Source organism: Protopterus annectens, chromosome 16.part0 (genome assembly GCF_019279795.1).
Source record: "Protopterus annectens isolate FY-2018-M chromosome 16.part0, PAN1.0, whole genome shotgun sequence".
Lineage (NCBI taxonomy): Eukaryota > Metazoa > Chordata > Ceratodontiformes > Protopteridae > Protopterus > Protopterus annectens.
The window spans coordinates 779,187,603-779,331,781 of record NC_056750.1 but is presented as its reverse complement, the minus strand read 5'-3'; the positions used below and the strand labels follow the sequence as shown (position 1 = coordinate 779,331,781).

At 39.1% G+C, this 144,179-nt stretch overlaps 1 protein-coding gene across 1 annotated transcript; it reads right to left on the bottom strand.

Moving 5' to 3' along the window:
- Window positions 1-56,960: 56,960 nt before the first annotated feature.
- On the bottom strand, window positions 56,961-130,113 carry LOC122790968 (tripartite motif-containing protein 2-like). The gene is made up of 2 exons (XM_044058690.1): window positions 129,149-130,113; window positions 56,961-57,294 (listed from the first exon to the last, which is right to left on the bottom strand). Exons 1-2 carry the CDS (start codon window positions 129,814-129,816, stop codon window positions 57,273-57,275), a joined length of 690 nt encoding a protein of 229 aa, XP_043914625.1. The 5' UTR covers window positions 129,817-130,113; the 3' UTR covers window positions 56,961-57,272.
- Window positions 130,114-144,179: the final 14,066 nt, after the last annotated feature.

The following is a 144,179-nucleotide window of genomic DNA, read 5'->3' as shown; positions in this document are numbered from 1 at the left end:
CTTACAGTACAGTGATTTTAAGTGTATTCTTTTGCCTGGGAGACTTATTTTGCAAAGTTCAGTTATTCATAGGCTTGCTGTGCTATTGGGCATAGTTACAAGTGCTGGCATAAATTTCTGGCATATGCATATGTGTGTGTGTTTGTGCATTCTTGCAAAAGCCTTCATTGGTATGTGTTAATATGGCAGAGGCATTTCGCAGATGAGGTCCACTTGTATTTGATCAGAATACTAATGTATTTCGGCTTTTCCCAGTTAGGGGTCGCCACAGTGGAACTCCGGTCCGCTAATGATTGGTAGTGGATTTTTATGGTGCCGAGTTGCCAGCCCAATGCCCAACCTTCAAAGAAGGCACACCCATTCATGCACGCACCTACCTACATGTCTTTAAACATCAGTCGACCACAGGGAGGACATGCAGACTCCACACAGAAGGCACTCTAGCCAAGAATCAAACGGGAGAGCGTCTTGCTGTGAGGTGACAACGCTAACTGCTGCACCACCATGGCTCTCTTGTATTTGATTAGAATATTGCAGAAAACTGGAGACTATTTGAGCAAGAGTATTATATTTTTATACAAGAAGCTTATTCTGACAAAGCTGCATGCACCAGGGCGTTCATTTTGCTAAACCTAGTTGGGTCAGAGGCCATTGAAAGAGAGCATTCATTTTGTGTATGCACCAACAGTATATGAAGGCGAAGGAGAAAACCATCATAATGTTGTACAGGCTGAATCAAGGGAGGACCCCAAGTGTTTGAAATGCAAATTCAGGGAAATGTGCGACCCCCAGACAAATGTTACATTAGAGAGGCATTTGTTTTACACAAGAGATCATAACCAGGAGAAACTTTTGCAGCTTATATTACTGACATGAGAAACAAAGCTAAAACATGCAGATTTGGCAACTTAAAAGATAAGTTAATAAAGGACAGGCTTGTGTGTGGTATTAGTAGTGCTGCAGTGAGAAAGATTTTGCTTTGTGACAGTGATTTAACTCTGAGCAAAGCTATTAATATTTGTCAAATCCATGAGGTTACAGAAAGGCACACAAGTATGCTTGCAAGTGATACGAGCATAGTTTCAGGAGGCTCCAGAGCAAATGTAGACAGCATGCAACACATGGCTAGCAGAAACAGGCCTAAGCACATGGCAGCTGTAACCCCTGCGAGTGTGACAGGTAAAACCTGTAATTTTCCAGCAAGTTCTAAGACTAGTTTAGTGAAAAGGATATGCTCAGTACAGTACAAGGGTGAGTCAGCAAAACCCAAATCAAGCTTTATTGTTAACTGTTGCAATTGTGGTGCCAATCATGAGTCTAAAAGAGAAAAGTGCTTAGCATTTGGTCAGCAATGCCACAAGTGTAAAGAATGGAACCATTTTCAAAAGTTTTGCAAATCAAGTAAACCTTACAGTTATAAAGAAGGGTCACTTAAAAAAGCAAGTTGATCATATAGCATTCAGCTCCAGCAAGATTACAAAGAATGATGCACGAATTGTAAAAGTACAACTTCAGAATTGACTATACAAAAGGCAAACTTATTTATCTGGCTGATACCTTATCCAGATCACCCAGAAATACTATGGAACAGCTTAATGCAGAGAATTTTGACTCTGATGTCATGGAAGTGCATAATTTTTCTACCACGAGACTTAAGCTGAGAGATCATACAAAGACTGATCTCATTTTGCAAAAGGCTCAGCCACTATATTAATGTTGGATGGCTGTCAAAGCAATCTAGTGTAGCACATGAAATGCAAACTTATTTTCCTTACAGAGATGAGATGTTGATGGAAGATGGCATTATTTTCAAAGGTCCTACAATCATTGTTCCTACTTCCTTACAATGTGAAAACATCCAGATTTTGCATCATGGTCATCCAGGTTCTGAATCTACCAAAAGAAGGGCGAGATGACTAGTATTTTGGCATTCTCTAGCAAAAGATATTCATGAAGTACTTTCTTCTTGTTCAGTATTCAATAGTACTAAACTGCATTTGCAAAAAGAACCACTTCAGCTAAGTCAAGTTCCTGAACCACCTTGGTCAACAGTAGCTGCTGATACATTCGAGTGGAACAATCAACATTACTTAGTGTTGGTAGAGTCTTACTCAAAGTGGTTTTAGATCGATTTACTACCTAACCTATTGTCCACTGCTGTTATCACCAAGTTGAAACATCATTTCTCAGTCCATGGTTGTCCACATAAAGTTATTTCTGACAATGGTACCCAATTTACCAGTCAGTTGTTTCAGAAATTTGCAAAAGAATGGGACTTCATACATGTTACTAGTAGTCCTGAATACCCACAGTCAAATGGACTAGCTGAACATGCAGTACAGAGTGCAAAGCAATTACTAGAGGAGTCGAAGCGTGATGATGCCAATGTCTTTTTGAATTTACTCAATCTCAGAAACATACCCCGTGACATTATACTTGGCTCGCCTGCTTAGAGACTTCTATCTAGGCAAACCAGATCAACATTGCCTATCAGTTCCAGTTTGTTGAGGCCTAAAGCAAAGAACAACAGAACAATCGAAGCCCAACTATTCAGAAAACGTTCTTTCCAGAAGTCCACCTATGATACCGTATTTCCCAGAAAATAAGACCGGGTCTTATACTTTTTCCCCTGCCGAAATACCCATTAGGGCTTATTATCAGGGGATGCCTTATTTACCCCCTCCCCTTACAATGATCTGCATTTATTCATTTATTCATGTACAAAAATCGATATTTATTCATGTACACAAATTGACATTTATTCATGTACACAAATTGACATTTATTCGGTACTTTTCTGTTATTGGGCAACAGTTCTAGGTAACCCGTAAACAGTTGTGTGAGAATTCTACATAAACAGTGCAACAAGCATTTCAACTTCAGAATATCTACATCTTGGCTTCACAGTGCAATATTTCATGCTTAACTGAAAGTGCAGAAAAATCTCAATACATGTGTATTGGAGAAGGGGAATAAAACAGGTGAATAACTGCCACTTTTTGAGTGGTGATGCTTTCTTTATTCCTTACCCAAACCATTAGAGAAGAATGATGGAAAGTCATAAAAATAAAATCTGGGAACTAGTGGCCTTACTTTGTAATTACTCCTTTATAATGAAACGTTACCTTAAAACAATAAAGTCAAAAAACTGACAAGAGCTTTCTGGCAGCTGAAAGCAGAAGCAATCCATTCTGTTGCCCTGATAATGGAAAAGTTATTCAAATACGGTCATGTCATCTTCCTCTGGAACATTGTCATAAGTCTCCAACCCCCGAATTCTGGCCTGAATTTCTTGCAACTCCATTTCCTGCAGAACCATTGGCCCTAATCTGTCATGTCTAGCAACAGAGCTCTCCTTAAATGAGCACTGCTTGTCCATGTAGCCTGCTCATAGTGCATTGGCAACACAGCTGTCAGTGATTTTATCCCATGAATTCTTCATCCAAGTCATGACCTCTTGCAGGCTAGGCTTCACAAACTTTCCACACTGATTTCTCTCCATTCTATTTTCAGTGTAGTCATTGAGTTCCATGCGCAAATGGTCCTTGAATGGCTTGTTTATTGTAATATCAAGAGTCTGGTGATAGGCAATCATTCCTGTGGGAATCATTTGATCTATTCTTCTCTGTGCAAGGAAGTTCTTCATGTCTTTAGCGTGGTGAGTGCTGACTTAATCCCAGACTAGCAGACCTCTTTCGCCACCTCACAAAGCAAGTGGCAGCATTAAATCGACCTATTTCCTTATAACTGCTTGTGTGCACTAAGCTTTTTCGGTTTCAAGAATGTAAATGCCTGAAACACGTTCAATCTTATCTTTCTTGACCCTACTAATGATTAGAGGTGGGGTTTTCTTTCCATCTAGACGAATTGCCGAAATACAGGCAACACGTGCACTTTCGTAACCAGTGGAGGGAATGTAGATTGATGATGCACTCTGATCAATTGTTGTTTGAGATCCTTGGCTCATAAACACTGCAGTTTCATCTATAGCAATCATGTTGGAGAGTTGGTATTTAGAAAAGTTGATGCCATCAACAAAGGACTTGAATGCAAGTGCACCTTTAATAACATCAGTATCTTCCAGCTTAAACAGTGTTGTCGATCTTCTTAGAGACCGTTCATATCACTGAAAGAAGCCATCCAGCCAGTGTTGTGATGCTTTGAATTCTTCTGGGGATATTTCTAACTGTGGTGCCATTGCAAGGGCAAATGCTTGAATATCAGCCATGCGCACAACCAAAGCCTTTGCTCTCCTGTTAGCAATCCATTCACAGATGATGTCTTCCAGCTCAGGAAATAATGGTTGCCAACCTGATCCACACTTGCACTTAGCATTTCCCTCATCCATCTGTTGACTGAGGTTATCGTACTCTACTCAATATTTTTGGACCATTCGAAGATAGACCTTCTTCTCTTTGCAGCAAGCCATCAGATTCTTTCCCTGGGAGTCCTCCATGATTCCTTTCTTGTATTCAATGGAATAGCTCTTTTTTTGCACTCCTCTTGTCTGGGGCAGTTAATTGAAGACTTACGAGACAAGAATGGCAACAAAAATGGTGACAGTTAAGAAGAAACAACCACGCCTGTTTGTCATCAAGTGCAGATGTTTTACGTGTGTTGTCTGTACTTTGACCAATCAAAGTACACTTGCCAGTGTTTATGGGCCAAGGATCTCAAATGACAAGTATGACTGAGGATTAGGGTTACAGTAAGAATCATGGAGGACTCCCAGGGAAAGAATCTTACGATTTTCTGCAAAGAGAAGAAGTTGGGTGTCCGAATTGTCTGAAAATGGCGAGTAGAGTACGATAACCTCAGTCAACAGGTGTCAATAATATTATTATTTTATAATTCAACACATCCGCCATGTGTTGTTGACTAGCTTAACTGGGGCTTATTTTTGGGCTATGGCTTATATCATGACCACCCTGGAAAGCCATGCTTGACCTTATTCTCTGGTTAGGTCTTATTTATGGAGAAATATGGTAACTTGAGCAGATTTCTTCATCCATTAAAAGAAGGAGAGACAGTGAGGATACAAATGGCGAAAGATTTTGACCGGATTGGTCAAGTAACAGATATATGTGCCGAGTTGAGATATTACTTCATAGTATCTGAGGGTGTGGAGTACAGGAGAAATTCCAGACATTGTCTTCCTGTATCAGAACTGATATCACAGCATTGTTCCTGTGGTACAGACTCTAGACCTCAGAGCAATCCAGACAATGTTCCTGTTGCAGGACATGTCTTAACTTCTGTGAAGACTGGTTGAGATGGGTGAAGGCTGCCAGCCTAGCCAGATAGAATTGTGCAGATAATTCTATCATTTGCCATTTGTAAATATGAATGTTGAACTACAAGCTTGTTTTTTTTAATGAAAGAATGCTGTGAAATGTTGAACTTAAAACAATGTAGCAATATTGCCATCTGCTGTAAAGAAAGCTAAGTCAAGCATTTCTTGTTGGTCCTTTGAAATTAAAATTATTTCATCACTGCCTTTGATGTTTTACAAGTCGGCTCCAGTCCGGCTAGATGAAGGCTTCCTGCCTATTGTTTTAAGGCTAAAGTTAATGAGCAGAATTTACATGTGGAATGTCCTTTATTGCTCTAAGTGTAAAAGAATGTAAATGCAGTTTCTGTCAGCCTGGGTACACCAGGAAGGTGTAAAAAATGATGTAATGTTTAGCAGAACTGGAGTTTCAATTTAAACAGTGAGAACCAGAGATTATTCAGCATTTTTGTCTTAATATCAACCTACAGCACTGCCTGTTATCTTAAGTAAGTTATCTTAGACGTGTGTTTTCTTGTAGAAATAGCTAGGACTATAAAGATTAGACTAAGTGTCTTTCTGTGATGTCAGAACTGTACTACTGATTTATTTTAAGTATTTCTGTGTGATCTCTGAACTTTTGACTCGCACTCTATAGTCAAAAGTATTGTCTTGTGGTTTTAATTATTTATTATTAAATATTTTAAAACCTTTTAACTGTGGCTGGTTTGTGCAGAGATAAGTTAAGCTCTTTAGAGTACTTGTATGCCTTTGGTAAAATTGTACAAAGCCACTCCTATAGCTTTAACCCTGGGCTATACTACCAACTGGATAATAATTTTACACAGTAATAATTGGACACCCTTTTAAGGGCCTTTGAGTAGCTGATAAGTTGTAGTGGGTGGTGGCAAGTGGAACTACCATATAGTCTGGGAGAAAGGGGCACAGATGGAGAACCTGTGCCAGCCTTCCCCATGAGTGTCTGTGTGGTTGTATAATCTCTTCTCAAAGTGTGTGTGTGTGTGTGTGTGTGTGTGTGTGTGTGTGTGTCAGCTACTTGGGCAGGGACATGAAACACTGGTTGGACAGAGAGGTTGCTAGAGGTTTTAGCTTGCCCACTAGGCTGAGATCTGGACCCTATAGCTGTGCCAGTGGGGAGTCTTATTGGGGACCTGGGGCGCAAGGAAGCGACCATCCTCGGACTGACTGTGATCTCTGTGTGCTCATAAGGGAAATAGCACTTACTGTGTGTATTTGTTATCCTCTCCTCATATATTAGATGCCCTCTCTGGTGTTAGTAGTGAGGATTGAGGCTCCTTGATTGCCGGGCCAGGGCACGGGCATCACATATTAATTGGTGCTTTGTTCAAAGAGAAGAAGAATGCACACGCTGTATCATGGCTGTAGACTTTATTGAGTAAGCACTTTCAGGGATACAATCCCTTCATCAGACTACAAAAACAAACTCATTCACTAAATTTATACTACTCCAATTAAGAGCACCATTAGTAGAAAAGAAATATGGTAACTCGAGCAGATTTCTTCATCCATTGAAATGGTCTCCTCAGACTCCGTATACTGCGGTTCTTTGAGCATCCCCTTATAGAAAGGGAATTCTTCAATAAAAAAGTGGTAGCATTGCCTGCAGAATGTGTATCATTCACATTCCTCAAATTACTGCAAGACGGACGCTGAGAGTTAACGTCTTTAGGTATAACTACTGTACCTTCATTTATAGAAGTAGATGGTAATAATTTATTTGAAGAACTGATTCCGTAACATATCTACTCATATCATCAGGCCCATTTCTCTGCTTTAATGGAGCCACAACTACTTGAGCACTTGCTGACGTAGAGGCAGTAGGTGTCTGAATTATTGGTTCTTCCTGGCCACGCTTATCCAAACCTGTAGAGCCAGCATTCGCTTCACGCTGTATTTTATTCATGGGACATTCTCTTGACCAAGTAAAGACATTTCCATTTTGAAAATCCAGGAAGTCCCTTTTTAATTTTCTTGTTTTCACTGCTAATAGCCTCTTATCATAGCCTTCAATATTATCATATAGAACCTCCATTTTATCACCCAGGAGTTCAGAGGGAAATTGCTCGTATATGTCATTGCATAAGATCGAAATTTCTTTAGCTAACACATCTTCTTGTGGTCTAAAGAATTCAATGAGAAGATGCAAATGATGTGCACTACAGTCCATGTTTATTACCTGCGATTGCCTGAGTAATTCAGGATATAGCGACCCATAGGTAGGCATTGTATGGACCCTTAGACCTCTTGGTACAAGATTATGCTTTAAGCATGCCTTCAGATGCAGATGCTGCCATTGGAGGTGCTTGAATTTATAAAGTTTATTCTCAAGTTCTTTGAATTTGCTCACAAAATATTTATATTGGTCTGGGTCATTACTTATATTCACTTCAGGCATCTGTAAGCCAACTCTCAGTAGTGGGTTATCTGCAGCAGTCAATAGGCTGTTGAAGTGTTCAAAAGGGCATTTTATACCTCTATTCACGTTGCTCCTATTAGGAGTAAACGGTAATTCCACCTGAAATGTCTCTATTATTTCCTCAGCCATGTGAAGTTGGAATCAAAGTAAAATCAAGTAACAAAAAATATATACATTTCTATCCAACTTTTAAAACAGCTAATGCTGAAAACATAAATTGTTCAAAGAGAAGAAGAATGCACACGCTGTACCATGGCTGTAGACTTTATTGAGTAAGCACCTAATCATATTTTTAAATTTTTTGTATTAGAGGTATTGTGTGAGAATAGGAGAGGAGGTGACCTAGTGAATCAGACTGAGGCCTCAGAACAGAAGAGGATTATGGTTTATGCTGCAGATAAACCACCAGGCCTCAATAGTAAGATATCCCTAAAACCTTTTTTAAAATCTCGACCATTGAAACATTGATTTATTTATTTACTATTTATTCCTATTATTACTTTTTTATATTTGAGACATGTATTGCAGCCCTATGTGTTCTATGAAGCTTTTAAAGAATGTATGTTTTTATGATATTTTTCATGATGTTTTTAGATGTCACTGCCTCTTTAATGAATTCTTTTCTACTAATGGTGCTCTTAATTGGAGTAGTATAAATTTAGTGAATGAGTTTGTTTTTGTAGTCTGATGAAGGGGTTGTATCTCTGAAAGTGCTTACTCAATAAAGTCTACAGCTATGGTACAGCGTGTGCGTTCTTCTTCTCTTTGAACAATTTATGTTTTGCGCATTAGCTGTTTTAAAAGTTGGATAGAAACGTATATTGTTTTTGGTAATTGGTGCTTTCTCTCCCCCCCCCCAGAGAACTCAAGCTAGTTTTTCAAGTGACCCTTGAGAAACGCTGCTTGAGAGGGTTAGGTTTATCTGAGTATACCTACCCCATTCCCTGTCTTTAGAGCCCATCTGCATTGGCAATGCTACTCCCACTGCGGTGCTGCACTGACATATCATATGCTTGCAACCCCAGGCTCCATCTTAGCAACTTGGCATTTTGCTGACTGGCTCTGTTTAACCATGTTAGAGGGTTGTGATCTGTCATAACAGTGAATTTCCTTCCATATAGATAAGGCTGAAGTTTCTGCAATGCCCACACTATGGCTAGACATTCCTTTTCTACAGCTGCATAGCATTCCTCCCTGGGTTGGAGCCTATGACTGAGATAAACCACTGGGTACTCTTCTCCCTCTGAAGAAATCTGGCTAAGTACAGCCCCACCCCATGGTTTGAAGCATCCACCTGCACAACAAATTCTTTGCCATAATCTGGACTAGCTAACACAGGGGGTCCTTCCAAAGCTTCTTTAAGCTTCTGGAATGCCTGTTCACATGCTGTGGTCCACACTACCTTATCTGGCCTGTTCTTCCTTGTCAGGTCTGTGAGGGGAGCAGCTATGGTACTATAACTGGGGACGAACTTTCTGTAGTGCCCTGCTGCCCCTAAAAATGCCCTCACCTGCTTTTTAGTAATAGGTGCAGGCCATGCCTGAATGGCTTCCACTTTGGCAGGTTCTGGCCTTATCTTACCAATCCCCACTCTGTGTCCTAAGTAGGAGACCTCTGCCATACCCATCTGACATTTGCTTGGCTTAATGGTCAGTCCTACCCTCTGTAGTCTGCCCAGCACCTCCCTGACATGCTGAAGGTGCTCTGGCCAGGAACAGTTGTAGCTGGCAATATCATATAGGTAAGCAAGGGCAAACCCTCCTGCTCCTGCTAGGATACGATCTACCAGTCTATGGAAAGTCACTGGGGCATTCTTCATCCCAAAGGGCATCTTTGTGAACTCATACAAGCCAAAAGGAGTCACAAAGGCTGACTTCTCTCTAGCAATGGGAGTCAAGGGCACCTGCCAGTAACGCTTGGTAAGATCAATGGTTGTAAGATACTTAGCCCCACCCAGCTGCTCTAGGGCCTCATCTGTCCTAGGCATGGGGTAAGCATCCGACTCTGTGTGACTATTTAATTTCCTGTAGTCCACACAGAACCTGGTGCTGCCATCCTTCTTTGGCACCAGCACTACTGGGGAGGCCCAGGGACTGTTGGTCTCTTGAATCACCCCTAGTTCCAACATCTCCTGTCCCTCCTCCCTCAGAGTCTGTCTGACTCTCTCAGGCACTCTACAAGGGGCCTGCTGCCAAATAGGCCTTTGGAGTCCTGTATCCACCTGGTGCTGCACCAGGTGGGTGCAGCCTGGTTTCCCCAGTGAACATGTCCCCAAATTCCTGCAACACTGCTCGGATTTCTCGAACCTGGGTAGGAGATAGCTGCTGGGACATTGCTACCCTTTCCACTGAGGTGTCAGTCCTAGCCTCCCTGAGGAGATCAGTCCCCAGATCTCCCTCAGACTCCTCCTGCAATCCACTGCAAATGCTGAGCACAAGGGCCTCCCTGTCATGGTAAGGTTTCATCATGTTAACATGGTACAATTTGTGCCCCTGCCTTCTGCCTAGCAGTTCTACCATGTAGTTAATATCACTTACCTTTCTTACCACCTTATAGAGTCCCTCCCAAGCTTTTTGCAGCTTGTTGTGTCTGACAGGAATGAGAACCATTACCTGCTGCCCCACAGCATACTCTCTAGCTCGAACATTCCTGTCATACCACACCTTTTTCTGTTGTTGGGCTTCTGGCAGTTTCTCCTGGGCCAAGCCCATGAGTTCCCCGAGCCTTGTCCTGAGGTTTAGGACATATGCCACAACAGACTCCTTGTGAGACTTGCACTCACCTTCCCAATAATCTCGAATTAAATCTATAGGTCCCCTCACCCTATGCCCATACAGCAATTCAAAGGGTGAAAAACCTGTGGATTCCTGGGGAACTTCTCTGTAAGCAAACAGATGGGGCAAATATCTGTCCCACTCCCTCTTAAACTAATCTGCAAATGTCTGTAGCATGGACTTGATTATAGAGTTTAACCTTTCAACAAGACCATTCGTTTGGGGATGTTAGGGGGTGGTCTTCATGTGCTTCACCCCACAGGACTTCCACAGACAAACCAGCAGGTCTGACATGAAATTGACACCTCTGTCAGACAGTTTTTCCTATATGTTTCAGGTGTTAGCTTAAACAGTTCTAAAAGACATTTCTTTACAGCAGTGTAATCAAAACATGCAATGTCAGACATTTTAGCTAATGCAGTTACAGCTTTACCATGGAGTAAGGGGGGGGGGGTCAGAAACCATACTCAGAGCCCTTGGTCAACTTCATGCTGTTTACATACCCTCTCAAACATATGAATGAAATTATCAAAATGATCCCCCTCTTTAAACTGCGGAAGAAATTTAATGACCTTTTCTGCTTCTGGGATCCAGTTATTCCCTTCCCTATTACTTCCATGACTCTGGCAAAGAGTCAGCATCTCCTTCTCATGCTGCCTCTGCCTCTCTTGTTCATCAGCTTGCAGACATAACAGTTTCTCATTCTCCTCAGCCTGTAAATGTCAAATGTCGCAGTCTCTCATTTGCTTCTAATTCCACACTCCTGGCCTCCAACTCAAGTCTCTTTAGCTCCAGTTGGATTTTTAAGTGCACTGCAGAAAGGTTGAGCTGTCCATTCTCTGAGGGAATTATATCTCCACTGCCAGTCTGAGTGTCCTCCTGGTTTCTGTTTTCTGATGCAGCTGTAACCAAGGCTGCAATTAGGTCTGCCTTAGTCAGGTTTCCATGCACCAGTCCCCTAGCCTGGCACATGCCTGCCAGCTGGCTCCTTGTCAGCTTTCCATACTTCTCTGCTGACATGCTGCCTGCTCACCCTGACTAAATAAGCTAACAAAATAAATAAAACAATTGTGATCTGAACTCTGAGTATTCACTGTGTGGCTGTTTTAGAGTACAAAACACCTTCAAAGCTCACTATACACAAGCTACATGATTCACTCTGCCCACACCACTACAAGCCAGTTAGTATTTGCCAACTAGTTAATATGTGATGTGGATATCCCACCGCTGCCAAACACAAATGTGAGGATATCCCAACCACTGCCACCAATTAATATGTGACACCCGTGCCCTGGCCCAGCAATCAAGGAGCCTCAATCGTCACCACTAACACCAGAGAGGATGTCTCATATATGAGGAAAGGATAACAAATACACACAGTAAGTGCTATTTCCCTTAAGAGCACACAGTAAGTGCTATTTCCCTTAAGAGCACACAGAGATCACAGACAGTCTGGGACTGGTTGCTCCCTTGCTCCGCAGGTCCCCAGTAAGACTCCCCACTGGCACAGCTATAGGGTCCAGATCTCAGCCTAGTGGGCAAGCTAAAACCTCAAGCACCCTCTCTGTCCACCCAGTGCTTCGTGTCCCTGCCCAAGTAGCTGACACACACACGCACACAGACACACGCGTACACACACACACACACACACACACACACACACACACACACACACACACACACACACACACACACACACACACACACACACATGCACGCACTTTGAGAAGAGGTTATACAACCACACAGACACTCCTGGGGAAGGTTGGCATAGGTTCTCCAGCTGTGCCCCTTTTTCCCAGACTATACAGTAGTTCCACTTGCCACCACCCACTAATACTTATCAGCTACTCAAAGACCCTTAAAAGGGTGTCCAATTATTACTGTGCAATATTATTATCCAATTGGTAGTATAGCCCAGGGTTAAAGCAATAGGAGTGGCTTTGTACAATTTTACCAAAGGCATACAAGTACTCTAAAGAGCTTAACTTATCTCTACACAAACCAGCCACAGTTAAAAGGTTTTAAAATATTTAATAATAAATAATTAAAACCATAAGAGAATACTTTCTACTATACAGTGCTAGTCAAAAGCTCAGAGATCACACAGAAATACTTAAAATAAATCAGTAGTACAGTTCTGACATCACAGAGAAACACTTAGTCTAATTTTTATAGCCTTAGCTATTTCTACAAGAAAACACACGTCTAAGATAACTTACTTAAGATAACAGGCAGTGCTGTAGGTTGGATGTCAAGACAAAAATGCTTAATAATCTCTAGTTCTCACTGTTTAAATTGAAACTCCAGTTCTGCTAAAATTACATCATCTTTTACACCTTCCTGAGGCTCCTTGATTACTGGGCCAGTGCACGGGTGTTACACAGATAGCTAAGGGATATCACAGTATTTTCCTTGGTAATGTAATATAAGCATTTTATATAGAGATTCACATTGCATTGTGTGCAACTGAAATGTACCTAATACTAAGGGAAGGGGGACCCAGTAGATTAGTAGAATTTCACAAAGAGATGGCACCAGTGAGAACTGCTTGCTGTATGAAGAGATTTACCGTAGAATTCCCAAGGTGTTGAAGCTTTATAAATTATGCTTATATTACATTACCATGGAAAATGCACTGATAAGGAAAATGTTTTAGTTCTAGATCTGCTATAATTTTCTTCTGTTTTAATTTTTTTTGTTTTTCTCTCATTGCCACTTAACACAAACCAGGCCCTGTGCATCTGAGGGGTTAACAAGCAAGTTCTCATATATTTAGGAAGCACTTAAATAACTATAATGGAATGCAGAAAATTGTTTCATAAGTCCTGATTTGCTTGTTGGAATTTCCTACACAAAAACAACAAAGAATAGAAAGTCAACCAGTCTGTCTGAAATATTTGTGGACTACACACACACACACACACACACACACACACACACACACACACACACACACACACACACACACACATATATATATATATATATACGCACGCACATGCACACACGTGCACACGGACACACATACACACACACACACACACACACACACACACACACACACACACACACACACACACACACTATACCTCTTTGTCCAGGCTTCCTACCAAAAGAAGTCTGGACAAAGCTGAAAATAATGGGGGGGACAATGGCCAAAAATAGGGACAGATTTTAAATATTGCTGTTATGAACTTAAGACATTTGCTAGAATAACAGAATTTGAGTTTGTATTCATTTTCTGAAGGATACAAAGCCTGAAACTCAAATGTATGTCATTATTTAGTAACTTCATTTTTCCATGATTTACTTCAAATTTTATGAGGAACAGATTAAAAATATGAGGCAAAAATATATATATATGTATATATATGTATATATATATATATATATATATATATATATATATATATATAATGTATATATGTGTGTGTATATATATATATATATATATATATATATATATATATATATATATATATATATATATATAATATGTGTATATGCATATATGGGAGCGCTACAGAATCCTGAAAGCCCAAAATCCTGAAAGTTGAAAATATTGAAAACTCAAAATCCTGAAAACACACAGGATACCAACACTTACTATATTCCAGCACAAGTACATACAGAAACAAATAAAACACAAACTATATTACTTTTCTCCAAGTATAAGCAGGGGGGGCAAGCCCCCCTGCACCCCCCATGTGGGGGTCTGCACCCCCTTGCTACTTAAATGTATCAACACCGAGATTGCACTTCACTACACTCAGTGCAATCTTGGAGTTTATATATTTATGTAGCAGGGGGTGTGGGTGCACAGCCCCCCAATTGGGGGGTGCAGGGGGGGCTTGCTCCCCTGCTTATACTTGGAGAACAGTAATATAGTTTGTGTTTTATTTGTTTCTGTATGTACTTGTGCTGAAATATATCAAGTGTTGGTATCCTGTGTGTTTTCAGTATTTTGAACTTTCAGGATTTTAGGATTTTGGGAACTGGGTGGTGGTGCTGCGGTAGCATTGTCACCTCACAGTAAGACGTTGTCCTGTTCGATTCTCAGCTAAAGCATCTTCTGTGTGGAGACATGCATGAATGGGCGTACCTTCATTGAAGGTTGTGCGTCAGAGCTTGCAACTCGGCATGTAAAAATCTACTGCCAATCATTAGCGGACCGTGACCCCTAACCGGGAAAAGCCGAAAGACACAACAAGTCTCAGGATTTTGGGCTTTCAGGATTCTGTAGCGCTCCTATATATATATATATATATATATATATATATATATATATATATATATATATATATATATAGATACAGTACATATTTATCCGATACCTTGCATTAATGGATATGTTCAGTTATATTGTTCTTTAATACAATATATTGAGCTGATATATAAACTTGAATGCTCTTAGCTAGCACTGCTTGTATTGTTAGCAGTAACATAAATGAGGAAACAGAAGAATAATAGCAAATACTGATATGGATCTGGTTTGCCAAAAAATGGTTTGTGTGGAATTCTAACATCTAGCAAATGAATACCTGCATGAGCTCATTTTAAAACTAGGAAGAATGAATTTAGAAAGTATGTCTTGAAATCACTGACAATTTTCCAAGTTCATCAATGCTTAGCAGGACAATATATTGAAGGCCAGCGCTACTTTTACAGAGAAAAATGTTGAAAAAAAAAGCATTGGCAGATTATTCCTTGCTAAGCATATGCAGGAGCTGGAGAGATCACAGAGGTTCCTGACCAGGAAAATTCAGGGTCTCAAACATCTATCCGATACAGATTGGCTAAAAGCTCTGTCCCTTTACTCAGCCTCATATAGACTGCTCAGAGGTGACCTGTGTCTGGTATAAAAGGCCATCTCACACCCAACCTTGATGGGAGTTGCTGCATATCCGTAAGTCAAACTTCACTCACGCAACCCATATGCAAGGCCTCAACCAGGTCTATGACATTAATAGAATTTGTGTGATGAAGACTCCACCATCTGAGGAATAGACTCCCTCACCATGTCAAGCAGAGCTCCTCACTAGCCCTCTTTAAGATTAACCTGGATGACTGGATGGGAAACAGAAAATACACCCCTGAGATCCCTCCTGTGTCCCTGCTGAACAGGGAAAACAGGGTGCTGACTTTGTGGGAACATGGGCGAAAATCTTGGCTAGGCTTATAAGGGCCTACGGGCCAATAGCATAGTATCATGCTATGAATCTATGAACCTATGATCTTATGTAACTTTGAATCTTTTATTAAAACATTTACAGTTTGTTGTAGAAGAGCAGTATAAAGTGCTTTTCTGAAAATATACTTTTTATTAAGGTTTTCAAATGTACAGCTAGAAACAAAGAAAAATAAAAACCCAGGTTTGCAACAATGAACTCAAAATAATTTTTTGCTGCAATACAAAATTACGCATTTTTTGTTACAGTACACCAGACAGTTCAAGCATAGTTTAACAGTCTGATTTGAATCTATGTGGCTTGTTCTAAAACAGTGTATGTTCTTAGTAGTGGTCTACCCTAATCAGTTGAAATACAGCTTCAGAAGTCCCTGGAACACATAAGCAAAGAAGGGCTGCTGATTCCATAACAGGAAATAGGTCACAACATTATCAGACCTGCAGTTTTTCCAGACTCCAATGGAAAAGTTTCAAGTTGCCATGTTGGCCAATATTTTTAGAGGGTGAAATCAGAGGGGAGCATACCTCTCAACCGCTTAGCACAAAAAATCTGTACAAAGCCAAAAATAATGGGGTACAAAGCCTCAAAAATATAGATACATTTTAAATACTGCTGTTATAAACTTAAAAGGTTGCTAGAATAAAAGGGCTTGTGTTAGCATGCATTTTCTAAAGGATGTGAAGTCTGAACCTCAAATGCCTTTCATTATTTAGTGAATTCAGCCCTCACTGATTTGCCACAAAATTCAGAAAATCACAACTTTTATGAGGAACAGACCACAATTATGAGTCAAACATCTGGACATTTTGTAAAAATCTGGACAGTTGAGAGCTATGGTGGGGAGACAGTTCCACTTCCATATGTGCACCAGTACTGCTGGCATTAGCTGGAGTACAGCCTAAATGCCTGCAGTACCAATTTCCATTTAGAGGTGGAGCTATACTGCAGGCAGCAAGGAAGTTAATAGGTGACTCATGCACTTGTGCAGTAGTCAGGAGCGGCCCTAGGTCAACTGGTACCCTAGGCAAAAGGGCTCCACGGCGCCCCCCAACTCATTACCTGGTGCCCCCATCCTGGTCTACCTACACCAAATAAATACTGGAAAAGTGCCCCTGCTAGACCAGCGCCCTAGGCGGTTGCCTAGTTGGCCTATCCTCTTTGTGAACAGGGGATGCTGCCATACTACAAATTCTTCATAAGCTGGCGCAGTGCTTTGTTATCACAACACCACAGCAGGCCTGCCCTGTAGCAAAGGACTTTATAATACATACAGGACACAGTTTTTACTCATATTGCACGCACTTTAACATCCAAAATAAGGGTGGCAGTGTGGTGTCAGTATGTTCAGGACTGTTGTCTCCACCTATATGTTAAAACTGGTACTGCAGGTAGGATAATGACTGTAGTGCTCATTCTCACATGCGAGGGAGCTGTAGAGAAGTTACTCTGTAGGCTTGGTAGGCGTTCTCATTATCTGCTCCTGGTGTATACTATACAGTTGCAGCATTTGCATAGCATCTGATAGTGAAGGGAGTATTCTGTCCCTGGTATCATTTCATATAGGGGAGCAGATCTGGACTTTTGTGTCAGGGTAACCTTGAAAGATGGTGGAGGTACTGTAAAATGTAACCCTGATTTTTCAGAATCCCAGGGAACATGTTAGGATTCAACACTGGTATAGACATTTAGCGTAAAGTACTAACAAAACAAAGCAGGTAATCTGCAGAATGTCTAGTCAAAGTTTTTTTTTAATCGTGTTACTTCAACAAAGAAAAAGATCATGAAGAATATTTTGTGTCTTTAAACAATGATACATAGTCTGGTTCTGCATGTAAATACTACATGTAAAACTGTCCATCAGTACTATAGTAACCCCCTTCACAAAGGTTGTTTATTCATTTACTATTCATTCATTCATTGGTTCTTCTGTACCTACTGACCACCTGTCTCTCAGAACATCTCTGTCCATTAGTTCTTCAGCCAGATGACAGCTTTGGCTTCTGCTACATACCTACAATCAAATGCATTACTAGCTGAGTTAAGTACAAACTTGCAGTGTTAAAGATTGTACTGCATTTTATTTTTCTGTGTATTTAATTGTTTCATTGAATTTTGTGGTCTGTGTCTCTCTGTAGTTATTTATTTTTCTATTTAATTGTTTCCTAGAATACTGTGGTTTCTCTCTGACTCTGCAGTTAGTTTCCCTCCTGCCCTCCCTGTTCTTGTTCTGGTATTAACCTTGGTGGCTTTGGAATTGCCCAACCCTTCTGTAAATTTGTGTTTGAACACTCCTCCTGGGTCTATCTCATTCTTTCACTCAACCGAGTACAATGAGATCATATTTTGACTTCAGACACTCCTACCAGTCCCATCTGTTCAGCCCTGTCGCAGTTCTATTCCAGTCTAGTGTCAGTAGCTCATTCTGCCTAATACAGACAGAACATATGTGAAAGGCAAGCCACTTAGGTCCTTAATTTTGAATTATCTTCTGTTTCTCCTTTCTCCCTTTCCACTTTCCAAAAAAATTTCCAAGTTTTTTTCCTGCCTTTCCTGTAACTAGTCTAGTCCAGATACAGATTTGCTGTAACCTGGACTGTTTGTAAGCTTCTGAGCCCCCAAAGCCTTTCTTTGTTGGAGGGAAGCCTTCTAGCTTATCAGTGGAAGTGGTAAGCACTAGGTAGCCTATCTACCACAAGAGTAGTTTCTGGCCCAAAAATTGTAGTTTATTGGCCGTTTGGCAGTTTTTCCATCTCTTTCAGCTTTCTGGTTTAGAAGCCTGTGTTTCACTTGTTTCCCATCTTTCCTGTAAATAGTCCAGTCCAGATACATATTTGCTGTATCCAGGACTGTTTGTAAGCTTCTGAGCCCCCCAAATCTTTCTGTGTTGGAGGGAAGCCTTCTAGCTTATCAGTGGAAGTGGAAAGCACTAAGCAGCCTATCTACCACAGTAGTGGTTTCTGGCCCAGAAATTGTAGTTTATTGGCTGTTTGTTCCATCTCTTTCAACTTTCTGGTTTAAAAGCCCATGTTTGCACTTGTTTCCCACCTTTTCTGTAACTAGTCTAGTCCAGATACAGCTTTGCTGTATCCAGAACTGTTTATAAGCTTTGGAGCCCCACAAGCCTTTCTGTGTTGGAGGGAAGCATTCTAGCGTATCAGTAGGAGTGGTAAGCACTACGTAGCCTATCTACCACATTATCCATGTACAGATTCTTAGTTTTAGCACTTGAATTTGCTTATTCATGCTCAGCACTTGTTCACAACTTGTTGTTAGCACTAAATAAGCTACAAATTACTACAGCACTCAATCTTCCTCTTTACCTAGAGGAAGACAGTTTTTGTACTTACCTTCCTCACTTGCTTAGAGAAAAACAGCTCTTATACTCACTTTCCTCACTTGTCTAGAGGAAAGTATTTTTTTATTCAGGCATGTCCAAGGGTCAGCTCCCAGTGTTCTCCCCTGTCTATCTGATGAATTTGGGCATCTTGAGGCAATGTAGCAATTGCCTCATGTACACAGACAATCCTTTCCTCCTACCACCCAGCACCACAACCTGTGAGAAATGCACTTATCTAGCCAAACTGGAGGTAAAGCTCTCTCCAAGACTGAACTTGACAGTCAAGAGGAGAAGGTAAACACTTGCACCACACCACACTCATCACATAGTCCCACTAAACCTACACCACCAAAATCCACACGTAGAAACAAAAAAACATTTGCAGGGGCTCTCAATAATAACCTGCTCAAGCAACAGAGACGTCCAAAGCAGAAATGCAAACAACCTCCACCTCCCAACACATCCCAAATGACACATATCCCACAGACTCAGTGTGCCAATAAACTACAGCCCATAAGGCAAACCAATGTACCCAACACACTAGTCATAGGTGACTCTATAGTCAGGCACACTGATGTTCCACTCACCAGACTACACAAGGAGAAGGTTACTGTCAGCTGCCTGTTGGGTGCCAGGATCCGTCACATAGCCCACGCACTCAGGTCACTCTACAACAAGTACAAATATGACTCTGTCATTGTCCATGTTGGTGTGAATGACCTGAGATGTACCTCCCTGGACTACATGAAAAGAGACATGGAAGAGCTCTCCAAACTTGTAGCCCAGGTGGGTATGATCCTAGCCCTGAGTAGCATTCTGCCATTGCCCAGAATGATACAGCAGTACAAGGACAAATGATTGACTTCAACAACTGGCTAAGCTTCTGGTGTCATTCTAATCCAGTATCTGTCTGTCTGGGATGACATGGTTGACAGACCACTATGCTTTGCCAGAGATGGCCTGCACCTGTCGCCCCTGGGATTCCGGATACTGGCTAAGGCTCTTGCCGCCCCTATAGTGCCTTTTTTAGGCAAGGTTCAAATAACAAATTCACCACCATTACAGGAACAGGCAAGCAAAAACTGAGGGTAATGCTACTCAAAGCTAGAAGTCTATATCTCAAAATGCACTCACTCGAGGCACTCCTTAAAATGGAGAACATCGATATCTGTGCAGTGACTGAGATCTGGTTCACTGCTCTAGAGAGCACCCCTGCATTACCAGGCTATAACTCATACCACACTTTCCAGCCATCTAACCTGGACCAGAACACCAAAGGCAGAGGTGTGCCCATATTCATTAAGGATATCCACACCTCCAGGCTAGTTGCACAGCATAATGCATCCAAGGTTATCCAAGTGCAACTAACTGGGCAAAACTGCAATCCAAATTGTAGCTTGCTACAGATCACTCACCATGCCCCAGGATTCCCACCCCTCTTTTCTTGATATACTGGAAAATATTAGGGTACAACCAAATACCCTAATAATGGGTGATTTCAACTACCCCACTATTAACTCGGAAAACTACTAATGTACCAACTCCTTTGCTCAACGCTTTCTGGAATTCATAAATTCCAATGCCCTGGATCAACTTATCCACACCCCCACCAGGGGCAACAATATCCTAGACCTATTCATTACCAACATGAGTGACCGGTGTTCCACACCTGAAGTCAACTCCTCATTGGTCAGATCTGACCATAAGCTAATCACCCTAGATATCTGCATCCAGCCCCCACACACCATTAAGGAAACCACGGTAAAAAAATTTCTCCAAAGCCAACTTCATGCTTCTTAAGACAGAAGTGGCGAACTTCATGACACCCATGCAGATGGACAATACAGTTACGACTGCTGAATCCTACACAAATGCACTCTATAAGCACTTACACGAGTGCATGGATCATGCTATCCCAAACAGAACCAAGATGCTATCCTCCAAAAAAGGAAGCCAATCTGGTGGTCCCCTGCCATAAACAAACTCTACAACAGAAGGAAGAAACTGTTGCAAAAGAGAGTAAAATCCCATGAGTGGAGGAGCTCCCTGTTTAGCCTCAGTATGAAGCTGAGATCCCTTATAAGATCTTCCTAAGGAAAACAAAATTGCCACTGATTCTAAGGGCAACTACAAAGCATTCTATAGCTATGTCAAGAATCTCAGTGGCAACACCCAGATCTGCTCTGAGGTACAGCACAATGGCATGAAAATTACAGAACCAACTGATATTGCCAACATCCTGGCAGATAGGTTCAGTGCTAACTTTACCCCCCTCTCACCCCCTAAAGGGCCCATATCTATACAGGACGAATGCAGACTCCCTGTAATCGCATCTATGCAGGTAAAAGCTGCACTCTCTAAAACCATAAACACAGCATCCATGGGACCGGACAACATCCTAGGGTGCGTTTTACATGAACTTCAGAATGTACTTGCTCCCCACCTAAGCACCATGTTCAAGCATAGCCTCACGTCAGCAACAGTTATCCCACTCCACAAAAGGGGAGCCACCACTGATCCTGGGAACTATCACCCTATTAGCCTGACTAGCCTGGTCTGCAAGGCCATGCAATATATCATCATGGAACTCATAAACAAAGACATTGGTAACCTCCAAACTCTATACCCCACCCAGTTCAGGTTTGTGAAAGGCAGATAATGCCTTCTGAACCCGATTGACTTTTTTGAGGCAGTCACCAAAGCCGTAGACGAGGGTAAGGTGGTTCACACAGCCTATCTTGACCTTGCCAAGGCTTTTGACACCATCCCCCATTCTGGAATTATAGCTAAACTCGCTAAACTAGGTATAAATCCCTACATCACAAGATGGGTTGCCAACTGGCTCACTGACAGAGCCCACACTGTAAAAGTTGCAGACTCTAGATCTGACTTCAAACCAGTGACAAGTGGAGTACCACGGGGTTCAGTCCTGGGACCTCTCCTGTTTGGTATCTACTTTTCTGTAGTACAGGCTAACACAGAAGGCCTCTGGCTAATGAAGTTCGCAGATGATTGCAAACTAGGAGCCAAAGTCAAGTCCTCAAATGATGTGGACATCCTACAGAAGGGCCTCACTGAGACAGATGCATGGTGTCAGAAGCATGGCTTCAAGCTCAGTGCCAAAAAGTGCATTGTTATCCCCTTTGGTAAAAACTCTGTACCCATGAACTACCACATAAACGGCAGTCTACTTAATGCCGAATGTGTGATAAAAGACCTTGGGACCCAGGTGGACAGTAGTCTCTCCTTTGATAATCACATTGCCACAGTAGTCAGGAAATCCTTCTATGTGGCACACCTCATCAAAAAAGGGTTCTCATCCAGGGAAAAAGAGGTCATTGTTCCCCTCTACTCAGCACTCATTAGACCCATTATAGAGTACAATGCCCCTTTTGGAATGTACCTCACAAGACAGCTGCAGCAGCTGGAAAGGCCACAGAAGTACCTCACAAAGAGGATTACTGGCCTCAAACAGATGCCCTACACTGACCATCTCAAAAAACTCCAGATTTACTCTGTAGCATATTGCCTACTCCCAGGAGATCTCTGCCTAACATATAAAGCTATGTTAAACCCAGAGCTGTTGGACATGCTACACCTAAAGAAATCCCAATCTCTCCAGGCTACATGCTCTAGGGACCTAAATCTTGTCACCACAATAAACAGGACATGCTGGAGGGATAGATTCCTTTCCCAGAGACTTCTTATGCTCTGGAACAAGCTACCCATCTATGTCAAGCAAAGTTCCTCATTAGCACTCTTCAAGAAAAATCTTAATGAGTGGATGGGAAATAGGAAATACACCCCGGGGATCACTTCTGTGGCTCTGCTCAACAGGGGCACAGGAAATTAACTTTCTTGGGTGGCGTAAGGCAGGGAACCTTGTTGGCTAGGCTTACTTAGGCCCTTGGGCCGATAGCCTAGTACCTAGCTATGAACCTATGAGCCATCATGTAGGCAGCCATCAGGGGATTTTTTTTGTTCTGTGTGCCCTAACCTATTCCACCCAGCCCCCCATTTACCATGTAAGATTTGTAGGGGAAGCATACAGTGGCTGTAGCATTGTGGAGCTGTCACTAATGATAATGTGTGATATAGTCCCTTTGGTAACTAATCCATTGAGTCAGTGGTAGCTGATTAGTCTCCTGAATTCCTGTCTCCATCAGGGATACATTAAAGTGAGGTAGATGCCCCTCAAAACTTAATGTCAACTATGGTTCAGTGACCTAGACCTCAACCACCCTGACCTGCAGCGAGACTGGGAAGAAGAACATCACCCTGATATGTGTTGTGTTTATTTAAACAGATGTCTTCACACTGGTTGCATACCAGTCTGTCAAGTTGTTATACTCCCTGCAGAGGTAACCTGATGGGAACATATGTGTACAGGTGTTAGCACTGAGTGATAGAGGAGTGTATTATGCAAACTGCTATGTCAAAATATATGTTTAAAATATGTAGGTCAGTGAATCTATGTAGGGTAGGCATATACTGAGGCTGTTTTATCTGAAACAGACTGAGGGATTGAGTGGCAGGTCAGTGGTGTCTACCTCTGGTGTGTGTGTTTGTGTGTGTGTGTGTGTGTGTGTGTGTGTGTGTGTGTGTGTGTGTGTGTGTGTGTGTGTGTGTGTGTGTGTGTGTGTGTGTGTGTGTGTGTGTATGTATGTATGTGCATGTGTGTGTGTGTGTGTGTGTGTGTGTGTGTGTGTGTGTGTGTGTGTGTGTGTGTGTGTGTGATTTAGATTAGAATAAAGTACATGCAGCACATGGCCATAGACTATTGACCATATTTTGCTGTTACTGCTCCAGCAAATTTGTTGTTGCCATTGCTCAGGAATAGCCATCAGGAGTACCAGTATTTCCCTTAAACCTTGGCAGTTCTACCTTGTTTAACTGATTCATCTTTTATTTGTCCCACTATACCAATGTGCACCTTTCTCTTACAGTCCTTCAGAAGTGAGATTTCAACTAGCTGGGCTGTCAGAAGATACTGGAAAGACTGAAGGCATGGCAGGGTGAACATGACTGGCATATGATTTATACTGTGTATCACATATTTCATATTATACAATGACAGATCATAGCATTCAAAAACATGCATGCTGATTGGTCAGCCTTGTGACAGTGTGAGGTATTGCCAGCTATGTTAGGAGAAGTAGGGCAGTGGATGTGTAGCATATACCAGCATAACTGGAGTTTTGTAAAGAATTATATGTCATTTGTTTATCAAACTGATTTGTCCAGGTGATTTAGTTGAAAATGTATTTCTAAATCTGGTTGTGTTAAAAAAATGTAACAACAGTGAGTCCTGCTGGACAGAAAAAGAAATGCACCTGTATGTCAGACTGTATTATAACTGTTGAAATTAATATTGTAACAGAGGATACTGGAAGAGAAGAGGTTAATCTCAGCCCCAGCTAACCTTTAGAAAAATATTCTGAAATTAAATTACTTAATTTAGGCCATAAAGATTGTATCTCACAGGTCTCAGTACAGCCAGAGACAAAATGTCTGTACTAGGATGCCTTCTATATTGTCCTTGGGGGTAAACTAATTGCTACTCTGGAATGGTGGAAGTTTGAAATTGTTTTATGGCTTCCAGAAGCTGCAACACATCTTAGCAAAGCTCTATCTGTGTGTATAGTAACACATATGTGTGACATTCTGGTTCACTTTCTAATAAAGGGGGGGGGGGTTGTATGGGAACCAGAAGTCAGATGACCACATGTATGTGATGTGTTTCTGTAATCCAGCACAAAAATTATGTTTTAATACTAGATGAGACTGAAGTCTCAGAGCAGTCTATTTTTGCAACTTGACATAGAAGGATCACTCACCTACGTCATCTTGCCTTGCTTTAGTAAGTAACCAGGTAATAGTAATTATTTAGATCAGTCAGGAAAACATAGTGAGATTAGTTAAGCACTGTATTTCTGTAACTGAATCAATCTGTATTATTTTAAATATTTCCTGTGATTGAAAGTCTGGTGTTTATTGTAAATATTTAGCATTTTCATGTTCTTTTATTATCAAATATATTTAAAATTTTCATTGTTGCTGGTCCTTTAGAGAATATTTTAACCTTTGAGAGTACTTATATTTATTTGGTGACACTGTGGCTGCTCCTGAAAGCCTAACTACATTGGTCCAACACTACCATTTGTATTAATATTAATTTCACTCAGTATTATTGGGTGCTGTTTTTTAAGAGCCTTAGAGTAGCTGGCTTTGGAGTGTCTGGTGGGAGTAACTACCTTATAGTATGGGCAAAGGGTAGCAGAGCAAGTAAATCTGTGGCAGCCTTTCCCAGGTGTGTGTGTGTGTGTGTGTGTGTGTGTGTGTGTGTGTGTGTGTGTGTGTGTGTGCAAATCAAATTTCAGAGTGTGTGTGTCAGCTACTTGGAGCAGGGACACAGAGCACTGGTTTCACAGAGAAAGTGTTGGAGGACTTTGTTTAGAGACTCGGCTGAGGACTCGACTCTACTGCTGTGCCAGTGGGGAGTCTTATTGGGGCCCTGGATAGAGAGAGAGAGAGGGGGGGGGCCCAGACCCTGGACTGAATGTGTCCCTGTGTCCTCTTAAGGGAAATTGGGCTTGATGCAGAGAGCTGCATCTGGAAATACTGTGTGTAACTATCTTTGTTCCAAGTCAGTGTCCCTCACTGGTGTCAATGATGAGGATTCAGGTTCCTTGATTATTGGCCCAGAGGAGGGATATCACATATTGGTGAGCAGTGGTGTGGATATTAATTGAACTTCTCTAGCCTGTAGGCAGTGGTCACTAAAGGTGTGTGTACTCTCAGCAGCCACAAAGTAAACATACAGAGTTTCTTTTTCGCAACAGTTTTATTTAATTTTTTTGTTAGCTTCATTTAGTCAGAGAAAGCAGGCAGATGTCAGCAGAAGATTATGGCAAGCTGACAAAGAACCAGTTGACCAAAGTGTGTGAAGCCAAAGGACTGGTGCATGCCGACCTGACTATAGAAAAAATGATTTCAGCCTTAGTTGCAGCTCAGACCAGCCACCAGGAGGATAACCAGTCTGGTGATGGGAATTTTCAGCCCTCAGAAACAGGACAGTTTTCCTTTTCCTCAGAAGACTTAAAAACTCATTGGAAGTTAAAAAAACTTGAACTGGAGGCCAAACATTTGGAATTAGAATCAGCAGAGAGACTGCGGCATTTGGAGGCCAAAGAAAATGAGAAGAAGCATCAACATGAGAGGGAGATGCTGACTCTTTGCTAGGGTCATGGAGGTAATGGGGAAGGGAATAACCAAACCCCAGAAGCAATAAAGGTCGGTAAATTTATTCCACAGTTTAAAGAACTTAACCAGCGTGCCCATTGTAAACAGTATATGCCAATAGAAAAAAGTCCAGTCGCATGAACTTTCTTCTATTAATATATGCTAAGGTTTTCCAATTTTCTTGAGCTAAGAAGTGAAGAGATGTGTACAGGGTGCAGAGAAAATACAAAGATAATCAAGTATGTTATGCAAAACTAAAGAAATATAGCTGATTTTACTTGTGTTTCTGCCCCGTCTCTCTCTCTCTCTCTCTCTTTCATACTGAATTTGAAACTTTATTTTTTTTCAAAAAAAAAAAAAAAAAAAAGAAGCAACAGAGATCTTCTTTTCTCTGTTGCTTTCTTTCCAAAGCACTGATGTAGTACCAAAGTATGGGAATGTAAGTCCCATACACATGACAATACATCAAGAAAACAGAAATAAAGTGGAAAAACACCACTGTGCTGTTATACAAAGATCTTACTTAAAAAAAGTAAGTAAGACATTATTTAAGAAAAGTAAGTAATTTCTTAAATAATATTGTATAATAGCAATAACCAACTCCTGGGTGTAATATATTGAAGATTTACCCATTGTGGCCTTTGTTTAATCACTTGGGCTTCTTCCTCATGATTAAACCATACCAGTTGTAGGTAAATCTTCAGTACACCACACCCAGTCATTGGTAATTGCTACAGTATGTCACACTTATAACACCAGAGAGTGACATCATTCAGAGAAATCAATTAACAGAAGAAATCTGTTAGACAAAAGCTCACTTTGTGCAGTAAAGAACAACAAAGAATGTTGAATTCCTTATCATAGTCTTTGTTTTCTTCATTGGACTATAATAAGATACAAAAGAGAAATCTCTAAGAAACAGGACTACCAAGTTGAGCATTGCATGCTATTTAACTTTTTCTCTGATAAGTTTTGTTTGTCTTATCACTCAGAGCAGTAGGTTAGTTGGAACAGGACTGCTGAGAAGTGGGTTCTTTTCTCCTCTGATGAAATATTAAATGTTGGACCTGGCAAACATCCTGTATTGTGTTAGTCAAATATTGTAAAATATCTGCTGCAGACGTTCTCTTTCCTTGTCTTGACAGTGAATTCCTTCCTGTTTAAATACACCTGTGTCCAAAATTAGTTTTGGATATTCTGATTAGTCTTACTTTTTAAAAAAGGCCATTTTTTTCATGTGGCTTCATACCCCCCAAAAAAACTTTCATTCATGCTGATTTGCCTCTCCCTTCCATATGAGATTTGTGAAAAATAAGTCCTAACACCTGTGTCATTTATCTAAGTTGGCTGTAAATTCCCTAATAACAATCAATTAGTCCTTAAAGATGAGATAATTTGATCCAATGTTAATAAAAACGGCTCTGTTTTTCATTACATTTAGACATCCTAGAGCCCTACTTGCATTCTGTATTTTTTTCTCCTGCAAGCATAATACAATAATTAGGTCACTATCCTCTATACAAATGCCCATATCAATTCCTTTAATAATTGAATCTCCAATTACTAGTATATCATTTTGATTCTATCTGAAGAACCTCCTATCTCTAATTAAATGTCTGCTCTTAATTGCTAAAAAAGAATAATCTTTATTACCCTTAGATTTATAATTCTATTTTCACCTCTTACATCATTTGCAAGAATAGCATTCTAATCCAGCTGTCTTTATACTTCCACAATCTGAGGAATATTGTCGCCCTCTGCCTTCTCTTTTTCCTTACAGTAATATTTTGTAATCCTTCCAAGTTCAGTTTGGAATTATTCCTTTTAGACTGCCGCTTGTCTTTCCTTCCAAGCTGGAACAATGACGACATCATTTTCTGCAGGATGAATGGCTTGTAAATATTTAGCATTCCCTGTAATCCGGGTATTACATTCAAAGTAGTATCCTTTTGTTTAGTATATTTTCACTTAGTATTATGAGCATTAGTCAATTTCTTTTTCTTACTAGTTACTTGTTATGACCTTCTCTTGTTGTTATTTTCTCTTACATGTTCAGAATTCTGATATTACTATATACTTGTATCCTGAATTGCAAAGGTGACATCTGTACTATTAAATTTGTCAGAGACATGTTCAGAATTCTGATATTACTATATACTTGTATCCTGAATTGAAAAGGTGACATCTGTACTATTAAATTTATCAGAGGATGAATAATCTTTACTAGCAAAAGACACTCCATTTCCTAAATTTGTTCCATTTGCTCTTTATCTTATGTTGTTTATCTCATCAGCACAGTCATTAATGTATGCGACAACAGTTTTCCAAGCTGTGCCAGTTTTACAAGTACAATCATCATCAGTAAGTCTAGATTTACTATCAGTAATTGTAAGAAAATTGTCCAGCTTTTAACATGAGAAACACAAGCCTCCAATGTTATCATGTGTTACCATTATATATAAGAAAAAACTCAACACCTGTCCAGAGGCTCTTGATGGTCTAATGACAGTCATGTTAGCATGCTATGCTGAAGGCCTTGGTTTCGAGTCCCATATAAGAGCTAATATTTTACTTTCAATTCTATGATTCTAACAATGCCTTAGCACTGAGCTTGTTTTATATTTTTGTGTGTATATTTATAATTTGACCATAGTCACCATAGTGGGGGGCTCCTAGCCATAAGGAAAAAGGTTTTAAGGGAAATTCGACACCTAACACTCCGGAGGCTCATGTTGGTCCAGTAAGAATGATGCTAGTATAATAATAGTAATAATTAATAATATTATTATAATAATTATTAATACTAATAGTATGATTGAGTTTCTGGGTTCCAGTCCTAAATAAGAGCTAATAATTTCTTTTTTTTTTCTGTGATTCTTCACATGTATACAGCATTTAGGATATTGGACAAGATACCAGTACCTCGGGAAATTAATGGCATACACATTTAGTGAATCTGTTCTTAGTGGCAATCTATTCAAGTAAAGCATTTTAAAAGAAACTAAAATAAGTAATCATGGAACAACTAGCAAATTAACTCAAATTGTATGAAGTCACACAAACAATATCCAAAGCAATGTTAAAGTACTTCATAAAGTAGTTATTCTACCTCAATGCTCCAGTCATGCATATCACACTAAGACGCTTGTTATGCCTTTGCATTCTGTGCAAATGTTCATGAAAGCATCTGCAAGCAACAACTCATGGTAGTAGCTCAAGTTATAACTCACTGGAACTTGGGATGACTAGAGTGTGCCTGTCTACAATCTGTCCCTTTTTACTAGGAAACAGTAAAAATCAGAGGTAAAAATAAACTATAAATCAGATAAGCTTCTCCTACCAAATACTTATGCAGGAAACCAAAAAGAGGACATTATTGTGGTGAAAACTTGGCAAAACCTAGTAAAATCACCACCTTCTGCTCCAACAAACTGGATAACCAGACCAATGGTATAACCAAATGGTTAACAAACAAGGTGAATCAGTAAATTTAAAACAGAGTTTATTGTTCATAGGTTTAGTGCTTTCATACCATCCGGTGTCAGAACTTCATCAGAACCTAATTAAATACAAGAACTTCCCTCATTTAAATACCTCATGTTTAAAGTAATACACCCTCTATTTCCCTAATCTCATCTTCATAAACTAAAGTCATAAATTCAAAAGAGTAAAAATATTAAACAGCAAAAAATCATTAAAATTCATAAATATTCTATTTAAGCAACATAATTATGGTTCAGCTGCCCTCAATTGCAAAACTGAACTTATGGTGGGTGTTGGGCTTTAAGTTTCAACTGCCACAGCGGTTCCCCATATTCAAGCCTTGTCTCCCACATCCCACTCCTAGGAACCTTGTAAACTTGTTTCAAAAGAGCAAAGTCAGACTTCATAAAATTAGTTCATAACAGTGAGTGTTTAAATAAAGCATTTTTGTCAGCACATTTTTATATATTTGTGTTCCTAGAGCCTTGTTTTTAGTGCCTGTTCTGTCTTGCCAATATAAAAACTATGACAGTTGGCACATATCATGGTGTAAACCACTCCACTCCACTCCACTGAGGCCTTAGCATTTGTAGTCTTCAATGACATAGACAGATCCATTAGAGAGTTGTATGTTCCTTATTTTGAAAACAGTCATACACTGTGCTACTACATAATGGAGGAAACTCTACTAGGTAACTACTGAACAATAGCTATATTTCTCCTTTCTGAAATAGCCTGGTATGTTGTGCACACACTTAAATCCTTCAGTATCTAGGCAACAATAATCTTCTCTCACCTACCTAACATGGTTTCTGCCCTCACCATAGTACCACTACAGCAATAGCATTTCTCGACAATGTTAACCAAAATGTAATGTTGGCAGACCAGTTTCAGACATTTTTTGGACATGTCCAAGACATTTGATACTGTACTACGTTGAAAGCTGATTCAAACCCTAGCAGAACTTAATTTATCATATATAGTATTATCGTGGTTCAACAGCTACATAAGTAATCACATCCAAGATAGGTGGCAAAGCGCTCGTTCCTCCTTCCTCCCAATCTCTGTGTCTCCAAAGACCAATTCTTGGACCCTCACTCTTCTACACTATCACAACTTTATCCACAATCATTTGTTCTGTCCCCTCCTTGGGATAGCTACAGACCATTACTCAGGAATCCTACTCAACAGCAGAACAGTGTGTAGCAAACCCTCACCTTAAACTGAATAAAACTACACTGATGCTCTTCCATTCTAAAACCATTTTCCAAAACTCAAAGCATTAAACGTCACCAGGTTTCCAACACCAAACTTCTTGATGTAACACTTTATCATAAGGACATGTTTGATATTCATATAAGTAATGTCATAAAGAAAACTCACCAATAGCTTAGAGCTCTATACCAGCCCAAACCATTTCTCACTGGCCTAAGTCATAAATCTGCTGTAGATGCTTATCTCCAACCAAGAATCCCATCCACTGTCTTATCTTTACTAATCTACCCAACAACCTCCTACAAAAACTTGAGCAATGCTACAATAAAATTGGGAAATCATTGATAATTTACCTAACAGATCCCATCACTGCCTTGCACTTTCAAAAATAATTCCAGGTGAGTGCTCCTCCCTGAATACCCTCTTATAGTGGTATAACCTCAGCAGTCAACTCCTGTCTAAAGCCAAATTCCTGGCTCTATGATATCAATCCCAGAACTCATCAGGGGATGGACTTTACTCCATTTATAGCTCCAAGTTACAGAAAACCATATCCCACTTAGGGAAATAACAATAAGCATATCTTTAAAATCATGGACTGAAACTAAATGCAAAAAAATGCATTATCGTATCCTTTGGGAAGTCATCTACCCTAAGGAACTACCACATTGATAATATACCCCTAAGATGTGACCTAGTTGTTCAAGATTTGGGAACTTATGTGGACAGTGACCTAACTTTTGACCAACATTTGTCTACTCTTGTAAGAAAGTCCTTCTATATTGTACAGTTTATAAACAAAGTGATTGTGTCTAGATCTAGGGATGTCATTGTCCCTCTTTACTCAGCCCTCATTAGGACAGTCATTGAATATAATGCCCCCTTTGGCATGTATCTGTCCAGGCACTTAACAATAACTGGAAAACCCACAGAGATACATCATTAAAAGGATACAAGGTCTAAACAACATGTCCTACATGGACCAACACAAAGCCCTGTCATTATACTCTGTATCCTACAGACTGCTAAGAGATGAGCTGTGTCTGGCATATAAGGCATCCTCCTACCCATTACTGATGGATTTACATCACTTAAGCAAGGCAAATGGCTCAGAAATACTTGGTCTAAGGATCTAAACCTCTTTTGCAACATCATCAACAGAATGGTTTGGAGGTGCAGGTATATCTAGCAGAGGATACTGCTGCTGTGGAACAGACTCCCCATCCAGATAAAACAAAGATCATTCTTATATAAACCAAATAAATAGCTAACAGTGGAATGACCAAGACAAAAAATTCTCAGAATCCTTTAACATAAAACCATGTATTTATTTTCACAGATAAAACGGTAAGCACTTTTGCATTCAAGCTTCATCAGACTTTAAAACACACAAGAAAGAACAACCTCTTATATAAAAAATTCAAAGACCCAGCTACCAATCAGTGCATTACAATAATTAATAGGTTCATAGGTTCATAGGTTCATACTAGGCTATCTGCCCAAGGGCATTTATAAGCCTAGCCCATAGTTATGTGGCTTTCGCCACCCCTTTAGTTTGAATAAAAACTATGCCTATCATTTTGCTGTGCCTCTGTCAAGCAGTGATGCTGAAGTAATCCCTGGGGTATATCTGCAATCTCCCATCCATTGGTCAAGATTCCTCTTGAACAAGACCAGAGAGGTGCTCTGCCTCACATGTACCGGGATTTTGTTCCACAGCATAGGGAGTCTCTGGGTGATGAATCTGTCCCTCCAGCACGTTCTATTTATAACCGTGTCAAGGTTTAAGTCTCCGCCCTTGTGGTTCTGAGGGATCTAGATTTTTGAGGTGAAGCATATTCATCAAATCTGGGTTTGACATGGCCTTATATGTCAGGCACAGGTCACCTCTGAGCAAGCGGTATGAGACTGAATAGAGCTGGAGTTCTTTCAGTCGGGCAGCATAAGACATATTTTTGAGACCCTTTATCCTTTTGGTGAGGAACTTTTGGGGCCTTTCAAGCTGCAGCAGGTGTCTGGTCAGATACATTCCGAACGGGCATTGTACTCAATCATAGGTCTAATAAGTGATGAGTACAGGGGACGATGACCTCCCTTGATCTAGATGTGAATCCCTTCATGATCAGGTGGGTGATATAGAAGGTTTTCCTAACTACTTTAGCAACATGAGTGTCAAATCGAAAGGCTACTGTCAACCTGGGTCCCCAGATCTCTGATGACTTTTTCTGTGCTCAGTGGATTGCCACCTATATGGTAGCTAGGGGTAGCCTTGTTTTTCCCAAAGGGTATGACTATGCATTTTTGGCGTTTAACTTCAGGCCATGGCTCTGGCACCAGTTATCCATTTCTGTGAGGCCCTTCTGGAGGATATCTGTGTCAGATGTGTTTTCGACTATGGCCCAGTTTGCAGTCATCTGCAAACTTTGTCAGCCATAACCCTCCTGTGTTTGCTTGTACTTCAGAAAAGTAGATGCCGAACAAGAGTGGACCCAGGACTGAGCCCTGTGGGACACCACTTGTGACAGGCTTTGAGTCTGATATGGCTCCAGCAACTCTGACCCTGTGGGTTCTGTCACTTAGCCAGTTTGCAACCCATCTTGTGATGTATGGGTTTACATTCAAGCTGATGAGTTTTTCGATGATACCTGAGTGGGGTATTGTGTGAAGGCCTTTGCCAGGTCGAGGTAGGCTGTATGGACTGCCTTTCCCTCATCAATGGCCTTGGTGACTGTCTCGAAAAAGTCAACCAAGTTTAAGAGGCAGGATCTGCCTTTGACAAAGCCAAACTGAGTTGGATCCAAAGTCTGCAAGTTCCCTATGTCTTTATTTATGAGTTCCATTATGATCCTCTCCATGGCTTTGCAGATAAGGCTTGTCAAGCTAATGGGGCGGTAATTTCCAGGGTCTGTGGAGGCACCGCCCTTATGAAGTGGGACCACAGTCGCCGTGCGCCACTCCTTGGGTACGTATCCTGAGGTGAGGCTAAGATTAAACAGCTGTCCTAACTGTGGGTTTAATTCCTCATTGAGTTCATGAAGCACACAGCCGGGGACACCATCTGGTCCCATGGATGCTGTGTTTTTGCCTTAGTGAGGGCAGTTCTCACCTGGGCGTTGGAGATGTTTGGGGGCTACAATCCTCTGGAATAGATATCTCTCCTTTTGGGGGAGGGAGAAGTTTGCACTGAACCTGTCAGCCAGTATGTTGGCAATGTGTGTAGGTTCAGTAATTTTCACATCATTTTGAACTAATTCTGAGCATATCTGGGAGTTTCCTCCTAGGTTTCTAACATAGCTAAAGAAGGCCTTATGATTCTCTTTAGAGTCCTTGGCGATTTTTCTCTCAAAATTTGCCTTGGATGATTTTATGAGAGCTCTTAGTTTTTACTTATAATGATCAAAGGTGTCTTACCTTTCAAGGATTTTGCTCTATCTTGTAGTAGCTTCCTCCTTTTGTTGTAGAGCTTGTTTATGGCTGGGGTCCACCAGACTGGACGCTTGCCTTTGGTACAGAGAGTCTTAGTTTTGTTTGGGATTGCCTGATCCATGCAGTCCTGTAGGTGCTGGTAGAAGGCATTTGTAAGTGATTCAGCGGTTTGAGTAATGTTTACCACTGGCTCAGGGGCCTTAAAGGAGACCACACTAGTTTTTAGAAGTGTGAAATCGGCTTTTGAGAAGTTTTTCACTGTGGTCTTTTTGTTTCAGGTGGGGCGGGATGAGGACCTCCAGCGAGATTAGTTTATGATCTGATCTCACCAGTGAGGGGTATACTTCCGGTGTTGAACATTTTGATCCCATGTTCGTGATGATGAGATCAAGTATGTTTTCTCCTCTTGTGGGGATGGTGACTAGTTGTTCCATGGCATTTGAGTTTATGAACTCCAGGAATCTTTGGGTTAGAGTGTTCGGGCTTGAGTAGTGTTCCCAGTCTATATTAGGGTAGTTAAAGTCACCTAGTATGATGGTGTTTGGAGATACATTTATCCCCTCCAATGTTTTCAGGAAGGCCATGTGAGGTTCCTGAGTTTGAGAGGGTGGCCTGTAACATGCTACAAATTGCAGAGCAGTCTTGCCTATGGTCAACTGCACCTGGATGGTCTCCGATGCATCATGCGTTGCCACCAACCTTGAGGTGTGGGTGTCCTTTATGAATATGGACACCCCCCCTCCTTTCTTGGTGTTGTCCGGATTTTGGGGCCGGAACGCATGATATGAGGTGAAACCTGTTAGTGCTGGGGTGCTCTCAGGAGCCTTGAACCAGGTTTCTGTCACAGCACAGACATCGATGTTCTCCATATTGAGAAGGGCCTCGAGTGCGTGCATCTTGAGATTGAGACTTCTGGCATTGAGCAGCATTACCCTTAGTTTTTTTCCTTTTTGGTGTTCTAGGGTGGTAGGTTTAGAATTTGAGCCTTGCCTAAAAAAGGCACTATGGGGGTGGCAAGAGCCTTTGCCAATATCCGGAAGCCCAGGGGTGACAGGTGCAAGCCGTCCCTTGCGAAGCAGCGTGGCTTGTCCAGCATGTCATCCCAGGCAGACAGACATTGGATCCCCTTTGAATGACACCAGAATTTAAGCCAATTATTAAAGCTGATCATCTTATCACTGTATTGTGGCATCATTCTAGGTGAAGGTAGGATACTGCTCAAGGTCAGGGTCATACCTGCCTGGGCTACATAATCAGAGAGCTCCTCGATGTCCCTTTTCATATAGTCCAAGGAGGTACGTCTCAGGTCGTTGACACCAGCGTGGACAATGACTGAGTCGTACTTGTACCTGCTGTTGAGAGACCTGAGTGCTTGCGTTATGTGGCGGATTCTAGCGCCTGACAGGCAGCTTACTGTGACCTTCTCTTTACTCAGTCTGGTGAGCGGGACGTCAGTGTGTCTGACTATGGAATCACCAATGACAAGTGTGTCTGGCATTTTGTTTGGCCTTAAGGGCTGTGACTGTTTGACACTCTGACTGTGTGGTCTATGTGTTGCATGTGTTGGGTCGTGAGGTGGTAGTTGTTTGGGTGTCTGCTTTGGTGGCCTCTGCTGTTTTGGTAAATTTTTGATCAGAGCCTCCAGTATGTCTTTGTGTGAGTATGTGTATGATTTGAAGTTGTGATGGTACCATGTGTGACTGGGTATGTATTGTGTGTGGTTACCTTCTCCTCCTGTCTGGTCTTGCCAGTCCTATGTTGAGAGAGCTCAGCCTCCAGTTTGGCCGTATAGTTGCATCTCTCGCATGTATTTGTGTTTTGTGGGAGAAGGAGAGGATTGTCTGTGTACATGAGGCAGTTGTAACATTGCCTCAATATTCCCAGGTTCACCAGTTGAGCTGGAGAGGACACTAGCAACTGATCCCTCGACATACTAGAAGTAGTAGATAAAGAGACTTTCAAAGGACTCCGGGGAAGTGGGTTTTAGGCTGGTGGGGTACTATCTATAATAAGAGTGCTTTATCAAGGTGCAAGTACTGTAGGAGTAAGTGCTAGGCTTTACAGATAGAGAATAGTCTACTTGGGAATCAAGTAGAGATGAACTTTTCAGTTATAGGATATGCTGGTTAGATCAGCAGTACAGCTCGAGGAAGGTAGTTTTAAGGGAAAATTGGAAGAGTGGAATTTAGATGGCCCAAATAGTTTAACCTTGTTTAACCGCCGCTGCTCTTGTGTGCAACAGTGGTAACTCAGCTAAATCAGCTTACGCGTTTAGCGTGTTTTATAGCAGGGGCTGAAGGGAGCTAGGAATTGGCCCAAACGACCAATGGACTACTAGTTTCTGGCTGAAACTTCACCAAATCAGACAAAAGGCCGCTCAGTGCTTCCCACTCCCACTGGTAAGCAAAGAAACTTCCCTCCTTCCTAATAAGGCAATGGATCAGTAACAGGAACTAAAAACAAAGCCCAGGGATCAGCAACTCTGAAACTGGACTACTCTAGTTCAGTAGGGCGGAAAACAAGAGATTTTTTGTTTTATTACAGAGACAAGGAAAAAGACAGTAAATGCTGTAAATCGGCTAGCGCACTTTAGTGTGTAGCCTACAGAAACAATTTGCAACAATTAGTAACTTAAAGTGCAATAAACAGTGTAAAATGCAGAAATCACTTAAAGTAGCAATAAAACAGGCGAAATGCAGTTGCTAGCTTAAATAACAGTGGATAAGCCACAAAGAATACTTATATCTGGTAGAAAGTCACTCTTTTAGCTCTCTGCTGCTTGGATCACTCTGCAGGCCACCACGAGGATCTGTGCTGAGTTGGTACAAGCTGGAAAACGCGTGTTTAGCGTGTTTTATAGCAGGGGCTGAAAGGAGCTAGGAATTGGCCCAAAACAACCAATGGACTACTAGTTTCTGGCTGAAACTTCACCAAATCGGACAGAAAGGCCGCTCAGTGCTTCCCACTCCCACTGGTAAGCAAAGAAACTTCCCTCCTCCCTAAAAAGGCAATGAATCAGTAACAGGAACTAAAAACAAAGCCCAGGGATCAGCAACTCTGAAACTGGACTACTCTAGTTCAGTAAGGCAGGAAAACAAGAGATTTTTTTGTTTTATTACAGAGACAAGGAAAAAACAGACAGTAAATGCTATAAATGCTGTAAATCGGCTAGCGCACTTTAGTGTGTAGCCTACAGAAACAATTTGCAACAATTAGTAACTTAAAGTGCAATAAACAGTGTAAAATGCAGAAATCACTTAAAGTAGCAGTAAAACAGGCGAAATGCAGTCGCTAGCTTAAATAACAGTGGGAAAGCCACAAAAAATACTTATATCTGGTAGAAAGTCACTCTTTTAGCTCTCTGCTGCTTGGATCACTCTGCAGGCCACCACGAGGATCTGTGCTGAGTTGGTACAAGCTGGAAAAACGCGTGTTTGGCGTGTTTTATAGCAGGGAGCTGAAAGGAGCTAGGAATTGGCCCAAAACGACCAATGGACTACTAGTTTCTGGCTGAAACTTCACCAAATCGGACAGAAAGGCTGCTCAGTGCTTCCCACTCCCACTGGTAAGCAAAGAAACTTCCCTCCTCCCTAATAAGGCAATGGATCAGTAACAGGAACTAAAAACAAAGCCCAGGGATCAGCAACTCTGAAACTGGACTACTCTAGTTCAGTAAGGCGGGAAAACAAGAGATTTTTTTGTTTTATTACAGAGACAAGGAAAAAAAAAAACAGAGGCTAATTAATTCTTAAAAACACAAGACATATATATTTTTATCTTATTCGTACAGTGGAGCGTTTGCCCGGTGGATTATTTTATATTTTTCAGTTTTAAAGTTCATTCTTATCCATATTCAGGTGCAACTTACCTCTGTGGATGGGAAACAGAAGATTTACTGCAGGACTGCTATTGTCCCATGAATGGGTCCCCTCAAATTATCTATGGTATGATCCCAGTTATTCTTCTTAGAGGTAATATGTAATTATTGATCATGGGAAGGGTAAGGCCAATCTCTAACCAAATGGGATACATTATTTCAAGCACAAAAAGGGAAATTAGCCAGGCTTAAAATTACCTGAATTGGCAGCTAGCCTAGTACTTACCAATGAACCTATAAAAGAAGCCTTAATGCTTTATCTCCAAAATGCTAGATTACGTCAACTCTCAGTCCCAAGTGGCTGATTATAATCGTGTCTACACGTTCTGTTTACACATTCATCTGTCGTTCTTATTATCGCTCATGACTAGTCTGGTTACATCTTACCCTGTTTTCTAACTTTCATGTTCACTTCCCTAACACATGCCTCCATCCCCATCTACCTTCTCAAGATCAAAGCGCTACAACACTACTACTACTTTTGAACCATTAAATATTGAAAAATACTTTTGACATTTACCGACTGATTTATAATGCAATCTTTTTATGTTATTGTAAGCATACCGCATAACTGTCCAGATTTTTGAAAATTTACATATTTTTGCCTCACGTTTTTAGTCTGTTGCTCATAAAATATATGCATTGAGCAAGTCTTGGGGGAATGGAAGTAGATTTTGTACAACTATGGATACAGAAGAAACAAGCAGTAACAGCATTACTGTTGCTCTGTACTTCACAAGAAATAATGAAAAAAAAACAACATTCTGCTGTCTCAGCAGTATGATTGACAGCCAACTCTGCAACACCAAAGGTCCCAAGTATTTGATGAAACTGGTTCCCCATATCTTCACGTTACAGGTGGGTGGTCATACACAAGATAGCAATATTATGTTGTATTCTGAGTGGAGAGGCATTCATATAGTTACTTGGATGTGTTCATGTGTTACAGGTGGCTCCCTATAGAAATTCCGCTACTCATAACGCAGAGTGCCAACATGCCAAAATGCAAACAAACAAACAAACAAAAAATTAACAAACTGAAAAGCAAACAGTGAACTTTGCAATTCTGCTTTAAACTTTTTTTCAGGGTAGGTAAACAACACTATATCCCCCCACACAGCACAAACATATATACATTAACTCTGATATGACCATACCTTTGAGAAAAGGGAATATTCTGAGAAATGGCCATCTTGGACTTAATATATGTAAGTCTGTTTTTTCGACCATTCAGTATCAGCATTATAGGACTCACTAAAATGGGTCCCAACATTTCAAATGGTTACCATCACAAGTGCATACTGTGAGTGATCTGAGGTCTGTATGGCCCAAAACATTGCTTGGGCAATAGAAAGAACATAAAAAAGTCATAATTTATTAAACCATTTAACTATTTTCTCTAACTTACTTTTGACTTTAGATAACTGAACTGCATAGCCTATACCAGCACTAACCATCATGTTAGTGCTTCCTCTGTCATCTAAACTACTTCATTTATTTATGTCTGGGTGGTTCTCCCCTCTCTCAGGAAAAGATTTAGATAGTCAAGCTTGGACCTTGTCCTGTTGTCTTACTTTTTCACTATATATGGACTTGCAATAATGTGTTTTTGGCATGAATGTTACCACACATGCCAACGTTGACTATTGAGACAATTCCCATATCTCTGCAGCTTTGATCTGAGTTAGTAGGCTTTCTCACTCTACTTGTCAGGAAAGGGGAGAAGTCCTGTCACTCTTAATCTCCCTGTCAGCTGTGTATGGATTTGGTTTAATTACTCTACATCTGTAGTAGTAGTAGTTGAAATATTTTATAGCCCTCTTCAAAAGTTCATTAACTTTATAGCATTGCATTGCATTGCATTCATGGCATACTCCACTGCTAAACGAGTCTGGTGCCTAATATATATAACTCACAAACGTGAAAAGCAATAACAATACACCTCCCCATGCTCCGGATACAGAGGTCTAATCCTACAAAATCAGTATGTCACAGATCCAGTACCCCAGTTTTTAAGACTGATTGCAGCAACCCCCAAAGCAGTCCTTTGTTAGGTAAACACAAGATAATAATCATGATGCCTGCCTGGTTGTGGACACTGAATCACAATAGTATGTTACCATTTTCAGGTCTGTTGTCTAGATTCAATACCAGACTTCATTTACTGGGTACTGGCCAATGTAGGCCAAGATATTTATCAAAGGATCCTATTTCCTATCATGGAGTAGGCAAGGAAGACAGTATGGTGTTGTATGTCCTGTAATGGGGTGGAAATTAATACCAGAAAGACATGCATGGTAGACATGTCTTCCTCCAGGCCTACCACATAGCAGTGGTTAAATACACGAGATATGGTATGGTCACACTAAGTTAACAAGACAGGCTCAAAAATACCCCTGAGTTACACAGTGGCAATCATTTTAGCCGTCTTCAGCTCTCCCCTAGGTGAGTATGAGTGTGAAAGAGATATATGGGAGGGGTGTTGAGGAACTATAGTCAGAGACATTGATTTCTGGTTCTCAAAACAAAATTAAATGCTGTTTTTATGAAATGACATTCAGGAATTATACCAATGATTTTAAACAGAAATTTCCAGGCATTACCTTGATTTCATTAGCATCATTACTCTGGCGTTAAATACCAAATCTCATGAAAAATGGTCATTTTTAAGTATTCAAACAGTCCAGATTTGGTATTTGGCAGTATTTTCCACAGAAAAATGGAAGATAATCGTCCTCTACTATATTGTGCTTCCCATTTCTATAGACTGGCGATGTCAACTGAGATATAAGTCAGTAAACAAATAAATGCATCATTCCATGGGCATGCTGTCATCCATGATCCCAGCAGTTAAAGGAGGAAGTTAGACACGATGCCAGCAAACTTCAAGGTTGCTATTAATGCAGCATTTCCTTTTCCAAGAGTGTTATTTCCTTCCCTAGAGAATGTTTCCCATATTATTATATATTAAGAAAATAATTACTTAGCAGTTTCTCTCCCTCTGTGGCATTTCCATCACAGTTATTTTTTCTCAGTGCACTCCATAATGTGGCTGCATGAAATCTCCTAATACCTGCTTAAAGAATTTGCTTACCTTGATTATCTATAATTTTACCTATCACATATGGAAATCTTTTGTCAAGGAAAAAACACAGCAAGGTACCTGCAGCTCATTTTTGGTATTTCACACTGGCTAAGGTCATAAAGACTGTTTTTGTCCAAAAGTGAATAAACCTGATAATTACTTAGGGAACATCAATAATTAGTTGAGCTTTGCATATCAGGAAATACTCAGGGAAGAAGACAGGAAACACAAAATATCAGTTTTGAGAAAGGCTGTGTTATCTCAAGTTATTTGTTTACCCTTTTATAAGAATTTCTCACAGATGGTATAACACATGTTGGAAACAAATATCGAAGAGTCACTACAAAAAGTCACTGATATTTCTATTGAGGTTTTCCTGACTTGACAGCATTTTTCATTACATCCATTCTAAGTATGTGCCTGTGATATGACCAGACAGACTAGGGCACTGTATTCTCATCAACTGTGCCCTCATAGTGCATTATGGGCAAGATGTAGCATTTCTGCCCCCATGTTGGTATTTAGAGGTAGAAAAGATAAAATTAATAATAAGTTATTTTGCTTTTGGCAGGTTTGGATTATGTAGAACTTCATGGCAAGATAAAAAATGTGTGTGTGTGTGTGTGTGTGTGTGTGTGTGTGTGTGTCTGTATATATATATATATATATATATATATATATATATATATATATATATATATATATATATACAGACACACACACACACACACACACACACACACACACACACACACACACACACACACACACACACACACACACACACACACACACACACACACACACACACACACACACATATACATATACCGTATTTCCCCAGAAATAAGACCAGGCCTTATATTCTTTATCCCAGCAAAATGTGCATTAAGCCTTACTATCAGGGGATGCCTTATTTACCCACACCGTACCACAATCTACCTTTATTAATTTATTCATGTACAAAAATTTACATTAATTAACAAACACAAATCGACATTTCTTCATGTACAAAAATTGACATTTATTCATGTAGACAAATTGACATTCATTTTGTACTTTTCTATTACTGGAGAACAGTTCTAATAATGGGTTGACAGTTCTGTGTGAATTCTACATAAACAGTGCAACAAACATTTCAAGTCTGGAATATCTGCACCTTGGCTTTCACAGTTATTCAAATACAGTCATGTCATCTTCTTCTGAGACATTGTCATAAGTGTCCAACCCCCGAATTTTGGCCTGAATTTCTTGCGACTCCATTTCCTGTAGCACCATTCGCCCCAGTCTGTCATGCCTAGCAATTGAGCTCTCCTTAAATGAGCACTGCTTGTCCAAGTAGCCTGCTCGTAGAGCATTGGCAACACAGTTGTCAGTGATTTTATCCCATGAATTTTTCACCCAAGTCACGGCCTCTTGCAGGCTAGACTTCACAATGTTTCTATGATGATTTCTCTGCATTCTATTTTCAATGTAGTCATTGAGCTCCATGCGCAAATGGTCCTTGAGTGGCTTGTTTATTGCAATATCAAGAGTCTGGAGATAGGCAGTCATTCCTGCAGGAGTCATTATTTGATCTATTCTCCTCCATGCTAGGAATTTCTTCGTTTCTTTAGCTCGGTGAGTACTGGCTGAATCCCAGACTAGCAGACCTCTTTCTCCTCCTCGCAAAACAAGTGGCAGCATTACATCGACCCACTTTCTTATAACTGCTTGTGTGCACCAGGCTTTTTCGGTTTCAAGAATGTAAATGCCTGAAACACATTCAATCTTATCTTTCTTGCCCTTCCTAACGATTAGAGGTGGGGTTTTCTTTCCATCTAGATGAAGTGCCAAAATACAGGTAACACGTACACTCTTGTAACCAGTGGAGGGAATGTAAATTGATGAGGCACCCCTCTGATCAATTGTTGTTTGAGATCCTTGGCCCATAAACACTGAAGTTTCATCCATAGCAATCATGTTTGAGAGTTGGTATTTAGAAAAGTCAGTGCCATCAACAAAGGACTTGAATGCAAGTGCACGTTTAATAACTTCAGTATCTTCCAGCTTGAACAGTGTTGTCGATCTTCTTAGAGACAGTTCATATCAGTGAAGGAAGCCATCCAGCCAATGTTGTGATGCTTTGAATTCTTCTGTGGATATTTCTAACTGTGGTGCTATTGCAAGGGCAAATGCTTGAATATCAGCCCTGCGCACAACCAAAGCCTTTGCTCTCCTGTTAGCAATCCACTCACAGATGATGTCTTTAAGCTCAGGATATAATGGTTGCCGACCTGATCCACACTTACACTTCTTAGCGTTTCCCTCATCGGCCTGTTGACTGAGGTTAATGTATGCTGCTCGCCATTTTCTGACCATTCGGAGATCTAACTTCTTCTCTTTACAGAAAGCCGTCAGGTTCTTTGTACAGGAGTCCTCCACGATTCCTTTCTTGTACTCATCAGAATAGCTCTTTCTTTTTGCACTCATCTTGTCTGGGGGGGGGGGTAATTTAAGACTTACACGACTGGAGTGGCAACACAAAATGGCACCAGTTATGAAGGGAAGACACCACCACCACAGCTGCTCGTTACCATGAGCGTGTGCCTCCCGCACATTGTCTGTATTTTGACCAATCAAAGTACACCTGCTTGGGTTTATGGGCCAAGGATCTCAACCGTCAAGTGTGAGTGATGATTAGGTTACAGTAAGAATCGGAACTGGGGCTTATTTTTGATGTAGGGCTTACATCATGAATGCCCTGGAAAAACCATGCTAGGCCTTACTCCCTGGTTAGGTCTTATTTAGAAAGAAATATGGTATAATTATATATATATATATATATATATATATATATATATATATATATATATATATATACTTTGTTTGATGATGATTTTTATGAACAGGTTACGTTACAAACAGTTCCTGACAGTTTTAAATTCATTGATGAAACTCTTAATGCCTTGGTCAGGAATCATGACATTTCCTATGAAGAATTTTCATTTATGCACACACCTCACCCTTGTCTTGGGAAACTTTTTGGTATCCCCAAAATACACAAAAATAAACACAACCCCCTTTTAGATTAATCATTTCAAACAATAAAACTAAGACAGAAAGCATAGCACAATATGTTGATTTTGTTTTAAATCCCATAGCTCAAGCTAATCCATTCTATATTAAGGACTCTTGGGATTTTTTGAATAAACTACATAGTGCTTCATTCACTGGTATAGGTAAAACTTTAGTTACACTAGATGTAGTGGCATTGTACACTAGCATTCCACATGTGGAGGGTCTTAGTTATGTCAAACATTTTTTACACAAGTTTGTTAAATTACCTAAATCCAGAATTGACACCTTGCATACCCTCATGTCCTTAGTTTTGGATAACAACTTTTTTCATTTTAATAATAATAACTTTAAACAAGTTAGAGGAGTGGCTATGGGCACGAAAATGGCTCCAGCTTTTGCAAACATTGTATAAAGCGAATGGAATTAGACACGCTCATATACCTTCCTGGTTTTGAACTCATGGAACATTACTGTCGTTTTATTGACGACATCTTTTTTGTTTGGAAAGGATCTGATAGTCAACTGCAGTTGTTTGTTGAATCTTTATCTGAAAGTATTGGTTTCCTTCAGTTTGTTGTGGCAGGGAAAGGTTCCACAGTTTCTTTTCTAGACACCACCCTATCTATTGATGAATCAACAGGAGATCTCTCTTCAAATATCTTTAGGAAAGAAACGTACAGAAATACCTATTTACATTACAATAGCCAACACCCGTGGTTCATGAAGAAGAATGTAGTAAAGGGGCAGTTTGTAGGATTATCTAGATTAATTAGTCGTGATTCTGATTTTGAAACTGAATGTGATTTTCTGTCTTCTCTTTTTATACAGAAAAATTACCCAGCCAGCTTGGTCAACAATATTAGAAATGATATTAAGCGCAACAGACATCACACATTCAAACCCATTTTGAAAAGTGGTTTTATACCCAAAAAGCATTCTGTTCATGATGACATTGATAACTGCACTTGTAGCTCTGCCTTACCAATAAGCAGAGACATGCAAAACATCAGAAACATTTTGAACAGTAACTGGAGAATTTTGCTTAGTGACAATACCATTAGAGATGTTACGGGTCCCTCTCCCAGATTCTCTTTTAAGAAAACCAAAACCTTCAAATCTCTATTTGAAGGAAGAGATAAACCCTTCTTACTGACACAACACAGTTCCATTAATGATTCCAAGGGCATGTTTACATGTGGGAGATGTGTAGCTTGCAATCACATTCTTACTGGGGACAGTTTTTGTTTCCCTCACTGTAATGTAACAGTAGCTTTCAAGAAAGCCTTTAACTGTAATAGCACCATGGTAGTTTATGCTGCTATTTGCATGTCCTGTTCATGTTTTTACATAGGGAAAACTACCAGAAAACTAACTGAAAGGATAAAAGAGCACAATGCAGCCATCCGTTCTAAGGATTCCTCCAATGCTTTAGGAAAACACAATTTGTCCTGTAATAATTTCTCTATGTGCAGATTTTTGGTATTAGAAGAAGAAAATTTCTTTGGGGATGCAGATGGTTTGCTACAAGTTTTAGAATTAAAGTGGCAACTGCATTTAGAAGCTGACTATTACCCATGTCTTAATGAGTCATTGAGTGTTAAATGTCTTTTAAAATGGTTGCAGTAGTTTTTCAACACTTATATGTTTTTTTAGTGGTTGCAATTGCAGCTTTCATGTTCTTTAAACAGTCATTTATTATAGCACTGAGTATGCAAATATATAGTATTCTTCACAGTTTTTTATTTGAAGTTTTCTACATAGTTATTTATCATAGCACTTAGTATGCAAATTCATACTATGCTTCTTAGTTTTTCATTTGACACTATTGTTCACAATTGTTCATTTGATACTATGCTCTACATGTGATATCAAACTGAGGTCTCATGCAAATGTTGTTTATAGTTTCCCATTGGTTGTTGTGCCTGTTTATAAATGAGTGGAAAGCATAATTTATTCATTCTGAAGAAGTTCTTATACAATAAAAGGACGAAAGCTTAATCTACCTTGAGGGTTTTTGTTTTCTTTTATAAGAAGTTTATTTTATATAGTTATCAAGTTCTTCTTTAAAAAACGGTGTTTTCTACACACACACACACACACACACACACACACACACACACACACACACACACACACACACACACACACACACACACACACACACATACACACACACACACACACATATATATATATATATATATATATATATATATATATATATATATATATATATATATATATATATATATATATGTATATATGTATATATGTATGCATGTATTTATATATGTATGTATATATATATATATATATATATATGTATGTATGTATGTATGCATGTATGTATATATGTATGTATGTATGTATGTATGTGTGTATGTATGTATGTATATATGTATGTATATATGTATGTATGTATGTATATATGTATGTGTGTGTATTTTTTTCAGTTTTGCCCATAGTTTTCCTTTAAAGGAAAGTAGCATGGGTAACACTGTACCTGTGTCATTGCTGTTCATGTACACTGACAAAAGGAGAAAGCCTAGTGGCAAAATTTAAAAGAAGGTAAATGCACATAGTTTAGAGTTCAGCTAGTATAAAATTCTGTTCCTCATGACCATCACCATCAAAACACATCATAATTAGTACCTTTTTCTTTACAAACAAGAAGAGAAAAAATTATACTGCATCTTACAGTATTTTTGTCTTACTTATTTTCTATACTGTATTGCTGTTAAATCTGGATTTTACACAAAAAAGTTACACATTTCTTAACTTTCTCTGTAGTTACATGGGATTTACTCTATATTCAAGGGAAAGAGCTACACCTGTCATAATGCTGTACCTCAGACCACTGTCTAACTATATAAACAGCCCTCAGGTGTTGAACAGTGCCACGTCATACCTTCGTTCTCATAGAAACTAAACTAACATGAGTTCTGGGGTACCATTTAATGGTAACTGACATGTATGTGATGCCTGTTATTTCTGTTTATCTTTGGCTCCCACTGCAGCAGGCAAGCAAAATTTTTTCAGTTAAATTTTATTGGAGACCATGTTGTATTGTACAATACTTTTTCTTTGGCTCTGTCCTACCAGTAAATCTATGCAGTTACATATCTGTTCTTACACAGAAAATTATATTTAACAGAATGTGATTTTTGTTTTAATTTGGTGCTATAAGAAACATTTGGATAGATTTTAAACTCATAATGTAGTGTAATGAAAAGATATGTGAAAGCATATATTTTTAATTTAGCTTGTTTACTCCATACTTCATTTGATATGTACTCTGTTGTCAGTGGATCCAGTCATCAAATTATCCCCAAAACAGTTTGGCTACAAGCTGTCAAAGAACTGTGTTTTTTGGTCACCATTTACCAAAAAATAATATCAAAAATGGTTGAGCCGAAAAACTATAAAAACACACAAAAATGCCTCCCATGCATCCCCATGCGGGGGAATCTGCCCCACCCCCAGTTCATAAATACTAACTCCATATTCACCGTACAGAGAAGAAAATGGGGAACACCAGAAATGTGCACCATCGGCTTGTACAATGCAATACAACATAACACTCTGCAATGAAACTCACTGTGGTGTAAAATATTTAAAAAAAACGGTGTCCAAAAACCCAGTATGACTCATAGGTCAGCCCCTAAAAATAGTTTAACATCAAAAATACTGGGAAAGAAAATGGAAATATCTGGTTTTAGTTACCAGCCTGGTAAATATCTGGTTTTAGTTACCAGCCTGGTAAATATCTGGTTTTAGCTACCAGCATGGTAAATATCTGGTTTTAGTTACCAGCCTAGTAAATATCTGGTTATAGTTACCAGCCTGGTTAATATCTGGTTTTAGTTACCAGCCTGGTAAATATCTGGTTTTAGTTACCAGCCTGGTAAATATCTGGTTTTAGTTACCAGCCTGGTAAATATCTGGTTATAGTTACCAGCCTGGTAAATATCTGGTTTTAGTTACCAGCCTGGTAAATATCTGGTTTTAGTTACCAGCCTGGTAAATATCTGGTTATAGTTACCAGCCTGGTAAATATCTGGTTTTAGTTACCAGCCTAGTGTGAACTAGTATCAGTTATTAGATTTTGTGTTCCACAAATTGGGTTACCTCCACAATTACATGATCCAGGATTAAATTCTGAGTCAGGCATTGATTATGTGGAGTTGTGAATATTATCGCAATGTCTGTATGGATTTTCTCTACTTTCTATGTACTGTAGTTTCCTCCCACCTTTCAACATCCCGAAGAATGATAAAATATAAAAATTAAGGAAACAGAAATTCCCTACCCCTATATATGCATGATAGTAAAATCTGTAATAAGAAGCAAAAACAAATACACAGGAAAGAAATTCCAGTGAATCCATACTCATACTGCTACGATTTTCTTGTTACAGTTTCTGGCAACAACTCAGTAATATGCATTTTTATCCTAAAAAGGACTACAGGCCGCGGTGGTGCAGCGGTTAGCGTTGTCACCACACAGCAAGAGGTTCTCCCGTTCAATTCTCGGCTGGAGTGCCTTCTGTGTGGAGCCTGCTTGTCCTCCCTGTGGTCAAGTGACATTAAAGGCATGCAGGTAGGTGCATGCGTGAATGGGTGTGCCTTCTTTGAAGGTTGGGCGTCGGGCTGGCAACTCGGCACTGTAAAAATCCACTGCCAATCATAAGCGGACCGGAGTTCTGCTGTGGTGACCCCTAATCGGGGAAAGCCAAAAAGCATTACTATCCTAAAAAGGACTACATCAGGTATAAGGTCTTATTGACTCAATGCTTTGTCTGATGATTTATTTATTTATTTTGTCTGATAGGTCCATTTTTAGAACGAAAGCACTTATTGCTGAGTTGTTAATTGGAATTACAGCACTAAAATCATTATACTAGGAAAGTGGGCTCACTGTAATTCTTTTCCCAAGTGTTTTATATCATGAATAAATACGTAAAATAAATAGAATGTCACACCCATTCCTACTATTACCCATGTCTTATCAAAACATGAGAATAATGGGGAGAAAAATCATCTGAAAAACAAAAAAATAAATAAACTTCTGAAAAAATAAGGTCCTGGTCTGAATCCTTACAGCAGCCATTAACTAGAAGTAAGCTAGCCATTCCATGTGAATAGTAGAGATGACTAAGGAATTAAAAAAATCATATTAAATGAGACAAAATAACACCATAATATGTTTATTTTATTTTATTGCATTTAAAATGTGTGACAAACACAGCTGTCAAGTTGTCTGCCTTGTCATACAGGAACTAAACCTTACCGTGATGTATTCATTTCTTCATACTAACCAGGTGAGGAACTAACCCTTACCGTGATGTATTTATTTCTTCATACTAACCAGGTGAGGAACTAACCCTTACCGTGATGTATTTATTTCTTCATACTAACCAGGTCAGGAACTAACCCTTACCATGATGTATTCATTTCTTCATACTAACCAGGTCAGGAACTAACCCTTACCGTGATGTATTCATTTCTTCATACTAACCAGGTTAAGGGCTGTAGGAAGGGTAATATCTAAGGCGAATAATCCTTTTTCCAAACCATAGTTCATTTCTTGAGCTGCAAAATATGTGATCACTGCTCTCTTCCCTTTCCGTGTGTCAGCACTGAACAGAGTATGCCAAATGTAGAGACAGATGGCAGATGAAGGTAAGAAACGTTAGAAAAACTTATGTATATAAGTGGTCACCACAGCAAATAAGCAGAGACGTTGATCTACAGTACCGCTGGAGTGTTGCACAGCGCACTTTATGTGCTAGAGTTAAATATGATGGCACTGAATGTTGTAATTGCTTTTAGCCTCGTAATGCAGGAATTCCCAATTTATTTTTATCCTTGCCCCAATAGAGTAAGAAGATAGCACCTTGCAGGTAAAAAGGATGATTAAATAGAGGCAAAATGTATTTATTTATTTATTTTTGTTTACTGGGAAATTCCGACTGGACGCAGGTCCTTTTTCAGTGGATGCCGGGGGAGAAAAGCTCCACATCATGTACATGATAAAAAGAAATACAAAGTTGCAGCAATAGTAAACAACGTTACAGATTGTTGGCTTTAATACAATAACAAAATATTGATTATCAACAGTATATACAGTAAATGTTGCAAGTTAAGATAGTTTCTTGTTTATAATATTAGTAACAAAGTTGTCAGACAAGATGTTAAAGTATGTAAAGATAACTAGCTATTTCTGACTGTGGTTAGTAGTGGTGGTAGTATAGCTGGGTTAAGAGCCTATAGAATGGAATGAAAAAAATATAGGAAATATAGGTGAATGAACAGTCACATAAGCAGATATTACATATGAAGTGAATCTGTGCCAATGTAGTGTTTAAATATGTAATAAACTGTGGTCCAGTCTTCATACCAGCTGTATCTGGTCACTCTCAGATCACTGAAGGATGGGATTTCGGAATGAACATAAGTCCTGTTGAGAAGAAATGTTGAAGTGTCGCTGCTTAGCTGCAGTATTTTAAATCACCAGTATGTAAAAGACAAGTAAGACAAATAAGTAAGTTAAAAAAGCAATATGCATGCAAAATGTCCCATTTATAAAGCCACAGTTTCATATTAATACTATTCTCCCATTCTGTCTGTATATGTCTTGCATACCTAGTATTTAAAAATGATGCCTTCATGAATTTTAGCTTTAGTTTAAAATGATATAGCATTCTAAATGCCTGATAACTGGCCAACAGTCACACAGACAGTATAGTATGAGTTTTAAAACAATATAAACCTTATTTTGCTGCTAGTGGTGAGTAAGTACATTTTCACACAAACTGGTTGACATTTATGTAGAAGGGTATTACTGGATGGAAATACCTTAACTTTAATGTCTTCCTTCCAAGCTGCAGAGTTCTGGTACTGTAGACAAAACGTCAGCTTTTCTCACCACCTACCTAGCTGTTGTAGTTTGTGTAAAATTCAATCAGTGATTTGAAAAATATGTATCTTAATTTTCATTTTTAAATCATTGTTACTGAATAAATGTAGTTGTCAAATTACATGAGGAATGTGCATTTACTCCTTGATGTTAATAATTTAGTAACTGTTAATCTGGTCAAAAAAGTTTACAATTTTGTAGTAATCCGGTTTACAATTTTCCACTAAAATGTGATTTAGCAGTGCCATTCATCCAGAAGCTTTTAAGCATGTCTATAGCAAATACTTTGCTGATAGAGGAGTGTAGCAAGCCTTGCCATTCTGCTGAAGCAACTCTTGGCAGAACTTTTGAACCAGTTAGCTGCCTTTGATGACAGTTGGACTAGTACCTACCTTGGATCTGATACACTTCTTCTCTTTCGGCTGTTCCTGTTAGGGGTCGCCACAGCGGATGATCTGTTTCCATTTCTTCCTGTCCTCTGCATCTTGCTCTGTCACACCAACCACCTGCATGTCCTCTCTCGCCACATCCATAAACCTTATCTTAGGCCTTCCTCTTTTCCTCTTACCTGGCAAATTCATCCTTAGCATCCTTTTCCCAATATACCCATCATCCCTCCACAGCACATGTCCAAACCAAAGTAGTCTTGCCTCTCTGATTTTTGTCTCCAAACCGTCCAACCTGAGCTGACCCTCTAATATACTGATTCCTAATCCTGTCCATTCTTGTCACACCCAGTGCAAATCTTAACATCTTTAACTCTGCCACTTCCAGCTCTGACTCCTGCCTTTTTGTCAATGCCACAGTCTCCAATCTATACAACATAGCTGGTCTCACTACCCTCTTGTAGACTTTCCCTTTCACTCTTACTGGTACCCGTCTGCCACAAATCACTCCTGACACTTCTCTACCCATTCCACCCTGCCTGTACTTTCTTCCACACTCACCATTACTCTGAACTGTTGATCCCAAGTACTTACTCATCCACCTTCGCCAACTCTACTCCCTGCATCCTCACCATTCCTCTATCCTCTCTCTCATTTACACACACACACACACATTCTGTCTTAGTCCTGCTGACCTTCATTCCTCTCCTCTCTAGAGCATATCTCCACCTCTCCAAGGTATCCTCAACCTGGTCCCCACTCTCACTACAGATCATAATGTCATCTGCAAACATCATAGTCCATGGGGCCTCCTGTCTGATCTCGTCTGTCAACCTGTCCATTACCATTGCAAATAAGAAAGGGCTCAGAGCTGATCTTTGATATAATCCCACCTCCACCTTAAACGGATCTGTCACTCCCACTGCAGACTTCACCACTGTCACATTACCCTTGTACATATCCTGTACCACTCTTACATACTTCTCTGCACTCCTGACTTCCTCATACAATACCACAACTCCTCTCTAGGCACCCTGTCATATGCTTTCTCCAAGTCCACAAAGATGCAATGCAGCTCCTTCTGATCTTCTCTATATTTCTCCATCAACACTCTCAGAGCAAACATCGCATCTGTAGTGCTCTTTCCCAGTATGAAACCATACTGCTGATCGCTAATCATCACCTCCCTTCTTAACCTAGCTTCCACTATTCTTTCCCATAACTTCAAGCTGTGACTGATCAGTTTTATCCCTCTGTAGTTAATACAACTCTGCACATCACCCTTATTCTTAAAAATAGGTACCAAAACACTTTTTCTCCACTCCTCAGGCATCCCCTGACTTTCCAAGATTTCATTAAACAATCTGGTTAAGAACTCCATTGCCATTTCTCCTAAGCACCTCCATGCTTCCACTGGTATGTCATCTGGACCAACAGCCTTTCCATTCTTCATAGCTGTCTGTACGTCATCCTTGCTAATCTGTTTCACTATCCCCACATCATCCAACCTTCACTCTCTCTCGCTCTCTCTCTCTCTCTCTCATTCTCTTCATTCATCAGCCCCTCAAAGAACTCTCTCCATCTGCTCAACACACTCTCCTCGCTTGTGAGTACGTTTCCCTCACTATCCTTTATCACCCTTACCTGCTGCACATCTTTCCTAGCTCGGTCCCTCTGTCTAGCCAATTGGTACAGGTCCTTTTCTCCCTCTTTAGTGTCCAACCTTTCATACAACTCTCCAGATGCCTTATCCTTAGCCTTCACCACCTCTCTTTGCCATGCTCCTCATCTCCTTATACTCCTGTCTACTTTCTTCATCTGTCTGACAATCCCACTTCTTCGCCAGCCTCTTCCTCTGTATACTCTCCTGTACTTCCTCATTCCACCAGCAGGTCTCCTTGTCCTCCTTCCTCTGTCCAGATGTCACACCAAGCACCTTTCTAGCTGTCTCTCTTACCATCTCAGCTGTAGTTACCCAACTATTTGGTAACTCTTCACTACCCCCTAGTGCCTGTTTTAACTCTTCCCTGAACTCCACCTCACAATCACCCTTTTTCAACTTCCACCATTTGATCCTTGGCACTGCTCTCACACGTGTTCTCCTCTTCTTGATCACCAACGTCATCCTACAGACCACAATTCTATGCTGCCTAACTACACTTTCCCCTGTCACCACTTTACAGTCTCCAATCTCCTTCAGACTGGCCCTCTTGCATAGGATATAATCCACCTGTGTGCATCTTCCTCCACTCTTGTACGCCACCCTGTGCTCCTCCCTCTTCTTAAAATACGTATTCACCACAGCCATGCCCATCCTTTTCACAAAATCCACTACCATCTGACCTTCTGCATTCCTCTCCTTAACACCATACCTGCCCATCACGTCCTCATCCCCACCAGTCTCTCACCCTTGGGTACACTCACCACCACTTCATCCAACTCACTCCAAAATTTTTCTTTCTCATCCATCACACACCCAACTTGCGGAGTGTATGCACTAACAACATTCATCATTACACCATCAATTTTCAGCTTCATAAGCATTACTCTGTCTGACACTCTTTTCACCTCCAAAACACTCTTGGCATACTGTTCCTTCAGGATAACCCCTACCACATTTCACCTCCCATTCACACCATGATAGAACAATTTGAACCCACCTCCTATACACTTGGCCTTACTTCCCTTCCATCTGGTCTCTTGCACACACAATATATCAACCTTCCTTCTCTCCATCATATCAGCTAGCGCTCTCCCTATACCAGTCATACTGCCAACATCCAAGTTCCTACCCTCACTACTACACTTCTAACCTTCCTCCTCTCTTTCTGCTTTCGGCATGCTTTTCCCCTCTTCTTCTCCTTTGGATCTGATACACAAAATGCATATGTAAGATTATTTATTTATCACAATTTTTAATCAATGACCCATCCAGGAAAAAGAGATTTTAATATATGTAGAAGACATTTTTATTTTAAAGAAAAACAAACAAAAATATCAACTGAAATGTTTTGTCAGATGTCAAAGTATAACATTTAAAACTGGCCTAATGTGGGGAATACATAGGTTGCCATTGTTTCAGAATGAGCAGAACAGCTACATTGCTAATTATGCCAGGTTTTTACCTCTTCCAAATCAAATGCCATTCAGTTTCACAAAATACATTTAGAAAGTTGCTAGAATAATGGGTTTTGTATTTGCATGCATTTTATGAAGAATATGGAGTTTGAAACTCAAATGTAAGTCATTGTTTAGTGAATTCAGTCCTCAATGAATTGCCAGAAAATTGCAAATTGTAGGTGGAACAGAAAAAAAATGAGGTAAAAATCTGGACATTGTGCAAAAATCTGGAAAGTTGAGAAGTATGTCTTCAATGTTTGCAGAAATTCCAATGTAGCATACTATAGCCACAAATATGTTACTGTCCTGTACATATGGGGATTCCATTTCAAGCACCAGAACTATATTGCTGTCCTGTACATATAGGGGCTCCATTTCAAGGGCCACAGCTATGTTACTGTCCTGCACATATGGTGACTCCATTTCAAGGGCTATGGCTATGTTACTGTGCTGTACATATAGGAGGCCTCCATTTCAGTGAGATGATTCATATAGTAATCACTGCCCTATGTCCACGCAGAGTCCATTTATGTAGAACTTGCTACATGTACCTTGCCCTTACCCTTTTGCTCTGTAACTTCTTATATGATATCAGGCTTCCCAATTTTTTTGTATGTACAGTATATTGATTGGGATATGTCGAACAGCTGCCATGTATACTTATTGCACAAACCTGTTCCGAGAGTTCCTTTCACTAGTGCTAGCAGTAACTCTGCTCATTTTATAGCATATATCTGGACTGTAGACTATCAGCCTGTAGAAGGATCTATATTAGAACATTGAAGTTTCAGAACTTCGAATGTTCTAATATCGACCCCTAGTAACCGAAAACTGATAACATCGAAAATTAAGAACAGCAAATTTTTCCCTAGGGAAAAAATTTGCTGTTCCAAAACACATACACACAACACAAACACACCAAACAAACAGCAATCCACACACATACACCTAAAATCTTACATCTAATCCTACACTAAATTATACATACACCACTATCTACCCACTTACCTTAACCCAAACCCTAACCCTAAAGTTCGTCACTATCACACACACACCTCACCCACGCCCTAACCCTAACTCACCTACCCCACCCTAACCCTCACGTCCAAACATTCGCACACTTACCTGACCCGCGCCCTAACCCTAACTCACCTAACCCGCCCTAACCCTCACGTCCACACAATCGCACACTTACCTGAACCCGACCTGTAACTTTCCACCGCAGAGCTGAAAATGGCGAAGTGACAGGAACGGACAACCGAATTCTTTCCCTAGGAAAGAATTTGGTTTTCTGAAACTTCGCTATTTTCAGCTTTCGGTTACTAGGGGTCGATATTAGAACATTCGAAGTTCTGAAACTTCGATGTTCTAATATAGACCCCTGTAGAATGGGTCCCTATCAAATGATAGAAAGCTCATTTGATAAAAACTCATTTCACTGACACCATAAGATAGAAAGCTCAAAACACTGAAAACTCATTTGACTGAAACTCAAAACACTGAAAATGCTATATGCCCTTTTCCCCATGGTAGTGCGATCCTAGAGTTAGTATATATAGTTACGGGGTGTGGGGGTGTGGGGGGCATAGCCCCCAGCATAGTTTATGTAAATATTGTTTTCTCCAAACAGTTATTCATTGTAGTTAGAAGTATCCATGTGTAGGGTTTAAAATGTATGAAGTATGTGGGGGGCTATGCCCCCACACCCCCCATTGTGGGGGTCTGTGCCCCCCACACACCCCTAACTATATATACTAACTCCAGGATCGCACTACCATGGAGAAAAGGCCATATAGCATTTTCAGTGTTTTCAGTTTCAGTCAAATGAGTTTTCAGTGTTTTGAGCTGTCTATGTTTTGGTTTCAGCCAAATGATTTTCCATCAAATGAGTTTTCTATCAATTGATAGGGACTCTGTAGAACAGGTGGTCTGCTCCATTCCCCATATTTATTCTAAGAGTGGTTTCAGTGGTACAAGTTTCTTTTAATGTAAGTTAAACATTTCTTAATTCCTGAACACTGTGGAACATATGATAAGCCAGTACTTTGTGATGCTTTAGTCAATGATGAAAATAATTTATCAACGTACTTTAAAGATATTCCTCCTTTTGACATAATGTGGCTGTATGTTTCATTGTTTTCTTTATTGTTGTGTTTACAGCTACAGGAAACATCAGAGAATACTACATTTTTCTTTCACAAAGGCAGGCCAATCTTTTGTCTGAGTGAAACAGTCACTCATTCTCTGCCATCCACAGTTACAGTTATCATATATATAATTATATTCTTTAACATCTGCTTCTCACAGTCATATCACGAAAAAATACACAATTGATTCCAAGTCGTGTCAAATTTCTGTTGTCTGTATGCAATAACAAATTTTTCAGGTGTGGCTGTCACTGCTGAGAACTGCAAATGCCAATTCTTGCATCTAGTTTCGCAAAAACAGACGCCTGTAAAAAAAAAAAAAGGGGGAATATCATTTTAGTAATTTTCATAATAAAGCACATTTGCATTATTTCTAAGCACATTGTCTGTCATTATAATATATGTTACTGAGTTCTAAATGTTCAGTGTGTAATTTAGGCAAATTTTGTGTCCCAGCTTCCACGTCTTACTGTTCGGCATCCTGAGTTCTTTTCTCATTATGTAAAAGGGACAGATATCATAGAGAAGAGAGGATTGAAGCTATGATGGGCAGGATGAAAAATTAAAGAAAGGAAATATACAGGAAAAGAGAGACTGAGAAAAGCACAGAAAGAAAGCTAGCTGGATAGATAGCACAGATAGACAGATTGCATGAACTTAACGAAATCTCATAGTTTGAGGCATTTCCAGAATTTAAAATACATCAACAGCATTCTGTTTGGTTCTTCCCAGTGTAAAAAATGTAGTGATATGCTCAGAACAGGGCATATTTTTGGTGCAAAGCAGAAGAATAAGATGAGAGAGAGAGAGAGACAGAGAGAGAGAGAGAGGGAGAGAGACAGAGAGAGAGCTCAAAGTGTATTACACAAGATGATTGCCAAACTTCCTGAGTTACCTATAAAATATTACTTAAGGGGAACATTTGTATTTTGTATTTCAGTTAGAGGACAGAATTTGGGTTTCAGGTAGAGGACAGAATTAAGGATAGAATGGCCAGGCTTCAAATTGTCTGTAGAAGGAGATGTTCTGGTATTTCAGTTGACTCAACCTCTTAACATCAGGAAAGGTAACAGACCATTAAATTGTGGAGCCCTAGGCTTCTGATTTTTATATAGATGACTCTATAAGCCTGACAAGTACTTCTAACATACTTAACTGAGGTTTTCTGTACACCAGTTTTGCTGCCATGTATGGGCTAAAGAACAATGAATACATTGTAGCTACATGAAATAATAATTATTTCAAAGATGTGATGGAATGCACCATTTCCTGAAAGCTGAGTGGAAAAGAGAAGCCTTGTTGCATATGTCATTGCCCCCTCTAAGAGTGAAACTACCTTTACAAGACAACCGTATGAACTCAAAAGTACAAAGAACAGCAATTTTTGAGTACATCTGTCATTTAAAACTGCTGTAGATGCGACAGCAGAGGATTTTATGGGGCCTGAGAATTCTGCTCAAAAATTAGAATGCCAAATAACATCAGTAGCTGAAATAAGACAACTGAAGCTGAAAAGCTGAAATGGCTTTTCTGTATATCTATATATTTATCTATGTGTGTGTGTGTGTGTGTGTATACATGTGGTAGGTAACATGACAGAGCTGCATCATTGTACTTCAAGACAGGGGAGGGTATGGTGTGGAAAGATGGGGTAGGCCATTGTACATGTTTCTAGAACCATAGTCTAAGCATCTGCATAGGATACACTAGTTGCAGGGATTCTATTCTAATACTCATGGGAGTTTTCTTTCACTCCATTGTGACTAATCTGCAAAACCTGTCTCTCCAGCCCGCCACTTAACACGTATGTGACATTGATTCAAATATGTTTGTTACTCTTATGCTTAAGTGTGTAGAATCTGGCCAGGACGTCTTCAGTATTAAATAAGGGTGATCTGGATGTAATGAGTTATGGAGCATGCTTTTCCATTTGGTACACTTTTACAGGGTCTGGGCTGTCATATCCCCCATGTATCAGAGGGATTTTATTATCCACCTGCTTTAACTGATAGAGTAAAATATCAGTTAAGGAAGGAGTGGCAAGATGACGTTCAGCCAGAAAGTGATTTCCATTGTTTTATTAATTGCAATTCAACAAGTCAGTCTAGTAACAAATACAGTTATTGGTCACATTTTCTGCTTTTATTGGCTAAATAAACAAGTGATCACTCAATAGAAATTACAAGTGAGGTAGTAGGAGTTAAAGCTGAGTATTTCGGTTAGAAAAGAAAGAGAAAGAGAAAGAAGAATGTAGATGGATGAGCAGACAGATGGACAGAGAAAGACAGACACATACGTGTGCTGTTTGTCTCTCTCTCTGAATTATATATATATATATATATATATATATATATATATATATATATAGGTTTACTATCATTTAATAGAATCACACTCGGATGAGTCATTGTATCATCGACTCACTTCTGCAAAAAGATGTAAAGCTCCGAATTCTGAGATACACAAAATAAATACCAAATTCAACATTCCTTACAGCTCTGGACCTAGGAACAAGTGTTAACTTGGGTCAAGAAGGGGGCGAGATTTGTCAGTTACAAGTATCGGTGTATGGCATTGTCATCCTTAGGTTTTTGGACTATGCGCAAGTTAGAGTTGACCGAGTGTGATTCTGTTAAATGATAGTTCATAGGTTCATAGGGTAGCACTGGGTTTGACACGGCCTTGTATGTTAAGCAGAGATCGCCTCTGAGTAGGCGATATGTGACAGAGTATAGCTGAAGTTTTTTTAGACGGTCAGCATAGGGCATCTGCTTTAGGCCTGTGATTCTTCTAGTGAGGTATTTCTGTGGCCTTTCCAGTTGTTGCAGATGTCTTGTGAGGTACATACCAAATGACGCATTGTACTCCATAATGGGTCTAATGAGGGATGAGTACAGTGGGACAATGACCTCCTTTTTTCTGGGTGAAAAGCCCATAGTGATGAGGTGTGCCACATAGAATGATTTCCTGACTGTTGTGGCTATGTGGTTATCGAAGGTGAGACCACTGTCCATCTATGTCCCTAAGTCCCTTATCACACTTTCGGTGTTTAGTGTACTGCCACTTATGTGGTAATTCATTGTTACATGTTTTTTCCCAAAGGGGATAACTATACATTTCTAGGCATTGAATTTGAGCCCATGGCTCTAGCTCCAAGCATCTGTTTCTGTAAGGCCCTTTTGTAGAATATCCACATCATTTGGGGATTCAATAATGGCTCCCAGTTTGCAGTCCTCTGTGAACTTTGTTAGCCAGAGTCCATTAGTGCTGGTTTGTAGTTCAGAGAAGTAGATGCCAAACAAGAGCAGTCCCAAGACTGAACCCTGGGGTACTCTGCTTGTCACTTATCTGGAGCTGGATTTTGAGTCGGCTTCTCTTACAGTGTGGGCTCTGTCAGTAAGCCAGTTGGCAATCCATCAAGTGATGTAGGGATTAATTCCCAGCTTAGTAAGTTTATCTGTGATTCCAGAGTGGGGGATGGTGTCGAAGGCCTTGGCGAGGTCCAGATAGGCTGCGTGGGCTGCCTTACCCTTCTCCACGGCTCTGGAGACTGATTCGAAGAAGTCAATCAGGTTGAGGAGTAAAGATCGGCCCTTTACGAAACTAAACTGGGTGGGGTCCAGTGTTTGAAGGTTGCCAATGTCTTTGTTTATAAGTTCCATGATAATGCGTTCCATGGCTTTGCAGATCAGGCTCGTCAGACTGATGGGATGATTGTTCCCGGGATCCAAGGTGGATCCCCCTTGTGGAGTGGGATAACTGTAGCTGTGTGCCACTCATTGGGCATGAAGCCTGAGGTGAGGCTATGATTAAACATGACACTTAGGTGAGGTGCCAGTTCATTTTGTAGTTCATGTAGTACGCAGCCCGGGATGTCGTCTGGTCCCATGGATGCTGTAGTCTTAGCTTTGGAGAGAGCGTTTTTTACCTGTGTGGCTGTGATTACTGATATTTGGCAATCTTTTGGTATTGAGTTGGGCCCTTAGGGGGTGAGTGGGGGTTGAAGTTGGCACTGAATCGATCTGCCAGGATATTGGCAATATCCTTGGGATTAGTATATTTAGTGCCATTCTGTTGTAGCTCAGAGCAGATATGAGCATTTCCATTCAGATTCTTGACATAACTATAGAATACCTTGTGGTTGTCCTTGGAAACTTTGGCAACTTTATTTTCATAACTAGCTTTGGAGGATTTTATGAGGGATCTCAGCTTCTTACTGAGGCTGGTATGGGAGTTTTTTGCATCCTGGGATTTTCCTCTTTTCTGCAACAGTTTCTTCCTTCTGTTGTATAGTTTGTTTATGGCAGGGGACCACCAGATTGGCTTCCTTTTTTTTGGAGGAGAGCATCTTGGTTCTATGTGGGATGGCACGATTCATGCATGCGTGGATGTGCTCATACAGTGCCTTAGTGTAGGACTCAGCAGTCGAACTTTCAGTTCCCGTCTGCATGGCTGTCATGAAGTTTGTCACTTCTGACTTGAGTAGCATGAAGCTGGCTTTGGAAAAGTTTTTTATGGAGGTTTCCCTAATGGGGGGGGGGGGATAGGGGTGGGATGTGGACATCAAGGGTGATTAGCTTATGGTCAGACCTGACCAACGAGGGGGTGACCACTGGTGTGGAGCATCGATCTACATGTTGGTAATGACCAGGTCTAGGACATTTGAGCCCCTGGTGGGACTATGGATTAGTTGGTCCAGGGCATTGGAATTTATGAATTCCAAGAACTGTTGGGCAAAGATGTTGGTACCCAAGTAGTTTTCCCAATTAATGGCAGGGTAGTTGAAATCACCCAGTATTAGGGTGTTTGGTTGTATCTTAATATTTTCTAGTATATTTAGAAAGGTGTAGTGAAAATCTTGTGTCATGGTGGGGATCTGTAGCAAGCTACAGTTTGGATTGCAGTCTTACCCAGTGTTAGTTGCACTTGTAGAATTTCAGATGCATTGTGTTGGGCAGCTAGCCTGGAGGTGTGAATATGGACACTCCTCCGCCTTTAGTGCTTCGGTCCTGAGAAAGAAGAATGTAGATGGATGAGCAGACAGATGGACAGAGAAAGACTGCAATATAAGGAATTAGTTCAGAATTATTGGAGGAACCTGGTGTTTAATAATACTGTAATTTCTATCAGTGAAAATTCAAGTTTAGTACATCCATTTTTTTCAGTTTCTGTGGTGTCCTCTCATGCTTTATTGTATTCTATATAGTCCCTTATCAAGCTTTATGTATGTACGTATGTATGTATATATATATATATATATATATATATATATATATATATATATATTAATTATATTTGTACTAGTGTTTTATTTCATGTTATTTAACTCTCTGGAGCTTTTCTCCCTGGGTCCCTGCTGAAAATGGGTATTTATTACCCAGTAGCACTTTCTTGGTAAACAGATGTAAGTAAATAAATAATAAATAAACTAATACTTTCTAAGTTAATGGCCTCAATGCAAATAAAGATTCTGATAGTATAATTTGTAAGCATCTAATAATATTCCCATTTTTCCATTAAAAAAAAAAAGTTTATTTTCAACTTCACAGGCAGAGGATTATTGTAATGATAGCACTGCAGTGTATTGGGTATATACATCTTTTTAAAGATTAGAGGTAGCACAGACAGGAAATGCATGTCACATGGTGTCTCTTTCTACAAAACATTCATAATATGGGGTCATGGTGGTTGTTGACTTGTCCGAGTTATCTGAGAATTTATGGAGTATCTTGGTAGACATGATAAACATCACAAGGGTCAGAGATGTCTTGCATAGCTATGCTGATTTACTTACAGTTTTTGGTAGCTTGCCAAGATAACGTCTTACTCATATACATCTAGATGCTGTGCCAATAATACATGGTCAAAGTAGAGCACCATCAGCTAACAGGAGTATAACTGCACAGGCAATGACGTGAATGGAAAACTTGGGTGACATTAAGAAACCAGGATGACAGACTGATGAATAATTTGATTGTTTTTATGAAGCAGGAGAATTATTATTTCATTTGCATTGCTCACATGATCTGAATGAAGAGTGCATTACTCTTGCTCACGGATAAGACTGTGGTTAGAACTATGGCAAAAAAAAATATTTTCTGTATTAGACAAAAAAAAAAACAGATATTTTGGCAGAGGAATCTAGATATGAAACTGCAACATATGTGCATTTAATATGTATGCCTTTAGGAAAGTACTGATTTTTGAAAGTTTCATTTGATATTTCTTCGGTACCAGTAATATTCCAAAGAACAGCTGCACAAGTAACTGAAGGTTTAAAAGAAGTTGTGAGCATAAATGATCTGTTAGTGTGGAGACAGACAAAAGAAGAACATGACGAGAGGGTGATACAATGGTTGAACAGACTGAATCCACACAATTTTAAACTGAGTAAGAGTAACTGTAAAATAAGTGTGACAGGACTGAAACAAAGGAGTCATATTCTAACATTAAACTTGACTAAAGTCAAACCCTGGGAAAATCAGAACAGTAGTCAAACCCTGAGAAAATCAGAACAGTAGTGTAAACATAGTGCAAATACTAAAGCCAGAAGACAAATGGCAATTAAATAAACTTTTGTGAATGATATATCTTGCAACCTTTATACCTAATATATCAACAATACCTTTTAGAAAGCTGTTAAGGCCAGATGTAGACAAACAATTGGGCTATGACAAGGAAAATACTTCAAAAGTGCTCAAGAGACTAGTAATAGAAACGTCTACTTTAAAATACTATGACATAAAGAAGCGAGCTAATTTGTAAGTGCATGCAAGCCAGAATAGTATAGGAGTTGTGATCTCAAAGCAAAATAGAGCAGTTGTCAATGGGTCTGATGTGTTGTAGTGTACTTTATTCTGTCTTAGCTGCTGTAACAGTTTAATATATTCAGCTGTAATACTGCCATATGGCAAGCAGAACAAAATTCCCATTGACAACAGGTTGCTTGAAAAACACCATATCAAGCATCAGATACATTTTGTGAGCCTGCAGTCATCAAAGAACTAAGCACAGTGAAGATAAGGTATGTGTTCATCTGAAGAAATAATTGTTATTAATACCCTGCTGATGTGTGAAATTCCATGAGTATATTTATGACAGAGAAGTACTAATGGAAAAGGGCCATAATGTTTTGCAAAACTTATTCTGTTTGTACAAAGTACCTCTAAGAATAATGAAGATTTTGCTTTTCTGTAGAAATATGACTTTTAAGCAGTTATTTAGAGAAAATGTATTGAAAATACAATGTTTACTTTAATGGAAAGAACATTTACAAGAATTAGACATTATTTGGTAAAGTCCACAGTTGCTCATAACACAAAAAATGTAAACAAAATTCAGAGTTGCAGGAGATGTACCAACACTACTTTAGAAATTGAGATAATGAAAGAAGTGACTGACTGGTGAACCAGAGGAAAAATCATCAGTTAGGAAGGAAAGGCAGTCTTATTTTCCATCAGAGATAGTTCCACAGCTTAATATTCAAAGTTGTCAAGATTATTGCACCTAACTGAGAGGCAAAATGCTTGAGAGAATATATGAGTCACCTCTCAGTACAGTAAGTACAAAAAAATTCCAAGAGGCATTGCAGGTGAGTTTCATAAGTGCTATGTCTTAGATTAGGGCAGATACCTAGTACAATATGACTCAGTCATTGTCCATGCTGGTGTGAATGACCTGAGATGTACCTCCCTGGACTACATGAAAAGAGACATAGAGGAGCTCTCTGATCATGTAGCCCAGGCTGGTATGACCCTGACCTTGAGCAGCATCTTACCCTCACCTAGAATGATGCCACAGTACAAAGACAAAATGATCGATTTTAACAATTGGCTACAATTTTGGTGTCATTCAAAGGGGATCCAGTGTCTGTCAGCCTGGGATGACATGCTCGACAAGCCACGTTGCTTCGCTAGGGACGGCTTGCACCTGTCACCACTGGGCTTTCGGATATTGGCAAAGGCTCTTGCCACCCCATAGTGCCTTTTTAGGCAAGGCTCAAAAGTCAAACCCACCCCATAGACAGCACAAGGAACAAAAACTAAGGGTAATGCTGCTAAACGCCAGAAGTCTTAACCTCAAGATGCACGCTCGAAGCTCTCCTCAGTATGGAGAACATCGATATCTGTGCAGTGACAGAAACCTGGTTCAAGGCTCCAGAGAGCACCCCAGCACTACCAGGCTATACCTCATATCATGCTTTTCGGCCCCAAACCCGGACTGAACCACAAAAGGAGGGGGAGTTTCCATATTTATCAAGGATATCCACACCTCCAGGTTAGTGGCATTGCAGCAGTGCACAATCGGAGACCATCCATGTGCAACTAACAGTGGGCAAGACTGCTTTTCAGTTTATAGCATCCTACATACCACCCTCTCAAAGTCAGGAATCCCACTCGGCTTTCCTGAAAACATTGGAGAACATGAAGATCTCGCCGAACACCATTATATTGGGTGACTTCAACTACCCAAACATTGACTGGGAGCACTACTCAAGCCCCAGCACCTTAGCCCAATGGTTCCTGGAAATTATAAACTCAAATGCTATGGAACAACTAGTCACCACTCCCACAAGAGGGGACAACATACTAGACCTGATCATTACCAACATGGGGACTCTATGCTCCACACCAGAAGTATATCCCTCATTGGTAAGATCAGACCATAAATTAATTTCACTGGATGTCCACATCCCGACCCCACCCCCAGCCCAGAAAACCACAGTGAAAAACTTCTCAAAAGCGAACTTCTCACTTCTCAAAACTGAAGTGGAATCCTTCAAGGCCCCAGGGCCAGTGGAAACTATGGCCCAAACTGCAGAATCCTATATAAACGCATTCTATGGACATCTCCAGGAATGCATGGATCATGCTATCCCAAACAAAACCAAGACCCAATCATCCAAAGGCAGGCGTCCAGTCTGGTGGACCCCTGCCATAAATAAACTGTACAACAGAAGGAGGAAGCTACTACATGATAGAGCAAAATCCCTAATAGGGAAGGCATCTCTGATCAGTACTAGCAAAAAATTACGATCCCTCATAAAATCCTCCAAGGCCAGCATCGAGAGAAAAATTGCACAGGACAACAAAGACAATCATAAGGCTTTTTTCAGTTATGTTAGAAACCTGGGATGCAACTCCCAGACTTGTTCTGAGTTGATTCTAAATGACAAAAAATACACTGAACCCACAGACATCGCCAATATCCTGGCAGACAGGTTCAGTGCAATCTCCCCCCCCTCCCCCCCAAAAGAGCAAGTATCTATCCCGGCTGAGGGCTGCCTTCCAAACATCTCAGATGCTCAGGTGAAGGCTGCCCTCTCCAAAGCAAAAAACACTGCTTCCATGGGACCAGATGGTGTCCCAGGTTGCGTCCTACATGAACTACAAGAGGAACTAATCCCTCAAATAAAACAGCTATACAATCTCAGCCTCACTACAGGATATGTGCCCACAGAATGGCGTACAGCAACAGTGGTCCCACTCCACAAAGGTGGAGCCTTTACTGACCCTGGAAACTATCGCCCCATAAGCCTGACTAGCTTAGTCTGCAAGGCTATGGAGAGGATCATCATAGAGCTCATAAACAAAGACATTGGGGACCTACAGACACTAGATCCTACCCAGTTCGGCTTTGTCAAGGGCAGATCCTGCCTTTTGAACCTGGTTGACTTCTTCAAAACAGTCACCAAAGCCATAGATGAAGGGAAGGTAGTCCACACAGCCTATCTGGACCTTGCAAAGGCATTTGACACAATACCCCACTCGGGCATCATAGATAAGCTATCCAGCTTAAATATAAACCCCTATGTCACAAGATGGGTCGCAAACTGGCTCAAAGACAGAACCCACAGAGTGAGAGTTGCTGGAGCCATGTCAGACTCGAAACCGGTCACAAGTGGCATCCCACAGGGTTCTGTCCTGGGACCACTCTTGTTCGGTATTTACTTTTCCGAGGTACAGGCAAACATGGGAGGACTATGGCTCACCAAGTTCGCAGACGACTGCAAACTGGGCGCCATAATCAACTCTCCAGCTGACACAAACATCCTTCAAAAAGGTCTCACAGAGACAGATAACTGGTGCCAGCACCATGGTTTAAAGCTAAATGCCAAAAAAATGTATAGTCATACCCTTTGGCAAAAACAATGTGCCCACAAATTACCACATAGGTGGAAACCCATTAAGTACAGAGAAAGTTATTAGGGACCTGGGGACCCAAGTTGATAGCAATCTCTCCTTTGAAAACCACATTGCCAAAGTGGTTAGAAAGACCTTCTACATAGCCCACCTCATCACGAAGGGTTTCACATCTAGGTCAAGAGAGGTAATCGTGCCCCTTTATTCATCTCTCATCAGGCCCATCATAGAATACAATGCCCCTTTTGGGATGTACCTTACCCGACACCTGCAGCAATTAGAAAGACCCCAAAAGTATCTCACCAAGAGGATCAAGGGTCTCAAACAGATGCCATATGCTGCTCAGTTAAAAAAACTCCAGCTCTACTCAGTTGCATACCGCCTACTTTGAGGCGATCTATGCCTGACATACAAAGCTATGTCAAATCCGGAATTAATGGACATGCTCCACCTCAGTAAATCTAAATCCCTTAGAGCCACACGCTTGAGGGACTTGAACCTCAGCACAGAAATAAATAGAACTTGCTGGAGGGACAGGTTCATAACCCAGAGGCTCCCTTCGCTCTGGAATAGAATTCCAGTTCATGTGAGGCAGAGCACCTCACTGAATCTCTTCAAGAAGAATCTCGATAAGTGGATGGGGGATCGTAGGTTTGTCCCAGGGATTACTCCCGTGTCACTATTAGACAGAGGCACAGTAAACTAAACCTTAAAAAGGGCACAGTATACTCAAATCAAGGGGTGGCGTAAGCCATACAGAATCGGGCTAGGCTTATAATTGCCCCAGGGCAGATAGCCTAGTATGAACCTATGAACCTATGAACCCCCTGTGTAATTCATACAGACTGGTACACAATTAGGTAAGAACTTGCACTCAGTCTCATTCTGTTATATAGGAACAGTAATCTGCATGGAGTGTAGATAACCCAGCTAGGATCATATGTAATTCGGAAACAGTACAACAACTGAATGCTGGCCGATCCCAGCAGAATAAATTAAAGAACCAGAGCAAGGTCCTAGCAGTTGGTGTTGTGCTTCTGTCTACACCGCCCACCTTCACTGCTGATGTGTTGATAAGCTTATGAAATGCAGATTTGTAAGACCACTGAAGAAATCACCAAGATATTGCGGCAGTTTAAGAGCTGATAATGATACAAAAGTTTGAAAAGTTGCTTTTGTTGAAATATCTATTAAATGTAAATAGGGGTATGGTTTTATGTAAAAAGCCAATGATATGCATAATGTAGAGTTAGTTTATTTTAAACATGGGTAGATAAACGCATGATACATCAAAGAATATTTTTAAAATGGAACGTTTTATAATTAGAAACATGGGGTGTAGTGTGTTGGGGTATATATCTTCAAATGCTAGGAAGCACACAGACAGGCTATGCATGCCATGTGATATACTTCTATATAGATTGCAGTTACATTAAAGACCTTAGGGAGAGTGGTATAATATTTTGTGTGTTACAAACACTATTATTTTGTTCACACTGAGTTCATAACCTAAGTATGCTAGCACTTTAGCACAGAGCATTAAGCTTATAAGCTGTTAACAAGCTTCATGCTCCAGTCCTGGGTTCGAATGCCTCATTCTCCATTTCTCTCTTGTATGACTAAATAAATCCAGATAAACAGACAGTGTTCTAAGTGTCTACATAAAAAGAGATAGTCTTGACTAGTGGGTTTAACTGGTTAACAAACTAATAAGGTAAATAACAGTTACTAAACTTGTCCAAAAGTTTGTGAAAATTAGGTCTGGATCTGTTAAGCATACTATTATATCAGCAGACTATGAGAGAACAGCATATATTTAATATTTAATATATATATATATTTTAATTTCTGGTTCTTAAATTTATTTTTGCGCTGGCAGTTTTATAAATGTAGCAACTAAGTAAGGCAAGAGTGTTGAGCCTTACTGCACTCCTCTCAGTGAAGCTGAGAATATTCTACCTTCTTTTTTGTAACATACTTTAGAGTTTGCGTATGCATTTTACTTATAGTATGGCCTTACAAATGATAGAATGCCATGCTAAGACTTCTCATATAAAGGGCTAGTGAATGGATCAAACTCCATATTGTCAGAACTTATTAATAACACTTCCTTTATTACTTCTCAACAATATTGTTGTATGAGGAATCTTCTTACCATGTATAGCTGCCACTTTTTTACTCATCCTTCTTTGTCTTCCCCTAACAAGTTTTTTTTTTTTGTATCACTTTTTCCACCTCACTTCCTCTCTCTCTGTCTGCATTGGTCTATAGTCACGTGACATTGTAAAAATTGTCTCTAGATGATTTGGCTACACTGACTAATGTTACTAAAATTGTCAATGGTATTTAATTGTGATAAGTGACAGAATCACTATACAGGGACCCTTTTCCCACTGGCAGAAGCCCTTTTGGAAATCCTAGGTATGTTATTGTTTTGTTTAGATATGTTTTAATTAGTTTGTTTTCGGTTAGAAAAGACAGTCAGAAGTGGGTCTGTTTTGCACTTAATGCTACTTCATGAATGTATAGTTATTTATGGTTATCTTTAGTTGTTTATTCTGTTATTTAGCGTTGTTTCATTCTAATAAAGAATTGTATTTCTAGGGGCAGATATATTGTTTCCTGGGGATTGTTTGTGCTGATTGAGCATGTACAAGTGCATAGTTTATTTTAGTTTGTTTTATTACTTTTGTTTTTTTATTTTAAGTTGTAATGAATGGAAAACGATGATGCCTGTGTTTCTGTTTACATTTAATATTTTTTATTTAGTACATTTGATAACCAGGTACAGGGGCTTCTTTTCAAATGCAGATAAGGAGCACATCTGCTTAAATGACTTTCTCAGAGTCGCACAGTTGCCAAATGAGGTGGAGAGAATGAATTGCTGAACATTTTGGCTACAGGTAGCAGCTCACTGACAGTACAGAGCGTTACTCCTCTGTGCTAACTGGCAGGACTTACTTATTTTATTTAGTATCTTAAACCAAATGTAAATTAGGATTTAGGAATGTAGTTTCAGGTGAGCTAGAATATTTTTGGTGGTATCAGCATGCCTGTTAATTGTCATGATTTTTGCAATGTCCAGATTTTTGCTTCATATTTTTGGTCTGTTTCTCATAAAATGTGTGCTTTTCTGGCAAACCATCAAGGATTAAAGTCACTAAATAATGACAAGCATTTGAATTTCAGACTTCATACCCTTCAGAAAATGCATGGTAACACAAAAAGTGTTATCCTATCAACTTTCTAAATTTATAAGAGCAGTATTTAAAACTTGTCCCTATTTTTTTGGCCTTTGTCCCCCATTATTTTGGATTTATCCCAATTTCTTGCACAAATAGGTTGAGAGGTGTGGGTTTCAGTGTCTCTCTTTTGAGTATGTTGTATGCAAAGTCATTTTTTACATTATACTGAATGGGAATTGGTCCATATTTCAGTTTATTTATATATTTTAATTTAACCAAGGGTAGATTAGGCTTTGGAGTTAGTGTCTAATAGTCTAAATAGAAATATTGCTTAATCCCTTTGCTATACTGTCACTGCTTATTTAATGCACTTATTTGATTCTGTCCCCTTCTCCTCATTCTGTTTGTAGCATTTGATTGTATTTGAATTAAAATTTGTAGACTCGTTTTATACAGTTATGCATAATATTGCAATGTATTTTACAAATCTTTATTTTATATTATTGTGGAGCTTTTCTACCAAGGCCTCTGCTGAAAATGGGTTGATCACCCAGTTGGACCATCCCAGCAAACAAATGTCAATAAATAAATAAAATAAAATAATTGGACTGGCATGTTTTGGAGGGTGTCCATGTGTCTTATTTTGTATATGCAGTATGTAAACTTTATTTTACCTTTAGTTTAGTACCATAAACAGTCACTGGTGTTTACAGATGGAGGCTGAGTGGGTGGGTACTCAACACTAATATTTGGAAGGTTGCTTTTCAAGGTGGCTCACAGCTAAGCAGACAATGCCCAGTGGATTGGTTCATAGGTTCATAGGTTGGTACTAGGCTATCAGCCCTAGGGCCTATACAAGCCTAGCCATAACAATTCCCTGGCTATTTCTTCCCACACTATTTATTGCCTTTGAATCCCTGCACATTTCACGTGACAGTTAATTGCCTATGAATCCCAGTCTTGGATTGTTAGGGGAACATTAGTAGCTTTGATGTCATGCTGAAGGTAAACTGATAATCACCAGCAAATGTTGCAGATACATCAAGAGAGGACATAAACAAATCTATGCCTACCTACACAGTGTACCAAATATATAGTATTTTAATGTACTCGCTTTGTAAGGTCTTCAACTGATGTAGAGCATGGTTTGGGTGTGTTTTTTTGTTATATAGTAGCTTTATATAGGATGTTAGCACAGGTCTGAAGGTGAAAGTGGATGCTGTTGGGCAACAATGGGATTAAATGCTGAGTGGAGGGCAGAACGTGTTTTCAATAATTCTATAATTTGCAGGAATCTAGGGATAGGAAACAATTGTTTTTGCACAGAGACCGGATGTTTTCCTTTCCCTGAGTTTTGACAAATTTAATGTACAACTAATTAATGTGCTTGAGGTGTACATGCATGAGGATGATGATGGCTTTGCTTCCTCACAACACCACTTCAGTCTCTGTTATTCACTGCCTGAGGATAATGGTCAGTGAAGGAAGAGTTTTATTTTCTGTTTTTGCGGTCTTGTGCACTGCTCAGTTTTCCTTTGAGCCGCCATGATTAAGCATAAATATGAAACAATTATATTAATCAAATAATTAAACAAAAGCCCAGTTTAAATGGATAGCATGCATATTCTTTTCTTTTCTAATTCCTTTTTGTTTTTGTTCATGTTTTTATTCATTTCTTAATTTGCTAAACTCACTCTGAGCAAATGCCTTATTCAGGTGCAATTTTGGAGTTCTGTCTGGTTAAATATTGATTCAATTTTATCGTTAACAGATGAATTTCATTCCATTACTTTCCTTTTGTTATAGTCAAATGTGAAAAAGGATATTTGAATTTTTGTGATAAAAAATAATATTTGTTTTTTTCTCTGAGTAATGGCATCCTCAGAGATTATTATAGTAAGCAGCAGCCAGTATATGGGTATGTTGAGGCCTTGCCTCTGCAAAAATACTACCTCAGACAAATTTCCACTCATGATTACCTGATCACTTGTTTGTGTATTCAGTGCAAAGGGGTTGTAGTTACTTAGGAAACCATGAATGACACCATTATCAGCACCATCTCCTCTTTTCCCATTTCGTACATGGGGTTGGGGATGTCACCTCAACAATTAGCATCACCTAGGGCCAATAAATCCATGAACAACTCATCAAAATTGTGCTGTGGTCATTGGCATTTTCTGTGAGGGGAAATAGCCTTCCCTGATATGCATCAACCATAGAGTTAATAATAAAAGTAAAAACAGTGAAGGGCCAAAGCTTGCTGATTGGTAGCTTTGAGGTGGATTCAGAAGCTGTTTTAAACAGCTGCATTCATTATAAAGTAGAATGTGAATAGAAAGCCCGCGAGGAAATAATATCTAGTTTGTTTTGCATTTAATATACTTCACCTCTAGGCTGCTTGATAGCCACATAACATTGATGTGACTTAACTTTCTTCTTCTTGTACGACATACTTTTCTGGATGTAGTGAAGTTACAAACCTGACAAGTCATTATTTCCCCAAGTCCTGAAGGAGGTAAAACCAAGCTTCTTTCTGAGAAATATCTCTGAACGCTGAGACTGCTAGCAAATTACTTCTCTGATCTCATTCCCTAATCAGTGAAAATATCAGAATACTAACAACTTATCATAAAAAGTCTGAAAATTTCAGAAACTGACAGTTGCTAACTTTACCTAGACATAACAAAGACAATTAATGTATAACGGAGTCAACAATAACACAAGAGTACTGGGGTGTAATATCTAGTATTGGATTTTGTATAAAAACATAAATTATTTTGTCAAACTGCAGTATTTTTGCATATGTATGTCTAATACACGTTTATGCAAAACCACACAATTAATATAAATTCAAAGCTGAGCAACAAACCTTTTAAAATTTCATTTATCATAGTTTGAATGAAAAATTGCTTGTTACATCATACAATCGTTATAATATTAGGTACAATTATTACATATGAATGCATAGCGGAAAAGGAATATACTAAAGATTTTAAAGTGTATTAATACAGCAAGCTGGATCCTAGAGGCAAACATGTTTTATGAAAAAAACAATCTCTGCATATGACAGTGTAACATGATATTTGGCTGAAATGGAGAATGTTTAATGATAAAGTTTGCGTGTCTTTTTTTTTGTCTCATAAGCTTGATAGCACTGTGCAGCATTTTTGGAAAAGACATACTGTGTCAAAAACAGACATGAGGGTTGCCTGATGGTGTCCATATGCAGAAAGCTCAGATGAAATTATGGACAATTCCTCATTATGGGATGTTAGATATATATAGCACCTTTAAAGCAGCAGAAGGGGGCAACAAAACCTGTAATAGAGTATAAAAAATACAGAATGGGCCTAAAGAGACAGTCTTCCCAATGGAAAAAACAGAGAATAATACAACAGATCAACGTCATGTGGAATGCTTTATCTTTATACAAACTGTCTACTGATTGTTATAAACTTGAAATGGTAAAATCCTATGAGGGTGAGCAAAGAAAAGGAGAAGCCCAGCAGGGCAAATTGTACCTTTTTGTTTTTTTTTCCCCTGCAGCTATCCATCAGTCATGTTATATCTGTGATGTGGAGTCGGTGTGGTTGTTGGTAGCAGTTAGGTTTGTCTTTAATTTCCTGGTCTTCAGATTCCAGGTCACACTAGGTTTGATTTGTATTTGTTTCAATAAGATCAAACCAAGCAGAAGCTTTGCAGCGGCACCCTCCACACTGCAAAATTTCTGCTTGGTTTGTTTTTGACCCAGAATAGGTTGCATACTGGGTTTTCTGATACTTCAAGAAATACCATGGATTTTTCTTTTTGTTGCTGTTTCAATGAGATCCTGCTGCCCTATTTCCTGATGAGGGCTCTGAGATCCCAGAAACTGGTTAGAGACTTCCAATAAGAAATCCTGGGCTTTCCTTATGCTAATTCTGTGGAATCAGTCTGCTTTGTAGTACCGAGGCCTCATTCTGTAGGCTCCTCAGATACCATTTTATTAGGATGGCCTGTTTAAACCCTCAGAGTTTGATTTTTAATAATTTCAATATATTGTCATCTGTTACTTTATTTTTACATTTCAGCCATGCACAGGTATTTCAGTTGCCAATATTTGTAACTGTTGCCCTTAGGTGTAGTGCCTAGGTTTAGGCACACTATAAATTAAAAATAAAGAATAAGAATTTTTTGTAGGATAGCACTTGTTTGTGTCTTTCGGCTTTTCCTGGTTAGGGGTCGCCACAGCAGAACTCCGGTCCGCTAATGATTGGTAGTGGATTTTTACGTACCGGGTTACCAGCCCTGAGAATCGAATGGGACAATGAGGCGACAACGCTACCGCAGCACTGAAATATTTTCATATGTGTCCTGTATTAGTGTAGACTGTTATATCAGTCCATAAAACTTAAATTCTGCTATTAGTGACCAAAATTGTATGCACTATAGGAGTTTAACTTTGTAAAAGGGCATTTAATATGATAATGATGTAAACAAAACTCTTCTTTAAGGCTACATTGCAACAGAAATAAAACTGTTTATTCCTTTAGAAATTATTTCTAAACAATTAATGAAAATAGTCTTCTAATGAATATAAACTTGGATCTGTTAAAAAGAAGACGTGAAAGATATGGTTTTAGGTTGTATTCATTGCACTGTTTCTTGCATATGTAGATGATTTGAAAAAATGAAGAAAAAAATAACTAAAAATAGTGTAATTGCTGTTAAAAGCAGCAGTGGTAGTACCGCTTCAAGCAACAAAGTGACTGCTAGGTAACAACAGCCTCTAGCAATATTCTTTAGCATGCGCTTTGCTAAGAGCAGTGAAAGACGACACCCATGTGTGTGTGTTCAGTAATGTTGCTAAACTGGATACTCTGTAGGTGTACAGGTCAAAAAATAAATGTTGCTAAGCTATAATAATGCTTTTGAAAACTAAATCCATAGCAGCAAAATGTTTTCTTTGGAGTGTGATGTGTAGAAAACAAAAGTAGTAACTACTAAATAATCATGTGATAACAGCCTTGACTACATCACAAATAATGCATAAGATTAGATCCATCATAAAATATAGAGTTTGAAGATGAAACCTCATGAATTATCAGGTGTCAACTGATCATAACAAAACAATGTTACACAGAGTAGTGTTTTGCCTTTTTCTCTATGGTTGTGTAACCTGGAATATGGTCACATAAGTTAATGGGGAGGGGGGGGGGGTGTAGTCCCAGTGCCAACTTTCTTATTTTTAAGGGAAAAAGACGACTGTTTTGATAATTATCAGGCACTACACCTTCTATTCTCCTACATAGATTCCTTTAGTACCCACAATTTGATTTTGAAACTGTTATGACCAAATAGGTGCAAAAGCTGTTGGGACAAACTAGATTGCGTTTTTTTTAAGAATTTCATACCATAATGCCCGCTTATATTGTACTCAGGCTGCCATCACCTAAGCAAATCCCCAACTCACATATTCAGCCTATCCCTCACCACCAACATTCTGCAGCACCGCATTAAGAATGCCCACATTATCCATCTGCCTAAATCACCTGCAGCCTCAGATCAAGTGTTTAGGCCCATCACCAAACTTTGTCCACTAACTAAGATCATTAAAAGATTTCTTTTTGATCAAATTTTAGAATGCATCAAGAAGTGTGATACACTTCAGAATAGACAACGTGGATTTCGATCTAACTATAATACTGTTACAGCAGTAAATATCCTCACTAATCTAAAGCAACATGGACTCAGGTCTGACTGGCACATTATTTAGTGATCTGAAAAGGGAATTTAAAGTGGTCAATCACACACTACTGTTAGATAAACTAAACCACTGCGGGTTATCTGAGGAAGTCATGCAATGGTTCAATAACTATCTTGTCAAAAGAATATTCATTTTTTAAAGAACATTTCTCCCTGACCATCTGCACTACCAAGGGTGTCTGCCAAGGATCTGTTCTTGGCCCACTATTATTTGCCCTGTATATAAATGATCTCCCAGGGATCTTACAGACATCAACTGCATACTTTAAGCTGATGATATAGTTTTTATGGTTGCAGGTACCAATGCTGACAATTCCAGCAGCATGCAGGAGGAATTTAAAATGTTGTGGAGTTGGTTCTCCACTTTCATAATGAAAATCATTATTGTAATAGACTCCTCAGGAACCATACTTGAGGTACCATGGATCAGTCTCTGAACTTCCATGCCCATCTGGAAGTTCAAGCAGATGATGAAGTTCTAGCCCAACCCCTTATGTCCAATAAAATAGCCAACATGATCTTGCACTGAGTCCAGGCATCCAATCACATTTAATGTACTTATCCCCTGTCATAGTCACCCTCTCCTCACGTAACACCACCATGCTGAAAACAACAGAGAACAGAATACTGAGATTCATACGTTTGTCTAATCCCAATTAACACCATTGTACCGCCCTTGAAAAACATACACGACTGCCAATAGCTGCCAGAGCGACATTCCTGCTGGGTATTTTCACCTTCAAGCGTCTGAAGAAAGGGTATTGCCAACCACTGAGAAACTTAGTAATGATTAGAGAACAAACGCACTTGGATCCAACTGACCTGTGCAATTGGTTAGACTTCCTTTCAGATTAACCATTACAGAGAGTTCCTTTACAAATCTCACTCCAGCATGTTGGAACAAGCTGCCAGGCAGCTTAAAGTCAATAAACAAACTACAAGACCTTAAGAGACAACTTACAAAGCATCTTACTGATGAAAATGACTGCAAATATGTAAAAGATCTGGATAAGACTTTCTGAGTTGTCATCTTTCAGCACATGACCAATGCCATATCCACCTGCAAATCCTGAAGGACAACCTGACGCCTTACAATTCTGATGTAAATAATACATCTATTTCTGTGAATTACTTACTACAGAACAGCAACAATTTCAACAACAATGTGAATGATTTATTTAAATGTAAGTACACTAGGGAGAGTGGTTGCAGAGACGTGTAAAATCCTAAAGCGTTAGAAGTGCAAACTCAGTTCATTGATGTATAATATTATATGTACAACACTGTGTTATTACACTTTTAACTGTTAACTATAAAATCAGTTCTTTGATGTCTAATGCTATGCAGTCAATGCATATATTATTACTATTGTAATTATTATGTGTTTTTCAGCCATTGTAAACAATTTCAGTGATGTACTTCTGCCTTTATGGTTTGGGTCGTGGCTGAAAATAGTCCAAAGACCACAGTCCACTTGCCTTGTTAACAAATGTAAACTAAATAAATAAATTAATAAATAACATGTATTTACAGTTGATAATTCATAGTTAGTTAATAACCATCCTTTCAATCTCTTAAGCTTTAACTATAATCCACAATACATCTATTGCATTTGGAAAATTAGTACAACATACTAGAACATACTGTGGTCCACCTGAAGTAATTGTGTGGTCAGAGAAGGTCTGAGCAGTGATTAGCCAAGACAGTAGCTATCTGGAGCAGATACCCATGACCTGTGTGAGTGTTTAATATGCTATGAGCAAGTAAGAAACTGCAATAATCTACCTGTAAGATCCAAATGATAGTGTGCACCAGTATTAGTGGCAGAATATGAAATACTTGTAGATAAAATGCCCTTTTTAAAGAAGAAACAAAAATTACATGCACAACACTTTTCTGCAATAGACTTATGCATTCCAGATGGTATGATAAATGATATATCTGTTAACAGGATCCTTTTTATGAAATGTTTCCATTTTTGGCAATCAGTACTTTCCAGTAATTTGCTGTCTACATGTGGCAGTTACTGGAAGAATGGAAGAAGGCAGAAAGAGTGTAACAATTCACTACTTGTAAGACAGATACATAGGGCTATTTTTAGAGGCTATTCTGTTCTTTATCACGCACACTAAAATGACATTAAACAGGAGCTTCTCCCAAGTAAAACCATGCTGCAGGCTGTTACACCTGCCCTCCCCATGTTATTGCACATCCGGCATTAGCTAAAAATGTACTGATTCCTAAGCTGGAATATAGGTTCACAGGTAATTACTAGGCTAGTTGCCCTTGTGGGCCATTTTAAGCCTAGCCAGTTTTCCTTTTTTTGTGCCCAAAATAACCTATCCCATTTTGTTACAGATTGGCCTCACCCATTCCATGTTCAATAATTATATATTGCTATAAATTATAATATATTAAATCTAATATATTTATTAATATATAGTATTATATTATATATGTAATATGGGCTGCTTATTGTTGCTCTTCATTCTAGCCATAACTCCCACCTTCTTAAAACCACAAGTTACTAAACTTTGTCATTTTTTTTTGAGAGACTCTCGTATGTACCATCGTGAACTTTAAAAAAGGCTCACTAATTTTTGCTTATTAGGAGAACTATTCTATTTTTTAAGATGATGACACTACAGCAATGTCTGTCATTAGCTGCAAAACCTTATATTAGGAAATATAATTGTTCCCTAAGAAGCAACAACAACAATGATATTTTGCCACTGAAGAGACCCCCCCATGTGGTTTAACAATAGAGGAGTGAGCATTCTCTAAAATCATCCTTACTAGCTACAATCATTTATCTACTTATATCTGAAAGCAGTAAATGTTGGAGGGTTTCAAAAAAAAAAGAAGCTAAACAAACATCTTTTTTTCCTAGTGAATGGATGCAGGTACGTTAGAGATAACATTGAAATATTATTATTATTTTCAGTGATGTTTGTGCGACATACTTTATGCACAATTTTCATTTGCACGATACGAAAAACTTTCAGGGTGATTTTCTTTTGCTCTGCAAAATAAATTTACTGTGCACCCAATGCTGTGACCTCATGTCATATTTGTTGTATTGAGTATATTCTATGTTGTTATATATTCCAAATGTATTATACGTTGTTGCATGTATCTTATTTGTGGTAGCCGATTTACTGTTTGTGATTATTGTATATGCCCTAACTAGGAGTTTTGGTTTTGGCTGAAAATGGTCAGTTGACCAGCCTACTTACCTAGTTAAGTGAATGAATGAATAAATAAATATCAGCACCCTTAAGCCTTCATAGGTGCTAGTTCAGGCAGGGTGCTAAACCCGTCTAGTGTTGGGAGGACACTATCTTTATAAGTAATTGGAACTTTGTCTTCCCACGTCCTTCCATCCTGTACTTAGGCATAAATGAAAGGTGTCAGTGTGACAGATGTAAGTAATAAGATAGAAGGGGTAGTTAAATGTAAGTGTAATGGGCTATGTCATGTAAATTCATGTAAGCCAAATGCATCATAGATCACACCATAGAATGAATGTACCCCCATGAAGTAGCATGTTACACATACATAGTGCATGTAATTATTAACTGTGGAGATTATTGTCATTTATAGACACGTTTAAATCACTATTAACTACTTTAAAAACATTGAGTTTATAATGAATTGCCTTGTTTAGCTTTAAGGGACTGACTAAGAAATATTAGTTGAATAGTGACCCTCAAAGAGTACCTACTTAGAGGTGGGATCTGCCACACAGACATTTTTATTATTCCATGTACCTTACTTTAGATTTCTTCAAATTAGCTAAGCATTCAGCTGAGGTTTAGATGTCAAAGTCTTCTGACCATCCCTCTGTAGTGACACTCTTACATGTTCTGTTGACTTAATTATTTGTTTACAGAGAGAGTAGTACTCAGGATAGGGGCTGACCAAGGTTGTACTGATTGCCATCTGGCAGAATCAAATGATCTTGAGATGGGTGGTTGATGGGACAACAGACATAAGGTGAGGAGCTGCCGTGTGGTGGGTTAGGAGTAACAACTGGGTGGGGTAAATAGTCTGTTGTTTTCTTTTTCTGTCTGTTTTCGTCATTACATGTATATCGACTCCTGTGATAAACTAGTATAACTATCCAGTCACTGCCTGCCTATGCATGGCCAGATACATAGATGTAGACATCTGCAGTGATTATTTCAGCCCACATCGCTCACTGCCAATAGTGGAAATGTACCTCAAGTAAAAGAAGTTAATTTATGTAATTAAATCATTAAAAAAATTAAATATGCTTCCTATATATCTTTGGTGTATAATATTAACAATCACTTCCCAGCTATCTGTGATTATTGATTTGTCCACTCCTGCCAAGCTGTATATACTCAGGGTTTGTCCTTATAGATATATCAAAATAAATCACATCTGTTGCTCGCCATCACTAATGATCAAGCAGTGATTATTCCATGTTTTAGCTTAATAGCTAAAGGAGACACTAAGCGACATAGTCTTCTCCCTCCATCCCTACCTTCATCCTTGTTTGTATCAACCTCATGGCCTCTTAAGTACCTCATTGGATTCCCTTTGCACCAACCATTCTGGTAGGCCTTGTCATGGACCCACAACTCTCTCTCTGAAAAAAAAAATACTTTTGTGGTCTGGGGAGTAGTAAGTCCTTACAGTTTTCTGTCTGCGCCTCCCTCCATCTCCATCCATATCCTTCCTTTTCAGAATGATCCCTTCATGTGTCCCTGACATGATCTTGTGGGACCGTATCGTGTCCCCTCCTCTGTACTTCCTGTTCAGAATGACCCTTCACATCTCCCTGCTTAAGTGTTGTGCACCAGCATCATACCAATCCTGTCTTTTCAGGTTTCAATGATAAAAGCTCTACTTCATCAGCCTCTGGTCATATTTCTTCCTTTCATCCCATTGACCTTTTTTATAGTTTTCTTTGGAATTCCTTTCAATAGTGTGATGCCCTTTTCCTTATGTTCTTAAGAACTACATAAACACTTAAGATAGGGACTGACCAAGGATGTACTGAGTACAAGCATGACCTCCTTCCTTTTGGGAGCTGTCCCCTGCTGGGTACACTCCAGCATTCTGTCTGCTGCTGGCACTGCCCTCTCATGATGTGTCTGGTGGTGTAGTACATGTATGATCAACACCTCCAAATCCCTTTCCCACTCTTTTGCCATTATTTCTAATTCCCTGAGCTGATACTTACACAAGAGGTGATTTATATGGTGTAGTTTGTATCTGTTCGCATTGAACTACATCTGCCACCTTTCTGCCTTTCCAAATCTTTTCTAGACTTTTCCACTCAACTTCCACTATTGTTCTTATCCATGAATCATCAACGAAGAATCTGATACTGTTCTTTATTTTCTCAGATACGTCAGAGATAAAAATAAACACAGTGAATAGTAATGGACCTAGAAGTGACTCCTGTGGTCACTTCCCTAACTCTAGACATTGACCATTCACCACAGCCCTCTGTGGTCTACATTTCACCTATACACCTAGCAGTTTCTTTATTATACTTCCTTCTCCTCCAGTTTCCTGTCATCTACCTGTTTGGGACAGAGTCAAGGGCCTCGATGAAGTCCAGACAGACTATCTACTGGTACTCCTATGCCAAGTTCACTTTGGAGCCAATCATACAATTGGACTAGGTTTGAATGACAGCTACTTCTGGCCATGAACCCATGTGGGTTTCAGTTCAATAGATTGTTGTCCTCCAGAAATGCTACCGGATTCCCCACAGGATTCTGATTGTGACTTAACCTGTGACATTTCCAAAGCTAGCAGGCCTATAGACCACCACGCTTTTCTGCTCTCCCCACCCTGTATACAGGTACTCCAGTCCTTTGTCATTATTGCAGCAGTAAGTAATCGAATGATCTTTGTTGGGGAGAATCTGCCAATAAAGTAGCCAGATTTCTAAGGACTCTGGACTTAGGCCCATCAGGTTATCCTGCTATGCCTTCCCTAACAGCAATTATTTCCCTCTGAACCTCCTCCCTCTCTATTTTCATGTCTGCCCACTCTTTTCTTCATTCTGCCCAGCTCTCTCTCAATATGGCGCACTCTGCTTTATTTCTTTTGTGAAGATTGAAGAATCGTAATTAGTCAGTACCTCTGCTTTCTCGCATTCCTCTTTAATCTCCCTCCCATCTTTGATCAGGCTGGCAAGTTCTTCCCTCCCAATCTACTTTCTACTTTCTGTTTTGTGAATAAAAAAGCCCTTTATTCCCTTTTTGATCCCTTCTGATAGCTTCCTTTCAATGTTAGTCTTATCCCTTCTGGTAACTTCCTTTCACGGTTAGTCTTATCCCTTCTGGAAACTTCCTTTAAATATTAGCCTTATCCCTGCTGGTAATTTCCTTTCAATGTTAATCTTTGCTTTGTTTATTATCTTTCTTACATTTTGATAGTCTTTTTGCAATGTTGCCCCCACCATCTTCCTTTCCCCACCATACATACCTCTTAATTGCCAAGATTTTCACAGAATGTCCAGATTTTTTCCTCATATTTTTGGTCTGTTTCTCTTAAAATGTCTGGTTTTCTGGCAAATCATTGAAAACAGAAGTCAGAAAATAATGACAGACGTTTGAGTTTCAGACTTCATATCCTTCAGAAAATTCATACTAATGCAAAGCCTGTTATTCCATCAATATTCTAAGTTTATAAGAGCAATATTTAAAAAATTGTCCTTATTTTTGAGCCTTTGTTCCCCCATTATGTATGGCTTTGTCCAGATTTCTTGCATTAAGAGGTTGAAAGGTATGACCCCTGCATTTCTACCTTTTGTAGATCCCATATTTTGCCCTACATGCTAGACTCAGATTTCATTGTACCAAAACTGAAGTTCTTCTCCTTTTTGCCACTTTCTTGCACCCTTGTCCATAGCCCTGAGACTCCGTTCCTGACTTATTCCCATACCCTTGGTTTGCTCCCAAACTCTTCCTTGGTACCTTCTCCAATATGGCATTATGTACTCTTCCAAAATTTCAAACCATTACCTTTGTCTTTTTTAGTTTTACCCGTTTCCCATACTCTAAACACTCAGTGGTACAATCACTGTTGGCTAACTGTGCCTTAACTTGGATGCCCATTACATCCTTGGCATTGGTTAGGACCAAACAAAATTCTTTCCTTTCCTGTCCTATCCAGTCCAGTCATATATAAGCTGGTTGAACTTCTCACAGTCCAACATCTCAATAAACTATTGTTCATTGTCTATAACGGAGGTTGGAATCAGTCTGCAGCTGACAGATTATGATTCCCCCATGAATATTACCCTCTTTCTTCTACTCCACTTCTTCATTCTCTCTTCCATTTTCTCAATAAACACTCTTGATTGTGTCTGGGGAATGATACACTCTGTCACTGCGCTAGCTATATCTTCCTTCCTCTGCCTTAACTGCTGGGGAACATAACCTAGCTTCTACACCTGGCTGTAGTTATACTCCATTCCTGTTGTAATGGTCTTCCTCGTCTCTAACCTCACATTAGAGGCCTTTATTTAACTCATTCACTCCAATGAAGCTCAGGAAGTTGGCACTGTAACTTCCAGTGGGCGGAGCCTAAGCCTTTTGACAGAATCAAATTATGTCCTCACATTTCAAACAAATATTCAAATCTCTGGAACCATAGGGGTTATGAAAGAAGTATAAATGGCAAAACTCTTCAGCACAAACTATTTTTATAAATGAAGTATTCTTTAGGTTCTAGGTCTTAATCCGAATTTTATAGGTCACAGTAAACACAGTAACTATTACATTTGTAATATTTTGTAAACAACTTACAATGTCTCTGCAACCACTCAAGTTACACACATACTGTCAGCAGCATTTTATTCATCTAACTGAGAGCTTCCATATGAACCTAAGAATTTCTGTCTGTGTTACTTGGTTGTTGAGATATTTAGAAAAATGTGAAAATTATATCTATATAAATTAATATCATAAAAAAACAACAGTTAATATCTATTTACCTGCACTAGACAGAGGTCAAAAATTAATGCATTTGAGGTTTACCATTGTGTAAGCTTTAGGATGAAGTATTTTAAAATGTTGTACATAGCATGGTTTTGGAATTATATATACAAATATGAACAAGCAATATTTGATGCCTAGAGGCGTCAGTAGGAGTTAACTGCAGATGAACCTGGAGGTGTCACTTGGCTGTAATGAGTTAAGTAGCTTGTTAGTGTGGTCTACCACACTGCATGATTATAGTACACGCAGCACACACATTACATTCCAGAAGTGGCAGAAAGATAAGCTAGAATCTGATACTGTTTTTTATTCTGTCATATATGTCTGACATAAATGAACACAGTGAAGATTACTGGACCTAGGACAGACCCCAATGGCCACTTCCCTAACTCCAGATGTACCATTCGCCACAGCCCTCTGGAACTCTGGATATGACAAGTTAAGCAGATGAAGAATTTATCTCAGATGCAATCTACGAGTGAGAGGGGGGAGGTAACCCACTCTAGAACAATTCTTCTTATAGCTCCTGAGTTTGATGGAGCTGATCTAGAAGAATATTGCGATAAAGCATGTCATACGCCAAAGAAACCAAGGAGAATGAAAACAATAATGACATTTATCTCTCTAAATTAGGAAGTCATTAAAGTCCCACAGTTTTAATTGAAAACAAAACACCAACCAGAAACCCTGTACTTTCTGTTTGTTTTCTGCTTAATTTTTATTTTTTTGCAGTTTTGCTGAATTTATTCTTTGATGTGTTAGGATTCATTTCTTAGTTTATTATATAATAGAATTTTGTTTAGCAGACTGAAGCAAACATAGTATGAGAATATTGTCTTATTTGAAAGGATTTTGTCTTTATAATTAATATATTTAAGTAAGGTGAGTTGATGTTACAAGGGGAACTTGCTTCCTGCAAAAGCAATATTTTTATATAACCTTTATTTACAGTCACTTTCCATATAATTCAAATAATTCTAAACATTTCATATCATAGTGCAAACATTTATTTTACAATACAAACAATATAAACCTAAGAAGCAAAGAACAAGAAATTAAAAATCTGATTATTAAACATTCCTATGCCTTATGCAATATGTACCACATAGTAATCAACTATTCTTGTGGTTAGAACATGTTTACATAAGAGTAAATAATTCTGCTACAGACACTATTCTTTGTTCCATTTGTTAGTTTTCCTTTACCCATTTCTTATTGTTACGACCCAGCATAGAGCACTACTCAATATCCCGATCCTTTTTCAAGGGGCCATAAGGGAGAGAGAGGATTAAAATTAAATCATCAGCCTGAAGATTGCCACAAACTTGTCATCACTGAGCATGCTCTCCAGGAAGTGGGCTATCAGCGCAATTACTGAGCATGCTCTCCAGGAAGTGGGCTATCAGACCAATTACTGAGCATGCTCTCCAGGAAGTGGGCTATCAGCCCAATTACTGAGCATGCTCTCCAGGAAGTGGGCTATCAGCCCAATTACTGAGCATGCTCTCCAGGAAGTGGGCTATCAGACCAATTACTGAGCATGCTCTCCAGGAAGTGGGCTATCAGCCCAATTACTGAGCATGCTCTCCAGGAAGTGGGCTATCAGCCCAATTACTGAGCATGCTCTCCAGGAAGTGGGCTATCAGACCAATTACTGAGCATGCTCTCCAGGAAGTGGGCTATCAGCCCAGCCTATTCTGTCTTCCTATCTCATTCCTGTTATTCATCTTAGTGACCACTTAAGTACTCAAACCATGGAAGCCATTTACTGACAAATTTTATGTCTGTTCTTGTGAGTACCCTAACAGGTTCCGTTTCTTAAAGAATTGGCTTTATACTTCTCAGTTCCTTTATGGTTGGTTTACATTGTACCTTCCATTTCCCCTGATATTACTGTTTTTTTTTTTTTTTTTTTATAAAAGAAGCAGTAAAGCAGCTTCCTTTATTCCACCCTTCCAAATGAAAACATGAAAGCAAAGAAAGCAGTGAGTTGAGACTCACGCTGTCATGAATCAAATGAGAATGCGCCTTAAGTTCAAACTACTCTCAACAAATGATAAATGTTTTTGTTTTGATATTTATTTATTTATTTTGCGATGGGAGTGTGAAATCTTCCACCCCTGGGCTATGCCAGTTATTGTGATGTTTGGAGCAACTTTACTTCCTCTTGTAAGTGCTGCAGTTTGGAGATATGCAAACGTATTGGCAAATACTATTGGCCAGATTCATTAACGCCTACACTGAGTGTACACCGTTCTGAGTGAATAAATAACAGAAGCATAACTCCCACCCTCTTCCTCCTAATTTTAGTTTTCCTGCTGATTATCTTGCAACTGTAATATTGACGTGATTCATAAAGGTTACTGCAGTGTGTAGACTACCGATATACGTGGCATAATCTTTCTGAGTGAATAGACAGCACAAAAATATGGTAAGGAATACAGATTATACAATTCCTCCTCTAAAACGTGCACGCTGATTGGCCAGCCCAACCAGCGTGCCCATTGTAAATCCCTCAATATACTAACGGAAAAAGGTCCGGTCGCCCGGACTTTTTCCATTAGTGTAAAACACTGTCTCGCTATGTTAAAAGAGTTTAACATAGCGATACAGGTTTAAAAAAAGCAACGCAGATCTCCGTTGCTTTTTTTAAAGCTGTCTCGCTATGTTAAACTCCTTTAACATAGCGACACAATAAAGCAACGGAGATCTTGCGATCTCTGTTGCTTTAAACCTGTCTCGCTATATTAAATGGGTTTAACATAGTGAGACAGCTTTAAAATAAGTAACGGAGATCTCCGTTGCTTATTTTAAAGCTGTCTCATATGTTAAACCCATTTAACATAGCGAGACAAAGCAACGGAGATCTTGCGTTCTCCGTTGCTTTTGCCCACAACTCTGATGTACTGTGTAGGCATGCGCAGTACATCAGAACTGCCTGAATACCAGACAGCTGCGGAAGGGCAGCAAAGAGGCATTATACAATGCCATTATTTAAGAAAAGTAATTATTTATTTTCTTAAATAATGTCATTGTATAATAACAATAACCCACTTCTGGGTGTGGGTAATGCAGGATTTAACCACGGTTGTCTTTGTTTGGTCCCTCGGGCTTCGCCCTCGGGACCAAACCATGCCAACCGTGGTTAAATCCTGCATTACCCACACCCAGTCGTGGGTTATTGCTATATTATTTACACTTGGTTGTACATTTAATGAGCACTTAGTAAAGGTGTTCATGAATCCAGCCCATAATATGTCTTGTTAATTCCTCTTTGGTACTCCAGGAGGGCATACTATGGTGGTGTCTTATCTCTTTCTGAGATTCATGTGCAGAAAGCACTTTTATGTTTATTTTGACAAATATTTAGTCAGGCTAGGGGTCTTTCAACTTATATTAATTTTATTGAAAAAAAAAAAAAAAAAAAAAGAGTTCTTCTATGAAATGAAACTGGCACATATTCACAATATTTAGGAAAATATGATAGCACCATACATTGCTTTAGAAGAAAAGCACCAAAACAGGTTATAGCCCTCCACCCTCCACACACAGACTCTCACAAACATGCAGACACACACACACACACACACACACACACACACACACACACACATGATCACAGCACAGCAAGATAAGATGTGGGAATTAAATCCTTCAGGGAAAATGCAATGGTGACAGCACATTTTGCATATTTTAGTTAATGATTTCTGGAAATAATTTGATTTTGAATACTTTAAAGAAATAATAAAACAAATAATTTTAGAAACGTAATTTTGGAACTATTCATCGAGCAGCTTAAAAATGTTACATTTTACAGTTCTAGCAGATCTGCAAAAGCTTTTTCAGAATAAAACTTGGATCTTTGGCTTGTGTAAGTGTCATTGGTTTGCAAGTTTGAAAGAGATATCTTGCATTTTCAATAATTTCTAACAGTTTAGTGCCAAGATTAAGACTATGAGCTCCCAATCAGCTTCATCCTGTAGTTCTGGGTTCAATTCCCTCACTGGACATTTGCCTACTGTTTGAATCAGAAAGTTATGCAACCATACAGTGTGTCTGGTGCACCCCTTAAACAGGCTTTTTACCTAATGCGTTTACCTGATTTAACAGATAAAGCGATTTTATAGACATAAGGGTTTAATATTTTACTTCCTCTTCCACTCTATAGAGTACTGAAACATTTAAACTGGGTCTGCCAAGATGAAAACTGTTCACAGTCCCCATTTAAAAGATCAGCAAAATGATTTTATTAAAAAAAATCAAGCAGCATCAAGCATGTTAAGGTTCTTCTTTTTAGTTGAGTCTTTATTAAAATAAAGTTAACACAGCATAGCACTTGTAAGTACCCTTTACTTGAAACTGAATAAAATCCAGTGAAGCTTGCAACAAGTTAATTAATCTTGTTAAGACATTGCTGTTTAATAAGCCTTGATCTGAGTGAAAATCTATCACTGGGATCAACTTACAAATAAAAAACGAGGAGGTATTGTTACTACATTCTGAGTAAAGCGATATGCTGCCAATGTCCCTACCACTTCAATTAACGGGCTCCGTCAACACAAGAAACACAGACTCATACATTACAATGGTCACAATGCTACGGGAAAGCGTTGAAGAAATCATGTAGCTTAATTGAATGACAGTATTCAGGATTGCAGAACCTGAAGGAATGAATGATCTTGGCCCATGTAGAACTAATGTGGATGAGCTAGTTTCAGTGAATGCTAGTCCTGTGATAAAGCAATTAGTGATAACTAAATATGAAAGCGTGCAAGTTCAAACTTCTGAGTGGGGTGTGTGTGTGTGTGTGTCCACGCGCGCATGCATTTGTGTATGTGTCCTTGTGTGCACATGCATGCGAAGGGTGAGCCTCTGTTATACTCCATGTATCTCCTTCTAAATATAACCTGCCTTGAGGCTAAACACAAACTGTGCGGGTTACCTTTTTTTTTTTTTCCTGAAATGACCTTTTATGGTGTCAGGACTTGTAGAACCATATAGTTTCCAAAAACATACTGCTTCCATCATGCTTACTATTCCAAGCTGCAATATCTAAATTTGAATCCTTTTTGGCTATAACACAGGTGTTGAAATACATTACTCTCTTCTGCATACTGACAACATGACAATTTACATAATTTCTTACTCATATGTGCTCCTTTCAAATAAACCTGAACTAATTGGGTAGTAGTGTCTGATTAAAAATCTGTTGAAGTTTCATACTAACATATGTTCATCTTTCACCGAACAGGATGAAAGATTGTCCAGTGACAAAATATGCTAAGGTTTCTTAATGATTACCATTGTTATTATTATAATGCATGAAATTCTGTGTTATAGGTGTATTACAATTATTACCAACCCATAGTCCTTTATTGGGTACACCTGTTTCTATCACAAGGAGCCCATTAACAAACGTTCTGCATGCAAGTCTGCCGGAAAAATTACATGGATAGTTTATTGTGCAACCAAAACCATCTCTTTTGGTTATCCCTACATCAAGCAGTCTAGTTTTATAGTACCTGAAAATTGAATTAATAATGGATTTGAAGCAGTTAATAAAGATGACATAAGGAATTTGCTGCCCTGGGAAGCCTAGGCAATGGATGTGTATTTATTTTTATGAATGAGGGAAAGTATCACTAATCTTATAAGTTATACTTCTCTTCATAGGATACAGAAAAATAACGTGGGTCTCGCTGCGGTAATGGATGTACAACATGAAGAAAATATAAGCTTTATTTTATAATCTGAATAAATGTTGTGAACGTTCTTTTGAAACATCATTGTATTGTATAAGGAAAATAAATGGGTAGTCTTATGTGTTTTAAGTTTCACCAGGTGTGGTGAGATAGTTAAATGCTCATATGAATTTTAATGCTTCTTTGATTATAATGCATGAAGGAGAAAAATGATGGTTGAAGTATGCTTTCAGAAGTGATAAATAACCGCCATTTATGATAAATTCACAATAACCGCCATTTATGATAAATTCACTATGAGTGCCTACTAGTGTATAAACAGCATATTATCAGATACCACTGTGACTTCCGTTATGCACATTAGAATGTTGAAGTACACTTTCAGAAGTGATAAATAACCATCATTTATGATAAATTCACTATGAGTGCCTACAGGCGTATTAGCAGCATATTATCAGATACCACTGTGACTTGCATTATGCACATTAGAATGTTGAAGTACACTTTCAGAAGTGATAAATAACCATCATTTATGATAAATTCACTATGAGTGCCTACAGGCGTATTAGCAGCAGATTATCAGATACCACTGTGACTTGCATTATGCACATTAGAATGTTGAAGTACACTTTCAGAAGTGATAAATAACCGCCATTTATGATACATTCACTATGAGTGCCTACTGGTGTATAAACAGCATATTATCAGATACCACTGTGACTTGCATTATGCACATTAGAATGTTGAAATACACTTTCAGAAGTGATAACCGCCATTTATGATACATTCACTATGAGTGCCTACTGGTGTATAAACAGCATATTATCAGATACCACTGTGACTTGCATTATGCACATTAGAATGTTGAAATACGCTTTCAGAAGTGATAAATAACCGCCATTTATGATACATTCACTATGAGTGCCTACTGGTGTATAAACAGCATATTATCAGATACCACTGTGACTTGCATTATGCACATTAGAATGTTGAAGTACCCTTTCTGAAGTGATAAATAACTTCCATTTATGATAAATTCACTATGAGTGCCTACAGGCGTATAAACAGCATATTATCAGATACCACTGTGACTTGCATTATGCACTTTAGAATGTTAAAGTATGCTTTCAGAAGTGATAAATAACCGCCATTTATGATAAATTCACTATGAGTGCTTACAGGCGGTATTAGCAGCATATTATCAGATACCACTGTGACTTGCATTATGCACATTAGAATGTTGAAGTACACTTTCAGAAGTGATAAATAACCATCATTTATGATAAATTCACTATGAGTGCCTACAGGTGTATTAGCAGCATATTATCAGATACCACTGTGACTTGCATTATGCACATTAGAATGTTGAAGTACCCTTTCTGAAGTGATAAATAACTTCCATTTATGATAAATTCACTATGAGTGCCTACAGGCGTATAAACAGCATATTATCAGATACCACTGTGACTTGCATTATGCACATTAGAATGTTGAAATACACTTTCAGAAGTGATAAATAACTTCCATTTATGATACATTCACTATGAGTGCCTACAGGCGTATAAACAGCATATTATCAGATACCACTGTGACTTGCATTATGCACATTAGAATATTGAAGTACACTTTCAGAAGTGATAAATAACCATCATTTATGATAAATTCACTATGAGTGCTTACAGGCGTATTAGCAGCATATTATCAGATACCACTGTGACTTGCATTATGCACATTAGAATGTTGAAATACACTTTCAGAAGTGATTAATAACCGCCATTTATGATACATTCACTATGAGTGCCTACAGGTGTATAAACGCATATTATCAGATACCACTGTGACTTGCATTATGCACATTAGAATGTTGAAGTACCCTTTCTGAAGTGATAAATAACCGCCATTTATGATACATTCACTATGAGTGCCTACTGGTGTATAAACAGCATATTATCAGATACCACTGTGACTTGCATTATGCACATTAGAATGTTGAAGTACCCTTTCTGAAGTGATAAATAACTTCCATTTATGATAAATTCACTATGAGTGCCTACAGGCGTATAAACAGCATATTATCAGATACCACTGTGACTTGCATTATGCACATTAGAATGTTGAAGTACGCTTTCAGAAGTGATAAATAACCGCCATTTATGATAAATTCACTATGAGTGCCTACAGGCGTATAAACAGCATATTATCAGATACCACTGTGACTTGCATTATGCACTTTAGAATGTTGAAGTACGCTTTCAGAAGTGATAAATAACCGCCATTTATGATAAATTCACTATGAATGCCTACTGGCGTATAAACAGCATATTATCAGATACCACTGTGACTTGCATTATGCACATTAGAATGTTGAAATACACTTTCTGAAGTGATAAATAACTTCCATTTATGATAAATTCACTATGAGTGCCTACAGGCGTATAAACAGCATATTATCAGATACCACTGTGACTTGCATTATGCACTTTAGAATGTTGAAGTACGCTTTCAGAAGTGATAAATAACCGCCATTTATGATAAATTCACTATGAATGCCTACTGGCGTATAAACAGCATATTATCAGATACCACTGTGACTTGCATTATGCACATTAGAATGTTGAAGTACACTTTCAGAAGTGATAAATAACCATCATTTATGATAAATTCACTATGAGTGCTTACAGGCGTATTAGCAGCATATTATCAGATACCACTGTGACTTGCATTATGCACATTAGAATGTTGAAATACACTTTCAGAAGTGATAAATAACCGCCATTTATGATACATTCACTATGAGTGCCTACTGGTGTATAAACAGCATATTATCAGATACCACTGTGACTTGCATTATGCACATTAGAATGTTGAAATACACTTTCAGAAGTTATAAATAACTTCCATTTATGATAAATTCACTATGAGTGCCTACTAGTGTATAAACAGCATATTATCAGATACCACTGTGACTTGCATTATGCACATTAGAATGTTGAAGTACACTTTCAGAAGTGATAAATAACCATCATTTATGATAAATTCACTATGAGTACCTACCGGCATATAAACAACATATTATCAGATACCACTGTGACTTGCATTATGCACTTTAGAATGTTGAAGTACGCTTTCAGAAGTGATAAATAACCGCCATTTATGATAAATTCACTATGAGTGCCTACAGGCGTATTAGCAGCATATTATCAGATACCACTGTGACTTGCATTATGCACATTAGAATGTTGAAGTACCCTTTCTGAAGTGATAAATAACTTCCATTTATGATAAATTCACTATGAGTGCCTACAGGCGTATAAACAGCATATTATCAGATACCACTGTGACTTGCATTATGCACATTAGAATGTTGAAGTACCCTTTCTGAAGTGATAAATAACTTCCATTTATGATAAATTCACTATGAGTGCCTACAGGCGTATAAACAGCATATTATCAGATACCACTGTGACTTGCATTATGCACATTAGAATGTTGAAGTACCCTTTCTGAAGTGATAAATAACTTCCATTTATGATAAATTCACTGAGTGCCTACTGGCGTATAAACAGCATATTATCAGATACCACTGTGACTTGCATTATGCACATTAGAATGTTGAAGTACGCTTTCAGAAGTGATAAATAACCGCCATTTATGATAAATTCACTATGAATGCCTACTGGCGTATAAACAGCATATTATCAGATACCACTGTGACTTGCATTATGCACATTAGAATGTTAAAGTATGCTTTCAGAAGTGATAAATAACCACCATTTATGATAAATTCACGATGAGTGCCTACTGGCGTATAAACAGCATATTATCATATATCACTGTGACTTGCATTATGCACATTAGAATGATTTTCTGATCACAAAGTATTGTTTACCAACTGCAGTTCACATTAATAACACTGCAATGAAATTGATATTGATGCTTGTTTAGTAGGGTAGACCACCAGTCCCAGTAGACCCATTTCACACACAGTCAGATTGAAGGACAAATAAAGGTGCTATATAATAAAATCACAACAGTATTTACAGTGCAATTCAAGGGTTTCTCTGTAATGTAGCAAGAAAATGTGGATGCAAATGCAGTTCTGAAAGTTAGATGAGCAGAGAGAGAGAGAGAAGAATATACACTTTGCAACTTTTTGTCTGAGGGTCATGTAGCAGAGGGCCAAAACTATATTTGTAAAGTTATAGAGGAATAAGGAATTGCTGATGTGCTTTAAAAAAGACAGGCAAATCCCTCTGTGATGGTACCAACCGTATGATATGGTCTCTCAGGCAACACTGCTGCAAGGCATGTGATATTTGAGAGGATGATTGGCATGAAGGGCGTACAATAAATTCAGACTGCTGCTTTGGGTATTAGCCGGCGTTACAGCTCTACATAATGCAGCTATGGATTAGAGTTAAAATCACTGGCTGTCCAGGATTTCACCCACCTTAGACCTAGCCCAGTGATTTCCAGTGAAATCTTGACAACAATAATTGAAATTTGTTCAAAATTATTTTCTGCATAAAATATACATGGGAACAGTATTTTCTAAAGATTTTCCAGTTTCCCATCTCCTGTTGTAACTTTGATTCAAGGAACTAGTCCTTACAAGCAATACATGCAATTGATGTAAAAGTTACATTAGCCACCAGAGACACTCCGTATGCTGGGCTGATGAGCTCTCAGCTCCACAACAGATTGCACTGTGTGTCACAAGGTTCAATATTGGGACCTTATATGTTTATAAATAAAATCTTACAAATCTTCACCCAGCAAATCACATCTAGTATGGAAGTAACTCAGCACTAATATGTGCTGCCTTTTCAATTAAATGGCTCCAAAATGGCTTACAATATTCTTTTGCAAAAACAGAAAAGAAGCTGGAACAATCTAAACTACTCCTAAATTCAAATAAGACTAAGCCAATGATATTCTCCCCTCCAACCCAGCAATTGTGTAAAATAGTAATATTACAATGTTATTAGTCAATAATACTAGAACTTAATTTGTACTGCTGGGAGTAACAATAGATCATAGATTAAAATCTGATCAGGACATTGCAACATGTAGTTCCAAACACTTACCACGTTATGAGTTTTCTAAAAAGTGAAACAGTTCTTAGCAGAATATGCATGTAAGACTAAGCTTAAACCTGTATATTTTCTAGTCTCCTGTATGTGCCTCATCAGTTTCACTAGATATGGTCCTCTCATCTAGCTGAACTGGAGCAATTTTACACTAAAATTACAAAGTTTGTAAGTAACCACATTAACCAATCACATCACCATGTGGTACTTCACTCCCTTAGCTGGGTGGAGCTATCTACTCTGACAACAAATTCAAGGCATGCAGACCTGAAGTGTCAAAAACTACTATAAAGAACCGAAGTGTCAAAAATGAAAGCGGTCAATAAATGTATTATTTTTTATTATTTACTGTCTGTATGCTTACTGTGTTTAAGGAAGTAAAATCTGAGGTATTTTACTGGTTTATAGGAGCTATCTACTCTACTTTTCTCATATTAAGACTGGCCACAATATCCTCTATATCCTAGACACTTGTCCTCACACCAAGCAAGATATTAAACTGCCCCCCCCGAGAATTCTGATGACTAAATTATCACTTAGTACTCAGGGAAAAAAAGAAAAATTGTAATAATGACTGTCTGTACTGTTTGTGTTGCTAAACTGTAGAACTCAGCCTCAGCAGGCATCAGAAATATTTTATTTTTTTATTTATTTTACATTTGTTGACCGGGATAGTCCGACTGGATGCATGTCCATTTTCAGCGGAGGCCCGGGGAGAAAAGCTCCAAGGGTAAGCAGATACAGCATTACATAATACCAGCATTACATATTACAAACAGATTATTTACAGAGATTACATAAATAAGCAAGTTAAACAAGTTCCACAGGTTACAGTTAGTCCTGAGCACAAGTCAGGATTAAATTAAATTACACAGTAAACTGGTTAACAGATTTTTACACATTCGAGTTAGCCAGGCTTGATACATTGACATAGCCAGTTAAGTGGCAAATGTTGTTTGAGTCTAGTTTTAAATTGACCTAAGGTGGAAAGTAAGGTAATATCAGCTGGAAGAGAGTTCCAGGATCTACTTACAGAGTTTGCAAAGAGAGAGTCACCGACTGTTATTAATTTTGCTAGTCTGAATTAGTAGTTTGTTAGAGGATAGAAGCGGTCTAGGATTGTTATAGGGGGTGATAATATTTTTAAGTGCAGGAGTATTGTCCGGATTATAGAGGATTTTATAGGCCATAATCAGTTGGTTATACTGGATTAGGCTGGGTAGTTCAAGCCAACCAAGCTGATTTAGATTGATGCAATGATGTGTCCTAAAAGGCAGCCCAGTGGCAAACCTGGCAATGTGGTTGTAGCAAATTGAGAGTTTGTTAAGGACAGTCTTGTTCAAATTTGAGAGTAGAGGGATGCATACAGAAGGGTTGAAAGAAGGTGAGAGCGAGCTATGGCAATTTTAGCTGGAGGGGTTAGGAAGGCTTTTATTCTGTAAAGTGACCCTAGTTTTTATTGATGGTTTTGATAGTTTGGTTAACATGTAGGTCAAATTTGAGATTATTGTCTATGATGACACCTAATAGTTTTGTAGATGGGTCAGGGGAGATTATTGTGCCATCATTTGATTTTATGGTAAAGGTGAAAGTGGTAGACCTACGTGTTGGTGAAAATAACAGCATTTTAGTTTTTTGGGATTTAGGATCAGACGATGTTCAGAAAGCCAGTTTTCTATTGTATTAAAGGTGGTCTGGGTAGCTGACCATAACTCTACTGGAGATGTGGCTGAGCAAATCAGAGTGGAGTCATCAGCATATTGGATACAGCTGACTTTTGGGATGACAGTATAAAGGTCGTTAATGAAGATGGAGAACAGCAAGGGCCCTAGTATAGAGCCTTGTGGTACTCCGAGGGTGTTAGGTAGAAGGTTAGAGAGTTTGTTCTGCCAGAGGACAGCCTACTGTCGACCATTCAGGTAGGATTGAAACCATTGGAGGGCTCCAGTATCTAGACAGAATGTTTGCAGGGTGTGGATTAAAAGTTGGTGATCAACCATATCGAATGCCTTGGAAAGATCCAAAAAGAGGGCTGAGGATATATAATTATTGTTGCGATTATGGTTTATGGTGTTAGTAAAGGCTAGGAGGGCTGAAGTAGTGCTGTGATGAGGATGGAAGCCATGCTGAGTGTCTGCCATAAGGCGATTTTGGATTAGGTGGTGCATGAATTGTCTATGAATACATTTTTCCATAATCTTTGCAAGTGGAGAGAGTATAGCTATTGGCCTATAATTGGAGAATTCAGTAGAGCTGCCTCCTTTGTGAAGTGGGATTACATAGGATATTTTCCAGATGGTGGGAATTTTAGCTTCTACTATGGTTCGATTGATTAGTATTGAGACGGGATAAGCAATAGCATCAGCTGATTTTTGTAGGTACTCGGCAGGGAGTTGATCAGTAGAAAGTGTAGTGGGTTTTAATTTTTTGATCAAGGTATGGATAAGTGAAGTGGTGACTGGTTGGAAGCTGAACGCAAGTAGGTTTCTAGGGGTGCTACTTTCAGGACCAGGGGAGCTAGGAGGTAGTTGGCTAGCTAGGGCTTGAATTGTCTCAGAAAAGAATTGGTTAAAACTATCAGAAACATCTTCAGGGGTTTTATCAATAGTAGCAGCAGGGATTGGGGTTGAAGTTTGTCCAGGATGTAGTAGATTATTTAAACCTGCCCAAAACTTCTGAGGGTTATTTTGATTTACTGTCTGTAAATTACAGTAGTATTGTTTTTTGTCTTGTAAAATTGATTTTTTGGTTTCGTTCCTGTATTGCCTGTATTTAGTGTGATCTTGAGGGTCTTTAGAAGAACGCCATAAAGCCCATGCTTTGTTTCTAAGGGTAATTTTGAGTTTAGACTCTATAGAAAGCCATGGTGCAGTTTTTGCCTTGGTTCTCTTTGAACGAACAGGTGCATGCAAATCAAGGATCTCAAGGAATTTGTTGTTAAAGTATGCTACTGCTTCCTCTAAGGGGAGGTGTTTTAGAATAGACCAATTATATGAGTTTAGTTCTTGTTGGAATTTGGCAGGGTCAAAGTTTTTATTGTTTCTAACCTTTCTGAGTAAGGGTTGTTGGGAATTAATGGTTTTGTGCTTAATTACATATGTGAGAAGGTGATCGCTTAGGCCATTAAGGAGGGCACCAGAGGTGTACAGTTGGGGGTGACTGTTTATGAGTACCCAGTCAAGTATACTTTCTTTTTGGTTGGGTTTACCTATCCTGGTAGGGGTGGATATGATTTGTGTAAATGCATGCAGGTTAATATGGGTGGTTGGGGATTCTAAGGAACAGGTGCCCCAGCCTATGTTAAAGTCTCCAAGTAGTAGGGTTTCTTGGGGGTAGTGACATGATAACCAGTGCAGGATATCTTCAAATGTAGATATATTGTTACCTGGGGAATGTACATACAGATGATATTAATGCATTTATTTTTATTAAGTTGCAATTTGGTGGCAAGAATCTCAGAGTTATTAATCTGAGGAGGTTGTATTACATCTATGGTGACATTCAACTCAGATTTATAGAGTACAGCTACCCCACCCCCCTTCCTCGAAGCACGATCCAGCCTGTGTATGTTGTACCAAGGTGGTAACACTTCATTGTCTTTAGTGTTAGGTTTTAACCAGGTTTCAGATAAACAGAGAATCTCAGGGGAGTGGACATCCAGAAGTGCATGCAATTCATGTACCTTGTTATTAATGCTTCTAATATTGAGATGACAGACTAGGAGAGAGTTAGTTGGCCTATTAATTTTAGGTTTGTAGCTTAGATTACAAGGAGAGGGGGTATGTGTATCTGAAGTGAGTGGGCCAGGGTTGGGGTGAATATCACCACCAAGTATTAGGTTGAGTCTATACTTGGTGATGAACTTCAGGAATATAATTCTCATGTACGATTTAAAATCTCTTTGAAGACATACCTCTCAACCAAATTGTCCTACACGTGTTACAACAACTTTACTAAAACCTTTTTTTTTAATTCTAGCTCTTATCCCATGTGTAAGTTACAGTCCCTATGAAATTATACCAGTCAGTATGATAGTGCTGCCCTTGTAGGTCATAGGTCATGATAGTGCTGCTATAGTGTTATCCTCATTATGAATCCCCCTCATCATGCAATCAAATTAAGCAAATACCACCATATGTCTCACATTATTATTATGTAATCTCCTGGTTATGGGTTACAACAGAATCTGACTGATCGTGTAAAATATGCGTATGCCTTATCTGCTCTCTCTGCTAATATTATTGTGAGGGTATGTTTGTACACAATGCAGAAATGAATGTTTTATTAATGTTTAAGTTATACATAGGTTCATATATTCAGCATGTACTATCTTCTATAGATGTCTGAGTTTAATATGCTGTAAATACTATGTAGTGTAAGTAAAATTATATTATCTGTTAACATTACATAATTCTGAGTGTTAATGTGTATTTTTATTGATAGCTTATTCAAATGTATGTAATGTGGAACTATTTTCCACAAGCCTCCAATGTAAAGGAACTGGATCAGGAGTGATTTTCCCCATAAACAAAGTCAAATAAATAAATAAATAAAATTAAATTGCCCCTCTTAAAACACAAGAATTTAGAAACAAAATGAATCTTCTCTTCAACGTTTGTATTATCATACCTACAGGTTTGTAAGCTATGAAAATCAACATTCCACTGTATACAAAATCCTATACAGTGACAGTAAATTAAGAATGAAGTCTATATATATATATACAGGCAGTGGAGCTTTTATAATCATAAAATGTTTTTCTTCTAGGTACATGCAAATAAAACTCACAGACCAGGACATATTCATGCAGGCATAGTACAGTTTACTGAAGCGGCACCTTGATTACACATACACAAGTCAGCGTTCCCACCAAAAGCCAGCTGCTTAACATTTCTTTACCTGTATTCTTTTTTTACTCAAACGTTTTTATTGATTTTCTTCAAAATATAATAAATAACTCAACTGAAATTTAAGTAGTACTTCAAAACATATTGACAAACTATATACATTATTTACATTTGGCCTGAAGACAAATTATTACATGAAACAATCTGAGTCAATTTTGTGTAAACTTTGAACAAATGTTTTTCTTCTTCAGTTTTTTCTTTTAAGTAGAGTCTGAGTTCATTTTTAATGTCTCAATAAGAGTTGAAATCTTCTTCCATGGGTTATTTGTCCATGTATTAGGAGCAATCCTTAGCTCCTTGACTTTGACTTCCATCATTGCTGTTTCAGTTAATAACATTAAAAATTCTTCAAAGGAAGGTTCAGAAATTGATTTTCTCTTTCTAGTTATGCACTTCCTAGCAACTGCTAGTATAGTCCATAATAAATATAGATCTTTTTTATTCATATCAGTTGTTTTCATTAATATTCAGTATAATTAAAGATTTAAAGTAAATGAATCTGTGAATATGGCTTGAAAAAAATTACCAATATCTTCCCAGTATTTTCTGACTTTAATACAACAATAAAATATATGTATCCAATCTGCTTTACATGTTTGTAGGCATCTCCAACAGGTAACATTGTTGGAAGAGCCAAGTTTCGCTAGTTTATTAGGTGTATAAAGTGATCTATGCAGAAATTTCCACATGTATATTCTCCAAAATTGTACATGAAATGTGCTGAAGGGAATGATGATGGATTTTTTTGCATTTAGTTTGAGGCTGTGACTACTACACCAGTTGTTGGTCTGCATGAGACCCTTCTGGAGTATACTGACATCATTTGGGGATTCAGTAATTGCACCTGATTTGCAGTCATCTGCAAACTTGCTCAGTCACAAACCCCTTAGTTTTGACTTGAACTTCTGAGAAGTATATACCAAACATTAGGGGGCCCAGCACTGACCCCTGTGGCAACATGTTAGTAACTGGTCTGCCAAGTGATGTGGAGTCACCCACTTTGATAGTGTGTGTCCAGTTTGTGAGCCAGTTGGCAACCCATCTTACAACAAAGGGGTTTACATTCAGTTTGCTAGGTTTATTGATAATGCCTGAATGTGGGATTGTGTCGAAAGCCTTCGCCAAGTCAAGGTATGCTGTGTGCACAGATTTGACCTCCTCAATGGCCTTGGTCACACTTTCAAAGAATTCCACCAGAGTTAGAAGGCAGGATCTGCCCTTCATGAAGCCAAACTCGGTAGGATCCATGGTTTGTAGGTCATTTATGTCTTTATTTATGAGGTCCATGATATGTTCCATGGCCTTACAGATGAGTCTGTCAGTCTTAGGAGTCTATAATTCCCTGGATTTGTTGCTATGGCACCTTTGTGGAGGGGAATAACTGTAACTCTTCACCATTCCACTGGAACAAAGCATGTGGGCTATGTTTGAAAAGAGTATTTAGTGGTGATGCTAGTTCATGTTTTAGCCTGTTAGAAGACAACCTGGGATTTCATCTGGTCCCGTAGAGGCTGTGTTTTTTTGTCTTGAGCAGGGCTTTGAGGACGTGCTCTTCAGATATGTAGGGTGGAGGGGGTTTAGGAGAGGGTTTGCTGTAAGTTAGGAGGGGATAAGGGAGTGAAATTTTCACCAAACCTATCCGCTAGAAGGTTTGCTATCTCTGTGGGGTCAGTGTGTGATACCATTGGCCACTAGTTCTGCACATACCCTTCAGGTTGTGTACATAGCTGTAAAAGGCCTTATGGTTATCCTTGGCAGTACTTGCTAGGTTTCTCTCAAAAGAGCTCTTGGAGGATTTAACATGTTGTCTTATTTGCCTGTTGAGGCTGAATAGGGTGCTTTTCCATCGTTGGGACCTCGCCTTTCTTTTTTTGGACAGCAACTTTTTGCATTTATTGCAGAGATTGTTAATGCTGGATGTCCTCCATGACAGCTTGTTTTTGCTTGGGGCTCTGGCTTTGATTTTGTCTGGCCAAGTTTATACACTTATGCAAGTGATTGTACAGGGCTTTAGTGTAAGCTTCAGCATAGTTACACTTTCAGTTTGGGGTGGGGCTTGAAATGCATTTATACCTTCACCTAGGAAGGTATAGTTTGCCTTGATGAAGTTTTTTTAGTCTGATTTCACCTTTTGTGAGTTCTGGTGTTAGTGTCATTTTGAAGGTGACTGATTTGTGGTCAGTTTTAACTGACAAGGGTCCAACAGTTGTAGCCGTGCACCTGTTTGACATGTTGGTGAGGACCAGATCTAGAATGTTTGTTCTTCTTGTCGGGGTATGGACAATTTGTTCCAGGGCATTTGAATTCACAAAGTCAAAGAACATTTGGGCGAGTTTGGGCTAGAGTAGGTTTCCCAGTTGATGGTGGGATAATTGAAATTCCACATAACCAGTGTGTTTGGCAATATTCAAAATCTGTGTCTAATTTTTGGCCTTTTTCCCCCCTCATTATTTTAGTCTTTTTATCCAGATTTCTTACGCTAATAGCTAGAGAGGTATGCTCTTCAGGTGAATGGTCTCATGGTTAATGTCATGAAAAACTGACATTATGAAAGTTGAAAGTAAACCGCAACGAAGGGAACATTATTGCATGCACAAATATTTATGGTCACATCAGTCTCACACACACACACACACACACACACACACACACACACACACACACACACACACACACACACACACACACACATATGGTCACGTGTGCACATATACACAGACTGACTGCAGAGCCATAAGTAAATATAAATGAACTGAAAAGATGGTTCATTAAAACTCTTGCATTTAACTTCTTAATTCATAAGTGATGAAAACGGAGACATAATGTTTCATGATCAGAGCATGGGAAAATCGTTATGGTCTGGCTATTCAGTTTTGTTTTGCAAACTGTTTTTTTAATTAGGTAAAATAATTTTGGTACATTAAATTTTTATTCATTTTTGTAATTTTGGGCGGCACAGTGGTGCAGTGGTTAACATTGTCACCTCACAGCAAGAGGTTCTCCAGTTCGATTCTCGGCTGGGGTGCCTTCTGTGTGGAGTTTGCATGTTCTCCCTGTGTTCACGTGGGTTTCCTCTGGGTACTCCGGTTTCCTCCCACATTCCAAAGACATGCATCTGGAGCATTTCTCCCCGGGCCTCCGCTGAAAACAGGCTCTGTGGAACCTAGTCGGACTTTCCCGGTCAACAAATGATAAATAAATAAAAATAAAAAAATTGTACATTTTGCACATTAATGGTATATTTTGGACTTAGTTATTTTATATAAAATAGCAGCACATTTTTCATTTGCAAACACTATCTAGTATAAGCTATATGGAGTGTATTTCTTTATATGAAGAGTGAATCTGTGTGTCCTGATAGATTGTATATTTATTTAGATATCATGCCCTATAGCAGCCCAGATTAAAAAGGAATGCACATTGTTCTGCATTAAATGATATCTAAATGAAAATATACATTTACTGAAAAACATTTTTTAGAGGTAATGTAAACAAGTTGAGAGGTACAGTCTTTGGTTTCAGATATTTGTGAAACATAATTGATAGTAGCTGGGAGGAGTCCACTACAAGTGCCTTTGTCCCTGGAGCTTGAATACAACTATTATACAGACAGGGACTCAGGCATTTTGCAGCTGGCATGGCTGGCTACTCATGATCAAACTTGGCTACATGTACGGGTGATGTGTGGCAATCATGGGGAGTGATTGGAGCTGCCACACCTTGTCCAAACACAGTATCTTTTTTCAGGCATAGTCAGTGTGGCAGTCTTGGGGTGGGACTGCAGGTTAGGGTTTCAAGCAGTAGTCAGGATGGAGATTAATAATTCGGGAGAATGGAGCTTTAGGTTTAAGGAGCAGGAAGGGAGTTTAGGGTTAGGAAGCAATCGGGGACTGTAAGTTTAGGGAGCAGAAGGGGGGTTTTAGGATTAGGAAGCCATTAGGGACTTTAGGTTCAGGGAGTGGGAAGGGAGTTTAGGTTTACAGAACAGGAGAGGAGTATAAGGTTAGGGAGCAGAAGTGACGTTTTTGGGTTGGGAGCAATCAAAAACATTAGGTTTAGGGAGGAGGGAATGGAGTTTTGGGCTTTAGGCTTATGAAGTGATCAGAGACTTCAGAGTTAGACAAGAGAGCGCTATGGTTAGGGTTTAGGAATGGGTAGGAGTTTTAAGCTTAAAGTTAGGTTTCTGGCATTTCAGAAGGGTCAGGTACTGGGAAGGCTAGGCAATTCACTAGAATCAGGCTGGTATGAGTTAGAGAACTTAACAATTAGAGCAAGTGTGTCATTAGGTACGAGTATGTGAGTAATTCCAGTAGAGTTAGATGGGAGTTACTGCGTATCATATGTTGAACTTCATTTCCTAGAATGACAGCTGGGAAAGTAAAATTCAATTCGCTTTGACACCTGTCCATTTTTTTGGACTATCTGGAAATTAAAGCAGTTGTCTGGTAGTCCAGAAAACAGTGTACATACTCTGGTATTCAGTTTAAAAAAAAATGGCCTATTGGAGTTTGTTAAATCGGCAGATTTACTATGCTTTTTTACAGACGTCATCAGGAATGAAAAAGAGGGCTTTCCTCCTCATCTGATGAAAGTGGGTGGGAGAGGGGAGGAAATGGGTAGGGCTATTTCAGGTGTGAGGGGTGTGGCCTTGGTCTACTTTTAGCCACAACGAAAGGTGGCAACCCTACATGCAATATCAACAAAATCCTTTAAAATACTGGGCAGCACAGTGGCTAGGTGGTCAGAATTCCTGTCTTACAGCTTAAAGATTCATGTCTGACCTCTGGTCATTGCCTGTGAGGAGTCTGAATGTTCTCTTGTTTTTGTGGATTTACTCCAGTTTCCTATCAAAAACACGATGAGACTGGCTATTTTAAAAATATGCATATCCATTCATATTTACACTTGCCGTTGTGGCATCTCTCTCAACTCTCTGTATTTTCGCCGAATATGTATACTGCGGTGGTGGTGCTGCGGTAGCGTTGTCATCTTACAGTAAGACGTTGTCCTGTTCGATTCTCAGCTAGAGTGTCTTCTGTGTGGAGACATGCATGAATGGGCGTACCTTCATTGAAGGTTGTGCGTCAGAGCTGGCAACTCGGCACGTAAAAATCTACTGCCAATCATTAGCGGACCGGAGTTCTGCTGTGGCAACTCCTAACCGTGAAAAGCTGAAAGATACAACAACAACAACAAATCCAAATTTTTACCATGTATTTTTAGTCTGTTACTCCTAAAAATCTATGGTTTTGTGACAAATCACTGAGGATTGATATTACTAAATAATGATCTGCATTTGAGTTTCAGGCTTCATATCCTCCATTAAATTCTTGATAATGCAAAATATGATGTTCATCGTGTTACCCTGCTGCAGTCATCACACTTGGGTTATCCTGTCGTCAAGCGGTCCCGCAGTCGGCCTGAATTCCAAAGTCTTGGTCCGGCGTCGGTTGCTGTCACTTCTTCCCTGACGTCAGTGTGCCAGGGGTATAAAAGAGGCATCCAACGCCATTTTCTTCAGTCTTTCTTGCCGCGCGGTGCCCGAAGTAGAAGCAGTTCGCAAGTGCCAGTCGGCCGACACCTGAGATTTTCGAATCGAATTTCAGTCCGAAGTCTTCAAAGCTAAGTACCCCATTGGGGAACCTTTTCTTGCCTCAGTCCGATGTCAGAAAAAGTTAACAATTGCATTTCTTGTGGGAAGCAAATACCTCATAAGGACTTTCATTCTTATTGTATACCTTGCCTAGGCCCAGACCACGACGTCACTGGTTGTCGGTTTTGTGCTAGGTTCAATAAGCGAACTATAAAGCGACGCTTTGATTTCGCTCGACACTACTTCGGTAGGAAATTTAATTATACTATGCCATCGGAGCAACTGACTACCGGCGTGCATAAAAAATGCAAAGATAAAGATAGGCAGCCTAGATCCAAGCCAGACTCTGAGGCCTCGGCTGGGCCTATCACCGTTTCTCCGGTTTTCAGTGAGGCGCCTACGCAGCCCCTGACGACTGCAGAATTGGAACCCCAGACCGCTTCAGATTCTCAATCAGAGAGTACTAGGCCGATGCAGCCATTTTCTTTAGGCCCTACTGACAACATTGCAGAAGGAGAAGCCGGTGCTGTGGAAACACCTTCGGTTACAGAAGGTGTCTTTAGACTGACTACTCTCACCATAAAATCTTATGCTAAGCTTAAGACTCCTTTAAAACCTAAAAAGACTGTACATCAGTCTCCAGTTCAAGGCCCCATGCCTAAGAAACAGATGCTTAAGATGGCTGAAGATTTGATTACTCTGATCAGGGGCTCCCAACCCCCCCCCCCCAGACAAAAGGCCAAGACAAGAGGAGGATTATGCTTCCTCTGATCAAGTTTCTATTTCCTCAGACTCCTCTGAGGAACAGGATTACTCCTTTCCCCCTTATGTAGATTCTGATGCTGAAGACTCCATACCCTCAGCATCTCCCCCTAAAGACTATTCCAAAGTCTTGGTCTGGCGTCGGTTGCTGTCACTTCTTCCTTGACGTCATTGCGCCAGGGGTATAAAAGAGGCATCCGATGCCATTTACATACCATGAGGGAACATTTCCACTGGGAAGGTCAGGACGACTCTGACTCAAAGAAAAGGCTCCGAGAGTTTCTTTTACTTCCCCAGCACAGACCACTTGCTATCACTCCAGTTTTAGACATTGTGGATGATGTTTACTTAGAATCTAGTCTAAATCCAGATTATCTGCCTCCTGCTCCAGCCAAACCAGACAGGTATTATAGAGTGCCTGACTCACACAAATTCCTTTACAAAAGCCCTGTTGCTGACCCAGAAACAATCTCCCAGGGTCCCAAAGGGGCTAAGGCTTCTATGGCTAAAAATCATGTGCCCTCTGAAAGGGACTCTAGAGCACTAGATAGGTGGGGGAAGAAGGTTTACACCTCAGCTACTCTAGCTATGAGAGCATTAAATTGTCAATTTCACATGCTGAAATACCAGCAATTCCTAATGTCTCAATTAAAACAAAAGATGAGCACGCACCCTCAACAGTCTGAATTAAAGGAAATGCAGGCTCTGTTGCATGCAGCTGAACAGGTGGGCAAACATACTTTATAATGTGGATTTGATTCCTTGGAAGCTTTCTGTAGAGCAGCTGTTACTGGGTCTGTCATACGCAGGCATGCTTGGTTAAAGGAACAAACTCTGCCTGATCATGTTAAAGCAAAATTACTAAATACACTTTTACAGCAGGATGTCTTATTTGGTGTCAAAGCAGAAGAGGTTTTAAAGAAAATGGAGGATAAGGCAAAGTCTATGCAGACGGTCAAGGATTTCTTACAGGTACAACCCCCTCGTTTCAGCAGAAATTGGCCAACAAAAAATTGGTCCTTTCCAGCTTCTGACAGGCCACAGAGGGGTAAATACAGATGCCCAAGGGGCAGAGGTCAAGCACAAATTCCTTACAAACCTCGCCAATGGGGCACTGCAACACAGAAGGGAGGAGAAGACAGGCCCCAAACTACTAGAAGACAAACACAATGACTTAACCCTCAAACTGCCAAGCAAAACTCTCTTGGCAGCTCCCTTGGGAGGAAAATTAGCATTTTTTGCAGACATCTGGCACATCATCACAAAGGACAAATGGGTCTTAGACATTATCTCACAAGGATACAGATTCCATTTTCACACCTTGCCAAGGATAAAAGAAATGCCAAACCTGCCACAAAATCAATGGGCAGAGGCACAAAACCAAATTGCAGCTCTCATGGACATGAGAGCCATTCAACTGGTGCCTACGCAGGAGCAAGGTCAAGGATTTTACTCAAGGCTCTTTCTAGTCCCCAGAAAGGACAATGCATGGAGACCCATTCTGGACCTTTCAATTCTAAACACCTACTTGCAAGTACCCAAATTCAAGATGCTAACACTACAGCAGCTTCTTCCCATGTTGGGCAAGAAGGCTTGGCTAGTAACATTGGACCTCAAGGAGGCATACCTGTATGTCCGTATCAGACAAAATTGCAGAAGATACCTCCATTTCATTGCAAGTTCAACCCATTACCAATTCTCTGCACTACCCTTTGGCTTATCTACTGCGCCCAGGGTCTTCACAAAATGCCTGGCACCAGTAATTGCATACTGCAGACAAAGAGGAATTCAAATATACCCATACCTGGACGACTGCCTCATCCAAGCAGAAAGCAAGGACATTCTCTTACAACATCTGGCATTTGTCAAACACCTTCTAAGTTACCTAGGGTACACAGTAAATGAAAATAAATCAAAACTAGTGCCCTCACAAAACATGACATTCCTGGGTGCCAGCTTGAATACAACGGCCCAGATGGCTTATCTCACGCCAGACAAGCAACTACAACTAACTCAGTACTTCAAAACAATGGCAACAAAGACCCAACTCCCTGCAAGAAAAATTCTGCAGGCCTTGGGATTCATGGCATCTTGCATACCACTAATACCATTTGTAAAACTGCATATGAGGAAATTACAATGGTACCTGAAAAGCGTATGGACTCAACACAGCCACAGCTTGGAAACAATGATACCTCTCATTCCCTGCCTTCAACAGGAGTTTCTATGGTGGTCACAGGCATGTCACCTCAACAAGGGTCAGCCTTTCACCTTACCCCCAGCCAAGCAAACTATGACAACAGATGCATCGGACTATGCCTGGGGAGCACACATAGCAGGACAGTGCGTTCAAGGCAAATGGACTACAGATCAAAGATATCTGCACATCAATCAAAAAGAAATGCTAGCTGTACAGAATGCTCTGACAGCTTTCAAGGACCTCTTACATCCAGGACAACTTATAATAAGGACAGTAATGTGGTACATAAACAAGCAAGGAGGTACACACTCCTACCCTCTATGCTGGCAAGCAAGGACCTTGTGGAACACAGCACTGACTTACCAAGTTCAATTACAAGCACAATTCCTGCCAGGAAAAAAGAACACATTGGCAGGCGACCTAAGCAGAAACATCATGGATCCCCACGAGTGGAAACTGGATCCACAAGTATTTGCAATGATAACTCAAAAATGGGGCCACCCAGACATAGACCTGTTCGCCAACCCCCAAAACTATCAGCTACCAAAATTTTGCACAAGGACATTCCACCATCAAGCTTGGAAAGTGGATGCAGTCTCATTCAGTTGGAAAATGTTGACAGTATATGCCTTTCCTCCACTGCTCCTTCTAACAAAGGTGCTACTGAAAGTCAGAATGGAGAGACCACAAATGATACTCATTGCCCCAGATGCCAGCACTGGTACCCACTACTAAGGAACATGGCCCATGGCCCACCATGGATTTTACCACAAATTCCTCATCTGCTCACACAGCAAGACAGGCAGATTCTACACAGCCAGCTCAAGACCTTAAATCTGGCTGCATGGCAAATAATCTAAACAACCAGCCAGCTCCTCTATCACAAGCTGTTATGGATGTCATTCTGGAGGCCAGGAGGCCCAGCACCAGGAAAGCCTACTCAGACAAATGGAAAAGATTTTGCACCTGGAACCAAGCTAAAGGCTAAAATCCCCTTGAGCCAGACATACCTCAGATTCTACAATATTTCACTGAGATGTTACACAAAGGACTTTCCTTTTCATCTATTAAAATCCATGCCTCAGCTATTTCAGCTCACTACAACACGGATCCTCCCTTATTTTCACATCCACTTCTAAGGCAGTACCTCAGAGGGGCCAAAAATATAAGGCCTCCCAGGAGGGCACCCACGCCAACTTGGTACCTCAACTTTGTTCTGGAAAAGCTTACGCTATCACCTTTTGAGCCAGCTTTCTCAGCTGATTTAAAGTTTATATCTTGGAAAGCTGCCCTGCTGCTAGCAATTACTTCAGCCAGAAGAGTCTCAGAGCTACAGGCACTAATGGCAGTGGAGCCTTTCCTCATTTTTCATCAAGACAGAGTCTCTCTACGAACTAACCCCTCCTTTATGCCAAAGGTGGTATCCAGTGTGGCTCTAAATCAAACCATCCATTTACCCACCTTTTTCCCAAATCCACAGAACAAAGGAGAAAGACTACTGCACTCCTTGGACATTCACAGGCAATTACATTACTACTTGGATAAAACTAAGGCTTTCAGAAAATCTGACCAGCTCTTTGTATCCTATGCTACAGCATCACAAGGAAAGGCTATCTCAAAACAGACCATTTCAAAATGGATAGGACATTGCATACGTTTTTGCTACACCCATCATGGAAAACCAGTTCCTGCTAGCATAAGGCCCCACTACACCAGGGCAGCAGCTACATCTACAGCCTTCCTCAGGGGGGTGCCAACCAAGGATATTCTGGAAGCTGCTACTTGGAGCTCAGTACACACCTTCACCAAACACCATCACTTACCACTATACTCTAAGACTAGAGCTGGCTTCACCACTGCAGTTTTGCAGGGCCTTCTAGCCTCTTCTAACCCTCTTTGATTCCACCTCCCCATCCTTAGCTTTGGGATTCAACCCAAGTGTGATGACTGCAGCAGGGTAACACGATGAACATAGTACAGTTTTGTACCTACCATAAATGTAGATGTTTGAGTGTTCACTCTGCTGCAGTCCAGGTTACCCTCCCTCCATCCCCTCTGAACTAGCTGAACTTCTCTACCACTTTATCCTATACTACCTCTGCGGTGTATTTGCTTATAACTGGAGGTATGGTTTTGTTTGTGCTTCACTTTTATTATTGGTACTATGTAATGACCTCCTATTGGGGGGGGGGCACCTGACATCTGGGGCAAGAAAAACTGAAGAAAATGGCATTGGATGCCTCTTTTATACCCCTGGCACACTGATGTCAGGGAAGAAGCGACAGCAACCGATGCCGGACCAAGACTTTGGAATTCCGGCCGACTGCGGGACCGCCTGATGACAGGATAACCCAAGTGTGATGACTGCAGCAGAGTGAACACTCAAACATCTACATTTATGGTAGGTACAAAACTGTACTTTATTCTAGCAACTTTCTAAGTTTATAAAATCAATTTTTAAAATCTGTCCCTATTTTGGGGTCTTTGTTCCCCCATAATGTTTGATTTTGTCTGGATTTCTTACACCAAGAGTTTAATAGGTATGCCTTGTGGTCTGTGTCATGGCTTAAAAAGTCCATGGAGGACCATTTCACTTATCAAGTAAATAAATAAATTAATTCCATTTTAAAAATATGTAACAGGACTGCTGCTGCAACAAATTGCAGCAGATGTAAACTGAGGGTATTAAGTCAAGGGATATCCCATATAAGAATTAGGAAGTACAGCTCTCAAGAAAACAAATAGACAAAACATCTCTCTCTTTCTCTCAGAAGTGTCAAGAAAGTGATGTCAGCAAATCTTGATTAGGTGAAATTCAGTTCAGCGATCAAAATATATACCTTCATCAGCATAAAAGTTTTTTCCATGCTGTTATATGTCTGTTTCATACCTCTCAGCTGTCCAGATTCTTGCCTCATATTTTTGGTTTGCTCCTCATAAAATTTGTGGTTCTCTGGCAAATCACTAACTATTGAAGTCACTAAATAATGACACACATTTTAATGTCAGACTATATATCCTTCAGAAAATGCATACTTACACAAATCCTGTCATTCCAGCAACTTTTTAAGTGTAAAAGAGAAATATTTAAAATCTATCCCAGTGTCTGGGCCTTTGTCTCCCCATTAGTTTAGGCTTTGTCCAGATTTTTTTGCGCTAAGAGGTTGAGAGGTATGGTCAGTTTTCATTCTCTGTTTATCCTGGAGAACTTTTACAAAATGAAATTATTTGTCTGGCAAGTAAAAAAGTGCAATGGGCTGCTAACCAACGTTATACTGAAGTTACAGGTTTAATTCCCTCAGTCTCTGTTCTCTACTATGTGTTTCTAAAAAAAAAACATTTATCTTAACAGCACTCCTACTTTGACCCTAAAAATATCTTTAACAATATCTGAGACTAAACTGTGGGACTTCCACGCGTTTCCATTACAGATGTTTAGCATATTTAATATGGTGCTAATATGTAGATTTGGCCAGTGAGCAAGTTAACATTGCCTTAGAATTACCAAAATCAAAGTGCTTGACCCAGGATTTAAAGATTTAATGAATACATAAATGCACAAATACATAAATAAAGGACAGTTTTGAGCTGCTGTGTTTGATATTTATTTTTTGGCGTATTAACATCTTCCAGTAATAGCTTGTTTGCCTAAAGTTGCAGGGTAAATTGTTAACTTGATTAGGAAATATAATAGTGATATTTTCCTGCATGATGAGTTGTGATTATACTGTTTACACTTTTTATACCTTCAGTCATTAATAATGCGTTGATTTGTCATCCCTGCAGGTTAGAGATCATCAATTCAACAAGGAAATATATGAATAAATAAATGACATCAACTACCCAAGCTACTAGTGCATCATTTGTGCCTTTTGGAACAGATAGTTGTGAAACCATGGCAGTAGGTGTGCCATCTGGCTTAAGAGACTGTCTTCTATTTATGTTGTGAAAATCATGGAATTACATTGAAAGAAAGTACTAATAAAAACGACTGAGGCAGTGGTAATCTCCAAACCAAAGTTTATGTTAGCGCCAGGGGTAGCTCATGCCATTGGCCTGTGGGACTGCAGCCCTCCCGGGAAAAAGATGGAAGTGTATTGACACATAATAAAAAAAAAATGTAAATATTGTGTTGTACTTATAGCACATGTGCTTCTCCTGAGCGAGTCTGCAAACAACGCATGCTCGTCAAGTTCCGTTTTTTTTTTTTTTTAGACCGTATCTTACTATCTGACTGCTGTAAAGGCAGCCCAGATTAAAGAAAATGCATCAGTGTGGTGCCAAGACATCTATGTGGTTTAACCGCACAGTAAATTAGAAGGGGGTTCGGACTGCCACGTCCGCAGGCACGTACATGACGTGGACGGCTGGATTGTTACTGATTGGTTCTCGCTCTCAAAAAAGAGCGAGAACCAAATCAGTAGCACTAGCACGGTAGTACTGTACTTGTTTTGCCTTTGGAGTTAGAAAAACAACAGGTTGAAGATCGATTGATAGTGGATACTGGCGTTGTCGCTGGTTCTTGGTCGGTGAAAGTCTGAAAGAAGCAAACAAACAGAAACTTTATTTTTTTCGGGTTGTATTTGCAGGCAAACAGAGGAAAAGAAACAGTTACTTTCTTCTTCGTGAACTGAAGGTGATAAACTGAGGTAGGTGCCACACTGTGCCAGACAGATTTCAGTTGAGTCATCACTGACTGAAATAGTATATCTTGATTTAGTCTGTGGGTGTTAACTGCCGAACCATTTTGTGAACCAGCAGCAACAGACGTATTAACAATTCCAGAGCTGTTATGTGAAACATGCGTTTGTTAGGCTCATGGAGTTTGTTTTGAAATACAATTTTTTATCCTTTGATGGTGAATTTTATAGACAGAAGTATGGTGTTGCTGCCATGGAGACTGTTTGTGCCCCCATATTTGCCAGTTTAATTACGTAATGGTGGGAACAACAAATTTTGTTTCATTCAGAGTTTGAAAAATGTTGGGTTTACTACTCTTGGTTTTGGATGATGTTTTTTTTTTTTTTAATTTAGAATATTTTGAGTGGCTACAAGTTTTCATTATTGTTATACTTCCACATCCTTTTTAAGATTCACTTATACAGTGTCTTTAAATAAAGTGAATTATTTGGAAGTTTGTATAAATTGGATTGATGGGACTTTTCATTCTAACATCTACAGGAAATCTATGTTTTCAAACACGTATTTGCATTTCAATAGTTCCCACCCTATGCATCAGAAGTCCCTGGTCAAAGGTCAGTTTGTTCGATTGTCCAGGATGATTTAAGATGACCAGGTGTTTAGGTTTGAATGTGATTTCCTAGCTAAGATGTTTTCTGAGAGAGGTTAGGTTATCACCCTGATTTTGTGTTGAGTATTAGGAATGAGGTGTATGAAAATAGAAGGGGTTGTTTTCACCTTATTTTAGGTTGTCCAGCAGTAGTTGATTCAGCAAAGAAGTAAAACGATAGGTCCAGAAGTATAGTACTGGAATACCACTGTTCTATAGCCCAAGTTGTACAAATGATCACCAAGTTTTGGGACATTTTTAAGTCAGATAAGGAGTTTTGTTTTCAAGAAAGGTAAAGAATTAAAAATATTTTGAGGCACTATCTAAGCCATTGTTTTCACATAGAAATAATGGGAAAAGGAAGTGTGGCTGCTATAACCCATGTAGTTCCATTTTAGAGTCTATGGTTATATCAGTTGGATCTATAGGTAGTAAAATTAAATTAGTAGATAGATGTGACTGCAACTCTAGCAGTCATTTACATTGCAGTCTGTTTTACTTGTTCTTCATTTTATGTTGGACAAACTGAGAGTGTGTTTAAAAGAAGAATTTATGAGCACTTTAACAACATTAAAAAGTGTAATTGTAATAATGTGCTGTATAAACACATGCTCAGTTGTAGACAATTTGTTTCTTTTAAGTTTGCTGTAATAGACAAGCTGCTAAATTCTCCATGGGGTAGCCCTTTAGAAATCATTTTAGAAGTAAAAGAACTGTTATGGTAACTTCGCCTTAATTCTATGGACCCCCCTGGTTTAAATGAGAACACTTTAGTACTGAGTATGTTAAAACTGAGAGTGTATGATTAAGTGATGGCTTTTTTGACAGCATTTTTATTTTCACTTGAGTTTTGTAGGGGGTAATCACACTGAATGTGACTTTTTATATGGCTGTTAAGCTATTAATGGTTGTCTAATTGTTTAATTGTTTTTAATTTCCTATATTTAGGATACATGTCATTCTTGTGTGGTTCTGATGAAGTCTTTGTGCTATTAGATGAAAGTGCTCAACCAGGCATGTTGGGTTTTAATAAAGTATTGGTATTGTATTGCCATCATTGTGAAATTTTTGCCGAATTTTGTTATCCTCACTGTCCGGATTGACAGTGCTGCAGAGCTGTGGATTATTTAGTTTTCATTGTTGCCATGAGTTTCTTAAAGAAGAGAAAGATGCAGATGAATATATACACATTCTTATATTTTTATTTATTGTTTGTTAACCAGGTTAGTGAGCTGGTGCAAGACCCTTTTCAGCAAATGTTGGGCCATATGGCAAATTACAGCAGACAACAATATACAAAGCATAGCATTATACAAATATTAACAATACTGCATAGCCATTGTGAGAAAGATGCAAGCAATAAACACAAATGTTATGTCATAAGTTGCAGTAATAGATTTTATAGAGCAATAGCAGAGACTAAACACCTTGACCTTATTGCATATAGGTGCTATGATACTACATTCCATGCAGGTGGGAAATAAGGATGAAGTAATACTACACTATGAAAAGGGGTAAGGAATCAGTCATGTAATCAGTAATCATGCCACTGCAGACTGTTATAGATTTGACTGAGCACATTTTGCTTTATGAAATTTTTGCTTTTTAAGTGTTTACGTCTAACTATAAAGTGGGCAACATCATGGCTAAATATAACAAGGGGAGTGCAGCCACAAAAACAGTACATTCTGAGTTTTAAAAAGTACAATTCCTTCAGTGGAAAGATCATCAGTGATATGACCAAAATTGAAAGAAGGCAGAAGCCACTGGTGCAACTTCAACAGCCAGAGTGAAGTCAGTACATCAAATATCAATTAGTGGTTAAAGACTGTCTTGGCATAAAATGGGAAGTTTATATAATGACCAAAGAAATGACCTGTGAAAAACAGCTCCACTTTCCAAGCAAACACTTTTATTTTTTGTAAGAACAAGAATTCTCTAGCGCCTCGGCCTTCGCCTTTACAGAGTAAAACTTTCATTCCTAAAATACAATTCTTTTATATTCAACTCAAATGCATCTCAATTAATCAATTAAAACTCATTCTAATATACTTTTAAAGTCACAGTTAAAAAAATCATAAAAAACACTGCCAATTACATTCCTTATTTAATCCTTTTGGTGACAATGTGTTATATTTCATTATAAGGATACACTCCTTTCGTCTTAATATATATTTCAATAACTCCGCATTTTCATATTGTAATATTACTTGTTCCAATATGGTTACTTTCATGGTATTTAATTCACCATTATGTTCTTTGTTAAAATGTTCTGCTACAGGACTCATGATTTTCTCTTTCTTAACATCTCTCACATGTTCTTTTATTCTATCAGCCAATGATCTTTTTATTTCCCCTATATAATATTTATTGCATGGACAAACTATCGCATAAATAACACCTTTACTCAAACAAGAATATCTACCCTGTGTTTCAAACTTCTTTTCACCTATGCTTTCTACTTTTGTTGTAATATACTGACATATAGTACATTTTCCACATGAAAAGTCCCCTTTGTTTCTACATTTTTTAACATCTTATCTTTTGGCTTTTTATATTTTGCTTGCACTCAAATATCCTTTAGGCCTGTTAGGCATTATGCTAATCACAGTTCATGCCCTCTTAAAGTGGATAGTCCACAACAAAGAAAAGAAGTACTGGGCCTTGAAATAGCTTTTTGCAGCCTCTCTACTGAAACACTAGCTCAAAGCTAACCTTGCTTACCTACTTTCTCTTATGATAACAATAACATAGCTTACTCTTTTTATTTATTATGACACCTCTATGCAAGAATGTGTTTATTCTCTGCTGCTGCTCTGCAAATCTTACTTCTACAGTAGAAAATAAAAGTGGGCCAAACATTCCAGTGCAGACAGCCTTTTCCAGATATGTGCTTTGGCTGGTAAAGTCACTTAAACCCTTGGGTCTGAACTCATACCTCTCAACTGTACAGATTTTTGCATAATGTCCAGATTTCTGCCATATATTTGTGGTCCATTTTTCATAAAATTGCGGTTTTCTGGCAAATTAGTGGCAAGCCATTAAAGATTGAAGTTAGAAAATAATGGCAGACATTTGAGTTTCAGATTTCATACCTTTCAGAAAATTCGTACTAATGCAAGACCTACTACTATTCTATTATCTTTCTAAGTTTATAAGAGCAATATTTAAAATTTGTTCTTATTTTTGGGCCTATGTTCCACTTCTGTGTATGGCTTTGTCTAGATTTCTTGCTCTGAGGTTGAGAGGTATGAGTGTCAGAGCCATCACTGTCAGCCAGAGACATTTCAAACTGTGACCTACTTGTTGCACCCCACTCCCCATTGTAGTGGCTCTGGATGTGTCCAAGCAAGGCAAGGAGCAGTTATGGAGTGTAAGTGTGCAGAGTATTCCCCCATCCAAGGTAGACCACAAGTACAACCGTGGCTTTTCATCTGTCCTTGATTTTGCAGAATGTTCTGGTTTTCTGTCATATTTTTATACTGTTGATTTGTGCTTCTTATTATTCCGAAAATGCATGTTGTTGCAGTGCCCTGTTGCTCTGTGTTTAAGTAGCAATGCTTTAATGACCATCAGGTAAGCTTGTCAGAGATTGTAAGATGCGAGTAAGCTTTAATAAGCATGCTGTTAAAGAATTACCAACATTGAAAGCCTTTTTGTTGTTGCCCTGCAGATAATATTTACATAACTAGATAAAGTATAATCCTTAGGTATTGAAATGCATATGACAGTATTTGTAATAAAGGACAGGATTACAGTATTTTCAGAAGCTCATTACATTTGTTGGAGACTTGCAGTCATCTTTGCAGGCTTTACCCATAATCTAAACAGAATGCCAATCTATCATGTGTGGTCCATAACTTGTGCAGTAATCCTTTAAGCAATTTATCTTGAGCTTGTTTCTTGTTTGTTGTTCATTTTTCACTTTAATCATGTCTTCCCCATGAAACAAGTAGATAGTTGTTGTCAGGCAGCAGGTCTTTTTTGGATAAGAAATATTTTTACAAGTGAGGGTATCACAGAGATTGCTACTTTCACCATGTTACTTGGTAATTTTATAAAGGTGAATATAAATTATAATTAGAACTGCTTTTGACTGGCATTCCAGTAATGTATTTAAAAAAATAATTTATTTTTTCATGCCTCACAACCTTTGTGTTTCCATCTAGATATTAAGTAAGTTGTCATGTAGCCAATGCATTGAACTCATAATGACGGTTTGGCACCCAGGGCAACGTATTTAATTAAAGTTCCTGTTGTTGTGGTTTTGAGCATAGCCCCGCCCCTTTCTGGTTGGTCACACCCCTTCCAATTGCCCCCACCCATTCAGTTATCTCCTGCAGACCCCCTTTAATTTGAAGTCACCAGCCGCCACTGGTTAGCACTTTCATTCACATCAAATACATGAACTTCATCAGACATAAAACTACAACAAAATTTCAGCTTAAATAGCAATTGAAACATGACATCATACAGAAATTAATTAAGCTTTAAATGAGCTTCTAAACAGTTTTTAAAGAGACAGGCTTCCAACAGTTCATCCTACAATATTTCAGTGAATAATGCAACAAAAATATTTCAAAAACTCATACTAAAATGCATTACTACTGAATAATACTTAAACTCAATACTTCATAAAAATACGTACATCATAAAAATATATAAATGTGTTTTCAAAAGCTTCTATAATAAATTATCTATCTAAAGCTGTCAATTTCAAAATACATTTCAATGAACATTGATCATTAAGTCCAGGGTAAGCATAAGCATTTAGTTTAAGTTGCCAATAAAGTTCACGTTCCTCCAGGCGAAGTTGCCAGGGACACCCCTTAATTCTCTTGTCACTTGCTTAGTAACAAGAAAGGAGAATTTGTGTCCATAATTCTCCATTACATGTCTTGCCAGTGCATTTGTATTAATTTGTCTACTGATATTGTATTGGTGTTCATAGATCCTATCTTTAAAATGTCTCTCAGTTTTACCAGTGTAAAAACCAGTACAATTTTGGCACTGAGCAAGGTAAACAACCCCTGAACTATCACAATTAAACTTGCCTTTAATAGGATAAGTACAATTCCCAATGAGAAACGTGTTAGTCACTTCAATATATTGGCACAATTTACACCGTCCACATTTAAACATTCCAGCTCTAAGAGTACTGTTCTCCTTTCTTGTTATTGAACAAATGACAAGGGCATTAAAGCGTGGCCCCTGGCAACTTCACCTGGAGGAACGTGAACTTTATTGGCAACTTAAACTAAATGCTTATGCTTACCCTGGACTTAATGATCAATGTTCAGTGAAATGTATTTTGAAATTGAAAGGTTTAGATAGATAATTTATTATAGAAGCGTTCAAATACACATTTATATATTTTTATGAAGTACGTATGGGTGTGCCTTCGTTGAAGGTTGTGTGTCGAGCTGGCACCTCAGCATTTCGTAAATATCTACTGCCAATCATTAGCGGACCGGAGTTCCGCTGTTGTGACCCCTTACCGGAAAAGCCGAAAGACAAACAACAACATTGATTTTAAGTATTATTCAGTAGTAATGCATTTTAGTATGAGTTATTGAAATATTTTTGTTGCATTATTCACTGAAATATTGTAGGATGAACTGTTGGAAGCCTGTCTCTTTAAAAACTGTTTAGAAGCTCGTTTAAAGCTTAATTAATTTCTGTATGATGTCATGTTTTAATTGCTGTTTAAGCTGAGATTTTGTTGTAGTTTTTTTATGTCTGATGAAGTTCATGTATTTGATGTGGATGAAAGCGCTAACATAAACTTTGGTTTGGAGATTACCACTGCCTCATTTGTTTTTATTGAAAGAAAGTACACTGAAATGCTAGAAATCATATGAGTACAAGATCCAAGGTCACAGGGTTTCACATTGGGTAGATTATGTGCCAGTAAAAAGCTCCAACTTTACTCCTTTCTCCCCTTCAACCTTCCCTCAGGAAATATCATCAAATATAACTCCCCCTACTATCACTAGGGGACAGGTTCTTAATGCTGTCTCCAAGACCAAGAACACTGCATCAATGGGCCGAGACAATATCCCAGGATGCCTTCTAAATAGCATGAAACATGACCTATCAGGGCCTCTGAAATTACTTTTTAACTGTAGCCTCCAAACAGGCTTCATGCCTCATGAATGGAGAAATGCAACAGTCATCCCTCTGCACAAAGGTGGGCCATCTACAGACCCTGGAAACTACAGACCCATAAGTCTCACTAGTCTTATATGTAAAGCCATGGAAAGAATTATCATGGAGATAATCAATAGAGATATAGTAAATGTCCAGACACTGGACCCAGCCCAGTTTGGTTTTGTGAAGGGCAGATCATGACTACTCAGCCTGGTGACCTTCTTTGAGAAGGTCACCGAAGCAATGGATGAGGGCAAAATCATTCACACTGCCTACCTTGACCTTGCTCAGACATTTGACACAATATCCCACTCAGGCATTGTTGACAAACTCAAGAGGTTAGTTACAAACTCGTATATCACCCGGTGGTTAGCCAACTGGCTAATAGACAGGACCTAGAATGTTAGAATTGGGGAGTCTACCTCTACAAAGAGGCCAGTCACTAGTGGAGTCCCACAGGGATCAGTCCTTGGACTGCTCCTTTTTGGCCTTTACTTCTCAGAAGTCAAGGCCAATGTCAGTGGTCTCTGACTGACTAAATTTACAGATGATTGTCAATTATGACCTGTCATTGAATCTCACACTGACACAAATGTTCTCCAAGAGGGGCTGACACAGACAAACAACTGGTGTCAGAGCCATGGACTAAAACTAAATGCCAAAAAATGCGTAATTGTATCCTTTGGGAAGTCATTCATCCCTGGTAACTATCATATTGACAACAGTTTAGAGCTGACCCAGTAGTCAAGGACTTAGGGACACGCATAAATAGTAATCTAGCCTTTGATCATCACATGTCTACAGTTGTGAGGAAATCATTCTGTGTTGCTCAACTTATAAACAAAGGTATGGCATCTAAGTCCAAGGAAGTCATTGTTCCACTGTATTCTGCATTCATCAGCCCTATCATTGAGTACAATGCCCCCTTTGGTATGTACCTAACCAGGCATATCCAACAATTTGAATGTCCACAGAAGTTCCTCACTAAAAGATTGCATGGAATAAGTAATATGTCCTATGCAGACCACCTTAAGGCCCTATTCCTGTATTCTGTCTCCTACAGGCTTTTGAGGGGAGATCTATGCCTGGCCTACAAGGCATTGTCAGACCCCACTCTGATGAACCTCCTGCATATCCACAAAACAAACAGTACCAGAATTACCTATTCTAAAGACTTAAACCTTGCCTGTGATGTAAATAAGACCTGCTGGAGAGATAGGTGTGTATCCCAGAGACTACCCCGTCTATGAAACAGGCTCCCCATTCATGTGAAGCAGAGTTCCTCCAAAACCGAATTCAAGTGCAACTTGGATAATTGGATGGGAAAGAGAAAATTTATCCCTGGGTTGGCACCTATGTCTGTAATGGACAGAGGTAACCTGTAAATGTTTCATCTCCCAGGCCCATGCTTACACTTATCAAGGGTATCAGAACTTGTCAGAGATTCAGGATGCTTGGCTAGGTTTAAAAAGGCCCTTGTGGTCATTAGCTTAGTAAACACCTATGTACTTATGAACCTATATCAATCTAAAAGGATTTATTAGCTAGGTAACTGAGATATTAAATAAGAAAGGGCTTTGAATGTAACTTATTTAGATTTTATCAATGTATCTAAGATGGAGTAAAAAAAAAAAAGCCAAATGCATCAACTAAAAAGTGGGTCCACAGGTGATGGCGTAAATAAAACAATCACTAGATAACAGAACACAGGGATTCATAATAGATGGAATTTTCCCAGATGAAAAGATGATCTCTGGTGAGGCAGCCCTCAGACCAGTTAGTGGGGATGGTTGTTTTCAGTCTCTATTGAAGTGATGTTGCAGAAGGTGTAGAAAGAAAAAGTTTCCATTTTTGTTCATGATACAGTTACACAACAATATTGATATGCAAGAATGGGTAAACAGGATGTGACGAATTTTGTTAAGATTGAAGGACTGGCCCAAAACATGACTTTTAAAATCATTGGGAAAAAAATGAATATACAACTGAAGGAAACTGGTAGTGCAACAACAATGTATCAGATAAGCTAAACGTAAAGAAGCAGTATGTGAACGAGCAGTAGGGAAAAGTGTTGGTGTACCGATATACAAACGAAAAGACACAACAGTAGATAATAACGCTATGATCGCTGTTCATACACAACTAGTAAGTCCATGACTGACGTAATATTCCCAGTTCTGCAGACTTAAGCTTCAAAAAAAAAAACCAGAAAAGGTCAAAATCCAGCTCAAATAACTCCACTAAAACTAGTAAAAAACACGTTTAATAAATATAAACTTTCACAAACGTTGAAATGCCTGAGGAAGCACTTGTATGTGTATTAAATCCCTTAGACCGTATTTTCATTCTTTCACTTAGATGTGCCATGCAGCTTTAGACATGCCTTAAATAAATTTTTATCATAATAAGCTCCCAAAAATGTAGCAGACCATAGACATATTGCAAGTACAAGTTCTGTATCTAAACTACTGAAAAGATAATCTGCAGTCAAATAACTAAATGTGTCAACACGTTTTCAAATAAACAACATCGTTTCTGTAACAAGTATAGCACAACAGCAACAATTTGCTCTTTTCAGGACAATTATTTATTTATTTATTGCATTTCTTTACTGGGAAGGTCCACTAGGCCTAGGTGAGCCCATTTTCAGTGCCGGCCTAGGGAGGAAAGCTCCACATACAATTGACAAGTAGTTACAAGTACTAATACATACAGAGTTAACAAATATTATATAGTAACAAGTTGGACATACCTTAACAAGTCAGGTGCAAAATACAAATACATACCAGAGTTAGCAGGTAGTATACCGCGACAAGCTTGGACATATTATGAGCAAAAGGTTTAGATTATTTCTATACATACTACCCAGTTACGGCAAAAGAGCAAAACGTTCAGATTAATTACATACATACTACCCAATTACATTATGCAAGTAGTTGGCATTGTTAAAGGACTTTATGCAAGAGAAAGTCAGCAGAGATTATAGATTGCTAAGGGTATATTACACATGATGACAGTTTTTAGATATTAATTGTTAGAGATTTGAGGGGCAAGTAGAGGAAGTGTCCTTTCCAATGTGGAAAATATGCAACTGTTGGAACCCTTATTTATTGAATTGATGTAAAATGAACATTCAGATCTGTTAGTCATAACCAACTTGCCAAACTTTACAGACATTTACAATGCAGGCTTTTCAGAAAATGTAACAAAGTAATTTGTAAATTATTAGTACAACTTTCTAATAGCAGTGACCAGTTACTAATGTTCAGCATTAATGCTTTTATCTATAGAACCCCACAAGGATCTGCACTGTATCCTTTATTATTTACATTGTTTATTATGATTTATCATACAACCATCCTAGCTTAAACATAACCCTCTCTGCAGCTTGTTCATAGGTATGTACTAGACAACTAGTATACAGTGTAGTGCCCTCCTAACCAATAATCAGACAGTGACCAAAGGTGAAAATGAAACCCTGTACCTTGTATCTATATGCAAGGTAAACAACTTAACCATTATGCCGTTATGTAATATTAAATCCAAACAACATGAAAATAAACTTTACAAACATCCCTCCAAAAAGACTTCTAAGAAGTGTGGAATTGATGAACTCTAAACAAAAAAGTGTTAAACCGCAATAAACCCACTGTCATATGATTAAATTGTACCCCAACATATGTAAGATGTTTCCAGTATTTGAATTAAAAATCCATATGCCAATTCCCTTCCCTCAGCGAATGTACAGCAGTACCTATGCATGTGGATTGACTGACATTTTAATTTTTAATTTCATATAGAACTTATGGTACAGTGTCATAAATTAGTTAAAACTATCACACCTGTTAACTGTTGAAACTAGGAGAGCAACTACCTTAAATGCAATTACCCCTTGTCTAGAATATGTAATACCAATAATTACTCCAAAATCAGATCAAAACATGCATCTTCAAATTTCAGAAACATAATATTCATGTTGTTACATCCCTCTTCAGAAAAAGACCACTCTTGTACCTCCATATCTAAAGGTAACTGGATGCCAATAGTTGTATAAGTCCAACTTCCTCAATAATGGATATTTCCTCTGTTTTGACAAAGAAATTGAAAAGAAGACACTCATCCTACTGTCCATGGAATCAAGAGGGCATGATATTATTTACACAGTTTTAATACTGCAGTTGTAGAAAAATCATTCTCAAAAACTGTATCTGCTAACTCAAGCTCTGTGTTATAAAGAATTTGAAACATTACTGACTATACCAGCTCTAGGAAAACGTTTAAAGACTAGTTGATATAATCCTGCAAATGTCACTGCTTTGATAATCTAGGTTAAATTCTTTAAGTAAAACTTATAAATCATGAAGGCTCTCTCAACAATGCAGTTAGATATGTATTCATACAATTTTTGGGGACAAAATTCTTTCTGTTTATAATATATATATATATATATATATACACGGATCACCTTTATATCCCCGAAATCGCGTTTCGCCGACACACTAATCACCGACACCAAAAGACCGACAACAAAAAATACCGACAACGCAAAACACCGAAAACCATTACACCAACACACTACACGTAAACAACACAGTACACTACATAACATATCCACTATCCCTAACCCAAACCCTAACCCTAACCCTAAGGTCTGACACTACCGCACACTTACCCTACCTGCACCCTAACCCTAACTCACTTACCCACCCCTAACCCCAAGGTCCGACACTACCGCACACTCACCCTACCTGCACCCTAACCCTAACTCACTTACCCACCCCTAACCCCAAGGTCTGACACTACCGCACACTCACCCTACCTGCACCCTAACCCTAACTCACTTAACCCACCCCTAAACCCACAGTCCCTCACTATCGCACACACACCCTACCTGCACCCTAACCCTAACTCACTTAACCCACCCCTAAACCCACAGTCCCTCACTATCGCACACTTACCTGTCCGCTCCCTAACACTAAATCCCTCACTCTATCGCACACTTACCGAGTCCGTCGGGTTCTCACCTTGTCGGTCATCTGCGTTGTCGGTGTTTTCGTCCCGTCGGATTCCGTGTCGGCGAAACGCATTGTCGGGCATCTGAAGGTGACCCATATACACACATATATATATATAGATTCACTTTGAATCATCAAATGTTCAGAACATTGACATTCTGATCATCGAGACCAGAACATCGATGTTCAGAACATCGAAAGTTCAAAACAAACCATAAAAAAAAACACAAACGCTATGTGATGCAGGGGGGCTTTGTCCCCCTGCACCCCCCCTGTGGGGGGCTGTGCCCCCACACCCCCCTACTTTTATATTCCAACTCCGAGATCGCACTACAGTGGGGTAAGGGAAATCTCCCATTTACCGCTATATGCAGTAGCGCTAAATGGGAGATTTCCCATACCCTACCTAGATTCATAGGTTCATAGGTAGGTACTAGGCTATCGGCCCAAGGGCCTACGTAAGTCTAGCCAACAAGTTTCCCTGGCTTACGCTACCCAAGAAAGTTATTTTCCTGTGCCACTGTCGAGCAGAGACACAGAAGTGATCCCTGGGGTGTATTTCCTATTTCCCATCCACTCATCAAGATTTTTCTTGAAGAGTGCTAATGAAGAACTTTGCTTGACATAGATGGGTAGCCTGTTCCAGAGTATGGGAAGTCTCTGGGATAGGAATCTATCCCTCCAGCATGTCCGGTTTATTGTGGTGACAAGGTTTAGGTCCCTAGAGCGTGTAGCTCGGAGGGATTGGGATTTCTTTAGGTGTAGCATGTCCAACAGCTCTGGGTTTGACACAGCTTTATATGTTAGGCAGAGATCACATCGGAGTAGGCGATATGCTACGGAGTAAAGCTGGAGTTTTTTGAGACGGTCAGTGTAGGGCATTTGTTTGAGTCCAGTAATCCTCTTTGTGAGGTACTTCTGTGGCCTTTCTAGCTGCTGCAGATGTTTTGTGAGGAACATTCCAAAAGGGGCGTTGTACTCTATAATGGGTCTAATGAGTGTTGAGTAGAGGGGAACGATGACCTCTTTTTTCCTGGATGAGAACCCTTTAATGATGAGGTGTGCCACATAGAAGGACTTCCTGACTACTGAGGCGATGTGACTATCAAAGGAGAGACTACTGTCCACCTGGGTCCCAAGGTCTCTTATCACGCATTCGGTGTTAAGTAGATTGCTGCCTATGTGGTAGTTCATGGGTACAGAGTTTTTACCAAAGGGGATGACACTGCACTTTTTGGCATTGAGCTTGAGGCCATGGCTCTGACACCAGGCATCTGTCTCAGAGAGGCCCTTCTGTAGGATGTTCACATCATTTGGGGACTTGACTGTGGCTCGTAGTTTGCAGTCATCTGTGAACATTGTTAGCCAGAGGCCTTCTGTGTTAGCCTGCACTTCAGAGAAGTAGATACCAAACAGGAGCGGTCCCAGGATGGAACCCTGTGGTACTCCACTTGTCACTGGTTTGAGGTCAGATTTGGAGTCTGCAACTTTTACAGTGTGGGTTCTGTCAGTGAGCCAGTTGGCAACCCATCTTGTGACGTAGGGATTTATTCCTAGTTTATTGAGTTTAGCTATAATTCCAGAATGGGGGATGGTGTCGAAAGCCTTGGCGAGGTCATGATAGGCTGTGTGAACCACCTTACCCTCATCTACGGCTTTGGTAACTGCCTCAAAGAAGTCGATCAGGTGCAATGCCAACACTCAGATGGCACACACACAACATGCAGGGCACCTTGCTGCCCTGCATACACACCCAGCATTCCACAATCTCACTTATCTGGCACTTCCACTTTAAACCTTCGATGTTCTGAACATCGATATTCTGGTCTCGATGATCAGAACTTCAATGTTCTGAACATTCAATGATTTAAAGGGAACCCATATATATATATATATATATATATATATATATATATATATATATATATATATATGGGTCTACTTCATTTGATCGAAAGACCATTTGACTGAAACCCATTTGGTTGAAATTTAATTTGATCGAAAACCAGTATTCAAGGCATAAACCTGGGATTTGTCCCCCTCCCCAATATCATGCGACCCTGGAGTTGGTATATGTAGATGGGGGGGGCGAAGCCCTCCTCCTGTTTTTGTTTAAAATCTGTACATTTTGTGTTATTTTCTTCTTTTACAGGAAACTAGGTGGGGGGCTTCACCCCCTACACACCCCCAATGTGGGGGGCAGCGCCCCTCACACCACCCAGGGTCACACAACATTGGAGAGGGAGACAAATCCCTGTTATTTGCCTTGAAATCTGGTTTTCGATCAAATGAAATTTCCACTAAATGGGTTTCAGTCAAATGGTCTTTCGAGCAAATGAAGTGGACCCATATATATATATATATATATATATATATATATATATATATATATATGTGTGTGTGTGTGTGTGTGTGTGTGTTTGTATTTATCTAACTTGAAGCAAATTGCACTCATAATGTCTGTAAGATGATGTCAGTTTACAGTGCAGTAATGTCAGAGTAATGTGTTTCTGTATCCTCATACCTCAGCCTCTATAATTTTGTACATTCAATGTATATAATACTATACAGTTTCTCTACATATACATATGCAAGACTATCCATTTTCATGGAATGTATGGATGTATGCTTTATGAAGTATTGTATGTTTATGCAACCTGACTGTATATACAAATAGTACAATATATCTGATCATCACAAGATGTTAATTTCATATGCCTCAGGTGTGCTCAGATCATGCCTGAAGATGGTCTCTTGACCAGTTCAGCTACTCGGTTATCAATGGTAAGTAAACAAACAAACACAGAAATGTACAAATAAATAACCCAGGAAAAAAATTAACATTTTGTTCAATAGATATTAAAATGGGCAAACTACATTAGTCAGGTAGCTCTCTTCTGCCATCAGAACATTTTTTTTTTTTTTTTGCATCAGAGCCTGTATGCCATAATCCTTTTGGTTATCATGATACAAATATCATTCCAAATGTGAAATGCAGCACTGAATACATGTGTGAATGTGGGGAACTGATACTAATTCCAGGGTTCAGGTATCGTGGACTATCTCTGTACTCTGATGTCGTGCAGTCCCAGGGTTTGTATTTATAATACAAGGGAATGGAAGCCACAAGTGATACCTCAAATACAAAACATTCACAATATTTTCTCTAAAGTTGTGTTTTATTTGCAACACACACACACACACACACACACGCACACGCACACACACACACACACACATATATATATATATATATATATATATATATATATTTATATATATATATATATATATATATATATATATATATACTACACCCACACACACACACATATAGATAAAATATATATATATGTATATACATGGTTGATTATGCACTTGAAGTGAGTGAGAATGACCATATCTGTACACGGGTACATGCCCATTCTCATATAGATACTTCAGTTTAGCAGTCATAAATTTCACGGTTTAATTTATAAAACATGATTATTTATTTTGCTGTAGACACCGTGAAGAATACTTCAGTAAGCACACATTTGCTCTAGATTTTTTGAACTTGGAAGTCCCCCCTCCCCAAGATATTGTTTGCTTCCTTTTTTTTGTTTGTGGTCAATCACTCGGACATCAACATTGTGTAACTATATATATATATATATATATATATATATATATATATATATATATATGGGTGTACTTTACTTGCCCGAACTTTCATTTGCCCAACACCCATTTGCCCGACCCCATTTGACCAAAATTTCATTTGACCGACACATCATTTGACCGACAAGTGTTATTGGCAAGAAAATGGGATATGCCCCCTTCCCCACTGCAGTGGGACCATGGAGTTAGAATATATAGTTAGGGTGGGTGTGAGGGGCACAGCCCCCCATAATGGGGGGTGTGGGGGGCAAAGCCCCCCACTTACTTTTGTGTTACTAAGCAATATTAAAGCAAAACTAAACATTATAATATGAAATTAAGTGGGGGGCTTTGCCCCCACACCCCCCATTGTGGGGGGCTGTGCCCCCCCCCCCTAACTATATATTCTAACTCCAGGGTCGCACTGCAGTGGGGAAGGGGGCATATCCCATTTTCTTGCCAATAATACTTGTCGGTCAAATGAAGTGTCGGTCAAATGAAATTTCGGTCATTTGGTCTCGGGCAAATGGGTGTCGGGCAAATGAAAGTTAGGGCAAATGAAGTAGACCCATATATATATATATATATATATATATATATATATATATATATATATATATATATATATATATATATATAAAACTATGACTATTGTCATGCATTAAACAATGTTCCTAGAAGATAACTATTTATATTAGAACTGTCTCCTACTTGCATTAAGGACAACAGAAGCTGGAAATGTTGTACCTACCTCAGTCCTCGTGAGATTCTCTTCATCAGCGTTTGCCTTTGCCTGGGTTGCTGTTGAACAGTAGTCTGTGTTTGCGAGTGCTGCACTCTGCGCCGACATACCACATGTTGTATGACCACAGTTGTCACATGCTGTTGTTGCACAGTGGGCAGTATTTGAGAATGTTGCACTCCAGGTGGATGTGCCATGTGAGGCTTCACAGGTACTCTCACTGCTGCACGCGATGCCACCTGTGCACATTCTGCTACCTCAGCACTTATCCACTGACAGGTATGGCACTGAACGATGTCTGCATCTTGTCCAAAGGGGGCATAGAGAGTCATGCTTCCACAAACTGGGCATGATGGAATTTCAGGGTCAATGAAATCTAAGAGGTTAGAGTCCGGTATGTCTTCTGTGCAAATAATTTCTATAGGGCAAAGCCTGCTATTAATTGGAAAGTCCTGTATCTCGCCTACATCCAACACTCTGATGCATTCCCGACAGACAGGGCATGGAATAGTGAAGTTATTTCGTTCTGCCACTTGCTCTAAGCAGCCTTCACAGAATGTGTGAAGACATAAAGGAAGAATACGGGGTGTCTTTTTACCATGGCTGTGGTAATCCTCCAGACAGATCGTACACTGCAAGATGTCGACTTGCTCAGTGTCTTCTATAGACTGAGACATCCCTTTCCAGAAAGGAAGAAATCTGTATTATTTTACTGTCCTGAAAGGCTGTTAGATACCTGTGAGTTGTTTCTGTAAAACTTCTCAGCAAAAGATACCTGGAAGTTCTTTCTGTAAAACTTCTCAGCAGATGTTACGTACAAAAAAGAGATCTAACTACAGGAAGTCCTTATTCTCTTTCTGTGTCTTTTTTCTGTTGCCTAATAAAAAAAATTCCCTCACATACCTGAGTAAAACAAGCCTGATTTGTTTGTAATTTATTTTCCTGCTTGTTGCTATAACATCACCCATGTTTTGCTCTGCTGGTAAAATATTTTTCCTTGTCTGCTGTGTCTGTCATTTACAATTCAAGCTTAGTCATTGTCATTAACAATGCAGGTAGGATACAGTATCTGTATTGATTTCTCATGCTAAGTTCAGAGTCACATATCATTTATCTGGCCTGCTGATCTGGGTGTTTCCATGGTACTTTACCTGTACTCTAGATATATTCGCATGTGTGATGGCTTGAAGAAAGGTCAGAAAATTCTGAATGGTGTAGTGACATGGAAAGAATTCTACACCACTCATACAAAGTACATGTTTTATTTATACTTTGTTTATTTGGTAATTGAACCGGTCTGGTGAATTTTTTCAGCCATGCTAAACTGGCAAAGATTAAAGCAAGAAAGAAATGCACTTAGGAATACAAATTAAAAAACAAACAAAAAGAACCATTATTGCCGTTATGACACTTGACAAAGATTGCATTTAAATACATAACCAAAGTACGACACTGAATAAGGTAAACATAAAACTATATTTGCAAGAATGCATATATTACTCATGCTTAAATATACAATATAAATGTCATGAAGGCAGAACTGTATATAGGCATATTGGACAGTAATCATTGAAGGTAATTAGGCAGCACTGTAAAATGTTACTTCCGTGTAATGGACTACGAACCATCAAGTGAATGATGCATGGCTGTACAAACTCTTGGGGTGGCAGGAAAAAGTATATTTGCATCATCATTGTCCCAAAGTAGTATTAAGCAGACAAAATCTGCGAATGTTGGAATGGAACCCCAGTACAATAAGAAGTGCTAATACTATTGTGTTAGCAGTGACTCAATAGCACTTGAATTTACTCCCTTTGAATACATGGTCTCTTAGTGTTTTCTTGAAAGTTGTTGCTCTATATTGTACATGCTAATCTTTAAAGAATTAAGAATTCTGTTCCATGCAATGGGCATTATGCACAAAAAGGTCTAGATCTGTATGTATTACTGTGCAGACTGCTTTTGTGAGTCACATATGAAATAAGTATATACTCCATTATGAGAAAGTTATGTGTTAGGAGCCAGCTTACCTCTTAGGGAAAACTACTCCTGCCTTCAATCTCCTGTGAAACCCATGGTCACATTTTACAAGTTCAGTGTGGTGCTCTGCAATTTATTTGTTTGAAACATTATCTACTTTAGGGTAGGGGACACTTATGAATGCAGAGACAGATGAAGCATTTGCATTTACTTCTCAAAGCATGCACTCTGGGTGTGTCACCGCAGTGCATACCCAGTGTCCTGGTCCCCACCTCTGTCATGCATCAAATGAGGCCTGATAGTATGACTCTGAATGTCCTGCCTTCATGCTGCTCAGCAGAGCGCTAGGCCAAGGGTAAAAAGAATAGCAAACGTTAACATTCTCTCAAACTCTTTTAAATTGACAGCAGTAGCCCTGAATTCTCCATTATATAGCAGTTTTAATTCAGTACATTGTTGATATATATGTGTGTGTGCATGCATTTTTTTTGGTTCTCATGGATCACATTCAGATAGAATTATCTCCCTCCCAAAATAATGCCTACTGGCACTACAAAGGATCTCTTTTGGAATCCAAGATGGGAATTCATCCAGCTGTCTGCATCCTACCTGCCAGTTCATGTAGTTAGGATTCAACACAACATATCCACAATTCAGAGGTGCAGTTTAGGCAAAATGGAGTCGGCTTTAAATGGTAGCATCCAGTCAGGGTGAGTCTGTTCATTGAAATGATAGCACGCAGGCCCTTTCATATAGTCTGCACATCTGCCTGTCCAATTAGTAAGGACTATACTTCATTTTACATTATTTATTTGTCTGGTAACCAAATGAGTGCATGGAATTCAAGGCACCCTTAGACCTATGATGGGACACAAGATATTAAAAAAAAAAATCAGTGATTGCAATGAATGATGAAGGCTTTATCCCACTGCTTAACATGTTATCAGTACATTTTAGCTGGTGACCATTATACCACCATGGTAACATAAAGTGAATTTAGATTATAGAAGTGCCTAAAGCTGAAGTAGTTTTTTTTAATAATTACCTTCGTTATGTGAACAGATGTAAATAACATGCATACATAGATTGTGAATGGATTGTATACCTTCAAGTAAGTACTTTTTATAGACAGAGAAGTATTCACAAGAGTTGTACCCTTGAGAATCACAAAATTAAGTGATAGCATATCTACATTTGTTATAAAAGGGTTTCATACAACCAGTTATCAGACAGCTGATTGGGTTTTACCTGCTTTGCACACAGTTGGCCAGGCTTGTTTATAGGCTGTATTACTGAAATGTAAGCACTGTCAGATCATTGTGCAAACTGAATGTACACTGTCACTGAAAGCTTCAGCACACATTCAATAACTATTTCAGATCACGCAGTAATAACAACAAAGAAAACATGCCGGGTAACGGAGTAAAAATGAGACACTGGCACTTCCCCATCTGTCTGTTAAAAGACAGGAACCTAGGGAATGTGTAGTGGAAATTATTTGAACGTTAATAGGGAAGACAGAAATTTCTTCAGAAGTTATAGCTAGTGAGTGGAATAAAATGAAATTGGAGTTTAAAATAGGGTAGAAATAAAAGAAAAGGAGATATCATTAAGAAGTAACAAGAATTATTTAGAAGGACTGAGAAAGGTTAAAGTACTGCAGAATCTCACAGAACAAGAAGAGACATAACTGCAAAGTGCCAAAAAGAAGATAGTAGAGTATTTGGATATTGTGTACGAGTTTAGAAAGTTGCTGTTAAACAACTGCTTTCTGTTAATAACCCCAGAGCACAAAACGTTTATTACAAGACTTAGGACACAGAAAGTAAAAAGGGTTGTTGCCAAACTTAGGGAGCCAATAACAAGACAAATAACCTGAAATCCTGTAGAGGTATTAGAGATATTTTGGAAATTTTATGAAAATTGGTATAAAGCAGAGAAATGTGGAAATCAAGAAAGAGCAGAAGTGGAAATATTTATGGAAGACTTGATTATGCAAAGGTTAAAAGTAGATGAGGCACAATAATTAATAGTTAAGAGAGGAGGATACGAGATAAAAATGGTGACCTATAATCAATCTGTAGGAAAGTCTCCAGGAATAAATGGTATTTCTGTGGAAGTATGGAAACTGGGGGGGAAGAAAGTGATGAAGATCTGGATTGTTTTAACGGTATTTTAAATGGAGGAGAAGCACCGACATCCTGGAAGAAGGCCTTGGTTTCTGTAATACCTAAAGATTGTAAGGACCCATTAAACCCAGCTTAATACACGCCCGTTTGAATTTTAAATCATGATTATAAAGTGCTTATGCATGTAATTGCTAAAAGAATGGCAAAGGTATTGCCAGATTGATAGATATGGATCAATGTGGTTTTGTGGAGGGGAGGCAAACATTTGACAACATTAATAGAGCAACAATGATCCAGAGGGAAGCAGAACATAAGAAAATATTGCTGTTGTTGGTGGGTTTTTATGCAGAGAAAGCATTTGACAGAGTAAGGTGGGATTTCTGTGGTTGTCTTGCTGTTTGGCTTATACTTGTACAAGCAAGAAAAATCTGAGGGTAATGCTACTTAATACTAGAAGTCTAAACCTCAAAATGCACTCACTGAGGCACTCCTTAAAATGGAGAACATCAACATCTGTGCAGTGACAGAGACCTGGTTCAAGGCTCCAGAGAGCACCCCTGCATTACCAGGCTATAATTCATACCACACCTTTCGGCCACCTAACCTGGAGCGAAACACTAAAGGCGGAGGCGTGTCCATATTCATTAAGGATATCCACACCTCCAGGCTAGTTGCTCAGCATAATGCATCTGAGATTATCCAAGTGCAACTAACTCCGGGCAAGACCGCAATTCAAATTGTAGCTTGCTACAAATCTCCCACCATGCCCCAGGATTTCCACTCCTCACTTCTTGATACACTGGAAAATATTAGGGTGCAACCTAACACCCTAATAATGGGCAATTTCAACTACTCCACCATTAACTGGGAAAACTACTCATGTGCCAACTCTTGTGCTCAACGTTTTCTGGAATTCATCAATTCCAATGCCTTGGATCAACTTATCCACACCCCCACCAGGGGCAGCAATTTCCTAGACCTGGTCATTACCAACATGGGCAACCGGTGTTCCACACCAGAGGTCAATTCCTTGTTGGTCAGATCTGACTGCAAGCAAATCACCCTATACATCCACATCCCACCCCACCCCTCATTAGGGAAACCACAGTAAAAAATTTCTCCAAAGCCAACTTCATGCTTCTTAAGACAGAAGTGGCAAACTTCACGACACCCATACTGATGGACATTAGAGGTACAACTGCTGAATCCTACGCAAATGCACTTTATAAGCACTTACACGAGTGCATGGATTGTGCAATCCCTAACAGAACCAAGATGCTATCCTCCAAAAAAAGAAGCCAATCTGGTGGTCCCCTGCCATAAACAAACTCTACAACAGAAGAAAGAAACTGTTGCAAAAAAGAGTAAAATCCCATGATTGGAGGAACTGCCTGGTCAGCCTCAGTAAGAAGCTGAGATCCCTCATAAAATCCTCCAAAGCTAGTTACGAATGCAAAATCACCACTCACTCTAAAGACAACTACTAAGCATTCTATAGCTATGTCAAGAATCTCAATGGCAACACTCAGATCTGCTCTGCGTTACAGCACAATGGCACTGAATATACAGAACCAACTGATATTGCCAATATCCTGGCAGATAGGTTCAGTGCTAACTTTACCCCCCTCTCATCCCCTAAAGGGCCCATCTCTATACCGGAAGAATGCAAAGTTCCTGTAATCATGGCTGCACAGGTAAAAAACACCCTCTCCAAAGCCAAGAACACAGCATCCATGGGACCTGACAACATCCAAGGCTGCGTTCTGCATAAACTACAGAACGAACTGGCACCCCACCTAAGTACCATGTTCAATCACAGCCTTACCTCAGGCTATGTGCCCACTGAATGGCACACAACGATGGTTATCCCACTCCATAAAGGGGGAACCACCACGGATCCCGGAAACTACCACCCCATTAGCCTGACGAGCCTGGTCTGCAAGGCTGTGGAATGTATCATCATGGAACTTATAAACAATGACATTGGTAATCTCCAAACTCTGGACCCCACCCAGTTTGGGTTTGTAAAAGGCAGATCATGTCTCCTAAACCCGATAGACTTCTTTGAAGCGGTCACCAAAGCCGTAGATGAGGGTAACGTGGTTCACACAGCCTATCTAGATCTTGCCAAGGGTTTCAACACCATTCCCCACTCTGGAATTATAGATAAACTCACTAAACTAGGTATAAATCCCTGTGTCACAAGATGGGTTGCCAACTGGCTCACTGACAGAACCCACACTGTGAAAGTAGCAGACTCCAAATCCAACTTTAGACCAATGCCAAGTGGAGTACCACAGGGTTCAGTCCTGAGTCCTCTCCTGTTTGGTATCTACTTCTCTGAAGTACAGACTAACACAGAAGGTCTTTGGCTAATGAAGTTCGCAGATGACTGCAAACTAGGAACCATAATCAAAACTCCAAAAGATGTGGACATCCTACAAAAGGGCCTCGCTGAGACAGATGCCTGGTGTCAAAGCCATGGCTTCAAGCTCAATGTCAAAAAGTGCATTGTCATCCCTTTTGGTAAAAACTCTGTACCCATGAACTACCACATAGGTGGTAGTCTACTTAACACCGAAAGTGTGATAAGAGACCTTGGGACAGAGGTGGACAGTAGTCTCTCGTTTGATAATCACATTGCCACAGTAGTCAGGAAATCCTTCTACATGGCACACCTCATCACAAAAGGTTTCTCATCCAGAAAAAAAAGAGGTCATTGTTCCCCTCTACTCGTCACTCATTAGACCCATTATAGAGTACAATGCCCCTTTTGGTATGTACCTCACAAGACATCTACAACAACTGGAAAGGCTGCAGAAATACCTCACAAAGAGGATTACTGGCCTCAAACAGATGCCCTATGCAGACCGTCTCAAAAAACTGCAGCTTTACTCTGTCACATAGCGCCTACTCAGAGGCAATCTCTGCCTAACACACAAAGCTATGTCAAACCCAGAGCTTTTGAACATGCTCCCCTTAAAGAAATCTCAATCCCTCTGAGCTACACGCTCTAGGGACCTAAACCTTGTCACCACAATAAACAGAACATGCTGGAGGAATAGATTCCTGTCCCAGAGACTTCCCATACTCTGGAACAAACTACCTATCTATATAGCACTCTTCAAGAAAAATCTTGATGATTGGATGGGAGATAGGAAATTCACTCCGGGGATCACTTCTGTGGCTCTGCTCGACAGTGGCACAGGAAAATAATTTTCTAGGGTGGCGAAAGCCAGGGTACCTTTTGGCTAGGCTTATATAGACCCTAGGGCCAATAGCCTAGTACCTACCTATGTACCTATTAAGCCCTGGTAACTTTTCAGCAATCAACAAGATTATATATATTTTTTAATATTTAACAATTATAAAAGTTTGGTGTAGATACATTGTTTCTTTAAGAGTGGTGCTCATGTGATTTGCTGGGTTGATTTATATGGAAAGCTGTCTTTTACTTGTTGATTTTGATGATGTCTGTATATATTTTAAAATCAAAAGCACTTAATCATTTAATAAAACTTTAACTTGGTTGGTTAACTTTCCTTTTTGCTAAGGCCCCTTGAGCATTTTATTTTTTGGTTATATATGTATGGCTCCCAAATATGCAAGTCTAGAAGATTTAGGATTTCTGCTTGGAAGTAGTTGCATCAGTATATTTGTACCCCAAGCAGACTCCAAAGAATTTTTCCTCTGGTAAATTGCTAATGTTGGAGGTGTGATAGGGAAGAAAAGGATAACTGTGAACATATGTTTTGGGAGTTTAATGGATTGGCAAACTTTTAAATTCCCTGCAGAGTACACTGTCAGAAATATTAGGTGAGAAAATGGGTGTAACAAAGGATTTTAATCATAATCTGAACTAACTGTATGTGAAGTATTGAATATTTTAACAAGAGATAAAATAACTGAAAGTGGGATCTTTTGAAATGGGTAGGAACAAATTTTAAAAATGGGAATTGTGGGAACGGTACATGCATTATAATGTTTTAGAGGAGGAATGAGGTATATAGGAAGGCAGGAATTAAGCAATTTATATAATGTTGGACTGATAATTATACAAAAGAATATATATGATATATAATGTTTGTGACAGAGAACATGTTAATATGGTTTGTTTTCTTTTATACAAACACGTTTACTTGTCTCTTAAGTGATAATTCAATAAAGGCGTTAAAAGGAGGGAAACAACATAATTCCACAATGTAGGTTGTACTTTGTTCCATCTCTTTACTGTCCATTTTTCTGGTGGCAAATCAGCAACAAACAAACAAAGGAGATTCCACAATGCATATTCAGGAATATGATATCTTGAGGTAAGCGTAGAGGTATGCACTGAATATGCTGTTATTCTGAGCAGCAAAGTAGGGCACCAAAACAGAGTTGTGTATCCAGCTGAAAATGGAAAAAAATAAATGTTGTCAATGTTGATACAACATTAATATTCTACTGATTTTTCACGAACTTAATTTCTATTCTGATCCCATTTCGGTCTCCTTGTCTTTATTTTTTCACTTGTTATATTCAAAAAAAGTTTGATAGCAAGTGGATAGGAGCGAAGCTAGACAGCAAACAAATATAGTTCAAGTCCAACACAAAGCCCTTCAGAATTTCAAATATTCCAAGTAATCCAAATAGAACCACCAAGTCCTGTGGTAAATATTCTTTATTCAACAGACAAGCGCTTTCGCTGAGTACAGCTTCTTCAGGTCAATTCAAAAAACAAAATCAAGTCCCATAATATATAGGTAATCCAATTAAATTACAACAAAGTCAATTAAACATTTAAAAGGGAAATGTAATGTTAATAAAGACTTATAAAACATATAAAATATTACTTCAAATTAAAACCTCTATAGCACTTATAATAAAAACATATATGTGAGAACATGTAAGGGACAAATATGTGTATAAGTGGAACTGTATAAGTTTATTAAAACAATATACTAGTGTGTACAAGACTCACAGATACAAGAGCTGGTCTATTATGTTATTCCTAGTTACTGTTATGTGATGCAGAGTGTCTATTTAATGTGCCTACGTCTCCTAAGCCTGGGTTTGATGGATGCTCTCTCATTCAACCCTGATCCATGGTCAGCCCTCAATCTAACTATCCAATCACTCTCCCTGCTTTCAGTGTATTCCTTAGGTCACCTCCTCTCTTGTTCAGGGTGACAACCTCTAGGGCTCTAAACAGAAATGTATGTGTGTGGTCATTATTGCTAACATGCTTGGCTAAGGCATTGTGGGTCGATCCTTTCCTTATATGATATGCATGTTCTCTTATTCTGTCCCTAAATTTGCGGTTCGTCTTTCCCACATAAAAACTGGTACATATCTGACATACTGCAAGATATATCACATTGCTGGTCATGCAGTCAGCAGTAGCAGTGGTATCAAAAATCCTTCGTGTATCAGGATGTACAAATTCAGTGGAATTGTCAATGTATGAGCAGAAATTACAATGTCCACAAGATACTGTGTACTGTCTAGTAGTTGTAACCTCCTTAACCTGTCTCGGATAACATAGTATCCTCTTAAGATTTTTTCTGTTCCTATATTGGAACTTTGGGGCATCATCAACAAGTCCCTAATGGCATTGTCAATCTTGAAAATTTCCCAAAATTTACCAATTATTTCTCTCATCTCAAAATGATCTGATGTAAAAGTAGTGGTAAATTTCACAACTGGTGAAGTAGTGGTAGTAGGTGTATTTCTACCAAGTGTGTCTATAGCCTCATTCGGTCCAAAATAAGGTGCTGCTACTGTATGTCTTAAATCATGTATATTATGTAGATTGTCCTCAATCTCAGTGATACCATACCCTCTATCTAGCAATCTCCCTTTTAAATTCACCAATTCCATGTCAAAGCCCTCTTCAGTCGGGTTCAGTCTAGAGGCTCTGATGGCTTGGCCCTTAATAATATTTTTAAAAACAAAAGAGGGATGCATGCTAGATCTCAATAATAGAGAATTGCTATAGCACGTCTTCCTGAAAACACCAGTATTGATCAAGCCATTTGATAGTTTCTCTATATACAGGTCCAAAAATTCAATCTTATCTAATGAAAAATTCATAGTAAATGTGAGGTAATTAGTTAAACCATTCACATCATTCAAGAATAGTGCCAATTGCTCCACAGTGCCATTCCATAGAACAAAGACATCATCCACAAAATGCCGGAACAATATAACATGTTGTTTGAAGGCTTCTAAATTGAATAGTACCTTCTCTTCCCAGCAGGCTAAAACATATTGGTAGCTATTAGCTAAGGTGTTCCCATAGCTACCATCAACCTGCCTATAAAGAGCATCATCAAACATGAAAATGTTGTTCTCCAATATTAGTTCTAAGAAATGAACCAATAAATCTATTTTCACTTCACTGTAATCACTATGTATATGTAAATAGTCAGATATATAAGTGAGTCCAAGTTGATTGGGGATAACAGTGAAGAGAGACTGTATATCAAATGTCACAAAAATATAATCACCCACTGACTCATGACTCTTGAGGCATTCGTAGAAGTCCAATAGAAACTGTTTCGAATCTCTTAGTACACATGTATTTTTATTCAAGATGGGTCTTAAATTCTTTTCTATGTATACCGAGAGATGCTCGGTGACCCATCCTCGACCAGAGACAATAGGTCTCATGGGTGGATTAGCGGCATCTTTGTGAATTTTAGGGAGACCATGGATAACTGGCATCATAGGCTCTTTAATAATCAAGTATTCATATAGGTCTCTATCTATTAGTCCACTCAAATGAATGTCTAATAGAGTATCCTTTATCAGCCTTATGGTATCCTTCGTCATCTCAGATGTAACAATCTGATAAAAACAATCACTCAACATGTCATTCATTGAGTTGTAATAATGTAGGGTGTTCATTACCACCACACGTCCTCCCTTGTCTGCAGGTCTAACAACAATAGAATTGTCATCCTGTAAATCCCTAAGACTAATTCTTTCATTATATGTAAGGTTGTCTCTCCTATAAGACTTCCTTTGTATATTGCCATCATAATATTTGTAAAGTTCTTCTTCCGTGAGACGCTGAAATGTCTCTATTAGTGGGTGGTTAACTGGAACATAATCACTAAGATTTTTAAAAACAAATTCACCTTTCATCTGTTCACTAGGTCCAGTCCCCTTATGTAATAACCTGAGCATGACATTTCTACAAAATACTTTCAAATCTACCATAGTTTCAGTGATATTACTTGTACATTTGGGTATAAAATTCATCCCTTTACTTAATAGTGAAACATCATCTTCAGTCAAGAGTCTATCAGACAGATTATGTATCAACGTCTGTCTTTGTTCCACATCTTCTTTAAGGTTTGATTCTGTGGAAGTTCCTCTGAAAGTTTCCTTTTCTGTCGTCCACAACTCATGGATCGTGCACATCTGGGACCCTTCTCCAAATGAACCGGAAGGGGAAAAGAAACATTCAGAGGTGAATCAGAATGTAAGTTCATCTGATTACATTGCTCTTTCGGTCTGGTTATGGCCCCTGGACATATGTCCTTGTTATTACTAGTGACGGGCTTATTTTTAACTATTTGTACCTCAGGATATAGATTGGTTCCAGTATGCATACTGGGATGCACTAAGTGCATTACATCATTAGAATCAGTGTTGGTCATCACTATGGATCCTGCAGGGTCAATAGAATCAATGTGTGATGTGACTCCATCCACCTCCACATCCCTCCCCTGCTGTTGCAAAGTGTCATTGTATCTAATGTTGACAGCACCATTCATAGATATCTGACCTTCAGTCCTGACACTCTCCACAACATTAATGTCACCTATAGGACATATATTCTGTGTTGCACTAACATTTCCATCAGTAATTACATCACTTGTTCCCATTAAATTAACAGAAGATGTTCTCACATTTCTCATAACACTCATATTGTTTCCAGAGTTAAAGTTCTGGTGTCTCATAAGCACATTCCTGTTCACATTATTATCAGCAGTAATATTAGGTTGTACATTACTATCTATACCAGAAACATTATCAGAATTAAAATTATTCCTAGGCCATGTGAAGACATGGCCTAATTTAAAATCATTTAAATCTCTTATTATTTTATGTTTTTTCTGTTGCATTAGTTTGCGCTCTAGTGGTAACACACTATCTAACATGTTCTCAAAAAGTGGTTGCACTGTACCTTCTGCAAACTCACTAAAAATGGCAGTTTGTTTATTATTAATATCCACAGTCAACACTGTCTATTCTGGTTCAAAGAAAGTAATCAGAAGCTCCATATACCTCCGACTAGCGTCCAGGTTCAGCGTTTGCCAAGCTGACAGCAATTCTGGGTAGTCTCGGCCCTGACTGGGCATGTTGAATATCCGCAAACCTCGTGGAACGATATTTCTGTCAATACAAAACTGCAAATGCAGTCGCTGTATCTGGAGCCTCTTAAGTTTAGTTATCCATGGTCTCCCTAAAATTCACAAAGATGCCGCTAATCCACCCATGAGACCTATTGTCTCTGGTCGAGGATGGGTCACCGAGCATCTCTCGGTATACATAGAAAAGAATTTAAGACCCATCTTGAATAAAAATACATGTGTACTAAGAGATTCGAAACAGTTTCTATTGGACTTCTACGAATGCCTCAAGAGTCATGAGTCAGTGGGTGATTATATTTTTGTGACATTTGATATACAGTCTCTCTTCACTGTTATCCCCAATCAACTTGGACTCACTTATATATCTGACTATTTACATATACATAGTGATTACAGTGAAGTGAAAATAGATTTATTGGTTCATTTCTTAGAACTAATATTGGAGAACAACATTTTCATGTTTGATGATGCTCTTTATAGGCAGGTTGATGGCGTAGCTATGGGAACACCTTGCGCTAATAGCTACGCCAATATGTTTTTAGCCTGCTGGGAAGAGAAGGTACTATTCAATTTAGAAGCCTTCAAACAACATGTTATATTGTTCCGGCTCTTTGTGGATGATGTCTTTGTTCTATGGAATGGCACTGTGGAGCAATTGGCACTATTCTTGAATGATGTGAATGGTTTAACTAATTACCTCACATTTACTATGAATTTTTCATTAGATAAGATTGAATTTTTGGACCTGTATATAGAGAAACTATCAAATGGCTTGATCAATACTGGTGTTTTCAGGAAGACGCTATAGCAATTCTCTATTATTGAGATCTAGCATGCATCCCTCTTTTGTTTTTAAAAATATTATTAAGGGCCAAGCCATCAGAGCCTCTAGACTGAACCCGACTGAAGAGGGCTTTGACATGGAATTGGTGAATTTAAAAGGGAGATTGCTAGATAGAGGGTATGGTATCACTGAGATTGAGGACAATCTACATAATATACATGATTTAAGACATACAGTAGCAGCACCTTATTTTGGACCGAATGAGGCTATAGACACACTTGGTAGAAATACACCTACTACCACTACTTCACCAGTTGTGAAATTTACCACTACTTTTACATCAGATCATTTTGAGATGAGAGAAATAATTGGTAAATTTTGGGAAATTTTCAAGATTGACAATGCCATTAGGGACATTGTTGGTGATGCCCCAAAGTTCCAATATAGGAACAGAAAAATCTTAAGAGGATACTATGTTATCCGAGACAGGTTAAGCAGGTTACAACTACTAGACAGTACACAGTATCTTGTGGACATTGTAATTTCTGCTCATACATTGACAATTCCACTGAATTTGTACATCCTGATACACGAAGGATTTTTGATACCACTGCTACTGCTGACTGCATGACCAGCAATGTGATATATCTTGCAGTATGTCAGATATGTACCAGTTTTTATGTGGGAAAGACGAACCGCAAATTTAGGGACAGAATAAGAGAACATGCATATCATATAAGGAAAGGATCGACCCACAATGCCTTAGCCAAGCATGTTAGCAATAATGACCACACACATACATTTCTGTTTAGAGCCCTAGAGGTTGTCACCTTGAACAAGAGAGGAGGTGACCTAAGGAATTACACTGAAAGCAGGGAGAGTGATTGGATAGTTAGACTGAGGGCTGACCATGGATCAGGGTTGAATGAGAGAGCATCCATCAAACCCAGGCTTAGGAGACGTAGGCACATTAAATAGACACTCTGCATCACATACCAGTAACTAGGAATAACATAATAGACCAGCTCTTGTATCTGTGAGTCTTGTACACACTAGTATATTGTTTTAATAAACTTATACAGTTCCACTTATACACATATTTGTCCCTTACATGTTCTCACATATATGTTTTTATTATAAGTGCTATAGAGGTTTTAATTTGAAGTAATATTTTATATGTTTTTATAAGTCTTTATTAACATTACATTTCCCTTTTAAATGTTTAATTGACTTTGTTGTAATTTAATTGGATTACCTATATATTATGGGACTTGATTTTGTTTTTTGAATTGACCTGAAGAAGCTGTACTCAGCGAAAGTGCTTGTCTGTTGAATAAAGAATATTTACCACAGGACTTGGTGGTTCTATTTGGATTACTTGGAATATTTGAAATTCTGAAGGGCTTTGTGTTGGACTTGAACTATATTTGTTTGCTGTCTAGCTTCGCTCCTATCCACTTGCTATCAAACTTTGTTTATTTTATTCCTGGATAAGGAGCGTTTATCTGCAAGTGTTCCTCCACGTGTTGAATAATATTCAAAAAAAGGCCATACTCAGACTACCATACCAAAGTCATTTGTATTCTTTTGTAATCACTAGTATAGGACAGACCAACTTTTTTCCCAGAAGGAAAAATTGCTGGTGTACCAGAAATTTCCTCTTTACCCATGAGGGTGTGATCTCAGAGTTGGTTTACAGAAGTAGCAGAGGGGATTTTTTTTTCTGTGATTTGTTACTCCTGAATGCCTTTCACATTCAACAGGTATCCCTCGTTTGTGAT

Bases quoted from the DNA above. Each gene is read 5' to 3' on its own strand.
- LOC122790968 (XM_044058690.1), bottom strand. From the start codon at position 129,816: ATGTCTCAGTCTATAGAAGACACTGAGCAAGTCGACATCTTGCAGTGT. The intron at 57,295-129,148 runs GTAGGTACAACA...TTTTTTTTACAG, and splicing joins AGAATCTCACGAGGACTGAG to GCGTCTGTTTTTGCGAAACT.